Here is a 126,692-nt window from a genome sequence, read left to right on the forward strand (position 1 = left end):
AATAATCTCCCATTATTCCTTGTCGTCCTTGTTGTTCGAATGGTAGCTCTTCTACGACAATAGCAAAGACGATTTGACGTGGCATTTCCCCTTGTGCTTAAATTAACAGACATGGTTGACCACAAAATAATAGAAGAAGAACTACAAAGATGGAGAAAGATGAATAGGAGAATAATAAGAATTGGATGAGAGTATGAGTAGGAGAAAAAATGGAATGAAAGCGTGAATAAGAACTACTAATCGCTTGTAGTGTCCTTCATAACAACTTGGACTGGGTGTCCTCTAAAGTGAATACCGGACCAAAATAACCTACCTCACGTATTTGTGTCCGGTATGCAACCAGACTATACGACCTTTTTTTTTTGAGTCACAGACTATACTACCTAATAAGGAGTGCTGCACAATTTGGTATTATACATACGTAACTTTACACTATCAAGTATAACGAATGAAAAAATAGCTTAATACATTTTTTAAACAAAGATTAGATTAAGAAAACAAAGCAAAATAAAAAATGAATTACTGAAGAAGAAATTAAAGACACTAATCATGTTAATTAGCTGGTTATAAGATTTTAAAAATGACTGCCACAGGAATGTTGACAACGTGACCTTGATTACCATACAGCCCAATTCTCCCATAGCTAGCAGCAGAACTGTTGTTGGTTACATTGAAGATCACAGACAAGACAAGTCTCTCCCCACTTGCAAGAGAGAAATAATTAGGAGATACTTTCATAGAAGTGCCATATGGAGCACTCCAACCAACATTGTATGTTTCATTTCCAGCAATGTTTTGGATTATTCTTTGTACCACTCTAGATTGGTTCAACCTTGCTATTGTGATTGAGGGCAAGTTCAGATCAGGGCCATATAGTGTTGAATTATAAGTCCAGCAATTTTGACCGGTGTAGTTTAGCACTGTAGGAGTTGAACCATTGATACCACATAGGAATGACATGTAGTCATCATAGCCTACAAAGAAAAATATGTATAAACACATTTGAAAATTCAGAAAACAGGCTTGTTTATTAATCAAGCAGCTTTCATAAATTTGAGCTAGATAAGTGAGACATTTGAACAACAATCGTTGCTGAATTTTTGAAACATTTGAACTTGCATGGAAATTATAATGATTTGAAAGTTCATTAGTCAATTGAGACTTACTAGAATCAAAAAGCAATCCCGGATTTAATGCTGCAGTAGCATTCACAAAACCACTTCCCATGTCAAAGGGAGTTGCTGGAGATAGGTTTTGGTCTATGGAGGGATATGATCGCTGAGCCATTATTGGCCTCCCATTGTTGTCATACAGAGAAGCTGTAGTGGATAGTGCAGATCCAATGGCTGCAGGACTAAAATTGGGAAACTGTTGCTTAATTAGTGCAGCAAGACCAGCAACATGAGGTGCAGCCATGCTTGTGCCAGACATCATTGCAAAATTCTCGCCTGTTAGAATAGTGTAGATCAGATATTCACATATCACTATATTGACATGCTTAATAAATCAAAATTCCTATTTCCTAGTATAAATATTTATAACTTAAAAGGATGTTATGTTTAACTTGGAACAGGCCAAATAAACACCTTAAACTTGTTTATGTTTTGTTTTCTAGTAAAAACAAGCTTATGTATTGACAAACCTAGAAATTCAACAGAATCAGTGGCAACAGAACTCCAAGCAGCCCATATAAAATTTCCAGGAGCTACCAAATTGGGTTTCATAATGTCAGCTTCATGAGGAAGACTGTCCTCTGGATCTGGTCCTCTGGCAGAGTAATACACAACCTTTGGGGCCTCATTATTGTAGTTGGCTTCTAATCCACCACCAATGCTAGCAACAGCCCCAAATTTAACAATTTTATTTGAATCCCCATCTATTTGCAGTGAAGAATTGTAGTATTGCAGTAATATCTGCACAGTTAAAAAAACGAAGCGAATAGTTGGTCTCAGTGTCATTCCCACACACATGTAAGCAACGAATAGAAATAAGTTGACTGTTGACATATGTCAAATCCACACCATGGTTTTTCATGCAGATATTAGGTGTTTCTTGCACTACTCCAATTAGAATTGGAGTTTCACCTCAGTAATTTGCATTAAAGGACTATTCTGATTACCAGGTGAAACTCCAATTCTGATTGAAGAACAGTACCAACAGCACCTAACAAATTGTATGTAAGTTTTATCCTTACATATAATAAAATAAAAGCAAAAAGAAAAAAGACAGTATACATGTGCAAGGGAGAAAATGAACAATGCACCTTGGAATCATTTGCAGATGGAATTATTATGCCAGGCATTTTCATAGGAACTGGGTTAAGCTGAAAAGCAGTCACAAAAAGGTCCATGGAGAAAACAACACCAACTGCACTAAGGTTCATGGCTGTTTCTAATGCCTGTTGAATGGTGGAGAGCCCAAGCACAAATCGGACTGAATAGCTACAGATCAGGAGGTTGCCCTGGACCAAATCCTGACTGAACTTACTTGCATCTTGACACTCACCAATATACATATCATCAGTAACTGTTGTGTTTTTGTTCAAAGCATGTCTTGCATGAATCAGTTTAAACATCGTGTTCTCATATGTTCCAGCTGGGGGAAGTAATTAAAGAAAAATGAAAAAAATAGGGTATTAATAAATCTCAGTAGGTGTACTGATGTAACAAATTATACTTGCACACATTAATAATTGAATCATTTTATTGCTCATCAAGGAACTTCCCCAATGTAACATGATTAAGGTCTTGAAGGTAACAAAAACTAGTTGTTTCAGTAGTGCAGTGTCCATTTTAAATCTTGAATTTCTTTGTTCTTGGTCGGGATTCATATATAAAGTATGACATCACTTTTTGAAATCACACACTTCACACCAGATTTACCCCATCCAAGTAATTACTTTCCCATCTGCACTTCTTTGTTAATTTCAAGACCAAATGCCCAACAAGGCCAAAAGGCCAAGTTAGTCTAAAACAAATTCATGTATAGCTAACCAGGATTAGAGCAACAGAATTTTACGTGCAAGTCCAACACCAGGTATGGTCACATTATTTCCAAGACATAGGGAGTTGCTATAAACTCGATCATGAGAGGTGGCACCAACAGTAAAAATCCATGGACTGAAGGAGGACATGCTCATAGGTGATGGTCCAGTATTGCCAGCAGCTTGCACTACAAAAATACCAGCTTTCACAGCTGATAGCAATGCCATATCTATTGGATTGAAGAAAGTTGCGATGCCAGAAGGACGCCTATTAGGAGTGATTGACAAGCATATTATGTCAACCCCATCCTGAGCTGCCTGTAAACAATTGATTATACTATAAGCCATGCCATAGATGTAAAATTGGGGATATAATTTAGTAAACAGATTTTGAAAGTACTTTACACTTTACAGTAACTCTTCAATTCAAGACCATGCATACCCTCAATGAAAATTTAAATAAATGAATGAATAAATAAATTAACAAACTTTAAATGAAAAGAAAAGTAAATTATATTGGATCAACCCACAGGTTAAATTTAGAATGCTACTACAATCTTTATCACATGCTCTTCACTGAATCAGAATTATTTGAAGCCAATAAACAGTCTGTTGAAAAATGGATAAAAATAATTATTTAGTTAATCAAGCAATCACATTGGCGTGTACTAGAGACTGGAAGAGATAACATTGAGATGATAAAAACAAGAAAATATATCAAGTGTCAACAAATGACCTAAAGTAAAATTATCAAATATTGCTGGCACATGAATGGCATACAAAAGCACAGATACCTGGTCAATAGCTGCAACAACATCTGCTGCAAATCCTCCAAATCTCTTGTATAGTGCCTTGTAAATGGCAATGCTGTAAAAGATTGAAATGGAATGCATTCAAATGTTTACATATATAGAATAAAAATTAATTATGCTTGCATGTAATTATTAGAAATCCAGGTTAGAACAGATCCACTCTTCATTTTGTTCTTGAATAAAAAGAATTACATACACCGTTACTATAGTTTTCTATAGTCTTTTTCAAGTGCCAAATAAATTTACAAAAATTGTCGGTTACTGTACATGGAGATCAATTCTATGGAATTGAAGCATTCCACATGGAAGAAAAAGAGATAAGTGATAGACAGAAAATAAAGTAGAGCATATGACAAAATATGGGGAAAATTTAATTATGAATGGCAGGTAATGTACACAGGGACAATGGAGTGGTCCATCTCCTAGGACTGATACCTATTTTGGTTCTGAACCTGGCCCAACCATTGAAGGAGTTTTCTTTCAGTTTTTCTTGTAGAAATCTTGTAATTTTGAGAGACAGGAAATATTTCCCCCTTACTTCTGAAAATCATATTACAAGTCTCATTTCGGACTTTAAATGCTCTGAAACATCCTGAACTTTTGAGACTTAATCAATCTCGTAAATATGACATGGAAAAATCTTCTAGATGCACAGACCACTGACTTAATACATAGAACCACATACCCTTTCAAGGTAATAAATATCTACAGGTCTAATATTTTAACTGCATTGATATACTAGCCTATGTTATCTTGAAGCTCAATGCAAGGGAACCCTCATTAAGATTATAGATACTCAGCTTTAGCACCTAGTTGAGCACTTCTCTGCAAAGCAAAAGGCATTAAGCGTTTCTCAGATAAATTACATCTTTCTATCACTAGATATCAACTTTCTCTTCTTTTTTCTCCCTTTCAAGTCTATTGGTCCATTTCATCTCATCTTCAATTATTTTTCAAAATGACACATGAGTTTTTAACTTGTATAAAGTTCAAGATTAGTTACTGTGAATGAGGAGCCATCCCACTAGCATTTCCAAAAACTTGGCCAGCAACAATCACTGGAATTCCATGGTTTCCGGCTGCAACAGAAGCTGTGTGCCTGTATGTTATAGATATATCAGAATGGACATTCAGTGAAAAAACAAGTAAAGTGAAGTTTTAGTTTTGTGGCACACTTAATTCAAATACCTATCATATTTTGAAATTTTGAATGAAAGAAACATGATTGATAGTCTGGCATGAATATGTAAGTTCATTTTTAACTTTCAAGCATTGGCTAAAACCATATTTTCGAGTAGCAATTCCAGACCATTTTTCAATATATTTATTTTCTTTCTAAACTAGTGAAGCTAAACAAAACAGGGGGAAAACTAATTGATGAGTTCAAAATTCTGATAAACAGAAGCTAGATAGAAATGATTCATCAAAGTTCAAGCAGAGGGAAATTAACTTCAAAAAGATAACAGTTATAGAAAGACAGATTTGTTGATATGGACAAAAAGAAGAGGAGAATGGACCAAATGGCCAATTGTGGTTAACAACATTTGAACACAATACTCATTTGGAAACACGAAACACTCACGTGCCGTGGCCATCGCCATCAAAGGGAGAAGCATAGTCCTGGGATGAGTTAAATATTCCTCTGGTTATAGCAGAAGCGGCAAAATGTCTAGCCCCAACAAGCTTCCTATTGCAAGAACCGGACGGAAAATCTGGCGTAACCTCACAGGCGCCAGAGAAATGAGCAGGAACGGGGAATGGATGTTCAGATTTATCATCTGCAAAACTAGGGTGTGTAGGATCAATGCCAGTGTCAACAAACCCAATAGCGATTCCTTCTCCAGCAGTTTCAAACCCACCTGCTTGCAACCAAGCTCCCTGTGGCAGACCCAAAAATTGTGGAGTGTGTGTGGTTGCAGTTCTCACAGAAAAATCCAAAACCACATTGGACACTTCTCTTCTCCTTGAAAGTTTTTCTGCCTTCAAGATTTCAAAAATCAAGAACATGTTGGTTGAAGAAGTTTACCAGATCACAAATACAAAAACCAAAATATGCACAAATGGAAACAACTCAAACAATGAAGCACATATTTCTTCACAGAATAAGGACACAATCAAGATGTTGAAAAGTAAAACCATAGCATACCTGTTGTTGGGTAACCAGCACAGCAAATCCATTAATCAAGTAATGATAGCTATAGAGCTTCAGATATTTCTCCCCATTAAACACTTTATTCAACAATGAGTCGTGAACTCGGGCAAAGTACGAACCACGTTTCATAACTGGCTTTGAAACATTCTGATGTCTGAAAAAAAAAAAAAAAGACCATTCATATCTCTCAAATGAATGCACAATTAAGCACCAAAGTCAAAAAATTGGAGGAAACTAAAAATATGGTACAAAGTACCGGAATTTAGAATATCAAACAAATACTATAATGATAAGGTTTTCAAAAAACTTGTTTTCGAGTTGTGTAGATACTATGGCAATCATTTGAACAAATGTTCATCTTATCATCATAACACAAATACATAACTTCAACAAGAAGCCTCATCCTCAGCTATAAAAGGAATGTAACAATTAATACACTTTGAACACAGTTTGTTAACATTAAAAACAAATATGGGGGGGTACCTTTGTTTGTGAACTCTAGTTCTTCTTCTCCCAGATGAACCATGTTTAGAGTTGTTGCCCACTGTGATTAACTCATGATGATGATAGTGAGAAGCAGGAGCTTGTCTCAGAGTAACAATGTAAACAGCTGTAGTTGAATCACTTTGACACACGGAAGGTATTAGAACCATTCCCAAGAAAAACAGTACCACTAAATGTGTATGCTGTGACCAATGCATGTTTTCCATTTGGGTTTTGGAATGCAAAGCCAAAGCCCCACCAAGCATGAACAAGAGTGATGACAACTATTGTTCAGTTCAGCAGCACGTAGTAAAGGCCATCTTCAACAGTAAGACTTGCTGACCTTTAATAGTATTTATGAAAGTTGAGTAAATACTGAAAAGCTGTGTCAGGTTTTGCAGCTTGTTCTGAAGCCTGAAGTGGAAGTGGAAAGTGGAGCCAACTCAACAATGATATTAAAGCAGGTTGATTCGGAATTAACAGGTCAAGTATGTATGGAGAATCTTAAACTATCTCGGGTGCTGTGATAGTGTGGAGTAGTAGTATAGTATAGTAGCATAGTAATAAATACATGAATTATTTGTTCAACAAGAAGCCTCAACATACATCCTCTCTTTAATTGTTGAAATTTATGAGTTTAACTAAATTGAAAATGAAATCTATTAAATAAAAAATGGACTTCACATATTTAATCTCATTCAATAAAAAAATGTATTCAGAAGACTCAAATAAAAATGTTAATAAGATTTGAGTTTAATATTTACATACCAATAACATATAAATTAATTTTATATTGTCATCAAATCATAAATTATTGAGTAAATTATTTTAAGATTATTATTTTAAAAGTTAATAAATTTATTATATATGATAAGTTGTAATTGAATAATTATATATAAAAAATTATACTATAACTTTTTTATCATAAAATTTAGTGTAGATTATACTAAGATTATGTGAGATTGCACAATCCACTGCATACTGACTTATGGAATATTGAATGTTCCTATACTAAACCTAAATCTAGATAACATTTATAAAGGGAAGGTTTGAGTGGGGCATGTACGTGTAGCCTTCAACCTAACATTATTACAAATATTTAAGGCACTGCTTTTTGGCTGTGCCCCAAAGAAAGTGGATACATAATGGTTCGGTGGCATTTCAAGTGCAAGTGCCTTTGCGCACATGTCATAGTGATAGTGCACCTCCACCCGGAGCAAAAAGTGTTATCTCATAGCATTCTAAGTTAAAAATGCATGTTTTGGAATTTTTTTTTTTGCTTTGTTGATTAGTTATCATTATGAGACCCACGCATGCCTCAATTTTTTTTTCTTTGGTGGCTATTTGAGACCTTGAAGCAAGACTAACACATTTTGATAAAGTTTTGTTTTATATGAAACTTTTTGGTTGTGAATAAAATATAGTTGAGGTGCAATGACTACTGCGAAGTAAACTGATAAAATATGGTTTACTAACAAGTTGTTGATAAGACTGATAAAATATAGATTATTTTTAACACAATTATATTATTTACATACTTTTTTTTTATAAGATTACTTTCTTATCTCCTTCCATTACATTGATCTTTTTTTTTTTTAACTAGAGTATCCCAGTTAGAAACTAAGAACTAATCTCCATTAGATCTCATCAAGTCTTGTACTCATGTTAGTTGTAACGTGAGTTAGAGTATTAAAAATGTTTCTGTTGATAAGCAATAGGTAAATTTTACTATAAATTTTCACAAAAGATGATAATTTTTTCTAGTCTAGCAAATGGATGTGTCTTCTCTTAGTCTAATATATCATGCTCATAAGTTATTAATTTTAGAATATATATAGTTTTATTTATTTACTTAAAAATAAACTCACTGGTTTTTCCGGTAACATTGGTCAAAGTGATAGGCCATGGTATCATTCCATCTTTCTCTGCACTTTAGGAACAATCTTTTTAAAATATCTGTTGAAGTGCTTCTTCGAATGGCGAAAGATCCCGATTCTAGCTACTACCATCAGCAGTATGGTATGGCTTTCTTTTCTATTTCAAATGATGACTTTGTGCATGTGTCCCCAATACCAGAAGAAAAGGCTTTTGGGTGTGAGATTCTGTTCCAATTCCAATTTTGTATCAATCCCTTGAAGTTCCGAAATTTCAGGATTCTATTATTTTCTTCATACTTTTTGGACCTTCAAATCACAATCTGTAATTAGTTTCCTTTTTTTTCATTCTAAAATATTTATAAAATCTCATCTAAAAAAAATGTCAAAAATATTTTTTTATCAGAAAGTATTAAAGATAATATCAAATGATTTATACGTACCATTTCTCAAACAACAGATATAGACCCTCGACAATGTCAAGTAAGTACCTTAGTACATTTGCAATAGTCAAACGACATTAAAAAAAAAAAAAAAAAGCAAAATTGGTAAATTAACCGAGTCCTAACTATGCATAAAAGATAAAAACCTAGACCTAAATAAACGAGACATAAGTGTAATATTAATAATAGCAGATAAAGATTATGTGACATCCGTCCTATCTTTGAAAATATAAATGTAATTTTTTTTCTAACTTACATCATAAAAAGTAGTGATTTAAAACACAATATTAAAAGTTTCTTGAAACTGATCATATCTACTAAGATATATATATTGTACGAAATTAAAGTGGTTGAGAGTTTCTACATCAAAATACCGGGGAGAAACTCTGTCAAGCTTCTACACTTACCTCGATCATTGGCATAAAATTCTCTCGTTCTTCTCTACTTTCACTCTCTTAAATTTAGAGTTTATAGTTTTATTGTCATATTTTTATTAAATTTTATAACAAATCTTCATTATTACTAATTAGTTTTAAATCAAATATGAAATATCTCGTTTTACAGTCTATTCCACTTAATTTGTCTTCTTAAGTAATTAGAAATAAATTTTATTGTAATGTTATAATATTTGGGGTTAGTATTTATACAAGTATCTTCTTTGTTTATTTATGTGTTATATTATCTTAAGGCTGGATAAGCTTTTTTATAAGCACTTTTAAGGGAAGGAAATTTTTAAAAATAATTTAATAAATTAATTTGTAGAAATTTTCTTACATTAATTTCTTTAAAAAAATGGTTTTTAATTCATGTATAAGTTAATTTTAGTTTATGAATAAATTCATTTTATTTTTTTAATTTTCTTCTTATAAAAATAAGTTTGGAGAAGTTTATCCAAAGATACCCTCGTCTTAGTCCAATTATCGCTAAGGATCGCATTATCTAGAATTTTCCTCTCATTTGAGGCACCTCAGAATCATCCATCGAATCTGTTTTAATTTTTTTTTCCAGTGTTCACTTTATTCAAACTCGTTTATTGCTAATGTAAAATTTAAGCTCTTTCTTCATTTCCACAAATCCAGATTACTAATGTTCTGTCAGCCCAGCCCGTGACTCTGGCCCAAAATTTCCTCACTCCCCTGTCCATCGAGCTGGTCCAATTAACGTTCCTTCCTTGTTTCCCATCTCCACCCCTTCTCTTGGGCATTTGTTTCCAGCACTCCCACTATTGCTTCCTGCACCTCCCATTGCATTCTGGAAAGCTCATTCCGAAATGCAAAATGGGTTTTCTGGAATGCAATGATAGGTATAGGATGCAATAGCCCTTCTCTTGAGGCTTGAGCATACCACTCAGTGTATTTGGTTTGGTGGTAAGAAAACATGGTGAGTTTAGTACAAATGCAACTATTTGTTGCTTCCTAAAATCATAACGAGTTTAACTCTTTCTCTCTCTCTCTCTCTCTTAATATGACTATGGCTTTTGACAATATCATTGAGAGATTGATCAATAATTACTACTTCAGCATAATATACTGAAAAATTATGGTAGTTATGACTGTGTCATTGAGATATTGATAGACAATTGCTACTTTAGTATGATCTCATTAAATTAGAACATGATTACGAAAGTGCTCAATCTTTCTTTTTCTGGTTAACCTGACTAGTATTTAATCCCAAATCAAGCAGTCCTATAAGGGACTTGGTGACATGTAGTCAGGGGTTGAACCCAAATTAGTTTCTGCTTAGAGGATTATAAGTTATATAGGAGCCACACAGAGCTAACTTTCCTACAAATCAGAAAACAGCATGTGGAGATTTATGAATGCTGTTTGCTTCAAACTAAAATCAGATATTCAATGTCTATCAATAAGAAAGATCAAATATTCAATATTCTTAGCAAGAAGGAACTTATTCCAAATTTCAAACTCTCCATGTATTGTTCCTACTCTTGTCATCATTTATATAGCAGTAAAATTTGTTTTTCTGTTTATATACATAATTGGAGAGTATGGAGATCACTAAGGATGAAAGATGTAAAACCTAAAATACTATCAAAGCTGCAGGCTAGGTCATCAGAAGTAAATATAAACTCAAAAGGAAAGTTGGAATGGATCAATGGCATTAGCACCTACAATGGGTCAATGTCATTATCCATATCTAAGTTATTGACACCGAGCAAGTAGCAAAATTTTATCTTGACTTTCACCCAGCATCATCAGTTCAATTGGTCACTGAAAGAAAGGACCTCACTAAGGACTAAAATGAAATATGACTTATCCAAAGTCAGACAGAGCTGAGATGTTATACTTTATGCACAAGCTTTCTGGATTTCTTCTATCAGCGACACAAATTCCGCTCTGCACTTAGTGAACTGTGCATCAGAGCTGAATAACTTATGCATGGCACTTAATTCATCAGAACTTGCTTTTTTCAAGAATCCTTGTAGCACCAATTTCATCTCTTCAAAAGAATCACAACTTCCTATGATGCTATCTTGCTCCTGCCTTATCAAACCAGCATCAAAAAGCTTGGTCTTGGCATCACCTAGGGAGTTGCTTGAACCATGACTGAACTTACAGTCATCAATGGCACTGCCTGAAGATTCAGAGACAACTTCTTTGTGATTCCAGTACTCGACGCATTGATGATTGGGATCCTCAGCTTCAATGGCCTGGAAAAGTTTTTCAGAATTGATTAAAACATCATAAGTCGGAACATAATAAGCTACATTAAACTAGTTCAAGAAAACTGGCTAAAGATAAGATCCGAATTCCAAACTGTATGACTATAAATCTATATTAGAAAAAGAATAAACCAACAAGGGTGTGAATAGCTTAAACATTCATGAGTTTGCATTACCTGAATAATGGATGGTGAAAGGAATCCAAACATTTTGTGACCGTTAATGCTTTGCAGAAGTTCCAAGGAAGGAAGTTCTATTTCACCTTGACTCCTTTGCCTTTTGATTTCATGATTTAGTCTTTCAAGAACTGATTCCCAGCACTTATCTGCTGAGGTGTTTGTGAAAGCCTCATTTGGAAGTTCTTCCATGGTAACCTGAAATATATTTTACTGAATGAGAAAGAAATATACTTCCAACTGAAAAATGTCCATGCAAATACCATAAAATTAAAAATAGAATAACAAGAAATCAACTATCACTTAGTTCCATTAATATTATGTTAGAAGATTGTCAGATCCCTGTACACCTTAACTCTAACTCCTATCTATATTATTAAATAGGTTTGAAGTACATATATCTACAAGCAGAAAGTACTCGATATGATTTTAACATGAAACAGAAATATCAGGAATAATACCTTGAAAATAGGCCCAAGAAATCCAGCATCATAGACTTCAGAAAGATAGTTACAAATTCTTGGTGGATCAAGAATGCTAAAGAACTTAACACGACTCTTGAATCCTTCATAAATTTACCAAAACAAATGAAATGTTAAACTCCCACAAAAAAAAAAAAATTTAAGGTATATTACAACCCCAGAAAAGATCCTACACTGCAGCCTACCTTTTGGATATATTGCATGCTTACTGCACCACAGCTTTCCACAAATAACAGAGCCCAAATTTACAGGCTCTACAGAAATACCAAACTTCTGCATTAAGAAGCTTTGGTTTGTCAACGATATACTTGTATTGGAGGTTTCGGCGTCACCCATTTTAGATACACTGTTGAGTTGCTCTCCTGAATCAGAATGCATCTGCAGATCCACCCCAAACAATTTATAACCATCAAGTGTACAAGAATTTTGAACATCCCTTGAACAAGATGAAAATTCTTTGCCAGCAATACTATCAGCCCCAGGTTCCATGTTGTCTTGTTCTTTTCTAGCCTCTGCAAAGCTGACTTTTTCCACATATGGAACACCCTTATTATGATGGTAATCAGCAGCATGCAGAAAATAATTTTCAGGTTCACCAGACATAACATCAATATTCAAATCCACAGAACCTCCTTTCTCCACCGTAACTTTATTGTCCATGACCAAATCTTTTTCATTCAAATTGTCTTTATGACAGTCTTTAGTGCCATATGGTGCACTAAAAGTTTCATGGTGAAACTCTGAGTGGACTAATTCTGCTGAAATGTGGCTGTAAGAACTACTAAGTATAGTTGAATTTGACTTATCATTAGTTCCTGCACAAGTTGAGTTTTTCCCTTCTTTGTAACTCTGGGTTTGACAAATGGCACTCTCCACATCTTGTTTATAAATGCAAGCATCCTCAGCATTAGCAGAAACCATTCCAGAGTTTCTATTTGACCACACTTCAATGGCATGTGATTCTCCTTCTAATGCTTCAACCAATGTACTTAGTTCATTCATATTATAACGAAACAGAATAAACCTGTTGTCCATTTCACATGAGCAAAACAAATTTGAGTGTTTGAGACAAGAATAACAGTCAGGAGAGCACTTGCAACCTATGGCAGATAGGTGCAAATCATAGAAGCAAGAGAAGCATTCTCTTTCCTCAAACAAATCAAATTTACTGTCCATCCTCAGCATCTTTAAATGAGTTGGAAGACAGTCAAGCCTTTCCTTTTCCATAGTTATCCTTGTCTGTCAAAAATAAGGGTAACAAAATGTGAAAAAAAAAATAATGAAATGAAGAACAGGTATCTGCATGGGAACTAAAATTAAATAATAAATGTCAACCAAAGTGTCATAAAGTTTTTAAATATGTGGAGAGTGGGTTATGATCAAAGATAAAGAGTATGCAAGAATCATTACCTTAACTGCCTTGGTAAGAACTCCATCTTTCCCACAAGCACTTCTCCATTTTATATATTTTAGATTTTCTTTTCCATGAAGAGTTAGCTCTGCAAGGGCATGCATGGCTTCCTGAGCACATCCAAATAATAACTTGTCATGAGACAATGAAGTCTTACGGCACTGCAAACTGTAAAGCTCGGCAGCATTCTGGCCATGCACAAGCCAATCAACAGGAGCCACATTCACAGCCTCTGCACAGTTGAAGCCACAATTGAAGCCACAGTGGTATGCCCTTGGAAAGGTAACAACAAATTCCCCTGAATGCTGAATAGTGCGATGTACAGGCACCCCCTCAGATTTAAGAATTGAAGGAGATAACTGAGTCACCTGCTCAAAGATGAAATCATAACCGCTAGAATCATAATACAGTTCCCAAACTCTATCTACTACACAAAGAGAACTAAAATATCTAAGACTTGTATGAGAGATGAACATATGTGCTAGAGTTCTGGAGAGATAAGATAGTGTTGCTTTGGTAGAAACAGAACTGTCAAAGTTCAGCATACTACATAACGAGAGAAAGGTCATAAAACAGATAACTGTACCATAATTTTAAAATCTTTAATGGACTTGTAAAGAACTAAGGGTAACATGACAAATGCAGGTGATACAACCAAGAGCGTTTACACCATGCCAAAAGCTTGATCTATTGGCAAAGGTGAAACTTTTGACATATAGCATCCTGCATTAGACGCAAACCATACCCTATTTCAGGCTTTAAGCCATTATTAGGCATAAGCCACACTAGGTTGAACCTGACCCTCACAACCTTTTGGACATATCATTTTGTCCCTCGAAGAGAAGGTTCACCCTCAAACCTTAAGATGATTGGAAACATATCAAACCCGTGATTTGAACACCTGTTGACTCTAATTCCAAATGATATGACCAAGACACTTACCATGGGACATTTGTCTACAGGAACTTATGTGCCGTACAGTATACATCACCGCAGGACATTTTTCTACAGGAGCCATTAAGTTGTTTAGACAATACTTACTCCTAATCAACACTTTATCCCAAACACAAACACAATAGGAGCTTACCAGGTAGATTCTATACTGAACTAGTGAACTTTGATTCTGGGGAAGGCCAAGGATTAACTCTTCTAGAAGCTTAAGTTATTAAGTGGAAACATTATAACAATTTTATATCTACAAGATGGCTCACACAAGGGAAGCGAAGGCTTGAAGTGTGGATAGTGCATAAGTCCACCATACCGAGTGAAAATAGTTAGGATCATACTCTCGTTCACTTGTTCATAGTGGCTCAAATACTATGTCAAGGATATCCTAAAATCTTTTGTCAAGTGGAGGGTCAAGAATAGTTTTTCATCTCCAGCACAGGGAGAATAAACTGGGAAGGGGGGGGGGGGGGGGGGCGAATCTTCTCTACCTTACTCATAAATTGATTACCTAATAACTCTAGCTTCCGCTATATATATATAAGTATCATACACTAAACTAATCAAAAGTGCCACGCCTTTAACTAAATAAACATGAAGTGACACTCTGAAGTCTAAAGATTTCAAAATGTCATCATGTTTTTAGTTTCTTAACTTTCACAGGTGGCATTAAAAGTTCCTAGCAAACTTCCAACAAAATACACATTTAGCATCAACTACAATCTCTGTTTGTTTATGAAATCTCTATATTGAAACAGAATGAAGGCAACCAAAAAACTGAAATTTAGGAGGAAAGTACAATTCCAAGTAGTATACCAATTCATTGAGTAGATTTGGTTGTTCTTCAAATAAATCAGGCAAGTGCTTTCTCATTGCATCTTCCAGACCTGGAGCATGGCTTCCAGCTACTCCATACCATACTTTTGGGTCACCCCAGTGCAGATAATTAAGTGAATAGAGGTGATGGTCCTCAACATGCTGTTCCAAGGAGAAAGAAACAAGAAAAAGGTGTTAGTTTTTATTGGAAAGTATGAAGATGAAACAAAAGCAATGCAAAATTGAAGACAATATTACTTGTTTTATAGATCAATATTTCAAACAAATCAACACAAAGCAGTGGAACCAAAAATGTTGAGAGTGCAAGCAAACTGAGAATTCTATTATATTAGACATGATTCAATAATTATGCAGTGTAGCGACCCCTATCTGGATTCTAGTCTATGTCTAACACTAGTTCTAGTCCTTTATTTTCTCCACTGAACCTTTAATTAAATTATATTTTTTTATAAAACAGACAGATTTTAAAATTTTCAACTCAGCTAAGTCAGCTTTCATGACAAATAACTTAAACTCTATAACTCCACAGACAGATACAGAAAGTGATTAAAAAGAAAATTAGTAATATCATCTGTAATGCCTTAAACTTTGTTTCTTGCATAGATTTAGACTGAGAAAATGTAATTCTCACTACTTACCCAGCAAAATGAGGAAAAGCACATTCCAACATACAGCCATGGAACTACAACTCCTGAGATATCACTTCCTTCAAAACATAAGGCAGAACCTGGCAGTCGCGGGAAGTTATTCAGATTCCAACCAGACAGGGCATATCTATCTGACTCATTCTTAGTTAAGGATGATGTCTTAGGAAAACCACTTCCAAGTGATCCAGTTTCCAAGTCAGCTCCATAATACACCTTCAAAAATAACAGAATAATATATAATTTTTTTGCATAATTATGTGACAGTAAGACTAACGATATTATCAATGAACCGCAATTAGTACCTCAACCTCATCAGTTGGTTGCTCTATTATTCGCCAGTATTCACCTTCAATTTCCTCCACAGAGGGTTTCCATCTTTGCTGGTGACTACTATCACTAACTTTTTCATATTCATTGGCATCATTCAATCCAAAGTAGCAATCTTTAAAAACATTAGCATATTGCTGAAAGTCTTTAAGTGTGAAGTCTGACCCTGATTGGAATCCAAACTTCTCCTCAGGCTCAGAAGCAACATTAGCTTCAGAACCTGATTTGGCAGTTCTCATACCCATGCCCATCTTTGACTGCTTTCTACGTTTTCGTTTCCTTCCCCTAATTTTCTTTCTCATGGGTTCCCTGTTCTGAAGCAAGTCAATTAGCTGAATACGAGTGGGAAATTTTGCATTTTCCCATAAATCTTTCTCCTGAAGAGGGCAAGGTGGTACCCAGCAAGCTGGAGGGACAATCCTACATATGCCATAAGGTTCAGCTTGGGGGCGAATCTTAGCTATGTAACCAAGTGTGTCTTCAAACTCCTGATTAGAGTATAAACAAAAAGTTAATTCAAAATACAATATAACCACCACCAAAAACTATAATACTATGATAGTGATAATTATAAGTACCTCAATAGTTGGATAAAACACAGGTGCTTCATCAACTATAGGCCGGCATGCTTCAACCGGATCCCATCTGGCTGATATCTGCAACATGACAACGATATATATGCATATTAATTTTTAAATCATTTTTTCTTTTGAATATTCAAACTGATATTTATTCACCATAAAAAATATCCAAACTGATATCTATAGGAAATATGTTTAAAAGATTGAAATTAGTATCTGACTTCATAGAGTATACAAAGACACATTCACAGCACAGTAGATCATGCTAAATACCTTTCTATGCCGTGGACTGCCAGAAGACTCAAGTGTGTTTTCCATTTCTGGTTTATGCCTACAAGGATTATCCTGCAAAATATCACATGTATGAATGCTAAATTTGTTGACTCAATAAAAAATGATTGGGAGAAACATCAAAGTCTAGCAAAGTTTAACACAAAATGTCCTTTCCAAAGGATTGATTCAAACACTGTAACAGCTTAATTTCAAGCATTTATGTTGTTACACCAGCTAGAAATCATGTAAAATATATGGATTTTCAGGTAAAGGCAGAACAGCGACTCAATCATGCAGTTAGTGCCATCTAATCTTCTAAAACAAGTTATACAACATTGATGCCCTTCATTAGCTTATGCTGGTAAGGTATAAGCAGTGTATGGCATGCGAAAGATTTAAGTTTGATTGAAGCCTCAACTAGCAGTATTGACTCATCATTGATGCAAGGTTGGAGATAGCTCTCAGAATTCAAAGACAACAGGACGCAATCTTGTATTAAAAAAAAAAAAACAGTATCAAATGTAAACCCAAAACGGTTTTCGTACTTTGGCATCATTCAGGTTACTTACATCATAGTTGAATAAATACACTTCAAACAGTTACAAAAAGATTAACTAAATTTAAGTTAATCACATTTTTATAGCTAAAAAAAACATCCTCATATTTTAAGCTTTAATAAGATAGACTCGTAGAGCATTAAATTAATATTTTCAAAGTTCAAATGCATGCAATGCTCTTGAAACCAAATAATGTAAATGCAATTCAATACAAAACAGGAACCATCAAAAGATTAGGCCATCCAATGCCAGACATAATAAAACATTCCAGAAAGCTAAACAAACCAGCCACCACCACCAGGGTGAGAAATTTCCAATCTTTCCAAACCCCAAAAAACGAAAAGTCACATAACATGTAAAGAACAGCCTACAGTAAAAACAAAATTAAGGGTTTACAATTCCTGAGTAAATTAACATCATCCTTCTGGGGAGCAGAAATTAGCACAGGAACTAAACTAGTAATATCAAATATGACACAAGCGAAAACACACAATCACAATGTCTTAAACATAATGAGAAAAGACTAAAAAGAAAGAAAGGAATGAAGGAAGGAAAAGATACACAAAAATAACAGCAGTTTTCAAATTCGATAAACAAAGAAAAGATCTGAAATTTGTGATGATCCATAACAACAGAGGATGGAAATTTTGAACAGAGTAGCAGCACATGAATGAAAAGCGCTCTAGAACACGTACCACATTGTCAAGGTTTAAAATTTAAATCACAAAATGAGAAAAAAGAAAGAACCAACCTCTTTGGCGTGAGATTCTGCAGCCAATTTCAACTGTTTCATTCAATGCAAAATGAAAGATAAACCCAATTGAATAAGTTATTGAGACTGCAACAAGAACAGAGACCATTGTAACTAACCTTATCAGAGTCCCAATTAGCCAAAGAGACATTCCACAAAACAGTTTCTCACTTATCTATCTATTACCCAACTAACTGACCCCAAACAAACCTTAAAAACTGCTAAAAAAAACAACAACAACAACAAAACAAATGCAGAACACAAACGTACACAATGCAGCAAAATTCTCCCCGAAAAGTTGTTTCCACGTTCTGAAGGAAAAACAAAGCAGTTGCGTACAAAAGAATTAACCACGAAAATTCCTTCACAAATCAAACGAAAACCCAAATGCAAATTCAATTGCATGTATATATATTTTATTTTATTTATTGTATCTATGTATGTACCAATGCATGAATGTAGCAAACCCCAAAATTTGTTGTGAAATTGAAAAAGAATAAAAATTCTACAAATCTTGGATTCTAAATTCTAATGCCCAAAATCAAATAGTAGCAGAGGCACTTTTATTTAAGATAAAAATAGAAACAAAAGAATAGAGTGGGCATATAAACCATGTAAATATATTTTGACAGGTGTAATGGGAAACAAAATTAAATAAATAGTTATTGAAAATAATGGGATGGATACGAAGTCCCAGGTGAAACCCCAACAACAGTACTTGCACAGTTACACTACACTACAAAAAGATTTTAATTCCATTAATAATGATAATAAATTTTTTGTACCGAATAAACGACAATAATATTAATATTAAAAACTAGTTATAAAAGTTATTCTGAAAAAGAAAAACAAATCTTGTAATATCTTTGAGAAAATAAGGGGACACAAAAGAAAGTGAACTGCTGTCTGCTGTGGCAGCGGGAAGCGGCTGAGATTCTACACTGAAAGACGTGCAAGTGTACTTGACAACACTTTTGCTCTAATAAAATTTGTTGTCGTTTTATAAATTTTAATAACTTAACTATTATCTACTTCTAAGATAATTTTGTAAAATGAAGATAAACGATTTCATACCAGCAATGAGTTTATTGAGTTATCTTATCACTTATTTAACTCTTAATAACATTCAATTTATTACCTTTAGTATCAATCATCATCAATAATAATATATAAATTAAAATTAATCATAGTAGCTCACAAAAATAGCATTACACGTTTTCATAACTTCATTATTCTTTTTACAGGGCTTCATTATTGTTATGAGAGTGTATAAAAGGTATTAATAGCATAATAATAAACGTGGCAGCATAATTAATCTTAATTATTTTTTGAAATGCAATAGAAAAAGAAAATAAATTTTCAAATCGAACTAAGAAACAGATCCAATAATTTTAAAAGATTTCATAATATATTTATTGTTTAAAGATATATTTATTAATTTCTACGAATAATCTATATATAATTTCTAAGAATGGGTTAACTCAGCATATCATCTAATAATAAAAAAATATTTAAAAATTTGTTAGTGGATTTATCGTTGATAAAATTCTTCAAATATTTAAAAAGTTGTTAGTAGATTTATTTTTGATAAAATTCCTCGTAGTCTAAGTTGTATCAAGTAATCTAAATGAATGTTAATTTAAAAGGTGAAGGTGTGTAGTGCGCGCAATATTAACTGAAAGTGATGAAACAACCCAACGAACCACAAAATGAATGGCACATTTTCTTGGCTTGCTTTCTTAAGTCTCGTTTGGTTTACTCGTTGGCTTTCCTACTCCTCCACATTCCGCAACAAACTGGCGTTTGCAACATTTGTCTTTTGCTTCGGCAGATAAAACCATGTTTGTATAACCATCACATCCAAATATGTTCAAAATAAAATATATGAAAAGTATTTTCTTAAAAGAAAGTACAATCAACACTTAAAAAATATATTCAAAACGATTATCTAAAATGAGTTTAATATGTCCCCTATAGATAATATCTTTTAGCATACAATTTTCTTTGACAATTTTACTTACCCTTTTTTATAAAAGTTAATGTCATTATCTAATATGTTAACTTTTTTGTTAGCAAGAAGAAGGATTGAAACACACCATCTTTTGTTATGTTTCTTCTCTCTTAACTAAAATCAATCTTATAACTTCAATTTCCTTACTTTTTTAATTACAAAGTATAATTGTTTTTACCTTTTTCATTTTTTATTCAGCATTCTCATTTTTCAAAACTTCCTTTTATTTTTCCACAAAAAAAACCATTTTCTCTCACCCTCTCATATGAGTTAATGTCCTTTCCTCATGCTTGTATTTCCCTTTCCTCTCAAAATATTGTATTGGACTTTTTTTAACAGATAATATAATACACTATTGTTTTATATGGTCTATGATGCACCATCATTGTTAATAGCTTTTAGATTAATTTACAGTGCAACTTTTTTATCATGGATTTTCCACACATCTGATCCTTACTATTTCTTCATGGTACCACTCTTCGTTGTGCATCACCTTCAAAGGCAATTTGAGGACAGAATTGCCACTTATTTTTCTGCTTCTTCTCCCTCTTTGTCACCTTTGGCGGACCCTCCATTAACCTCATGCTTGGCAGCACCATCATCATCAACCTTAACTCCACTACATCCCCCATAGAAAATGGTCAAAGAAGGAACCAAATGGAGACCAACGACAACCAAAGGTATTAATCAAGGGAGGAGCAGCGATCAAATGTGGAGAGTCCATGATAAGAAATAAGAAGATTCACTATATATTAATCTAAAGAGTATTAACAATGGTGCACCACATACCACATGAAGTAGTGGTGTGTCGTAGAATCTAAAGACTATTAATAAATAGGGTCAATTTTGAACTCACATTAATTAATTAGCTAGCATTGAAAGTGTTGAATTCTAAATTTGGATTACCTCAATTGCTCTTGCTTCAATCTACAATCAATTGGAAAGAGTATGCTTTCTCATATCTACCATTCTCATAAGTTCGATCTAGTTAAAAATTCATTGATATTTCATGCCAATTTTCCCTTTTCACTGCACAAATAAATATATAAACAATGATTTTGTAAATAAAAAAAATGAAATGATGAAATTTGATGTGACTTTTTTTTAATTTGAAAATCTTATGTCTAGACATACGATAAAAATAAGAATAAAATATGATATTTTTGATATCTTTTATTGACTTTCGACTTAAGTTCTTATCTTTATTCCGTTACATTCGTTCTTTAATAGTATATTTATGAATGTTGAACAATCAATTATATAATAAAAAAATTCAATTTTTTACACAAAAATAAATTTAAAGTACATGCAATATAACTGAAAAGAATTAAAGATAAATTTTACATGTACCCTAGAAAGAGATTTGGGAATATCCTCCCAAACCTCAACCATGTCTATCAATTGATAATTATATCCAAAAGAAATCAAGAATCAACAACATAATATCAAGAAGTTTTTCACCTTTTTACTTTGAAGCAATTCAAGATCAACAATAAAATGGTGTAAGATAAATGTTTTTAAGAAAAAAGAAAAATGAATTAAATTCTTAAATTAGTGCAGAAGTATCATACCTTGACCTTGCAGATCTCTTTTAACAATAATGTTATCTTCACTTGTAGATCTTGTTTGGATATGAAGATTCACTTCATGGCAGAAAATCAAATTTAATAAATTTAAAATGTAGTCATAAATGAAAAAAAAATCACAAAAAAGATTATCGCAATCGCAACAAATTGTGACAGAGTTTGCTTAAGACAAACAAATATGTGCGACGTGAAATGTTTTAAGAGTTTAAATTTTTTTGAAGCTGAAGTGAGAAGAAACTAACCTCTGATGAATTTTGTTAAATTTGAGAGCAGTACTTGTTTTTCTCCACCCCCCAGAACTTTTATAAACCCAAAGGAGGATGTAAGCATTCTAAGATTTTTCTACTTTAATCTGTATTTTTATATTTTTTTAATTTTAATAATTTATTTCTATATGCACCAAAAATAATAATAAATTATGTGATGTAATATGATGGAAAGATTTAAAAGAAAGCAAATAAAAAAGTAAAAATATCATATAAATATATAAATAATTAATGCGTGTGAAAATTGAAAAAAGAAAAACATAATTGAGGTATCAATAGAAGTGATATGGTGGAAAGAAAAAAAATAAGACAGGTTGCAGGGTGTGACACTGTGACTAAGGGTAGTTGTTTGACGTAATATAATGCTAGTAAATATTATTAATATTAAATGTTCAATTTTTATTTATTAATAATTAAATTGAAGCGACAAAGTTTTTGCCAAAAAAAATAGTTTAATTGATTTAATAGAGGGCGTGAATATTAGAAATCCTTTGGTAGTGTCTTTTGTAGGATTGTAGTAGGTGTTGGGTACGTGAGTACTCTACACCGATAATGGATAAATTGTAGTGATTCATCAAAAATGTTATTGCATAAACCACCTTAGTCACAACCTAAAGTCGACAACGACTCATCCACATATGAGACTTGTGTAAATGCTCTCAATATATCCCTGGCCTACACTACTTTGGACCCTAAGTCCAGCAACAATGATATAATTATATTCAGTTTTGTTGGAGTTGATACCCATAAAAAAAATTACTAAGAAAGTTTCTTTTTTCTTAATGTCAATTTCTAATATTACAATAATTATTAAGTTATTATGATTGGTTTAATGGTTGAAAAAAAGAAAAAAATCTTGAATTCAAATTTCTCTCACTCATAAAAATTAACAAACTAGAACATCAATAAAAAAATATATTATGATAATTATCAACAATTTTTATTTAGTACATGTAATCATTCTACTGTCTTAATTTTAACTTAAAGGTTTTTTTTAAAAAAAACTTTAATAGAAAGATTAATTGTCATCCACATGGGTATGAACAAATTCATCAAGTGATATTAATTCATTATTTTTTTTTATCATAGTGACTATGATCTTTAACTCTAATGATGAAAGAAAAAACAAAAGAGAAAAAGTTACAAGTTTGAATCTTCTGTTAATAAAAATTAGCAATATTAATAGCTAACATTTGTAAATAAAAAAATAAAACTAAAATAGGATCTTTGACTTCCTTATTGGATCTCAAGCTAGGTATCCTCACAAGTTTAACTCTTTAAGCTTAACTATAAAACTAATCTTGGATCCGAAACTTAATTACATTTGAAATTTTAACCTACATTTTTTCCTACAACCTCAACTTATTGTCAACTAAGTTATGTGCACTAGGTACATTAATTCGTTACTAATCGATCGAGGGCAACAATAAAAAAAATAATCAGAGCAAAATATATAGGTAATTTACCACATATCATTGCATCAAATCTTACTTTCACTCTTCCCTTTTAGAATTTGAGATTTATGATTTTATTCTCATCTCTTTATTAACTTTTATGGAAATGCTTCCTCATAGCTAAATTATTCTAATCCTATTCTCCTTTGAATTTTATGGAGAATCTCATCTTATTACACTGTAATCTTCTTAATCTATCTTAAAATAACTATACAATCATCTCTGTTATTACTAAGTATTAGAATTGTTTTTTAATGATAGACTAAGTATTAGAATTGTTATTGTTATTATTAATAATAGTAATGTTAGTATTATTTTTTATTCTTTTACTAGTTATTATCATAATTTTGGTTTTTATAAGTCCTAGATGACTAAGAATCACATTTATTAACTTTTTTTTCTCTCACTCGAGACATGCATCTCATAATTTACATTTCAGTTAATTTCCTTTCTTAGTATTTGGCTAATTTGTTAATATATAATCCAACACTTGTAGAGATACTTTGGCTAATTTATTACTGTTGTGAATTATAATGGACAAACAAAAAACATTAACTTAATTTCAGAACAGCCAATGCAGTCGAGAGTGGGGAGCAAGACAGTTGGCAAAAAAGACAAAGAGGAGATTCATGGCACCAACATATTTTACACAAAACTAAGAAATTTTTGTAAAAGTCCATGTAATCTACGTATTTATTTGTGGTCCTGACACAACTAAAAACACATATATCAGACGCTGGATTGCACTTAAACAGGTGAATATAGAAAGCAGGATATCAATATGTATCATGCATTAATTGTAAGCATGAAGGTGCTAAATGCGATTTAGCTTGAGCAGCTTGGTGATGGACATCACTGTAACAACGAGAAGGAGAATGAGGCCAACGAAAGAGGCAACGAGGGCAACACCACCTCTGTTGCAGTATGCTTCGAATTTGTCACATATCTTATCCCACCTTGCATGTGAATTACCATTCCTTCCTAATTCTGCCATGAATGTTGCTGCACCATCTCCAGTTGCTGCTAGAGCCATCGTCATCTTCACCCAAAAGTATATATAGTCAAATAGTTTTCATATATATTTGTTAATTTAAGAATTTAATTTTGATAAAATGTTAGTATATCAATTTGTAAGTTATCAACTAATTAAAAATCAATCATACAACAATCTATTATAAGAGTTGATCTTGACATTTTATGAATCTCAAGCCAAACAATAAATAAAAACCCCTTACATACGTATATTCATAAGAAAATATAAACACATAATTTTACTAAAAATAATTTATAAATTTATTTCATAAAAAAATAATTAAGAGGGTGATACTTCCTAATAAGCATGCCGCATTTTAATTTGAGTTTAAAAGGAATAAAAGTGGTAATTTTAATCTATTTATGAAAATAATATAAAAAGAGCCTATTATTCAATTTCAACCGATGAACTTTTTTTTCATAAAAAATAGTCTGTTTCCTGTCTTGGGCCACGGGCCATTACCAGGTCCGAAATTGACTTTATATGTGATTATTTGTTTTTGGTTGAGAAATTTTAGGGGAAGCCAAAAGGAGATGGTTTTCCACAAAAAAAAAAAAAAAAAAAAACCTCTGGCCTCAAAAAATATTTACAAAAACTTACATTTATCTCAAATGGGAATTCAAATATACAACCTGTCTTACTCTCCTCAACCAATTCCTTGGGATGACTTTATATATGATTAGAGAACTATGTAAAGATTTTTATATTTTATATTATTGTAAATTCTAATTAAATTCTTAATTCAAATAAAAAAAATGTGTAAAAGTGAAGGTGACTAAAAAAAAGAAGGATCCATTCAGTACCACGTCTAATATTGCAATCAGTCCAAGGCGAAGTCCTTTGTAATCATATTGGGGTCCTAATATCTCCACTCCTATCACCAGCAAGTTATAGAAACTGGCAATTGCATTGACTATCACGAAGAATCTGCCTCACCATAAATAACACATAAGAAGGTCAACATGTCTAATATAGTACTATAATATTGCAATGTTAAAAAAAGTGTAAACGAAAACAAAGGAAAAGTAAACCATATGATTTGTAGAACTAACATAAAAGCTGGAGTGTGCTGAAACATTGCAGTAAGAGTAATTGTTACTGGGTTGGTGCCAATGGTAGCAACTACCATGCCTTTGGTTTGTTTGTTGAATGCCATAACAAGTGTAGCAGATGCTGTGGCAAAAAATGCGACCACCCTAAGGGACAAAATGACCCAATCCTTCTTGGGCTTGGGATCAGGAACAGCACTGAAAGCAAGCTCTAGTTTGTCTCCATTTTCTGAGGCCATTGTCCAAGTATTTGCCAGTTGATTACCGTAGTGAGAAAATGGTCGGAGATAATGCAAATGGCCTAAGGAGAAGGATGGGTTAATATAGGATAAAGCAAAATTGATCAACCATATCATTTGTTAAGTCTAAGAAGCCAAGTGTGGGTTCTGTCTCTGAATTCTTAAGGTTGTCGGACCAACTATATTCAGTTGTTGCAAATTGGTGAGAAATATGTGAGTAGCTGCAACTCCAAAATTTTAATTCTATATTATTAAAAATAAAAAATAAAGTAATGTTTCATAACAACAACAATTATAGCAACAATGTTAAAAGTTTAGTAATCGATGAGCATGTAACATGAATAAATTGACATATTGTTACAGGTTCAAACTTTATATTAACTTTGCCTCATTTAACTTTGACATTGAATAAATGATGTGCGTGGGGTGAGTGTTATTAATTATTACTGGCTTCTCTAAATGAGCAACAGAGCTAGTCAGTTTATTTGAGGGTAAGATAAACAATTTTAACGGTGTGTTGTAGTAGTATTTTTTTATTTTTATTTTTTGAAATCACGGTGTGTTTTATTTTGTGATTTGAACTTTATCTCAATTTGATGCAGTTGCAAATTTGCAGTGTCTCTCTCTCTCTCTCTTCCCCATGTCTCTCATTCTCTCAACAATGTAAGTATTATTTTTATATTTGAATGTTTTTTATCTACGCTAAATTAAAGATATTTTCCTAAAAACTTATTAAATTTACACCCAGAAGCATAATATTTTAATACAAATAAAATTAATTATATTTATTTTATTACCAGATCAATATATTAATTAAATATGTAAAAAGTTCCATAGATGAATAAAAAAATTACCGTGAATAAAACAGTTCCTTAAATAATAATTTTACCGACTATTTCTCTTTTCCTATGGCTGTTTATACTTTACATACCAACCACCCACCGTAAGCACGATAAAAAAAAATACTGTAAATATCACTTTTCAAATTTTAACACACATTTTGAGAACATTATTTTTAAATTCAACGCTATTGACAACGAAAGATAATTTTAAACAAATACATCATCTCCAATAAATTACTCGTCGTATAAAAAAACACACCCTTTATTTTGAACAAATTCAACAAATTTTATTATTATTAATTTATTATCTCCGTCATCAGTATATCAACAAATTCAACGCGGTTTACGGCTTGGCTTAGATTGATTTTGAAGTTAATTTATTCCATTTGATCATTTTTGAAAAACCTATACTACAAAGAAAAGTCAAATTTAATTAATCAAATATAATCTTTTATAATTTTTGTTAAACAAATTATATATTTTTTACTGGAAAAATCTTTATTTTTAATCAATAAACAAATGAAATTTCATAAGATAGGAATTTTGAACCGGCATATAAATTCCTCTATTAGTTAATTTTTCATTTAAGGAAAAATACTTATTAAATAAAAAATTAAATATATAGTAAATATAAAAATCTTGTTCAGATACTAAATTTCATCACAAACCGTAACTTGATATAAATTACAAATTACAAGTTAAAACAACTTCAAGTTTATTTTAAGAAACTAATACAAGTTTACTATATTTATGGTTTTGTTTAATTTATTTCTATTTTGAACATTAAAACAAAAAAATAAAATTGAACAGAATGTTGTTCATTTTTTTCAACAAACGATTTTAAAGATTTATTTGATTTTTTTTAGACCAGTCTGCTAATTTTGAACAGTTTGGAAAAATAATTTTTTTAATAGTATTCTATAATAAACAAGATTTTTGTGAGTTGTGATAAGGCTAAAAATAATGGTGACTTTGGATTGCTGTCAAGGGACATTTTGCGTAAGCGTTACGAACAAGTAAAATATATTTTATGATTTTCAATTTACATCTTTAAGGTAGTTATTTAAAATAAAAAATCAGAACCTGTTAGGTAAACACAAACTTAACATATTATTCTTATACATAATCAATAACAATTTTACAAATAATAAAATAAAATAAAGAAAAAAATCAGAATGTCAAATAAAAGTAAATTTGATATTGTTTCAGTTTTTTTCCTAATCTTTCTAATTTTTTTGTCAAATCAAACATACAGATCATGAGTGAAACTTCTTAAATAAAAAATAACCTACAAAATTTTGTTCTTTATGATAAAATCTTACCAATATAAAAATATGTCAAAAATATTTCATAAAGTAAATTAGTAATATTTATTTTTTATGATAAGAAAAAGTCTAATCACCTACACAAATAATATTATAAAAGAATACATATTTCAAATTATAATTTAAATTGTAAAAACAAACAGATAACTTGAATAAATGAATTATAATGACCACAAATTGAAATAAAAATTTTCACTGAAATTATTTTAATATATAATATTCATGTTGAAGGTAAGTCAAACTTTTTAAAGAAATTTAATTTTATGAAGTGCATGAGATGCAGGAGTTTCAAGAAAGTGGAGTGAAGCTTCATTTTATTTATAATTATAATTAATTAATAATTTTAAAAAGAAAAAAATATAAACAAAAAGTAAAATACTAAAACATGTTGTGCCTTGAACAATATGCGACTTCATATTGAGGAATTTTTTTTCTTAATTCTAACTTTTTATTTATAAATTTTCTTTTAAAAATTATTAACTATTATAGTTATAGTTTGATTTTAACTTTAAACTTTTGATATGTGTTTACCAAACTGAATATATCTTTCTTTTTTAGTACACTGAATATTAATATTACAGAAATATTTATAAATCCTAATTAAAATTGCATTCTGGAAATTAAAATTATAAACCCAACATCAACCAAGTTTTACTATTGCTTAAAGCCAACATGTTTTTTTTTTTCTTTAATAAAGTTATTATTTAAAATTAAATTCTCTACAATTTTACACCACCAAATCATATTATTTTGACATTTAAATTATAATCTTGTACATATTTCAATTTCAATGCAATTTAGAAAAAAAAAAGGAAGACGATTATAAAAAACAGAAAAAATATCAGATTTAATTTTACTTTGGTATTCTAATTTTTTATTTATTTTATTAGTTATAAAAATTTTATTAGTTGCCTCTGAGAATGTTGTGTTAGACTTTATCTACCCAAGAGTTTCTCATAAAAAATACACCTTAATTTTCTATTTTTTTTAGGGGACCTTAATTTTGTACTTATTAATATATATATATATATATATATATATATATATATATATTTCGTGAACATTGTTAAGATACATATTGAAAAAAATAATAAATAAAAAAATATTTAAAATTATGTAAAAGTGCATTCAAATCATGATAAAAATTACAATCCCTAATATTGTTTTTAGTAAAACCTTTTTACTAAACACTTGTCTTGTTTTATTTGAAGTTTTATAATTTTACTAAACATTTGTAAGTTATTATTCTTTTAACATTTACTACTATTCCTTTCTTTTTCCTTTGCTTTTTCCCTTATTTGATTTATGCATGGATTATGTCCTTTCATTTGTTTTGACAATATGCTATTGTCATTTCCGTATGATCGTATATATCATTCACAGATAAAGCAGATGTTGAAATTAAAATATAAAAAACAGTTTCGTAAATTTATCCATAACATAACTTTATTAATTTAAATTATAACATAATATTATTTTTATTATATACTTCACATCAATTTTGTAAGTATAATTATAATTATTACATTTTGTAAAAAAATATAATTATTAAAGTGAAAATAAGAAGTTATTGATAAAATTAATCTATTTTAAATAATTTAAAAATTCATAATAGTGAATTCACTTTCAACTTATCAAAACATAAAGTATGTGTGTCATGAGCTACTTAAAACGTCAAACTTAACAATGTGTTGTTTAAGAACATTTTCAACTCGGGTGTTTTACTTAAATTAAACAACAATGCTTAACAAATTTTTATTATTAGAGCATATAACTTGACATTGTGTTGATTATATAAATAATTGTTGCTTAATTTATTTTTAGCAATTAAAAGATTATTTTTCAATTATAAAATTTAACATGTCTCAAGTACTTATTTTATCAATTTTAACATTTAAGTAAATTTTTGTATAATTATGTTTAATTAAAGATAATGTTAGGATTTCTATGACCCGCTCTATTTATTTGTAGTTTCTTTTTGTTGGGCTTTGCTCCTTCTCAGCATTTTAAAAAAATTATAAAATTTTTAAATTTATATGACACGTAAAACTTGTAAATTTAAGATAAATAATTTATTTGAGTAATTATGTAAGATGCTCTTAATTTTTATCTGTTTTATTTTACCATAAAAAAAAAGTAAAAGCGACCAATGTTTTATACTTTTATGATGATTAAAAAAAAAAAAAAAGAAACGTAGACTAATAGTCGCTGAAGAAATTTCCGAAAGTGTGTGTGGGATGAGAAGATGATGAGGAAACATTGGTAGAAGAAATTGAAGAGAGAGAGAGAGAGAGAGAGAGAGAGAGAGAGGGTTGGATTGGTTTTCTTCTTCCTTTTCTCTAAAGAGAATCTAATCTCAATCCTCATTACAGATTTCTTCATTCCTCTCTCAGTCTTTTCTGTTTTCCCCCTTTGACATCCTCGTTTTCGCCGAAACAAAAACAACTAAGATTTTTTGTTTGTTTTGTTTTTCTTCTCCTTGTTGTTATTTGACTCGGTTGTCTGAATAGGTTGTTGCAGCAGGGTCGGGAGCCACAGGTATTGCCAGATCCTTTGTTATTTCCATTATCTTGTTTGTTTTGATTTTCTGTTTTGGGTGTGTTTTGTTTGGTTATGGAACATATGTGTCTGGTTTTGGTTTTGGTTTTGGAGCATATTATATTGGACATGTTGATTCTCGAATGTTGGGGTTGGTCATATTTGTCTGCGGAGCAGGTGCTACATGTTTTTGACTTGGATCAGGCATTCTGGTGTCTGGTTTCCTGCGTAAAACAAATTAGTGGGAATTTTGGTTCAATTGGTTATTGATTCATTTGCGTGTGAGTCTTAGGGTTTCATTTTGGTTGAGTTTCCTGGTGAATGGTCTTTAACTTTGCAGCTATGCAGAGCCAAGTTGTGTGCAATGGTTGTAGGAGCCTTCTGCTTTACCCAAGAGGGGCAACCAATGTTTGTTGTGCATTGTGCAACACAATTACCTCTGTTCCTCCCCCTGGTAAGCTCATTGGCTGTTTCTGTTGTTGCAAATTTTAAGATTAGGTAAACTTACACATTTTATATTGGTGTGTCTCCCGTCTTTATCTATTGGTATGTGCTATTTATTCAATTTGAAACAAATCATGTTGCCTTCTGGGTTTAATATTTACATGTAGTCAGACTCCATTTTGATGCTTATTCTGAGGAACTCTACCATAATAATAACCTGCAGGGATGGAAATGTCTCAACTTTATTGTGGAGGGTGTAGGACATTGCTAATGTACACACGTGGAGCTACAAGTGTGAGATGTTCCTGCTGTCACACTGTAAACCTTGTTCCACCAGGTACTAAATGTTAGTATGTTCTTGTTAAAAAAAAAACACTACATGTTAGTATGTTACCTTAGTGGTCTAGCATTGATTTTGGTGGACTGTATGTTAATTTGCTTGTTAATATAAATCTTCTATTTTATAATTGTGGTGTGATGTTTTGTTGGATTACTTGGTTATTGAATATATGGTTAACGTGAATGGTGTTACCAAATCCTAGTGAAGGGGTCAGCAAGGGGTGCATTAAGGTGATCCTTTTATTTATTTATTCATTTATTTCCTGTGTATTCTTTGGGATGCTTCTGGCTTGCTACTTAAGAAGATTGCTACCAACTTGACCTTTTATTATAAAGAAGATTTCCCTTTTTGAGGGAGGTCATGACCACATAACCTCAATTCAGTCTTCCTCATCTATTATCCCTCTTTGTTCAAATTCCTATAGGGTGGAAGATAAGATTGAAAAAATTATGTGAGATTCCTTTCACATGTAGTTGGAGATTGTAATAGGGTCATCTGGTTATTTGCCAGTTTGTTGTAAGGCTAGAAAAGAATGAGGTCTTAGTCTTGGTGGTTTAGTTTCTAAGAACATTACTCTAGTCGCAAAATGATTATGGTGGTTTCCCTTGGAACTTATCTATCTGTGGTACTGTATGATTTGTAAATTTTGGAACCTTATCTTTTTGTGAATTCATTTTCCAGCAAATAACATAGAATATAGGTTTGTGTCAGAATCCCCCCCTCCCCCAAAAAAGAAGCAGCAGGAGCCACATTCATCAATTCTTCCTTCATGATCAACCAATGAAAATGTTGATTCTTAACACTTGTCCTTGCCCTATTGTTTTTGCTTACAGTCTGGAGAAGAACAATCTTAATCACAAAGATATAAAAACATGACTGTTAGTATAAATGGCAAACAGTTGTTATAATTTATAGCCAGCTACTTGTTAATCTGTCATTGAGTTTTATTTCTTTGATAGAAGAATATACTTTCATAATCATTTTTTCATTGTCATTTTGGAATTCCAATGTTAATTTTGAATTGCATATTAACTACAAGATGTTGGGATCCTTATGCAGTGTTGCATTAATTGGTTCTGTTTTCTTATACTCATGCCCGTCTAATGATGAATTCCTTTTTATATTTTAATAACCTATGCTTAGTATTCAATTAATTTTTTCCTGACTATCCGTTGCTGGGCTTTGTATCTGCATTATAAAGCATCTAATCAAGTAGCTCATGTCCATTGTGGGAACTGCCGGACAACACTCATGTATCCTTATGGAGCTCCATCAGTCAAATGTGCTCTTTGTCACTTTATTACTAATGTCAGTGTAAGTTTTTATTGATAGAACTATGTTATCTGAGCATTGAATTTTTAGGCTAAAAATTTGTTATGGGTCAGTGTATGTTGTGTGTAGGTAATTATATAAACTGTGTTTTCTAGGAAAGGCTTTCATATATAGATAATTTATATTTTTATTAGCTATTCTGGTATTAGTCTTATTATTACCATCTGTGTCCTGTTTATTCTTTACAAGCATGATCACTTGAGTAATCTCGTGCTGGCTATCAGAGATTGGGATCCAGCCTAAAAGATTGGAGCCTATAATTTGTCACAACCCACTTAAATGCCCTACCTCTTGACTAACTTACTAGGATGTCCTTTAACATTAGATGCATCTGTAAAGGTTATGATATACTGAATATATAATTATGAGATTGTCAGGAGTTATAAGGCTGACTTGGTAGTTGGGAAGGGGGTTGAAAGAGAAGAGAGGGGGGAGGGGGGGGAGAGGTCATATGTTTGAATCCCTACACTAACATTCTAACAAAAACTAACAACTAACATTTGCTGATAAAAGAAATTATGATTCTCAACTTCTGTTTTTTTGTGAATATGATGTGTGTATCTATTTGGTATGTTAAATTTTTCTGAGTTGATTTTTATACCGTTTCCTTGCTTTTGCTCCTCTTTCCTGTCTTGTAGACGAACAATGGAAGGCTTCCAATCCCTGTCCATAGACCCAATGGGACAACCAATGCTGGAACATTACCTACTACTTCAACAGTATGCTTTTATTTTTATTTTTAATTTTTGTGATTATTCATAGTAAGGATGTATTGGTGGTTTTCTGTTCTGATTATATCATTCTATTACCTGCAGTCAATGCCCCAATCTCAAAGTCAAACAGTAGTGGTAGAAAATCCAATGTCTGTTGATTCAAGTGGGAAATTGGTAATTGTTATTGCTTTTCATTTTTAGTTTGGACTTGTATTTTCTTCCTGCATATATGATTCCCCTGAGCATAGCAAGTTTTCCATAAAATAAATTTGACATGTTACAGGTGAGCAATGTTGTTGTTGGGGTTACAACAGATAAGAAATAACGCCGTCACATATAAAAGGTACAGTTCACGTCATGACGCATTACCACAGTTGCTGTCACAGGAAGATATTGTTTGTGTATATGAATATATATGATATTGCAGCCTGCAATTGTTGAATTGAAATTGATATTTTTCCAATATAAGAGCTGGACGAATATCATGTACGTATGTATGAATGTATATGAGGTGGACAAGTCGTGAAAAGGGCTTAAAACCTGTTTTGTGTGATTACCAAAGCCTACTTTGTTGTTTCCTTGGTAGCCATACCCAAATCAATTAGTTCATTCACATTATATGTTTGACTTGTAAGTCCTAAACTAGTAAATGGTATTTCTTTCATGTCTTGTGAAGCTTGTGCTTTTCTTGGTGATCTGTTAGTTACATATGTTGTAATATTTGATGATCTTGTGCAAGCATTGCTTGATAAAATGACTGATATCATAGATTTTTACCAGTCATTTGATAATTTGTACCAGACCCAGGCTGCTTTAGAAATTTGATTTATACCAATTCTCTTTTGACTTGGGTAAACAAATAATGTTGAAAAACATTTCCATGAAAATAATGAACATTTGCCATTACTTGTGCTCAAATCCTACCTGTTGGCCAGCATTTCTTTCTTAAAAATCTTTTTTAATTACCTGAGAATAGAAATCAAATAAAATGGAGAAATCTTTTGGTAGAATCACGTTAATGGTATTTCATACATCGTGATTTTTCTTTGGAATTGTGTTTCAATCAACACATGCTAAATCAATAACGGATATCTTTTAAGTTGTGCTAGTCATGTTGGAAATATGACCAAATTTTTAAGATTTTATACATGTTAACCGTTAATTTGAATGTTTATGAAAATGTTAGGGTATCAAACACATCGTTGCTTTTGTGTGGTTGAATATCTAAGATAACTTTGTGGCTCTTTGCCCCCGTTATTACATTAAAATAAAAATCTACTGTTCGTTAAGTTAAATTATTTTAGAATTGATTACATTTTACCCTCTTATAATTTCTCATTTTTTTACGTCACCAAAATTTTCCTAAAGCTTGGTTTAAAACAAAACCATCAAATTTCGTTAACTCTGCTTAATTAACTAATTGTAGCCTTCTGTAAAAAAAAAAATCTAATTGTAGCCTTCTGTAAAAAAAAAAAAAAAACCTAACTATAGCCTTCTGTAAAAAAAAAAAAACTAATTGTAGCCTTGTTAGTAACGGTTTAAACCATAGTTATGATATTTTTCACTTAATCTTTTTTTTTTGTTCACATTTTAGCCTAAAACGTTTATTTGATTTTTTTTTCTTTGGGGTGGGGGGAGGATGGAAAAACTTTTCATTCGTTTATCTGTTAAAAAAAAATTGAGTGCTAAGAAGTGTTGGATATCATTACCTTAACTAAGATTTTTTATATTTAAGATATCGATTATTAAAAAAATGTATTTTTTTTTCATGAGATGATGCTCAAGTAGCACTTTTGTGCTCTCAATTTAGGCTCGGATCTTATTCATGAGATGATGCTCAAGTAGCACGTTTGTGCTCGCAATTTAGGCTCAGATTTTAAGTAGCAAACTGAAATTGGCTCAAGGACCCATTAAACAGAAAACAGATCTTCCGAAAATGTACTCCAAATGTATAGTTTAGATATCAAAGTACAGTTATTTTTTAAAAAACTATATATCAAAGTACAGTTAATTATGCCTTTACTTACTATAGTCCAACAATGTTAGATATCACCCTAAAAAATACTATTAGATATCAAAGTAAAAACAATTTTAAATTTGGATATTATATGAGATAATAAGGAAAATGTTAAGTTACCAGGCACCTGCCTCATTGACGTAGCTGCCTTTAAGATTTCTTTATATATAGAAAATTAATTTTAACTTAAATTATTAGGTGATTACTTTTAATATATTATTTACAATTAATTCATTAGTAACATTATGGAATCTAAAAATATATTGTTATATAGTATTTAATAAGCCTTATCAGTTATCACTTATTTAAAAAAAATGTAGGAAACTTTATTTTATATTTATTTTGAACAAAAAAAATTGGCATTGAAATGAATATAGACCTAAAACTTCATTAAAAAATATTATGATCTGTAGAAACAGACCATTTTGATGAAAAAGACAGTGGTTAGTTCTCTTGGTTCTTACAAAAAAGAAACAGTTCTTTTGGTTTTGATTATCTTTATACATATTCAACCAATTTAATTTCTCTTATTGAGAGCTATTTGAACAAACTTTAGAATATGAAATCACTTTTGTCTTTTTTTTATTTGAATCCCAACAATTATTTTTTTTAAAAGATGGAAAATAAAAAAATAATAAATATTAATTTGAAACAATTTTGAGTTATAGTGAGCATTAATTTGATATTGATAGTTTTGATTTTATTGTTCTAAAATTAAAGATACTGAATGAAATACTAATAAACATTTTTTAGAAGTATTAAATTATATTAAAAAATTATCTCCTTTAAAATGAATGTAATGTTTATAAAATATCATCAACAATACTCGTTATTATTGTCATTGTTAAAAGATGTTTTTCAAAGTTAATTTTTAGAAATTCTATTTACAATAATAATGTTATAACATAGTAATAGATCAATGAATTACCATTGGTGAAAGATTGAAATTATTTTATTATAAACATTTAATTAATAGTTTTATATTAGTTATTTAGTAGCATCATTTAAGTGTGTAATAATAATACAAATAAATAACATTAAGTTGTTGTTGGTGTGAATGGTGCTCCGTTTGATTTCCTAAAACAAGGTCAGTTTTGTCTTATGACGAAAATTAGTTAAAACACTAATTTTATGGTGATAAAAAGAAATAAGCAAAATTATATTTTTAGTCTCCAAGTTATTTTTAGTTGTGGATTTGGTCTCCCAATAATTTAATTCACGAATTTGGTTTCCTATTTTGTAAAATCATGCAATGTTGGTCTCAGACCACAATTGGACGTGGACCGTTAACCAGTTATGCTGATATCACGTGTCATATTCTGATTGGTCAATGAAAATATCAATGCATTTCATCTTTCATCGAGTTGACATTCAATCAAAACGTGACACGTGAGTGGCAGTCATCATCCAATAAGAATGTGACACGTGACAGTCAACATCACTGATCAACGTTCAATTGTTATTTAGGGTCCAACATTACACGATTTTATAAAATAGAAAATCAAATTCGTGAATTAAATTAATGGGGGACCAAATCCAAAACTAAAAATAAGCTGAGGGACCAAATTTACCATTACCAAAAAAATAATACGAAAAGTGTTGTATTATTACACAAAGTGATTTCATGTGTTGATTCTTTCAATTAAGAAAAAAAGAGTAGCCACTAATTGGTCTATTATGTTTTCGGAGTGGGGATGTATTAAATGGCGCCGTGCTGTATTTTGGGGCATATTCCATATGCTGTTGTCAGGAAACTTGCTGGGAAATGCAATAGGGGCTATGCTTGTACACGATTGTCCCATATTAATAATATTTCTTGGTGCTTAAAGAAAAAAATCTACTGATTCTTTGGTGTGGGTTGATTTTGATGTGTGGTTTTTACTTTGTTCGCTTTTTTATTTTATTGTAGTTGTAGCAGCCATAACAGTGTTGGTGAGGAGGAAAGAGAAAAGGAGGAGATAGAGGGGGCAGTGTTGTCACGGGGATGAGGTAGATGGAGGGATAAATTTGGAAACTTGGAGAAAAGGAGAAGAAAAAATCACAAACACTGGATATAGAAAACTCATAAATCTAACGGGCAATATTTCTTTCCCACAACGGTGGATATATGTTGTTCAGAATGAAAGTTACATTTCGCAGTTTAAACATTTGCTTTGAGTTCCGTAGTTTACAACTACAACAAGTGAGTGATATGGATTCTTCTGATCACTCTTACCCATCAAATAACCAGCAGGTATGTAACTTGTTTCCAAATGATGCAGCAAATATATGATTTTTTTTCTGCTTAGAATGAAAAAGGAAGCATTTTTTTTTTGTGTGGAAACAATAGCTAAAAACGTGAACTTGGAATATAATCATAATCATAACTTGTTTGATGTGTTTCACACACTCACACACACACACACGTTTCTCTATTTTGGGCTCCAACCTTTGCTTCAAAATGAACATTTGATCTGTATATTTGGACATATATTATGACAACTATGTTTGTTTTTCTAATTTGCACATATTATTTGTCTGTGTTTGATGATGTTCAGTCAGATTCTTGGTGGGAGGGCAATCCTTCTGCCAAAAACAAAAAGTGTTTGATTCCATATTCCACTAGAATTTGGGGGATTCGTGCTAGGTTAAGATCAGCAAGCAAGGTTATTGGAACTAGAAGAAACATCTGTGAAGACTTACTACCAGATTTCAGATTCAGAATGTTCTCTAATAGAAGTAGAATCCCTTCCAACACAAGTTGATCATCCTTCTACCTTTGAGCCAGAAATCACACATGAAGCATCTGAAAAGACTGGAGATTCTGTTGATGTAGCTGAAATGGAGCAAGTGAGTGAGGATGAGAATCCAATGGCTGATCAATCAACTCAAATGGAGGGGCACAACGGATTTGAAGCACAATTATCCCTCTTGAGGAGGAACCTTTGGCTGAGTCTACTTCAAAGGTTAGACAATTATCCCTCTTGATACAACGTTTACTTCCATTCAATTAAAAAATCAATATTATTTCTGCTCTCTCTCTCTCTTACAAACCGGCTATGAGTGGTCTTTTGTCTTGAAGAAGCTATCTTCTTAGCCTTATAGAGTCTTATTTTTTTATTAAAAATATTAATTATTAATTTTTTTTAATCAAAGGAACCAAACTCAATTTTTTTTTTCTTTTTTTTAACCACTCAACTAACATTTTTCATCTTTCTTAGCCTTATTGAGACTAGTAGGTAAGTAACAGTAACACTAACAAGAAGTAAGAATAAGAGGAGTGTCACGTACTCAGATAGCTGTGTCCAAAACACTTACAATGGTGCTTTAATTTCTTGGTGGCTTTTGTGAAAAGTTTCAGGAGTTGCTTAGTCAGTGGTTAAGACAGATAGAACTGAGGTAGAAACGTATTCTTAGTTGCCCTGTGCCTGCACCTCTTCTTCCTTGGACTGATCGTATCTTCTCACTCTGATGCACCCACCAACCAGGTAAGTTATGTTTCCAAATGTTGTATGCGGTTATGCATGAGCCTAGCTTGCAGCATCTGTGTGTGTGTGAGTACTATTATTTATTCTACAAAAGTTGAAAATGGTTTAATGAACGCATGTACTTTGGTAGAAATAAATTAGTAAAAACATGAACTTGGAAGCATATAGTAGTCACTGCTTCTTGATTGTGCTATCAAGCTTCTAAATGTTTTGAAAGAATTCAAGGTCCTTTCTAAGGGTTGAGGTTGATTTTTCTCCACCACTCATGGAAAGTAATTAACTTTATAGTCAGTCATTTCTTTATTCTTCTCTGTGATATTGGTTTAATTAGCCGCTCCCTGACATGCATGGATGATTTTTAATGTCCCTACAACTTTTCATGATTTGTTGAACATGAGTTTTTTTATTTAACACTGTACCCAACATTTCTTTTTCCTTACTTGCTCCTTGCATCAATCAAAATGTTGGTATGTGTTAAACCACTCCTTCTCCAAACTCACATAACTTTGACAGTGCAAAAGGATAAGTTCTTCATTTACTAGTGTACAAGCTAGCTTTCATGCAACTATTGTGAGTTATGGTTGTTTATAGCAATGCAAACCTCTTCAATAGGTCCAAGATTGCTTATCATCCCCTTATTTTATTGATTCAAGAAAATTTGGTTATGACCCGTAAGTTATGGAAACTGTAGCAAAGCTGCACAAAAGTTACTTCAGTCTCCACATCTAAAAAGTTTATGTTTGTTAAGGGGATAAATAAGACTTGTAATTGTACTTGTACGCTTGATACTCAAAATGAAAATGTATTTTTCATTCTTGTGAATGTCAGTAACATGATAAACGAATGTGCAATGAGCTGTTTTTTCTCTTTCCCATATCATTGGTTTAGTTCTAATTTGCACATTATTGGTCTGTGTTCAATGTTCAGCCAAAGTCTTCGGAGTGCCCTCCTGAGCAGAAACCTTTGGCTGTGTTTGGACATCCATTCTCACTTTTCAGCCTCAACCGAACTGAAATGGACAAGGAAGGTGATGACGTTAATTCTGTTGGACAAAGCTCATCATTGGACACAGTTGAAGTTGAAGGATATCAAGTAAGGCCAGAATTGGAGTCCATAGTAAGAAAATTTCTCGTTAAGCATGGAGACATTTTTCAGAATTGTATGGTATCGACAATGATATTCCATTCAATGTTATTGGAGATGATATGTGACATCATCTCAGACTTGCAAGACAATAATCTCTATGAAATCACAGAAGATAAGCTACATAGCATGATTACTGTTGCAAATGATATGAAAGTGAACATTGAGTGTCTACACTTGAAATTGAAAGAGATTCTTGAGGCAAAGCAGACTCTTGATCAATATGCCAAGCTAGAAGAGAAAAAACATATCAGCAAAAAGATCGTTGAAACTGTCAAGAGACTGCTTGACAGTAAAATGAAAATGTAGTGGCAGCAAAGTTCCAAATATTATGTGATAAAGAGACTGCTTGCAAGGAGTCACTGGTTAGAGCAGAGGATGATTATTCCAAGATATCTCAAACTTTCACAGATGCTAGATCTAAAGTGAGACAATTCGCTAATTGCTCTCTGGCCGATGGTTTGCTTTAGATCTGCCATTTCTTCTCCCCCTTTTTGCTTTCGCTCATTATTTGCACATTGAGCTTTATCTTGAGTATGTATACATATGCCACTATTATTTAGCTTTGTAAGTTTCTATTTGAGGTTTACCAAGTGCTGTAGAAATATGTTTCAATTTGTTGAGTAATGACCAATTCCACAAATTAAAAGGCCTGTGTATGGAACACTTACGGTCTCAAGTATTAGAAGGTTAAGTATGCTTGTGTAGGGAGCAAACGAATTGGGAGGATTACATTTCAAACCAAAAAAAATGAAATTTTGTTTTACTCAAAGCCTTTTATCCTTATTTTGTTGAGTTATTGCTTCAACATGGTGTACCATTGAATTTCTCTATCAAAGTATTTTTAATAGGAGTTAGGAGGATCTCTAAGATTTTAAGCTGTTTCCCTTAATCAGCATGCAACTGATACTTGAGTATGGATGGAAGATTGTTCAGGGACTTTAATAGTTAAATCATCATATAACCCTTTGATTCGAATTAAAAAAATCGAATTTAAATTATTGAAGGAATGGGACATGGAAAATAATCAGGAAGAGGAATACGTACCATGTTCGGAAAAAAAAAATACTGCTGCTGTATTAAAGACTTTATTTCGCAATATTGTATTCACTTTTAGCTGTCTAATGTAAGCTATACATAATGGAGTTTGTATCACAACTTTTCTCATCCAATCAAGCACAAGCATTTTATCAATTCCTCTTAATTAACTCGATCGTTTTGATTCTATATTTTTCAACAAGTTTTTTTTTTCCAGTTAGATCAGTTATAGATCGTTGATGCCATCCAACATTAACAACGTGGCATACACTATAAAAATAGAAAAAGAAAATGTAATTAAAATTTGTTTCACCTGAATACAAAACTAATGATCGAGTTTTTCGCTTCTGGTTTTCGTTATATATATTGCATTCAACAGAAACATAGACTGGAGAGGTAGCTCAATCTAGTTACCCATCCAACCGCATTTCTTAAAGAAATACGTTCTAAATTTTTCAACTAGAGGGGTACATATCAAAATGGACCAAATTTTTCATGAAAACAAAACAAAAGAACAATATACGTTAAATTAAATTAATAAGGAGCCTATACATATGAATTTGTAGTAAATCAAGTTGTATACCCCGTACTGTTACAAATACAATAATATATGACGTCCCTAAAGTAGTGCTAGGCGTTTCTTGTTAATTACTAATTTAGGCACACACATTCATTATGACTTGTTATATACAGCTATATATTGAATATTGAATATATAAATTAAAGCGCAACCCCCAGGGTCTCCTCCAGGTGCACCCCCTCTATTCTTGAAACTCTTTCTTTCTCTCACGCACCAGATGGTAGCTGTTTTCTCCACTTTCACTTCCTTAATTCATTCCATTAATTAGACCACAATTGTCTGTAAGTCTACTTTACTTAGTAGTTTCCTCATACGTACCTTAATTTACACGGTCAAATTAATGCTTTCCTCTCTCTATATATTTGCCTTTTGAGAATATTTAAGCATTGAGAAGATCAGACACCTTGTGTGTGTATATTAACGTGTTTATTTCTACATTAATTTCAAACGTGATTTTCACGCCTCAGATATGATCTTCAGAGATTAATAATTATATATACTATATCTCAAACATGATTCAGTAATTCAGACATTTTGTATATATATGCGAGCATCTAGCTATAATATTGCTCTCTTAGGCTTGGATTATTATGGCTTTTTAGTAATCAGTAACACGTACAAGAACATCATGCATGCATGACATTACATAAGAAGAAAAGAAAAACATGACGAAATGCTGATTAAGGTTTTGTTTGGTAATTCCTGCGTAAACTATTAATTAATAATTATATACTGAATCATTAATTACGTAACGCGCATGCATATATGTTGATTTATACAGAGAGAGGAGCAGAATGGAAATGGAAGAAGGTGGGAGCAGGGGTGCAAAGAGAAGGGGATGCACGTTTCAGAAAAACGATTTCTTCCCGGAGGAATCGTTTAAGAGTTGGGGTAACTACGGAAAAGCGCTGAGGGAGACACCGTGGAGGTTTAAGGATCGGGTTATGACCCGATCCAAGGACGAGACGGAGGTGGTGGAGATGAAGGGGAGGAGCGGCAACGAGATGAAGAAGACGCTCAACTCGTGGGATCTCATATGGTTCGGCATCGGCGCCGTCATCGGCTCCGGCATATTTGTTATTACCGGCCTCGAGGCTCGTGAGGTTGCCGGTCCAGCTGTCGTCTTGTCCTACGTTGCTTCCGGCATCTCCGCCTTGCTCTCCGTCTTCTGCTACACCGAATTCGCCGTCGAAATTCCCGTCGCAGGTTTTTGCCCTTCTTCACTATTATGACAAAGCTTACTTTCAGTTTGGTGTTTTTTAGGAGATACTTTGAAATGGTCAACTAGGACTTCATTGTCCTAATCAATGTCCACAAATTACGTAGTTGAGTAATTACAAGTTTGTGGGAGATTGACAAAGACTATAGATTCGATCATAGTGTGATTATTTCTATTAATCTTTTGGTGTATCGATTATTTCTATTCTAGATTGGAGTTTTATGTTAGTAAACTATTTTATAAATTATAGAGAGATGAAAACTTTCATAAGAACACAATGTCAAAAATACTTAAGAAATACTAAAAAATAAGAAGTTATGTGGAAGAATTTTGTTACTTAATTCTATTGGATTCGAATAGAATTATCTAAAAAAAAAATAAGAAGAATTAATATATATGTATCATAATAAATGCCTATGTATAATCACTGTTTTACTTAAGAATGTGAAAGCAATGATATATGATAGTTTTTGTGGTGAGTGTTTTTCAGGTGGGTCATTTGCATACTTAAGAGTGGAACTGGGAGACTTCGTGGCCTTCATGGCCGCCGGAAACATCCTCCTGGAGTACGTAATAGGCGGCGCCACCATATCGCGGTCATGGACCTCCTACTTCGCCACCCTATGCAACCACCACCCAGACGAGTTCCGCATAATAGTCCCCAACATGAACCCCGACTACGGCCACCTGGACCCCATAGCCGTGGTGGCCCTCATCGCCATAGCCACCCTCGCAATGTGCAGCACCAAAGCCTCCTCCCTCTTCAACAACATCGCCACGATACTCCACTGCCTCGTCATCGTCTTCGTCATCGTCGCCGGATTAATCAACGCCAACCCACAAAACCTGACTCCCTTCGCACCCTTCGGCGCCCGCGGCGTCTTCAAGGCCTCGGCGGTTCTCTTCTTCGCCTACCTCGGCTTCGACGCGGTGGCGACAATGGCAGAGGAAACCAAGAACCCTGCTAGAGACATTCCCATTGGACTTGTCGGGTCCATGACGATAACAACGTTGGTGTATTGCTTATTGTCTTTAACACTATGTCTTGTGCAGTCATACAAGGAAATTGACGTGGATGCACCGTTTTCTGTTGCTTTTAACGCTGTTGGGTGGGATTGGGCTAAGTACATCGTTGCATTGGGAGCGTTGAAGGGAATGACCACTGTTTTGCTAGTGACTATAGTTGGTGAGTCTCGTTACTTGACACACATTTCACGTACTCACATGATGCCACCTTGGTTTGGCCACGTGGATGACAAGACGGGGACGCCGGTGAATGCTACAATAGCAATGCTCACAGCAACGTCAGTGGTTGCTTTCTTCACAAACTTTCGTGTTCTCTCTAACCTCTTGTCGATTTCCACTCTCCTTATTTTCATGCTAGTGGCCGTGGCGCTTCTAGTTAGGCGATATTACTCGAGTGGGGTAACAACAAAGGAGAATCAAGTGAAGTTTGTTGTGTGCCTTGTGCTAATATTTGGGGCTTCGTGTGGCGTTTCGGCTTATTGGGCAAACAGTGATGGGATTATTGGGTACGTGATTTGTGTGCCTTTATGGGTTTTAGGGACCGGAGGGCTTTGGCTTGGTGTTCCAATGGCCAAGAAACCCAAAGTTTGGGGGGTGCCTTTGGTTCCGTGGCTACCTGCTTTGTCTATTTTTATCAACATTTTCCTTCTTGGCTCTATCGACCTCGACTCCTATATTAGGTTTGGGGTGTGGACGCTGTTGCTCTTGCTTTACTATGCTCTTGTTGGCTTGCATGCTTCTTATGACACGGCAAAGGACTTTGAGAGTCTAAGTAATATTACTACTAATCAGGTTCATGACCAAGACTTAAACCATGTGGAACAGGGACTGCAAACCCAAAAGGCTACTACATAGGATCAAAAAACTTGTTTCACTTGTCTGTGAATAGAAAGCAACATTTTTTCTTTCTTTTCATCGCATCATAAATTTATGATATTTATATTTTTCTTTTTAGGTGTTGAATAATATTATAGATATTCATCAAACATTTTTCCAAATATAATGTAGCATATGATATTGAGTGATGATTCATGAATATCTATATATTTTAAACATTTAAAAAATATTTCTTTTTTTATGTTTTTCTTTATGTCAAATCATAATATCTATTTTTTTCTTACTTTCTCACTTTTATTAGGTGTTCATTGATATATTGGATGTCCAAGTATAATTTTTCTATGATATTAGATTAGAGATCAACCACTAAATATTAGTCTCACAAGCTTATTACTTTATTACGTGTTTGAGAATATATATGCGAAGTACTATTTATTGTAAGGAAATACATATGGTGCATGATATATTGTAAAATGCTATTAGAATGCAAAGAAAATATATACGAAGCACTATATATTATTAAAAAAAGTACCAAACTACAATCTATAAAAAAAAAAAAGACTGTGCCAAAGTTATTACTAATTTATTACTTTCTCTTAAGAAATTAAAAGGGAAAAAATAATATGAAAATTATAGATAAGCAGAAAAAAAATCATAAATAATACAATTTTATACATTCCAATAAAAAATCATGGGTTAGCATTTATCTTTTTTTTTTATAGTTTTTACACACAAAAATCATGGGTTAGCATTTTTCTTCATAGAAAGCGCTATTTTTTTTGTGATTATTAAAAAGAAAGAAAAGATATTAATTTAAAGAATGTTAAACTATGTAAGTGTAATTAAGAGGATCTAATTTAATTAGTTAAGTATGATAGGTGAGTGTTATAAATCTCTTTATATTATATTTGATTCTTAAATATATATAAACTTAAGAATATTTTACCATTTTATAAATTTAATTAGATACTTATACTTTTTTTTAGAAGATAAAATACTTAGGGCATTGCTTCCGTGGATGAGTTATTGAAATGGTCGTATGTTTTCCCGATTATCTTCATGACGCAGCACTATTTTCCTTAACGGGATACGAAGGTTAATCTTCTGGTGCGTGTTTTGTGATATTATATTTACTCTTTCTTAGGATTCACTTTTGAGTGTTTACCTTAGGACTTGTTAGAAATTCAAGCATTTTAGTTCGGAAGAGAATCATTTCCCCTTAATTTAATTTCAAATCCGATCCATATTTGGAAACTATCAACTTTTTGGACACTACTCAAGCCGTATTCGGATACGGTTCTAATACGGATTTAGTCATTTTCTGAATTTTTAAAATTAAAAAAATCCTGAAAGGATAGGGAACACGGTATTCCCTCTTCAGTCTCTCCGTTCTTTCACGCGACTTCCCTCTTCAACAACGCCACTCCCTTTATCACGCCGGAGGCACGACGGAGGTGACGACCGGAGGACGCCGCTTCCTACTTCGTTTTCCGGCACGGTCCGAGTTCTCTCTTCACTCTTCAGTCTTCTCTCTCCCTTTTCCGGCACTGTCCGAGGCGGTCTCACTTCTCTCTCCCTTTTCCGACGAGGTCACCACTGTTTGTGCGTTTTCCGGCGAAGTACTCTCCGTGATTTTCGCTTTTTGCGGTCGATTTCTCTGCATTTTATCTGTTATGTATTTTGAAGTTTGATTTCTCCCCTGATTTTGAAATTTGATATAAAAAAAATTGAGGTTGTGTTATGTTTTTTTATGTTCTGACTTCTCAGTTCTCATGTTCTGTTTTCTTTTCTCATTTCTGATGTTGTTATTATTGTGTGGTTGTGTTGCTTGAAAAAATGTCTACAACTGTTGGAGGAGAGGGTCAGTTCTAGTGCTACTCGTAGATTTGCTTCCTCAGAACTGTAGATGATCATATTTGCATACATATATAATTCTTTTAATAATTTTTTATTAACGTATCGAAGACCTATCGTATCCTTAATTTTAAGAAATTTGCCATATCGCTGTATCCGTGTCGTGTGGTACCCGTGTCGTATCCCGTATCTAGGCTTCATAGCACAGTGTAAGATTTTGACATAACTTGTTGTTCTGAGAATCCTACTTTTAAGTTAGAGATGCCATTTTTGGTTCTGAGTTGTATAATGGCAGCAGAAGTTAAAGGCTTTGGTTGGTTAGGAATTTTTTTTATAATATTCATTTAAATAAACTATTCATTGTAAACTGGAAAGAAATATTTAAAATTCTTCTGAGAAAACCATAGAAATAGCTACCATCAAATTATTGGTAGTTATCATGTTTATTTGTGAACTTTGATTTTATTTTAATTTGTTAAATTTAAATCCCTTTCTATCTTTCATCAATTTCAAATCTTGTTTTGTCTTGTGCCCCCTTCCCCCTAATAAAAGGTCATCTGATCTTTAGTGAACCTTAAAAGAAGCAAAGTGAACATGATATCTCTCTCATATGGTAAGGAACATAAATAAATAAAGTAGAGATTTGTAGGGGGAATGCTTATGGTTGGAACAAATCCATTTTCTTATGATGTTACAGTTGCATTTGTCCCATACCAGCTAATTTATCTGAGCAGACTGAGCCTTCTGCTATTTCTACTGAAGAACTGGGTTGAAAGGTTCAGTTGCTGATCTCATAAGATTATTGACTTGAGTAAGTTGTACATGTTATTGTTCCATTGATTTGGTTTCCAAGGGTTGTAGTGGTGTGATGTGAAGAAATATATTTGTTTTTGAGAGGTCATACTTATCATGATAATTAGCTCATAAACATGTGATATTTATTATAATTTTGCTTTATTTGTAATCCCAGGATATTGGTTTCTAGCTTTAGTTTGAGATCTGATTTTGTGTCGAGTAATGCCTTCCTAGTGGTAGAATATTTCTCACTTTGTTTGAATTGTCTTAAATCCAAATTTTACATTTGCAGAGCATTTCTTGAAGCAAAGTGTGGATTTCTGATAACTACAAGTGCAAAGGGCATCTTTTTGTGCTAGTTATGCTATCTGTAATCGATTTATATAATGTTCCATTTGCTTTTTGATATTGCAAGAAATTCTGGTTTTGTTCGTGGTTATCAACAAGGATACGGTTAGTTGGTTACCAGCAGTAGTTTAGTCTGGTGAACATAAAGTTGAAATGGGTGAAAGATAGGACATTGGATGTTGTTGTTCCTGGTCAGAGGGATCTTAAGGCAGCTAGGATCCTTGTCTCCGTCATTTATTCTTCTTCTGAATGCTGCCTTCCAATATACTATCTTTCTCACCACTGTGGACACTTTGTCTTCCGAGTGACCTCAAACTCTCCACCTTTATCAGAAGATATCCCAATATATTTATTGAGTCCTCTTTTCTTGTTAGTGGAGGCTCTCCTGTTCTGTGTTTCAGTTTGGCTCCAGAAGCCTTGGAGCTCCATCACGAGGAAATGAACATCCTTCAGCAAAATCAGTTGGAACTCCAGGTTATGCTGTGCAAATTGCTTATGCTCACTAGTGATAGGATCCTTCCACTACAAACCATTGACCAGTTAAAATGGGACTTGGGTTTACCATATGATTACCAGCTGTACAAATTGGAGAGGAATTCACAAGCCTGCTGAAGAAAGGGCTATTGGATAGGAGTAAGGGTGTATACAAAAAAAGCATAGACACTAATTTGGTGGAGGGTCTGAGAGAGGAGGTTTGCATTGCTAAAAAAACTAACCAGCTTAGTTCTGAGGACGAATCAGATTCCATGTTTTCTGAATATGATTCAAAACCCTTGCTGATATATGTGAATGTGATATTTCTCTTTAGCCATTATGTTAATGTGGTTTGGCTTAGTGACAATTTTGAAATCTGTCCTAGATGGGATGTTTGCATATTACTACTTTTCACCCGCTTTTGCCTCTTGTGAAGATCTGTCAATGACCAAATATATCAGCAATGCTATCTTAGCAAGGGAGAGCATTTTCTGATTAGATGTAATATTCTGGAATAAGGGTTACAGCTCAATATTATTTTAAGATTAGATAGACATATAGCTACAATTCATTTTACTGAGAGAAATTTTGGGTATCTCAATCTTTATGGTAGTTGAAAATGTAATTTAAAAACAATGACTAGATGCCTATAGTTCTAGAGCATCTTTTTTTAGGGGGTTATGGGAGGTGTTTGACAAAAATCACAATCTTTTTTAAAAACAAATTCGCATGAATTTGTTCATTATGCCCATGAGGAAGTTTTGCTGTTTTATTAATATACATACAACAGGGCTCTAAGTTTCAAAGCCCTCATCCATTAAGACTAAATACGAATAGAATGTTAACTAATTAAAGTATCTTTATCCTGTAATTAGAGAAGAGTTGCATAATTTTTTCTCTTCAAATTCACACACGATAAAAATAAGCTGATACATGTCTTTAAGCCCTATTTTTGTAATAATAAAATAAAAGCTAGTTCTTGAAAGGTAGCCTGTTAATTAATACATAAAAGGGGAATTCAAACTCACGAACGACGGAACGAGTGGTATTCTTACTCTGGCATTTGTCCTCGCGTCCCAAAAGCTAAATTTTGTCGTGTAAGATATTATATACATGTCATTTATATTATTCTGAATATAAACTTGATGCCACTCGTGCTATTGAGACTTTCAACTTTTTTCTCCGTTTGAAAGTGACAAACCTGTACAGTTTAAGCCCTTCATGATCACAATTCACAACAGACTTGTCAGTTTTTCATATTCCAATTTTGTAGATGACCAGTCCAAAAGCAATTTTTTACGGACAAAATTTAAATAAAGTCCCTTTTACCCTCTTAATTCTTCAATAAATCATGTTCTTTTATATTTTGCAATAATATTCAAATGTTATTGATCGATGTAATAAAATACTTAAATCTAAATTTTGCCCTTTCAATTTGATCTACCATTTCAGCTTATTTTCATAACATTGCTCTGTTTAAAATAACTTTTATTTTGGCCATCAATAAATTTTGAAAATAAATTTTTTTCTTAAAAGATTATTAAATAAACAGATCAACTCAACACTTACATGTGTTGAAATTAAAATAAATAAAAGACTAATACCGCTTGGTGAAATCAAAGTGACAAAGTCCTTCAATGACTGAAAATCAACTTGATTTACCATTTTTTCAAGGACCAAATTTATGTCTCAAAAATCATTCGAATTACCTTTTTTTTTAATATTCAACTAAAACTTTTGAACATTATTAAAATACATCTTGATATTGGACGTCAAATCTCACCATATTTTTTTATGCGTGATTCACTGGTTAACATGACACTTGACAGAACTGCAAGGTATAACTAACTTGAAAGCAAATATTAGGAAAATGATAGCGTGTCCAAAAGTGTCAAATAGAAAGCACTATCATGCCTTAGAACATGACATTCATATCATACACCATTTGTGATCCATGTATTGTGAAATGTAAACAGAAGGTAAAAGCGGGGGGAAAATACAAACATGTTTATTTTAACCCCCACCCAACCCCTCAAAAAGGAAGAACAAAGTTAAATGAGAAAGAAAAAAAACAACGAAGCTACAAAATAATATATAATCAGTGCAACCTTGTCAACTCTTCTACTCTCTTGCATAACTCCTCTACTGAAACATCCAATGCCTTGGAAATTTCATCCATCTTACTTCGGTTAAGATCAAGAAATGATTCGATCAAATCTCCATCTAAAAAGTTTCTAGCTTCAACAGTTTTCTTCTCGTTGTTAAATGATCTCCATTGCTCATGGCTGAGCCCTCCAACGCCTTTAATTACCTTCCTCAAATTTGACTGAAGTTTCTCTAAGAAAACATATTGCTCATGTGGAAGAGAAGCAATTACTCCAATAACACCATTAATGGTGCCAAAGATAACAGTTGGAATCTGGCCCACATCAGAATCTGGCAAGCGCATAACAAGGGAGCCATGCCGGAACCGATTGACAAATTCTCCAAGGTGATACTCACCAACCACTTCAAGACGACCTCGCTCTTCATCAGTGGCACCTTCACTATTTTTCCGAACTGTGAACAGATTAAAACTGTTTTCTGCACCTAGATATATGTCATCATCAACAATTTCAACGGCTGACATCCAATTTGCATTGTAGTCACGAGCTCTTTCCTCAATAGCACCTTCTTCATGCTATCAATAAGGAACAACTTATCATTTCAAAAGAACATGGTGTACTCATTATATATACAAAAAATCAGTTATTCATCCAAAACGATAAGCAGCACAACAGTTGAAATTTAACAAAACCAGACAGAAACTAGTGTCACAACAGTTTAAAATTTACCTTGTAGATTAACAAGGAAATCGACTTCATCAGATCACCAACTACAATAAAATCTCCTCTAGTTTGCACATAAAGTGCTAGGATGTGCCCATGATGTCCACATTCAGACTGCAATTCATGGGTACCATCATCCCGGAGCACCCACTTATACAGCTGAATTTTTTGATTAATAGCAGCAAGCAATTTACCATTAAATGCATTCAAGCAATAAACAGCTCCTTTTGTCTCTTTCTCGGCAATTAGCTGTAGTTTTCCATCTTCAACAGCAAAAACAAGAATTCTTCCCTACATGTTTTAAAATGGCCACAGGAAGCAGGATATCAGAAGCTTTGACTAGAATAATGCTGAAAAATACAAATTTCTCAACTTACTTTGGTTGGTTCATTTTCCTCTGGCAGTACATATGCAGTTCCAACACAGTAATACACATTATTGTCATCTGAGAAGGAGCAGCTAATTATGAAGCAACCATACTCATAAGTGTCAAGAGAATAAGTTGATATGAACTCAAAAGTCTGGTCATCCAGCAAACGGACAAAGTGCATTTCAGAGTCTTCACCACTTGCTGGGTTGTATTTCAAACTACAAATAGCGAAAGTCCTAGATTGCTCCTGGTGGCAGATACGTCGTGCATGCTCCCCCAGTGGAATAGAGCGAATATGAAGTTTTTGTATATCATCAATGGTGCCAATAGTAAGCTCACCTTCTTTTGCAATTGCCAAACTGTTTAAGTTATTAAAAGTAGATGAGTACCATCACCAGTAAAGGATTTTATATTAAATTGTACAAGATCCAAGAACAGCACAAGGGGATATGTCAATAACTCTAGTAAGTCAAACTAACAATGACATAGATACCTGTCTGGAAAAGCAGCAGAATTGAAAGGACACATGTGACTCACTTCCTTCAGATTCACATTACTATAAAGTAATTTTTTGTTACTACTGTAAATCACAGTTGGCCGATCAGATGCAGCAAACACATGAGTAGTATTTTTGGAGGAGAACGTCCGTAGCGTAATAGGTTGTGTCCCTAGAGATACCTTTTTCCTATCTGCTAATTCACCAGTACTTGTATTCAACATAAAGTTTAAGAGATGGCCATCACCGAGAGCACATAGCAAGTACGATATCTGGAGAATAAATTGAAAAAGCAACACACTTTAATAGGATATTTTTAAGAAGGAAACTACCATTAAACTTGTGACATTGAAAGTTAAGCAATGCCTCAATTTAACATGAGCATGAGAGTAAAAAGATATTAATGTTGCTGATCTTGTATATTCCTCACAACTGCCACACATGTAAAAATTCAAAATCTCTACTTCAAAAATAGAACTTACAAGAAATAAAATAAGGAAGCAGAATGCCAGAATCAAAAAAATAAAAGCAAGTACAAAAAATAACTCAAGGAAAGCCTACCCCTTCAAAGGCACAAAGAAGAACAGAACGAGGTATGATCTCCCCTCCTAATTGTTCCTTTGTGATGAGACTCAGATCAGGAAGAGAAAAAATTCTAACACTTATGTCTGTCCACATTCCAACTGCTGCTAGATGACTGTGATTGGGGTTTTCACCAATGGGATTTATGTCCAGGCATGAAATCTCATACTCCAGCTGGGCATGTTTTACTTCCTGTAATATGCCATCTCCAATTTCAAGGTAAACCAAATGCCCTCCTCCTGTGGCCAACAAAACCTGTGTCCAAGTGTAACAATTTTTTTTTTTATCGGAAAAATTAGATATATATTATAAATAATAGTGAAAGCAGTGCAAGTGGTACTGATTTACATACAGCCTAGCATCAACAGGAGCAGAACTATGGTTAACTAATACAATATACAGAACAAGTATTAGGGAACCAAAGATGTGGCTGTAAACTAGGTGGCCAACAAAACCTGTGTCCAAGTGTAACAATAATTATCAATTTAATTGCAAACTCTATATGTATTGTCATAATAAAATCCAACAATGGAAATGTGCATAGTGTAAAAGTAATGAAATAGATTGAAGCAAATTCTCTTAAATGGTAACGTTAATAGAGCTTGATTGGATACCATACCAAAACTACTCGTGGAGATCCAGAAATAATATCAAAGGCTAAGTTTTGAAGTTGCAGCCAAGCACGACATTTATTTGGCCAGCAGCAAAATACTGATACTTCTGGTCAAAATTAATTCTAGTATTTCTTTACAAATTAAACAAAATCATGTTTGGCTGAACAGTCTTATATTATATAAAACTTATTCCAAGGAGCTTGATTGGATACCATACCAAAACTACTCGTGGAGATACATCAAAGGCCAAGTTTTGAAGTTGCAGCCAAGCACAACATTTGTTTGACCAGTAGCAAAAATACTGATACTTCTGGTCAAAATTAATTCTAGTATTTCTATACCAATTAAACAAAATCATGTTTGGCTGAACGGTCTTATATTATATAAAACTTATTCCAAGGAATTTGCCACAAATTATATTACTTTGTAGACTGTCTGTAGCTTTAAGATATCAGAATCTGGAGTTCTCTACCCTTTGGAGGAGTCTTTCAGTGATACAAAATCCTTTCAACTTTAAGGAATTAAAATTAGTAAAATATACACTGCCACTGGGTCATTAACTTATTTTAGCTTTAACTTTCCACTGTTACTGGATTATTTTTTATATTATTAAAAAACATAGGGAAAAATAAATATTACAAAATCTGAATTAAAATATCAAAACAGAAAGCAGAAACAAATTTATCAGTATAAAAGACATTCTTATTCATGTAGAATACTTATTATTGGAGCTTCACTGAACACCAAAAACAATCCATGGAGAATCAAAGAACATGATTATTTAAGTAAATGAAATGAAGGAAGCAGGCATTAAAAAACTACAGCCTTCGCACCTAACTAACATTTACTGAACCTTCAGGAAATCTGTCTTTCATGCTTAGAGCTTCACTGAACACCAAAAAACAATCCTTGAAGAATCAAAGAACATGATTCTCTTAAGTAAATGAAAAATTGGAAGCAGGCATTAAAAAACTAGAGCCCTCACACATAACATAGACTGAAAAGGAAATATTCGTCTTTCATACTTACAGAAGCCATAAAGTCATCACTCAAAAAATATTCCATAAACCAATGACAAATATTTCACAATTACTAATTCAACATGCCTTCAGCTGTCTTCCTCCTTTTATCATTAAGAATTAACCCAAGGTAGCATTTATTAGCATTACATTCTACTTCAATGATCCCATAGCTTTCTAAACACTATAATTTCACCCAAATAACTCCAGCAGCTAATAGCAAAACAGGGGCTCAAGTCATATTAAAATTAATGATAAGGAGCTTCTCATGTCACCTACTTCCATCGTCCTGACAGCTAATGTACATCAAAATTATTTCCACCAGAACAAGTGGGAGGGGGAATGTAACAGACTCCGATCTGCCTCTACTCAGATAAGCCACATTGATGAGGGAACCCATTGGAATTTTAAAAACCACTAAACAAATATCACCTATAATTTTTAAACATAACATTTTTTGTAAAGCACCCAAATCACACCTGGGTAGCATTTGCTGTAGCTACATTTACTGAATAGCCTGATGGTGCATGCCATTCATTCCGAAGCTCTCTAGTTGTGGAGCTGACCAGTCTGACAGAGCTTGATGTGACCTGTAATTTCGATTTATTAGCTAATGGCAGGTGACTGCCATAAAACAAAATAAAATAAACTCAAAAAGCATAGAAGAGTACAGCAGAATAGCATTAATTTATGGAATCAATTTATGAAAATTATTCAAATGAACTACAACGGAGCATGCAGAACTTAAGCTTACAAAAGAAGCTTCAAGAATATTAACACATTATGTAAGTTTAAATCTTTATTTCTTTAAAGTTCCAACGTATTTTAATTCTTTTTGTCTGATTCCAATTATGACCTACCCATAGCTTTGTGTTATCCAAAAACTCTAAATAAATTTCTAATTATTTTTCACAAAATGGACAATCTTTTTTAAAACAAAGAAACCAAAAAGAAGCTGACACAAATATTTTGTATTTTGAAGAAACCTGTTGAAAACATACATCATAGTAGGTACTAAGATACCAGTCCTGTCTTCTGTCTTGTGTAGTTACAGATAAAAAAATGTTTTTGACAAGAAATCAAAATTTGTCAAAATTCAAAACATAAAAATATACACAAACACACTATACACACATCTATACTGATATTTTGATGCCAGGTAATTTTTATATGCAGAAGATTAAACATGCCACTAATTATTATAGAAAAGTAGAAAACTAAAAGAAAAGGTTTTATTATACCAAAAAGGGTATATATTTATAGTGATCAATATTGGGTTGGTTGAGAAACAGTTTGAAAATTGAAGGAAAGCAATCCTGTAAGAAAAAATATAATAAATAGACAGCCTAACAGTAAAATTTGATAGTAAAGCCATAAGCAAATGGCAAAACAACTCAGCAGCTATAAATAGTTTTCTTAACCACCACTTCTCTTAAATTTAGTCAGAGAGATGTAGGTGTTAAATCAAGATAAAAAGAAAACTAATATGGTAAGAAAATAAGGCAAGAACCTACTTGAACAAGTTGATTATGAACTGCATCATGGCAAAATAATGTCTGCACTTGAGAACAGAATCCCTCAATCTCAGTTTCTTCCAGCTCATCCTCAAGATTCATTGCTAAGATTCTTGTTTCACTTATAAAACTCACAACCAGAAAAGTATCAAAAGGATCATCTGTTGAGGATCTAAGGGACCACATTCCTTTGATACCTTGAAGTTCTACCGATGCCTAGACCAAATACATGCATAAAAAAATTAATATTTTGTAAGGTGTGTGCCATTGATATAAAGATTTGTTTTTCCAATTTCCATTCCTTTTGAATGTGTCTTAGGTGCAAATGTTCCACACTGTGGTGGAGGAAGGGGAGCTGACCTGTTCATTAATCCCTATTCCATTACGAACCACGCGAAGAGAACCATCCTTGTAAGCTCCAGAGCAAGTTACAACCTGACCTTGGCCCTGCCTTTCAAGGTCTACCACACAGAAGTCAACAATAGGCCCCAAATTGACATACCTTTCCAGTCCTTCTACATAAGAACCTTTTGCATCAGGCTGTAGATTTAGTTTTATTAGCTGCATTTTAACATCAGAGATTGTCAATATGTTATGTCTGAATATGTAAGCATAAGTATTCAGCAATGGATATGCCATACTACACTTCCAAAGACTTTAAAGCAACATGATTAGAAAAGACAATGAAGAAAACACTTCACATATTGCAAAAGCTTCCTGATACAGATTCGTTCTTTCCCTTCCTTGTTATCTTATATTAGAGTAAAAAAATTAGAAGAAAAGAAAATATCCTAAGAAAAACACTTGATTGTTTTGGTGATGCAGGTCCCTCTTGTACTTATGTTCTTACTGTACTATTTCATTTACTTTGTTATGGAGTTGGAATGTCAGAATATTTATTATATATTATAGGCATAATTACTGTTTTAGTCCCTGAATTTGTGGGGCTGCTTTTTTTAGTCCCTGAAATTTAAAAATGCTTTTTTTAGTCCCTGGCATAATAAATTGATACTTTGTGGCGGTTTTTAAGCACTTTGTGACAGGTTTTTTTAGCACTATGTGACAGTTTTCAAATGCAAATCCAGGTGACTAAAAAATAAAAATTAATTTAAGACAGCTAAAAACCGTCGCAAAGTGTCAATTTATTATATCAGAGACTAAAAAATGCAATTTTCAAAATTTAGGGACTAAAAAAAGCATTTTTAAATTTCAAGGATTAAAAAAAGCACATACCCCAAATTCAGGGACTAAAATAGTATTTAAGCCTATATTATATATGGGAGGGGATCCACTTACTCCAAGAGTAACTCTTTTAGAGTTATTCCTCATCCTCACCATTCATTTTCTTAAGATCTAATGGTTGTAATAAGTAACTAATTTTAACCATTAGATTTCAAGAAAATGAATGATGAGGATGAGGAGAGTTACTCTTGGAGTAAGTGGATCCTCTCCCACTATATATTATATATATGCTGTTAAATTATGTTTGGGGTTCCCCGATAGACTTTAAGCAATATTTCAAAAGTCTCAAGTATACAACTCAAGTTTGACAGTCTTGCTATTTTACTATATAAACAAAGTTGTGCTCTCTAAGCTATATTTAAACAAGTACATTCAAGAGTCATAAATTCTCAAATCTCAATACAATTAATAAGTAATCAACCCAACATAAGCTACGGATTCCATTTCATATTAAAATAAAGAAATAAGTCAAAGCTTCCATACTAGTTCAAAACTAGTGCTTGGGAGACAGAAATTTGGAAATAATTAACTTTCATGTTATGTTCTCACAAAACCAAAATTTATAAAGTAAATTTCCAGTTCATTACCCCACCTGTGAATCTCCATAACTAGAACCAATGTAGACGAATGCATTATCAAGGTATGATATTGTAGATGCAATGGAAGTCTCCCCAAGGGGCTCAATTTTGAGTCCGGTAACCCTACAAAATAATTGTAAATGACAAACCATAAGATTCAACAGTTAAAATAGTGGTCCATTGTGTTTTTTTTTATAAAAATACACATTGTTTATTCAAACAATATACTGATGACGAGAATGAGAGATCACATACTTTTCTTTCTCATGGGTTATTACAAGTAGGCTAAGCAACCCTGTATGGTCACCAAGTAAATATCTAGAACCATCAGGATCAACTCTTCCATAGGCTTTTGTAATTGACTGAAAAGCACAAAAGGTATAATTAAGATGGAAGGGAAGTCCAATAACTCGTATTGTACAAATGCAGTTTCTGAAAATTCAAAAATTCACAGATGATTTAAATGGAAGTACAAAAAATAATTTTTAACATACAGGTCTGATCGGGATAGCCTTGAAAGCATTAGCACTGCAGTACACTATGGTTTCTTCCCCAATAATAAGCACACCACAAAGAGGTGGGGGAACTGGTATCAATAAATCAGCCCCATTATCAAGATTGTTCTGGGACCATGGACCTTCAAGAAAATCTTTATCCTTCAGTGCAACCTCATATGTTTTAACATGACGAGCATCTTTATTATCCTGTCATCGATGAAAACATAATAACAAATCCATCAAAATCAAAATTGTTTATGCTAAACACCATTTTTCCAACAAAATATATTGCATAAAGGAAATGCAAGAAAAAAAAAATATGCAGCAGACTCATAGATGATCAAATCATAGTAACATTGAATACACAAATTATGCAAGAATATGAATATGCCCACCCATACACTGAAACTAAAACAATACAACTATAACATATGGGTCACAAACCCTCTTCAGCACTCTTTAAATTTGACTCAAACCTTGTGTAAACAATTCTAATACAAGTTCATGTGAATGATGTGATGCTTACTCTTCTCTGTCACTTCTAAAACACAAATTATGTGAAGAACTTTCCTGTATTTTTTCCTTCTTCTGTGTCTCAAATGTATATTAAATTAGAAATAGAAAAAAATTATTTTGAAAAAGCAGAGAAAGAGCATGGTACTATACTGATTCCATGCTGACTGTATAAACAATCTTTAGGCCAAATGTAGGCAGGACTGCATCGGGAAAAAAATGTGAAGCACAAGCATAATTCCCTCTCATAATAAATTTTGGGGCAACAATACACCCTTAAAGGTGTAAGCATTCTGCTCCAACTACACATGCCAAAGGACAGCTTAAACTGCATGCAGCAACACAAATTTAGCCTCCTTGTATAGAGCTCTAGATTTCTAAATGCATTTAGCATGGACCCAAAGACTAAAATAAAAGAGCAGAAGAAAGAAAAGAAGCAAAACAAGATGACAATAGGTAGAATAAAATTAGAAACCTGGTAAAGAACCACAATAGTTGGCTTTGAACAACCATAAAGAAATTTGATATCCAAAACTTGGAGCTCCTCAAGCCTGAAAGCAAATGCACCATAATTTTAATAAACTACATCAGAACCAGAAACAAAAAAGAGGAAAAAGAAAAACTAGGGAAGAAAATTACAAGAAATAAATTATAAATAAAAACATTTTCAATTTAAAAAATGCCAACAGTATGTGCTTTTCTTTTAAATTTCAAATAAGGTTTCTAGAAGAGTTAGGTAGTAACAATCAAGATCAAAATAATCTGATCTGATTCTCCCTTATTTTCTCCATATCTTAAATTTCAAATAAGGTTTCTAGAAGAGTTGGCTTTCAAAATATTTATTCCGTAATTAGGGTGGTTAGGATCTCTCCTTGTCAGCTCTGCCTTTATAAATCATGTAAATTCAAATCACTCAATAATACAGAATATCTTTTTCTTCTCCTAAAATTACATAGTATCAAAGCTTCAGCCCTGATCCTGTATCTGCACACCATGTCTTGTGATGACATGCCACAACAAAATGGAGTGACTGAAACAAAAAATAAGCATATACTTGAAGTTGCTCAGGCATTGTTTCAAAATGTAGCACCAAAATATCTTTGGGGTGAAAGCAATCTTAATTGGAACTTATTTGATCAATAACAAGTATAGCAAAGTTTTGAACTTCAAAACTCTTTTTGATGTTCTCACAAGGTTTTTTTTCCAAATAATGGACTCTCATCCACTTTACCTCTAAGAATATTTGGGTGTACTCTGTACTGTTTTTGTGCATACGCATGAACCAAATGAAAGTAAACTTGAACCTAGAGCAAAAGTTTACTGCTATGCTCCCAACCAAAAAAGATACAAATAATTTACACCCATATTTTATGAATGTTCTCTTAGGTAACATAACATTTAAAACTGAATGCAAACAAACAGGCAAGCCACTATGAGATCAGCAAAGCATAAACAAAGCTAGGGTTGTTTTCCCAGCACAGCCATTGTCCATAGTCACAGCAGAGATAACATTTTAAAAAAAAAAGATACAAAGAAACTAAACTGTACAGACACCCATTTACATCCATGACTTAGCTCCACCATGACATCCACAGTTTTGCACAATGTATATAAAACCGGACTATCATCAAACCAATTAAGGCATTGGTTTAACCGTGGTTGAACCAGTATTATTTTTATTATTATTATATAATTGTCAACTGTCTGTACAGGAGAAAGTATGGATTTTAAAACCATCTCAATTAAACACATAGATTAAACCAACTAATAAAAGTATATTCATACTTCATTTTGTTCTTTCAAAGAAAGCTACATCTAAGTTCACTATTGACCCATTGATGCATGAGATGCAGAATCCACTTTTCAATCTTATGTAAAGACACCAACAACATCCAACTTGACATAGGTTCGCAGTTCATTCTTACACAACCAGGGCTTTGGTAACTGGTAATCCTTAATCAAGGTCATAGGCTCATAGTTACTAGCACTACATTTATGGATACCTAGCAAAGGTCAAATTGTAAATAGAATCCATGTGTAGAAAACCAAGATAATAATATGGTTACCTTATATTAAATGCTTCCTTGAGCTGTCCTTTATTGTCGAAGGGAATAACCTGGAAGATCAATGAACAGTGAATCATTCAAATACTTTAACATGACACTAAACAGAAACATATTGTCATTTTAATCTTCTAATATTTTTACAGGATAGTGAATGAGAAGAAGTTACATACTTTAAACAAACCATCATACAAGTGGAGTCCAATCAACCTACAATCAGGATCAATAATGCCAATCTGCAGAAAGAAAATGGAATAACAGCTGAAATGCATTGAACAACTTTCAACTCATCCTAGACTAGATAAAGCATAAATGTTAAAAATATCAAAACTGAAAGAATACTATAACTACCCAAGTTTTATCAGTAGATATAAGTAAAACAATTCAAATACCTGACCGTTATCTGTGGGACGTCCTATCCGGTCAGAAACATCCCCCATTGCCCTGGATTACAATAACATAGAGAATTAAACAAATAAATGAGCCAACCATTCATGCCCTTACAAGGAATTTCAATTTATAATATATAATATACAGAAATTGGAAATTCTAAGTGTTTCTTTGAGCTACTTTGTCTCATTATTTGTTTTCATTTTTTAGGAGGATTTCCTCTCCTGTCTCCTCCCCCATATGTACATTCTCTCAGACTTACATATACTCACACATTTAAGTTAGGGATTTAGGATTTTGTTCTTATTTTGACTTACAATTCCCAACTTCACTCCAACTCCAAAGTCCAGTTAGGGTCCTAAATGACCCCAACAAGACCTATTCAATTAACATAAGGTAATGTCTAGTCAGGACAGAGGAAAACATTTCAATCTTCATTTTTCACAGAAATTCCTAGCTTGTATGCTCAAGACACTACTCAAAAGTACAAAGTTGTCAACCAATAATCCCACTCAAAAGAAAGTAAAAGAGGCAGCCTAATGCACAAGACTCCGTCTATGGAAGTTAGATGCATGCAATTTACCCAACAACTAGATTTTTCCCTCCCAAGTTCTAAGGGATACTAATTTCCTTCTTCACAAGTTCTAACACATAAGAAAGAGGTTATACAAAATATCACTGGCACCACCGTTTGCTACCGCCGGCAGAATATTCGGCGAACCCAGGGTTTGATGCGCCTCAATGAGCGTGACCTAACCTAGCAAGTCACGCAGCCAAAAAGGCCTCCACACGCCACTTGTCCAGAGCTCTTTGTTTGGCGTGTGAAGTCTACGCACGGCCCTCTGCTGGTCAGAAACTTGCCACGACAGTACAAAACAACTCGCAGATCTCCCTAGACCTAGATCAGGTCCTGGAACCTTTCGTGAAGGTTTCGTGAAGGTTTTGTCTATGCGAATTCAATGTGTTGGGTTCTCAAGTTGGAACCTTTCGTGAAGGTTTTGTCTATGCGAATTCAACATCTTGGTTTGCACAACTCCTCCTTGTTATAAGATGGCCTCTACAACCTCTTCAACAACTTTTGTTGGTCCCATAGTTTCTTTCTCTGAGACACTTGTCATAACCTCAAAGAAGCTGAGTGGTAGTAAATATTATTTGTCCTGGTCTACATCTGTGGAACTCTGGTTCCTTGGCCAAGAACATCACAATCACTTGGAGAAAGAGTTCACTGAAGTACTGGCAGAAAGTCAGGAACAATGGAAAAGGCTTGACTTCCAGCTTTGTACCTTGTTGTGGTAGTCTGTGGAGCAAAATATCTTAGGAACCTTGAGGTCCTTCAAAACTTGTTCTTTTTTAGAAAAGGCCCAAAAGATCTATGCCAATGACATTCAGAGATTGTATGATGCAGCTACCAAGTTGACATCTTATAAGCAAACAGATCATGATATGACCTCGTTTATTGCTCAAATCCAATCTGCAGTTGAAGAACTAAATATGCTCTTAGATGTTAAGTCAATGGAGAAAATGTAAAGGAAGCATCTATACATGGTGTTGGCCTTACGTGCCATGAATCCAAATTTTGATCATATTCATGATCAAATTCTGACTGGTCAAGGAGTTCCTTCAATGGATAGTCTCAGGACATCAATTCCCACCAAAGCAGCAAAATTTTACTGCAACTAAAAAATAGGTGTGTTGCACCCTCTTCCTTATTTCTGCAAAATAGACACAGAGAATCAAGACTTTCGATATTTCTCCTACGTAAATTCATCTTTGTTGGCAATCTGTCCCGAATTAATCTCCAAGCAAAGAAGGAGGCTTTTCTTGGGATCTTTAATTTCCACAGTTCATTAAAAGCTTCATCCTGATCCTCATCTGTGGAATCTCTCATAAGCAACATGTACGCATTCCCCACTTGAATCTCCCTTCCAGACCCACTTGTCCTGTTGATCAGGATGTATGGTGATACCTTCTATGTCCTCCAGGAACTTAGCAGTCATATCTATTTCTACATCAAAAAGTGATCGCCTCCACTGAAATCTCCACTCCCAAACTGCTTCTAAGGACTCCCATCTGCTGGATGAACTGTTCTTGCTGATAAGAATAAATGTATAGCCTAGGGTACTTCGGCATGAGTGGCACACCATCTTCTCTCCATCCATCCTCCCAAAATCTCACCCTTGCTCCGCACTCCACCTTCCATTTTATCCCTTTTTCAAACCAACTACCATCCTCAGTAGAATGAGCAATGAAGCTGATGTCTTGCCACCAGAAGGACTCACTTCTGACCCTTCTTTCCTCATCCAAGTTCCTCCATCCTCCGTATTTTGAATCCAACACCCGAGCCCACAATTCCCCTTGGTGATGGAATAAATTTCATCGCCATTTTCCAAGAAGGTCATAATTAAATTTCCTTAGATCCCTAATTCCCATACCTCCTTTCTTCTTTGGTAGGCACACTGAATCCCACTTTCCCAAGCAATCTTCTTCTGCTCCAAGCCTCCACCCCACAAAAACCACCATTTTAGCCTCACCAACTTGTCCAATACTTTATTAGGTACCCTGAAAAAAGAAAAGAAGTAAATAGGAATGGAATTTAGGACTAACTTTATGGGAGTCACTCTACCCCAAAAGGAGAGATACTTTTGTTTCCATTTTGATAGCTTCCTCTCACATTTTTTGATAATGGAATCCCAAACCTCACAACGCCTTGGGTTTGTCCCAATTAGGATACCCGAGTAAGGAAAAGGTACAACCAACAATCTGCAGTTTAGATACCTTGCAGCATCCTTCTTCCACTGCTCCGACATCCCAACTGCCCCAAAATTACTCTTTGCAAAGTTAATTTTGAGCAATGATACCTGCTCAAAACTCCACAAAATCACCGTGATTGCTTTCACATACTCCATCGAGGCTTCCCTAAAGAAAATTGTATCATCTACATATTGTAGAATACTGATTTCTACATTATGTCTTCCAACTGAGAAACCTTTAAACAGTCTTTTCTCCATTGCTTTTCTCATCATGCCATTTAAACCCTCTGCAACGATATTAAACAGAAGTAGAACTAGTGGATCCCCTTGTCTGAGTCCTCTTTGTGGGGTGAACTCAACCATAGGGCTTCCATTAACCAATATCGAGATAGAAGCGGATTTGAGACAGCCCTCAATCCAAGTAATCCATTTAGAGCAAAAACCCATCCTCCTCAACATGTACAACAAGAAATTCCAACAGAATGAGTCATACGTCTTTTCATAATCAACTTTGAACACGAAGCATGACTTGTTACACCTTTTTGCTTCCTCAACTGCTTCATTAGCAATAAGAACGTTATGTAACATATGTCTGCCCTCTATGAAAGCAGTTTGTCTTTCATCTATAATTATTGGCAGCACCTTCTTCAATTTTCTTGCTAGTAACTTGGCCACAATTTTATAAATGCAACCTACTAATGAAATAGGTCTATACTCATTGAGATTTTGTGGGTCATGAACCTTAGGAATCAGTGCTAGGAATGAAGCATTGTTTCCCTTCGGAAAAACTCCATTAACGACGAATTCGTCCATGAAGCAGAGCACATCAGGTTAGATAATTTCCCAGAATTCCTTCATCTGGCAGCACCAGAAAGCTTAGCAGTAATAACTAATGAAGTAGTTAGTCTATTAACAAAGATACTGTACTTCAAAGTTATGAAACTCGCTTTTACACATTGCATACAGAGTACCCTATTCTAAACTAACTGGATTTTTGCATAACAAAATTTACTTTGAGATTGTTAATACCCCAGCTAACAGCTTATACAACCCCTACATCATAATTGCTTAAAATTAAAAACAATGTTGATTTCAATCTATACAAAAACAAGCAGAACAAAAGTAAGTCCACTCCAAAGGAAAGAATTGATGCTTCCTCACACATACCGCGTAACAAGCTCAGCAGTTTCAGAATCCCATTGAAGAACACAGAATTTGTATCTTTCAGTTGCAATAAAAAGATAATCCTGTGCTTCACCCTGTTTGAAACCAAAACAAACAAACAAAAAAAATACATTACGGAAGAATAAAACTACAACAGTAGACAATAACTCAAAAAACACGTATGCTTTTAATTTTCTCACATGAGGACGGAAGAGTTCAAGTGTTGCAATTCTTCCATATATCGGCACATCCAACATAGGCTGCAAAGAGAGGTTTCCGTCGAAAACAGAAGACAACAAAGTCCAAAAAAAATGCATATTCAAATAAAAATGATTAAAACAAGTAGCCTGTGAAATGGAATAGAGGAAGAACCTGCAAGCCCTGAGGAGAAAGCAAGTGAATCTCGATGCGCGTGCATTTCCTGGAAGAAAAAACGAAGTGAAAGGGTAAATAAACGGTGACGAAATTGAAAGAGAAGAAATGAAACCCTACGAAAACGAAAGGGAATAGGAGTAGATACGCGATAATGAGATTGAGGTCTTGAGGACTGGTGAAATTGCCGACGCAGGAGTGAGTGACGTTGGTGGGTTTGTGAGCTGTGACGACGTAGTTCCATATACTCATCGTTCTCTTCTTCTCTTACACACACACGAAAACAAAAACTCTGGTTCGAGTGTTCTGCGGTTACAAATTGAATAGAGTTCCGTTTCAGTTCGGTACAGAGTGGTTAACCGCTACCGCTTAGGGCGTGCCCCACAACAAGCACCTCACTCTCACTCACAATTTCTCTCAGACCCTCCCTCCAGCGGCGGCTTTTGCCTTTTGCCCTCGTCTCCAAGATGCGTCAGGTAAAGCCAAGTCAGTGAGCTGCTTATTTTCTTCCATTTTTTTTAAAAATAAAATATAATGAGAAGTGTTTATATTGTATGAGTTTTTTAAATTTAAGTGTACTTTTAAATTATAAATTCAATACATTTTAATATAAAGAGATAACAGTATAATTTATTTTAATTTAAACCGTAAAAATACATATTCAATTTTTAGTTTTTTTTTTATTTGTAGGTGAAACTCCAAAAAAATTCTTTCATACTCATATAATTAAAGATTAAAGACCTCAATTTAAAATAAAAAATTATCTATGACTTAAAAAGTTAAAAATATAGTAAATTTTAAGGATGTTGTAGACATAAATTTAAATTTTTAAAGGAATTTTTTATCATTGAGTTAACTTAATAGTATAAGCTAACTTTGTCAAGAATTAATTTATTATCTTTAGTGAATTTTTTCTCTTATACTTTTTTATCCATAAAGTTTAAATATAAGATTTTATTTAAGGGGTTTGATTTTACTTCCACTTGAACTAACATAATGTTGGTGGTTCTCTTCCTTTTCATTATATTTATTATAAATATTTTTTTAGTTTGTCATTTATCTCATTCTTTTAATTTTTTTGTGAAATTCCATCGCCTCCAAGTCTTTTGAGGTGAGGTTTAATCATATTTGAAGTTTTTTATTCTCAATCATAATATGAGCAATATTATTGATATTAGACCAACTATTGACTTAATCACGATATTGGTTAATAAAATATTAGTTAAACCTCATGTCTATATAATTGGAATAATAATTATAAGAGTTTAATGTTTATGCATTGGTAATGTAAAATGATTTTATCTTCCTATTTAATCACAAATAATTATTTGAAATATTTTAAGATAATTATTTTAAAAATTAATAAATTTATCATACATGATAAATTGTGAATGGATGATTATATATAACTTTTACATGTCAGTGTATAATTTTTTTTTTATGATTATAAATGTTTTTAGATTATTTTTTTGCATAATTTAATATGCAACAACAATAGTAGCATAAATGTACAAAGTATAAGTGAAGTAGGCAAAGTAATTGGTTTAATTCCTTGGATGCGAGACTTGCATTTTCTTGAAACTAGGCTTGCATGACAATGTGAAAATACAACACAATGCATTTAGTCTAATTATTATTTTTTTGTTGACTTGAGGGGCTCAATAGCCCGAAAAAATATTAGAAAACAAATCTACAACCCTTCTATTGTTGATTTCTCCACCAACAAAATAAGGATAGCAAAACTAGGTGCTTGCATGAAAAAAAACCAACCCCTAAGACAAACTGAGAGCATGTTTAGCAAAGACATCAGTTGATGCATTACATTTTATGGAAATGTGCTTGAAAGACACCACCATTGGAGGCTCAATGTTGCTCTTTATAGTTCAACAAATCTGAAACAAGACATGATCTTTCATTGCACCCATCAAGGATAAGATGTATAGCTTTTGTTGAGTTAGATTGACATCCTACTTGCAGAATATGTTGTTCTCTAGCAAGTTGAATGTCATGGAAGATGACTCATAACTCTGTTTGAAGAACTAAACTCACTCCTAAATTACAAGCAAAGCCGGTCATAAAATCACCAGCATCATTTATGAGAAGACCACCACATGATATAAGCTCAAGATCTAGCACTATCGCAATTGAGAATAAACTAATTTCCTTGGGATGAACTCCAAATTTATTAACTTGAACATTGTTGGAGCTATTCTTGATAATTTTCTCTTGGTTCTTGGTAGCATGATTCCAAGCAGCTCCACTTATGTAACCAGATCATACCATCCTCCTTGCTCCACTTTTGATCTTGGAACACTTTAGTATTCCTTTGCTGCCAAATTAAATCAATCATGAAGCCAATTGAATCTAGGTCAAGAACATATTAACTCAAATTTAAAATTTTTAAAACTAAAATAAATTTTTTAAAAGATAACTATAAAAACAATTTCTCACAATAAAATAAAACACCAATTTTTTTTTTGAGAAGACTTAATATACACTTTTTAAAATTTTAAATATAAAATACTACTCATGATAAAGTCATTTATTGTTAAAAAAAAGCAAAATAAAATTTATTTAAACAGCGAAACTCAGATTTACAATATGGATAACTATTATTTTTTTAGAACTAGCTAGTCCTTTTACCGGTGGCCTTTTATATTAAGTGTAAATTATATAATAGTTAGTTTAATTATAATTTATATTTAATGGACATAAATTAAACAACAAAAAGGTACAACTATCTTCTGAGAATAATGTATAATAAACAACTGAATTGTAAAAAACATGTTCAATTAATTTTAATATTATGAAGTAGATAATATTATACTTAAAAATATGTAGATAATAATGAATTAAAAAAAATTAATTGCATAGATATTACTTTTACTTTCTATGCTTGTTATTATTATTTAAAAAATATTTTTCATAGCCATAATAAATGAATACACACATTCAAACATTCTTAATTGCAAAAACATTATTTCATTTTGACTTATATTATTTTCAAAATTAAAAATATAAACATATTCTAATTATTTAAATTTATTTTTAAAGTTTCTATAAAACATTTTGTACACTTTTTAAATTTATTTAAAAACGAATAAACTATGTATAAAAGAAATAAAACACGAAAACAAACACATTCTTTATCTTAAAAGTTCAAATAAAAACTATTTTTAAGAAATAAAAATAAAAACAAAAACGTTTCTTAGACTTAAACCAAATATGTATTTAAATAGGAGATAGTCCCTAATGGCAACAACAAAGAAAAGGGCCATAGAGGCAGTACGCAGAGATAAAGAACATTACACCAAGGGAAACGAATAATGTACAAAACTACAAATTAAGCTGCAAAAAGAGATTATTTGCACGATTAGAGATTCTTGTCGTGACCCAACATGAAAGCTAAGAATACCTTAGCAACAAAAACACAATTACAAAATGCTGACAAAGGTACATTTCCTAACCTTCCTCTAATTCCCTTTTCCTTTTGTCCTCGGTTTGGCCGACCATAGTCACATCCAAAAGTATGAAAGCAGTAGCAAGGCAGCAAGTTTCGACCAAACGAGGTTTTGGTTATGCTTCCTCAATGAAGCTGGCGCAGAAGCAACTAAAGATCTGTCACATAAAAATATAATGATATAAATGTGAGTTAATAAAATGTATACAAACTTCTTTCAATTTAGGCTATGTAGTTATGCTATTAACATCATACATACCCAGATGTAGAATAGACACATTTTCCATAACCTGAAGAGACGACAAACATAGAAGTTTAGAATGAATTCTATTTCAAAATCAAAGTATGAACATTCTGATGTGAACACTCCAATGGTTGAGTATTAAGTAATTCATCTAGAAAGACTAAGATCAAAATTCCACGAAGCAGGAATAAAATTTAGGGGAAGAAAATAAGCTGCCCACTACTCTGCACTTAATTTTCAGAAACCATCCAACAAAAATGCGTAATATGTACACTTTTATGTCATCAGGAATATAATCCAATGTACTACTTATTATATATACCAACTCAAAACAATTGCTTATTCAAAAGTAAACCTTCTGGTGTCTTCTAAAAGAATATCAGTATATCACATCACAGCATTTCATGTTATAAAATCCTTTTGCAGTTTTACAAAGAAAACTAGTTAATTTTAAACTTTAGGAAACTAGAATAGTGCAAATGCAAAAAAAGAAAACACGCAAACAAAAGTAAACTAGAATTAGTTGCTTAAGCACCTGTCTTTTCAACACCTCACACCCTTCTCAAACAAAAAAGAACGAAAGATAAAATGCCGAAAGTTCCAGAAAACTTTACAAAATGATATTCATCAACCAGAAAGAAATTCAGTAAGGATCACACAACAACTAACGTTATTAATAAAGCATCACTATGGTACCAAAAGGGAAAGGATGCTACGTAGACATCGAAACAAAAATAGCAAAGAGGAAAAGAACTAAAGTTCCCAAGATTCAAGAGGCAAAACTGTTTGTTACTTGTGATCTTCACATAATGCATCCACATCTTTTATGGTGGGGCTATGGAATCTTCATCCCACATTTCATAACAAAAACTTCCCACAGCACTAAACGAAGATCATATTTAGATAAAATTTTCAATATCACTAACAGGTGAATAAAATAAGAAGATAGAATAAATTAAGCTTTTGTAAGTTAAAATCAATTTATACACTTTAATTTTTATAGAAGATCTCTCATTTAATCTATCCAAATTCTAAAAGCTCCCTCATTTAACTTATCTAAAAACTGATTATAACTCATGTATAAGTTAATTTTAACTTTTATTTTATTCTATTTAAGTGTTTTTCGAAAAGTTTGTCCAAACTGGGACAGAATTTGGGTGACATTAATATTTAACTTACTGGGGTTATGCTTTGTCAAGGCAGCAGTTCCTCCAAAATTGCATGCAATATCAGAATTGCCATTTATCTGATAGTAGCTGTTGAAAGCAAAGGATGCATGAGAAACTAGTGTGTCTGGTTCAAAACATCGTCCACCTTGTTGGATGGCTGTGCAATCTGCCATTCCAAGTCCACAAGCCCAATCAAGAGCATTCTGCAAGTCAGCTTGGGAAACACCAGCAAGAGCCACACACCAAGTTGTGCCATCAATGAATGTAGTGTTGCCTTCAGGTGGTGACAATGTTGTCACTGGGATTGCAGCTTCTGACTTTTGTTGCACCACAATTCCTCTTGCCATGGCTAAATATTTTTGCCAGACATAGAACCAGTAAAATCATTACACTAATTATTAAATAAATAAAGAAAACACCAAACCAATCATTCAATAGTATTGTATTTCGTGAAGATCATGCGATAGCATCAACAGTTGGTCCACTAATAAATTAACAACACGAGAAAAAGAACAAGTGAATAAAAGAAAGTGGCCTCATCACTTTATAGTTATACATGCCTGATATATATAGTATTTAGATTAGATTATTTCGGGGGGATTGCGGCATGAAGCAAAGAATTTGAACTCCATCATTCTTATCCTTCTATCCCTCCTTTTCAAACTAAAAACTATCAAAAAAATTGACAGTTTGGTATGGTTCATAAATAATAAACTATTGGGTTTAGGGTTTAAAGCCCACAAAAAGAAATACAAGGTTACAACTTACAAATAATGACTCAAATGAGATACAGCAAATATTTGGTCACAACTCACAACTTCACAATACTCAGAAATGGAACTCAACAAAGGATTAAAAAAATCATGTTATTATTTTTCCTGTTTACAAGACTACAAGGTGAAAAGGGGTGGTTGGGTAGTTTTTGAGGATTAATTTATTTTTAATTTGTTCTCCCCCCCACTTGACAAGAAGAGTACAAGGAGGAGCATTAAGCATGCTTTCTCTGATTTGTTTTAAGAGTCAAAGACTACTCTTTTTTCCATGGTAAATATTAAAATTAGCACAAGTCACACCATTTTTTGCCTACCTGGAAACCAATGACCCCCCTTCCCCTTCCCCTTCCTAAAAAAAAGTTACAAAATTTAATATTGCAATGATAAAAATGGAAGTGCCCCCAAATAAAAAAAAAAAGATTTATTGATTAGTTACCAAGAGGCAGAGAACACTAAGATCTGCTGAATTGAGTAAGTTCAAAGAAAACGTGATCCTTTTAGCAAAAAGAAAAAAGAAAAAGAATATGTGATCCTAAACTTGCACACAGCATAGCAAGTAGGAAGAGACTCAAGAACTAGTATAAATAAATAAATAAATAAAACATAAAAACCAGAGAAGAATGTGCAAACAAGAAGGGGGAAAAAAAAGAGAAGCAAAACCGAGTTATAGCTTGCTATGAAGAGACAAACACAAACAAGACCAAACTAGTACTAACAAAGGAGAAGGATGACATACCCAGATAGCATTCCATAAAAAACAGGAACAGAAAAAGGCACATTTTGTTTCTCATGTTTCCAGCTACCAATGACCAAGTTGCTCCAAAGGTTATATAGAACTTAATATTCCAAGCTTTACTTAGTACTCTGACTCCTGAAGAAAGGTGAAGTGCAATCACTAGTGCTATAAGAGTAGCAGTGTCAATGGAATCACCGGTTACTTGAAGGAAGATTTCATTTTTTTTTTTCTTTTTCACTTTTTGTGGTTTGAAAATTATTTATGATGAAGGAGAATGCATCCTTCTGAAGCAAGTACTATCTTTGACAGACTACAGCAGAGGATACATTTGAGCCTTTTCACGTTCACACAGCTACAAAAGGCAGTAGAGTCCAGCAAGCAATATAAAGCCTATGTTATTATCAATTGATTAATTGATAATGTTTTATATGCCATTTATTTGGAACAGTGCAACAAAATTCAATTTGCTATAAAAAATTTAAATAGTTTCATCTGATTTTAATTAAATTAGTGTAATTTGAATTGATCAAAAAATTAAACATTATGTTTCAAACTCATTCTAAAAATTTTGATTTCATTTTTCTTTGAAAATCATTGTTATAATTGGAATGTATGGGGAAAAAATGAGGTTTTACTTTTATAATATTATAATTTCTTGTCGCGAAAATAAGTTATTAGACATGAGAGGTAAAATTTAAAAGTGTCATAAACTATCTTATACATATGTACATACAAAAATATTTTAAGAAAGGAAACTTATACGTGACTTTCTCAGTTCTACAAAATAAAATAAAAAATTACACAGTATTCTCAAGATAAAATGATTTGATTGAAATATTCACCTTAAATATTGCATTTGAATTTGAATAATTGATTATTAGCTAATTAGACAATCAATAACAATTAATTAGAAAATCTATAATTTGAATAACTGATTATAGAAAGAGAAAATTAAAAAGTCAAAGTCACTGGCTTAACAGAGGAATATTTTAAGTAATATGTATGAGATTATAGATTCAATTGTTCAAATATGTAACCATTGTAAAAAAAATTGAAAAGTTCTTTTAAATCTCAACAAATATTGGGAAAAAAATTAAAGGTCCAGACGTTTTTTTTTTATTAAAAAGCAAAGGCTAATACAAAGTGAGTTAAAACCAAGCTGAAACAGTTACAATAAATCACAAAATTTGATCCTCTGCCATTACTTATTAATGAACTTCTAGTCTGCACATTCAATTGATGACTTGGTCCTTGCAGAGCATTCATATACGAGAATGCTTTTCATGATAAATCAGCCAGTACATAAACACCAAAACTCATCACATCTGCATCCTTTCTATATATCAGAACTTAATACAAAGGATAAAATCGAACAGCAAAACCTAACCATATTCACCTCGAAAAACCACTTCTCAGTGTTGTTGATTCAAGACATGCATATGGATTCATCATCCATGCTGACATTGAATACCAGAATCCCTTTTAACTTCTGTGCCTTTAACCTCCATTTCCAAGCCATTGCATTCACTTTAGTTGATTCCAGAATTTCTTGGCTCTGCTCCACTTCATTTCTAAAAATCATTTTCTTCCTTCCCATCCAAATGACCCTGGTCTATGATCTATCAATAATTTGGTTTATAAATTAAAAAATTATAATGATCGTTAGGATTGATGGACAACAATCAGATTTTTAATAATTGCAATTTTTATTTACCAGATTTTGATAGTCTATAGAAAATTTTGCACAGTTCTAAATTAAGACTAATGTGGTGATTTAATTTTTGTATTATTATGACAATTAAGTTTACCATCATTAGAGCCTAATCAATAATTGAATGATCATTTGTTAATTAATTATTCTAAGTAACATAAAGATGGGCTACTTTAAGATGTATTGGGCCTAAAACATCTGGACAAATGAGAAGTATCAAATGCCACATGCTAGAAGAGAACTGTTAAGGAGACCCAGCATTTTTGCTGGTATATCCCGCATAGCATGCAAAATTTCAGTTCTGCCCTTTCATAAGTTCAATACGGATCAGCAGTAAGCTTAATACGGATTGTTAATCCCTAAGTTTCATACTGATTGTCAATTATGTTATAAAATAATTAATGTTGCTATATATATCTAATGCATATTTAAATTTACATAATAAATTTTGTGATAATTAATTTTATCTCATAATTCATTTATTTACATATATAAATTGTAAATAAAAATTATAGGTATAATAAAAATTTACATATGTAAAAAAATACAAATTTATTTAATTATTAATTTTTATAATAAATATTTAAATACATCATTTAATTAAATATTATATTTGTTTAATTTTCAATCACTGTAATAAATATTCAAATATATCATTCAATTAAATATCAAATTTATTTGACTATTAACTACTATAATAAACATCTAAATACAACATTCAGTTAAATATCAAATTTTGTAAATAAATTAAATGCATAAAAAATTCTAAAAAATTAAAACATACGGATGATTTACATATGACTGTTTAATTTTTGTTTCACTATTTATTGCTAAACATTATTATTTATATTGCTTATTTGTATTTTGTACTTACTCTTTAAGCTTGAAGAAAAGAACCTTGACCCTTTTTTATTTCACTATGATAGAATTTAGTGGTTTTTTTACCTCAGGTAATTTCCTTTCTCCTTTTCTCTTCTATTTTCTGTTAATGCGTTTTTTCTATTTACAAAGAAAATTGATGTTAACAGGATTTTAAATATTTAACTTTAAAATTTTATTTTATTTTGTATCAAGAATTTTTTTTATATCTTAAATATAAAGACAAAATGATTCTAAAAAATTTATATATATATTCTTATACCTGCATATATAACAACTTTAAATAACAAGATTTATTTTGTTCAAATATCAACTTCTAAAAAATTGAATTATTTTGTAAATATTCCTTTTCTCTTTAGATATAATTATTTCTATTATTTATTTATATGAATTAATTATTGATTTTATAGTATTGAATTATTTAATTTGTATTTTTAATTTTTACATAAATTAAAAAAAAGTACACAAAACATGTATCATAAATCAATAAATAGAAAATAGGTGTGTATACTATATACACCTATGGAACATTAATATCTTTATTTAAATTTATTTAACTTTGATTTTTATAAAATCAATGTATTACTTTTTTATTTTATCATTTTAATTTGTAGATATAATTTTAAATATTTTAAATTAAACCACAAAATATGTAGATCAACTACAAATTTTATTTTTGGTTTAACATGTCATCTGAACTCAAATTTAAATCTCGCTAGATAAAGGAAAACTCTATTGTCAATATTGATCCTATTTTGGCTTGAGTAAGATAGTATCCCATAAAAGTTACACGTGTTTCTATTAAAAAAATCCAATTAATTCACTTCTACAATATTACTATACAAATTTAAATATAAAATAATATTATATCAAAGTAATTAACTGAATATAAAAATACTGTTTTTGAATTGTATATCATTTTCTAAGATGTTAATTTTTTCAAAATTTAAACATATAAGTAAATTTCTTCTATTGATTTCCATCAAAATGTTTGGTTTTCTTATCTTTTTTTTAAAATAAAAGTAGATTTTTCATATTATTTGATTATGGTATAAATAATTGATTCTATCTAATATATTATATTATTTATTTTTAAAGAAAATAACTATACACATTAATTATTTTTAAACATACATACAAACAACAAACCTGACCCGTAAGCATGCAAGAGTTACAAGCTACAAGCTAGTTTGCTAATAAATAATAAATTCAATCTTCTTATTTGTTGAGCCCTTGATTTCTTATCCACCCATTGGACATGTAATAATAGAACGGTTTCAAGTTCCTTAAGCATATAATTTTGAGTTAAATCATGATAATATATGTATATAAAAATATATATTACTATCAATTAAGAAGAGATAAAGCCTTTAACATTTGAGCTGACCATATTTTAAGTGATTGTTTTCTCGACCATTTATCTGATAAAAAGATACGTTACTCAGAAACTAAAAACATACATATAATTTGTACCGTGCATTTTTATGAACTAAAGTACGTCATAAAGACTTATTTAAGTATGTTCAAAAGTTTTTCAATAGCTAAATGGTTCAAAGAGATAAGGACCTATGTGAAACAGTTTTTAACTGAAATATGTTAAAAAGTTAGATCGCATCCTATTAATACTACCGCATGAAGAGTACATGTGACTAAAAATATGTCACTAATGACCTTCCTACATTATTAAAGTAATATAGTAAACAAATAAGTCGTATTAAAAATAGATACGGCAGCTAATTGACTAACATCTCCAAAATCTATGTTATAAAGTGACCCATTTAAAATTCTTTGTGCGGAAAATCGTGACGTAGTGTTACCTTACTAATCATATATCATATGGTGGGACAAAATCTGTAGTTAGATGAACAACCACTGATGAACCAATTTTTATATTATAAAACCAAAGAAGACATAAAAACAATGTAGAAGAATTCGGGAACATACGGCGTGGACATCATATTATTATGGTTCCGAGGAGGAGAAACTGAGATTCCACATCAAATTTTCCATGCACTTTGCTAAACATTACTTTAAAGCCATGGTCACAGAAGGAACAAAAATGAATATATATATATATATATATATATATATATATATATATATATAATTTAACTATCATTTTTAATAAAATTTTCTATTTATTATATTTTTAGCTATTTAAAAATTATCTTAAACTAATTACGTTTATTGTTTTTATCACTGGATTTCCTAAACATTCATACATGAAACTATAATATAATTAGACAATTATTAAAATTTCTTTTATTTTATAATATATCATAGATTATAATAAATCATAGACAAGATAATAAGTAAAGAACATGAAAGATGCTGGTTTTTTATTTTTAATTATCTTAAGTTGGTGGCATGATGTCATTTCTTCTATACTAATAAGTTTAATTTTACATCAAGGATGAGTTCCTGTCTAATGTGACATATTTTGTCTGATTGTCGGCCTATCAATATAGCGGGAATATTGGTGGGTGTTTTCTTTCTACCATAGACGGTGCTTCCTTGTAATTGCCCCTTTGATTCTTGCACAATAATTTGCTCATAATCACAATATTCTCGAAATTTTATACTATTATTTAGAATGTTTCTTTCCCCTGCTTCTTTTCATGATTGTTATAGGTTTAGTTGACTCTTTTGGTAAATATTAATAATTTTTATTTAATTTTTTCGTTTTAAATATATTTATGATAATCACACGAAACGAATTTATGCGGGATTTATTTCATAAGTAAGGAATTAGTGATAGGACGACTAGATCTTAACAAGAAGAGAGTATGAATGTTTTGATTAACTTATTATAAACGATAAGCGATTGCTATATAAATATTTATATTAGAAATTTCTTTGAAGTATATATGAGAAGGAGTATGTGTTTGAAGTCATTTTAACTAACTTATTGCCTATTTTATTAAATTAGATACATACATTCACAGATGTATATATTCAAAATACGGGTACACAATTAAGTTTTATAGAAAGAAAAACTTTGGAAGATATATCGATCTCTATTCAACACCAGAAGAGGGAAAGAGAGAATAAACAAAAAATGTAGATATATGCTCGTTTTAGTAAAGAGGAAAGAAGTAGGTTGGATGAGAATAAAAAAGATGATAAAAATAAGTGAAAAATAAAATAGAAATTAAAGGTGTTAGATTAAAAAGGAAACACAAAATAAATTAAGAGAGAAATACGAAGATAAGTAAAAATAGGTTAAAATAGTAGACTGAATCCTACTAATTTTAAAATTAGTTATTCTCTAAATTTTCTCCACCAAACAAACCAAATAATTTTCATCTGCTTCTGTTCTCCCATTTTCTTATCTGCAAACATAGACATGATGATGGTGATATAATATGATAATTGTCACTACAAGAAAATCATAAAAAGCGACAATCAAAAGTCGGCGTAACAACTAGTCTCCTATCGTAACTTTTATTGTTGGCTATGGGATGGTCTTGTGGCAATTAACTTATCATAAACTTGTTGTGTGAATTCAAATAGCAAAGATTTTAAAAAAAGAGGTATTTTTATTGATGACATATTATATTCTATTATCTCCTATAATAGGACAGCTCAAGAATCACCACTTGCCACCATAAAATAAATCAATGCTTTGACATGGATATGAGTATGATATAGAACATTATTCAATTTTTTAAAATAAGGGTGAGTACGAGGATGAATATATAACTATCCGTCCGATACCTTTACCCATACTTGCTCTAATATGTTTTTTTTTTATAATATTTTTGTTACATCACACACAAATATAAAATTTGATTGTTATAATTTTATTATTTTTATACTTATATAAAAACAATTATTTTAATAGATAAGTAATTTAAATTATTATAATAATTAACCAATAACTTTAAAACAATACATTTAACTAAAATACAATTCAATTCTTAATTTTTTAATTGTTTTGTTATTTTTTATTTTTTATATATCATTTGAATTAAAATATAATTAATGACTTAATACATAATTAATTTAAAACCTTATAAGTGAACTAAAATTAAAAGAAAATATGGAACCAATTATCTATGAATATTTCTAAATATGATGAAAATGAGAAGCATGGATATTAAAATTTTAAATCCACATCTTTTATATCTTATCTCAAATCTGTCCGTCTTTTATGAGAATGAGATGGATAGAACCAAATCCATTTTCAACCTATTCCATTGTCATGCCGAAATTCAACGCCTCAATGACATATTAATTTTGAACTGCATAGTCTCCCTTTTGAAAATTTCAAAAATTAGGAAAATGCGAGATAAAGAGGTAATTTTTTGTTTTAGTTTTAGAGCTCAGGTTCATAGTGGATGACTAGGTCATTGCTTACATTTAAAAAATTCCAACCTTTAAAAAATGATCGGCAATAGCCTAGCTGTCACTTAAAAAATATAAATAGTTGTTACGTTTTTATTTTATTGAAATTACCTCATATCATTTCACTAAAGATAAACGATTCAATACAACTAAAAATATCAGAAAAAATAATGGAGGAAACATAAGAGATGCACTTCCTATCACTTTCTTTTCCTTCTCACTCCATGCTCCCAACAAATTCTAAGTGGTTGTAGGAGTAAATGATGCCAAAGAAGAGGAAGGTAGAATAAATATTTTGTTTCTATGATTTTAATAAAGAAAGGAATAAAGTTGAGTATGAAAGAGGTCTTGAAATATCTTTATACCAACAGTTTGACAAAGACCAAGGTCAAAATTTGAAAAATGTTAATGTTCTCTTATACAAGAAAATTGTTAATATTTTCTTTATTAAAAGTAGGGACTTGGTGGAGGGTTTGCTCATTCAACCTTGGATATTAGTTACTGGATCTGAAATCAAGTATACCTAGAGTGTCTCAAGTTTCCTTATAGTTTTAAAGCAAGAAAGAAAACTGACTTTCAGAATCCGAAATAACAACCAATAAACTAGATTTCCCCGAATTTTAAAAATTTCAAGTATCCCCAACTAGTCTCGCCATGGTTTTGAGTGTGAAACCTAGTGGCCAGAACAACATGCCAAAAAAAGAAGTATTAACTACATTTTTTATCTTTCAATTTTTTTGAAAAAAAAAATTGATGACTCTTGGTCTCTAATATTTTCATCAATCCATAATTTTAATCTTTATTATTAAATCTTTCTAATAAATAATAATATGACACTATTATTAATTTTCTGACCGTTAAAAACGGTATATATATATATATATATATATATATATATATATATTAAAGCATATAAAGCAATTTCTTAATGTTTCAATAATATAAAGCATATAAATTGAAACGCATATCAGCTTCCACATTCATTTTGCAATAATATTCAGCTTCTACAAATAAAAAAGAATCACATTTATGGCTACACGTTCTTCTTCTTGTTCTTCTTTGTCCATGAATAACGTTTGTGTTTCTTATTCGAATCAGCGTCTGGATCTGCCACCACCTCTACGGCTAAACACAACGCTCCTCCACCACGTCGCCGTCAAAATCGGCGAGGAGAGCATCAACCAAGGGATACAAAAATTGAAACTCAGATCTGATTTTGGACCTCCAAACCCGAACCAATTATCAGATGAGTCGTCGCCGATGAGACTAGGAAGCTTTCGCCTCCGCCATCCGCCATCCGCCGCTGCGACTCACGGTCAAACGGCGCCGTTTTGCAAACCCGCCCCTCCCCTCCGCCAAACGGCGCCGAAGATGATGGCGTTCGAGAGGACGACGTTTCAGTGGGGCGGAGGGATTTGGAGAAGCGAGTGCCGTAGAAGTGACGAAGGGGTTCTTCTTCTCCGGCTGATTTTGGACCTCAAAACCCAAACCCAATATCAGATTTGTTGAAGAGACTGATCCATAGCGAGAACAAACCAAAACGATTCGAAGAAGGAGAATCAATAACAAGTGGCTGCTCCATAGCAAGAACAAATCGAAATGATTCACAACTTTGAACCCTCATCTCATTAGATGAAAAATTAAAAACATGCAGAGAAACCAAAAACAAAAAATAGAATGAGTACGAATTAGCTATTAGGAGTTGCCCACATTCAACTATTCTGCACGTTTAAATGAATGAGAATTCAATTTAAAAAATTATTACCAAATTTTCAATCAACTGAATAATTGTACTTTGGGTCTGACGAGATTGGCATCTCCTGAAGCAATTAAGCCGCCAGAAAATAGTTTACTACATTTTAAGCCTTTTGTTATAGCATATTATGGGTTAAAAACCACCAGAAAACTAAATGCCATAAACTGCAATTAAAATAATAATAAAATTAGTGCTACATCAGCATTTAACAGTGAGATTTAATTGCAACTACTGACAATATGGACGGATGGAACCATTAGGGACAAGGACTAGGACCAGTCAATTTTTTATTTAAGGACTAAAAACATCCCAAAAAAATACTTAAATGCAACAATAACATGACTGCAGGAAGTCACCTAAATTTACATTAAAATATATTTTGACGAGCTAAATATATCCATAGATGTGAACATTCATAAAAGATCACTCATTAAACAATCCCAAAATCACTACGTTGAAAAAGGAGAGTGAAGGAGAAGAAATGGCAAAACTAAATCAAGCCATCCGCCAGAGAGCAATTAACAAAGGCCACTTTGTGATAAGTTGAGATATCCTGGCAGACTCATCCTGTGCTCTAGTAAGTATCTTCTTGCAAGTTGTCTCTCTATTACAAATTCTATCAACTAATGATTGGAACGATTGGATCTTTGCTTCCAGTGACTTCTTTTCTGCTTCACAACATTCCAATTCTTTCTCGACAAATTCAATGACCTCTTTGTTCCTATCATTTTTCCTCTTTTGTCATGCAAGATTGTTCAAGAATCTGTCTTGCCTCAAGTATCTCTTCCAGTCTCAGGAGAAGCCACTCAATGTCCACTTTCATACTTTTCATCTCGTTTACAAAAGCAATTATGTAATGCAGCTCATCTTCTGTGATTTTATGGAGAACCTTGTCTTTCAGTTCTAAAATGATGCCACATATCACCCCCAAGAAAATTGACCGGAGTGTCGTTGTTGATACCATAGAATTCTTAAAAACATCTCCATGCTTATTAAGAATGTTTCTTAATATGGGGATGAATTCTGGCTTCTTCACTTAGTATCCTTCAACCTTGTCAATCCATGATCTTTGTCCAACAAAATTAACCTCATTGTTCCCCATATTAATAAATTCAGTAAATTGAGGCAGAAGGATGGATGTCCAACCATTGAAATGGACTTGTCATTGTTCTTGTCTGAACTTTCCCCAGAGTTAGATGCTTCAATATCCTCTTCCAAATGTTCCTGCTCAAAAGGGATAAATTGGGCTTCAAATGCATTGTGCTCTTCCATTTGAACTGAGTGATTAGCCACCGGGTTCTCATCCTCACTCGCTTTTTTCATTTGAGCTACATCAACAGATGTTCCTCTAGTTTCAATAAGCTTCTTTGCTGATCTCAAAGAGGCATGGCGGGTAGAAATGACAGTGGAATCTGGAATCAAACGTTTCTTGGTATAAGGAGGGCACCTAGACTCTGACTGAACATTGAACACAGGCAACAATGTGCAAATTAGAAATAAACCAATGATAAGGGAAAGAAAAAAAAACAGGTCATTGCACATCCTTTATTATGTTACTGAAATTCACAAGAATGAAAAATACATTGCATTTTGAATACCAAACGTACAAGTGTTATGGATCCTTCATTTCCCCTTAACAAAACATAAACTTTTTAGATGGTGAGACTGAATTAAATATCTCTTTATTTTTGTGCAACAATGAGTATTCACATTGCCTCAACTCTCAAGATGACTGTAATGATTTTCCTTAACATCAAGATGTGCAGCTTTGCCACAGTTTCCATAACTTAAAGGGTAGTTGCAGTTGGCAAGGAATAGGGATGGGTCATATAGTCAAAATTTTCTTGAATCAATAAAATAAGGGAATTATAGGCAATCTTGAACCTACTGATGAGGTTTTGCACTGTTATAAACAAGTAAACAACCCAAAGAGTTGCATGAAAGTTAGTACACTAGTAAATGAAGAAATTTTCCTTTTACACTTTCCACTTTGTTTGGGGACTTTTTTCTCTCTTCAACTTTCTCTAGAGTGCAAAAGGAGTGGTTTAACGCATCAACATTTTGATTGATGCAAAGTGGGGAAAAAGAAATGTGCATTAGCTTGGGTACAATGTTAAAAGTAAATATACAAACAAAAAACTCTCATGGCCAACACACATAATAGAATGAGAATGGAGCTTATGACACAGGCTGATAAATCAAGAGAAGTTGTAGGGACATTAAACACCATAAATGTCATGGAGCTGCGATTATGATTCCTTTTCCAAGTTCATGTTTTTACCATTTATTTATACAAAAATGCTTCCATTAAATCATTTTCATTTTTTGTAGGATAAATCATGGTACTCACACAAATGCTGCAAGATTCATGCATAACCACAACATTTGGAAACAAGAGGGTAGAGGGATAACATGCCTTACCTGGTTCTTGGGTGAATCAGAGTGAGAAGAATCCATAAGCTGAACCTGCTTCCCTTTGTTTTTCATTGTTCCTTCTTAGGACAAAAAGCACTTGCAATGTGTGCTAGAGGCTGTTGTGTTGTGTATGATATGAGTACGAGTCTAGAGGGTGCAGTACAGTGCAATGCACTGTGTGCTAATGTACCATTGTCTGTTAAAATAAATCTTTTTCATGCTATGTTTGACCACGACAGTGACACTTTCATTTTTTAACCAAAAATGTATGTTTGACCTTTACGAACCTGTGCCAAAAATTGAAAAAAAAAGAAACAACAACCAAGTATGCAATTGCATTTGATTGGACTTATTTGTTACCTATTTCTATTAACCTTTTTTTCTTTCACTCACTCTATATCTAATTGTCACATTATATTTTGACTGATTTAAGTTGAATTGAGAGAATTCGTTAAAAGTCATTAACTCTAGAGTTTAACAACAATAGTTGCTAGTGGGACAACAACAGTTATCATTTACAATAAATTTAACCTGTACATATGATCAGTTATCATTTACAATAAATTTGCAAAAGTCTATGAATTAACTCTAGAGTTTAACAACAATAGTTGCTAGTGGGACATACTCTAATTTAGCAATTGATTGTGCCACTACATGCAATTTTTGCATTCTATAAAATAATACATGAAAATAAACTGGTAAAAAACACAATACATGAACCAATTGTAACTGCATAGCTTGAATTTGGTCTTCATGCCATCTACACTTCCTGCCCACTCACTGCCAACACAGACATTTAGCTTAACAATTCCTATCTTTAAATACTAGATGCAAAAATTTGTTGTACCTTTGACATATTTCAGCACCCTTTTTGCTACTCCCATGAGATGATGAGAACATTGCTTGGTGAACTTATGAACCTTGAAAGTAAAATAGTTGGAAACATCAAGTCTAGTCATTGTCAAGTACAGTAAACTACCCATCAAGCTTCTATATGCAGAGGGCTCTTTAAGTTTCTCACCATCATTCATAGAAATTTTCTAACTTTGTGCTAGCAAAGTTGGTACTTCTTTGCATGATTCTAACTTACACTTGAGATTGTTAACAAATAACAACATATTTTCTTTGTGAAATAAATATAACTGAGCCACATTGGAATACTTTCATTCCAACAAAGTAATTCATGATGCCAAAGATCAGACATCTCATATATGTCTTCCATTTCCATTTTGAACTTGGCCAGCAAAGGTAAATTACTTCCTATCACAAGCATGTCATCAACATAAAGTGACACTACAAGTTACAAACCACAATCATTTATATCAAATATAGACTTGTTTGATTTTCACTCCTGAATCCAAGTTGGATTAAGTAAGAGTCAATTATGCTATAATAGGCCCTTGGTGCTAGCTTCAAATCATAGGAATCCTTGGTAGTCTGTAAACTGTGTTCTCGGCCAGCAACCTCAGCCTCCAGGTTGCACGATTCCAAATGTGATAGTTTTACCTTTAAACACTGGAATTGTAGATGAATTACTAGAAGTAGACATATTTTCACCCAGATGCCTGAAAATAAATTTCTCAACCTCACTAGTGTTTGCACTCAACCTCTTTGCCCCCAAACACAAAGGAAGCCAGCTCTTTATACCAGTTAAATATCAGATTTGAAAAAAACCAAAATACTGGAACTAGGAGAGATTAAAATTGAAGAAAGAATAAAATATTTCATAAATGAGAATGCTTATTTACAGGCTTACAACCAATTTGAAACTTGCTAAAAAATCTAAACTGCTGTTTGATTTTATTGGGATTGCAATAGCTAACTAAAACAGAAAAATAAAGAGCAGAAGGTGTAACAATTGCAAAGACTAAATCTATCCAAGATTTATTTAAAATTCAAAGGCAAACTCTCGCGACTCTAAGCCTCGAACATATTTCAAGGTGGGTTAGGAATCTACAACAAAACAAACTTTTAGTGATTTGTAAGAAAATTTGTCTTTCTCAATAATGCTAAGCTTAATTGATTAACTGAAAAATATCATTCACAACAAAAGGCAAGATCCCAAATTTCCTCTAATTTCCATCACATCAAATTACAATAATAAAGTTCTATACAATGCTTAAATCTTCACACGTGCTTATTGTAAATATTGCCAGTTTATATAAGATGCTTCTAGTAACTGCTGGGATTGCAATAATTTCAACTGATACTTCAACCATTTTCAAGCAATAAAGGTGTCTAAACTATTAAGTCATTTGTATTTAACTTTTATAGTTAAAATTAATATTACTAGGAAGGATCATGGAGACATTAAGAGAACCAAAGATGAAACCTGCAATCACAGATAATCTAAAACCATATAGTATTATCGTCAAGAAAAAATTATGTATTAACTTTCTGCATCTCATAATTTACAACAATGCCTTTGGCCAGATAGCATTCCATGTCTCGAATCATCTCTTATAAAAACTAACCATACAGAACCTACATTGATCAACAAGAAAGCTTTCACCTCGTAAAGTTTGATTTCTTCTATTTTGGGATGAAGTAGTAAAAGAAATAGTGAAGCTGCTGGAGTGATGAATTGATATAACCTACTCAGTTGAAGATGTATCACTATAGGAAATATATGCTGCAGGAAAGCTACTCTTCATAGAAATTAGAAAGCAATATATGTTGAAAATAGAGATTGATAAGCAACTGCCTCCCTTTTCACCTCAGAAAATGCCTCATAACAAATAAAGAAGAATGCCAGCTCAATGATTAAATGCAAAATTGACCAGAACGGCAACTATCTATTAGAACTTAATGAATGCAAATTTATCTGTTCAAAGGTTCTAACTGGACTTCCATTCTCGCAGAGTGTTGCAACTCTTTATCTGCAGTTGTTCTGGTTGACCTCAAGAGATCAACTGAATCATCTTCCTCAAGATTACCAAGCACCCAATTGCCTCTTCCAGATATCTGCCGCCCTATTCGCTGCCTTTCATGGTATTCCAAATAAATAACAATCAATGCACCAATTAAAAACCAAATTGCCATAGCCCATCTGAGTCCATGGACATTTTCCACATCGTATCTGTCTCCTAGATGCTTCATCCCAGTAAAAAGTGCAGCAATGCCAACAACAATGGCACATCTACCAACAATTGTGTGAAAACACTCCCAAATAACCCTCTTGGAGGATGCCTGCTCCCCATTGGCTGGTTTTGGAGGCCTTAGGAAAGCATTTGCTGGCTGTATGCAAGCCAACAATATAGTAGCAAATCCAAATTTAACATGAGTTGAGCTGAAATAAAATCCCCTAAGCTCAGCCACAGCAAAAAGAAGGGCAAGCAGAACAATTACTAACCCTGAGTATTGCAAGTAAACATGAATCCGGTACCATCCATCGCCCTTGAGATGTTTTAAGTACCTGGCTGCCAATATCCCTCCAGGAAACAGGATACCCCATGCAACAAACATCATAAATCCATGCACAGCCAAAACAGGAAGTAAATCCTGCTCCGCCTCTGCTGAACCACGCATCAGGTGTACAAGAATAGCCCTATTACTTGTACTAGAATGCATATTCCTGTCAGTAAGATGATCATCAGTCCATTTAGCACCCATTGCCCAAACAACTTTGAGAGGAGTTGTGGGATCAACGATATTTTTACATTCTACCCTCTTTTCCCGCCTACAAGACGGGTCCAAGGGACGAGTAAACTCAAAAGTAATGATGCCATTTTCTGTTTTGCATCTCACATGTGTCAAATTTTCCTGCGTGCCGTGTATGCTTGAAGCATCCTTTCCATCAATCCAATAAGTGTTTACATGTCCCACACCAGTATCATCAATCCAACCCACATACACATAGCTGTTCACCATTCCACTTCCAAACCCTATGGCAATATAACCACTTTTTTTCTCGCCACGAGCTGCAATAGATATGGAATCCTTTGACAATGTCCAAAAGAAGGTAACCTGTTGATCATCCAAAATGACACTGTTATTATACATGTCCGATAGACCCCCATCAACCACCTCGACCTTCCAACCCATCTTCTGGTCGAACAAGGAATGATAGTAGACGTGATCAGGAGTGTTCCTGTCAGGAGCCCAAACTAATTCTGTAGGACTGGCTTGAACTCCGTGGGCCTCTGGACCTCCAGCATAAATAGTCTCAGTCAGATTTCTCGTGGTAGCATTTCCACCAAGCGGATCCGAAGTAATATAAAGTGCAACATCGTGCCCGGCTTGGATCGAAAACTTGACCGGCACCCCTCTTTCCACTCTCAAGACAGGAGCTTCCTTTTTGTTGATATAAAGAACCTTTTCAGGATTTGGAGGGTTGGGGTAATGCATTGCCGGAGCAGAAGAAACCACCAAGGGAACATTTGCATCTGCAGTGATGAGACCTTGATCTTCTTTGTCTTCAGCATCCAAGGGACCTGTACACTCATTCACATGCTCCGAGACATTCAAAACCAAATGGCCATAATTCACGGCCCCATGATTCTGAGGAAGATAGTAAGGATTAATAGAATCAGGAGGCTTGATACGCCCCAAAGCCCAAATAACCTTCATATTCGCTGAATGGTTCACGGGATGATCATACTTTCCATCGACCTTAGTCAAATGCCTGCGGTATCTGACAAAGGTCACCCCATCCTTCCTATGGCCATAAACCAACATTGAATTGTTGACTAAACCCACCCCATCAGGGCCTTCATAAAAGGAATCAGGACATACCCCTTGAGCAACTCCATCACTATTTCTCACACACTCACTATACTTAGTAATGAAAAAATCATCCACAAAGGGCATACCATCTTCCTTAAACCCTGCAACGACAACATCAGCACCAATCATGAGATCAGAATCTTGAGCACTGGAATTAGCCCACCCAAAAGCCATGTAATTGGTGATCCCAGTCGCGGCCTCCAACCCAATTTCAAGAGAATCCTCGGACACATTCAAACTCCACCTCAACCTGAAATTCTTCGACAAAACCTTGCAATTCTCGAACACCGTCGGAGGAGGAGGCGACGCCGGGGCGTCCTTGCGGAGCACGACGTGGCCGAAATCGGAGGCGGTGGCACGATCCCAGACGGCGAGGACGTTGATCATGCTCCAGGAAACATTGCTCAACAAATGCACATCGAAGGTGGAGTTGTTGTAGGTTCCGTTCAATCCGTAGTTGGAAACAATGAATCCGGCGGTGAGGTTATCGAAATCGGAAGCCTGCGCACCCCACCAGTGGACGTCGGAACCGGGAAGCATGTCGAATTGGGAAACCCTAAAGGAGCAATCGTCCCTGATTTTCAGGGATCCTCGGAGTTGGTGTTGAACCATTTCGAACTCCGACTCCGAATTGACGACGGAGCTGAGGCGAGTGCAATTGGGAGCGGGATCCGCATATCCGAACGACAACAACGACAAGTGTAGGATGATGATGAGGGATCTGCGAAGCATGACGGGTGCAATTGTTGCACTGTGGATCAGAATCCACGATGACGAAACCTTCACGATCGGATCGTAACAATGTTCTGTGTGCGTGGCGGAGGGGTTCAGGTTATGTAGGTCACAAGGTTCTGTTATTCTTCGGGTGGAGAGATTACTCAAATCAAGTCAATGGTTGTTGTATTGTATCACTATCAGTTGATGGATCCTGACTCACACCTCACCCTGCTCAGCTATCTACGTGGATTCATAAGCCATGATCTATATAATCTATTATATTTTTTAAATGATTAGATAATATTAAATCTTGATTATTTATGTAGAATGAATATTGACCATTAAATGTTATCATAAATTACCAATATTAAAAATATAGCGACATGTGATTTTTTTTAAGGATCTGTTATCTAGAAATAACATGAGCTGTTCTTGATGGTTACTGTTTTATAGATTATCAACACATTTATTGGATTCGCGATAAATATATTGAAAACTAATAAAGCCTAAATGTCCTAAATTTAAAAAAAGCTAATAACGCCTAAATTTTGGCCTAATTGCTTTATGTTATGCAGAAAGTCGGAACAATGGTGAAACCTTAAGCAAACAAGTTTAATGTCATGTGACAAGACACCAAAACTTGTCAACAATCTTCATTCTTCCATGGCTACCTTTCAAAGGTGGAATTTGATTCTTTTAAGTCCAAACCACTTCCACAATGGTCTTAAAAATATGTTCTAATGGAGCATGAACTTACCTCCAATAAACTCCCATAAGTTAACTCAATAATGAACACTTCACCAAGGTGAAAGCACCAAGGTAATTGATCTTCACCATCTTGCATTTTAGGAGACTTTTTGTTAAGGAAAAAAGAAATCACATGTTGTTCCTAAATCTATTGACAATTTTTCGAGGAGGTATCATCTCAAATTTTCCTAATTCTTCTCTTTGTTGTTGCTAAAGAAGCAAATTAGATAGTTCAAAGTCATTCCTCAATCTTATAGATAATGTGATCCATGAGTCTATTAATTCTCAACATCTAAGTATCATGCCAAATATGCATAGTAGAATGGTTGTTATCAATCACTCGTTGAACATCCTACACCACATCGGACCGTTTTTTATGAATAGCCCTACTCTTGGAATTGAATACTAGATCATTAATTTCCACGTGACCACATCAATGTTTAGCATGTAAAACTTTAACCCAAAGAGCAATGTCATTATTTAATACTATATAGTCCACTTTTATACATAGCTCTTATTTAGTTGCCTAAGATTACAAGCCCCTTGCAAACCATTATACTTAGAGTGCAAATATGCTCCATATCAACTAATGACATTTTTTTAATCAACAATGGAGCGCCTAATAAGTTTTTAACAGAAGGATTCAATTTCCTTATGATTCAATTTTGGGATATGGAAATTTACATCACATACGTGACTAAAAAAAGAATTAAGTTAGGACTACCCTCCTTAGCAAAGAAAGATAATAAGTTTTATAGTCTTGTAATTCTTTTTAACTTTATCAATTAGGAAGGCATAGTTCTCCCTGGTAACCTTTCAGCAAAGAAAGAGAATGCCAAGGTACATACCTAAATTATAGCAGAGTGAATTGCCATTAGAGATCAAATAACTTCAAGTCATATTTGGAGGGTATAGTCTAAAATTATGATTGTAACATTGATTGGAACAATCACAAAACAATTCTAACACTTGATTAACACAGTCAACTTGAAATTCAACCGCTTGAAGAAATGGAATCTTTAATAGCATGGGACAAATGTTCTACACAGTGCACAAATTAATTGGTAAAGTGATAAACATATTATGGACATAGAGATGATTGTGAGTGTTATACAATTTGTCATTATCATCTTTTGTATATATAAAACTCATTTAATTAATTTATACAGATGAATTAAGAAGTTAGTTGATAAGTTGGTAGGGTTGAAATTGTCAAAATTTTATATTATATTTCTAAAAGTATTCTTAAAATTATTGGAATTCATCGTTTCACTTTTTATTTAATTATTTTTATGTAGTTAATTAATGTGTCTTAAGCCTTTTTCCCGTTCATCACCAAAAAGATAATGAATTTATCTCATTAATCTATTATATTTATTGTTTACTAGAGGAAGAAAGCACTTGGTGCCTCTCTAAAATTTTAAAGGATAAAAAAGAAAAAAATCAAATGTTAATAAAAAGAAGAGTGACAAAGAAGAAGAAAAAACTGAATATAAAAATAGTGGGCAACTATTCTTGTTTAGAATAAAAATATGGAAGTTTAAGGATAAATCTATCTAATAAGATGTGTATACCATGTCAAACCAAATTGATAATTACTTTAAAAAAATGTTAATGACACTTTTTTGGTAACCCTCTATATATGAAGATTAAAATTTATTAAAAATTATTACGTCCAATCTTCTATATGAAAAATAATTACTTAATTCAATAAGGTCAATAAAAGTAACTAGCTTGATTAATTTGTCATAAATTTTAATTTTATTTTAAGACTATCCATGATATTAAATGACTTAAGTGATTATTTTGAAAAGATATCTTTTTAATAAGTGAGTGTACTTTGTTTTCTTGATAATTCAATAAATATATCTACTTTCATAGAAAAATAAGTATATATTATTAATATACCTCACAATTACTTAGAGATAAAAGAAATTAATACTAAAATAGTTCTATTTTCTTATAATTAGAAAAAAAATATTGTTTTTTTTATAGAACTAGAGGCATTACTAATTTTAGTAGGTTCCAAAAAGAATATTAGCGAAAGGAGTGTGAGAAAGAGATAGAGTGTGATTAATATTTCTTTTACCATAATCATTAAATGAAATTACTTACATCCGTCTTAAAATAATTGTATTCCTAAGCTTTGAAAAAAATTGGGTTAACTATGTTGGACAAGTGGCCTCATAAATTTTAAAAAGGGGGGGTTGAATTAAGATTTCGTTGACTATTCCTAATTGAAAATTTTCCTTACTTAGATATTCCCTAGATTCAATTATTTCTTTAATGATAAATTACTCGAATAATAAATAAGGAGAAGTAACTTTAAAGAAATATGAACTCAACAAAAAGTAAAAGAGATTAAGGGAATAGAGAATGCAAAACCGGATTTATACTGGTTCAGCCACAACTCGTGCCTACGTCTAATCCTCAAGCAAATTCCACTTAAGCGTTTTCACTAACCCTGTAAAATTTCTTTACAAGCAATGAACCACAAAGGACTTCCCTCCTTTGTGTTTAGTGTTTACACCAAGAGGCAATCTCACCTCTTGCAATGAACCCCAAAGGACCTTCCTCCCTTGTGTTCAGTGATTACACCAAGAGGCAATCTCACCTCTTGCAATGAACCCCAAAGGATGTTACTTCTTTGTGTCCAATGATTACACTAAGAAGCAAATTCCACTTCTTGTAATGAACTCCAAAGGACATTACTCCTTCGTGTCTAGTGATTCAACCAAGTAGACCGTCTCTTGAATACTTTTACAACCAAGAGTCGGTCTCTTGAAAACTTTTTGTAAGAATGGAGGAGAGGAAGAAAATAGAATAGCACAAGTTTTTATCCAATGAACTTTTATTGACAAAGCAAATGTTGAACAAAAACTCTTAGAAAGATGTTGAGAAATTAGTTGTATGAAATTCGTGTCATGATCACATATTTATAGTCATATGATGGCTCTTGAAGAAGTCATGTTAAAAGTTGTGACTCTCGACAATTTCTTCAAAACCAGTCACTTTAAAAAGTGTGACTCTTGACAATTTTTTCAAAACCAGTCACTTTAAAAGTTGTGACTCTTGACAATTTCTTTAAAATTAATCACTGGTAATCGATTACCACAATAGTGTAATCGGTTACACAGTTTATTTTATCAAAAGTTGTGACTCTTCATGTTGAGGTTTAAAATCCAACGTTCAAGAACTACTGGTAATCGATTACAAATATTGTGTAATCGATTACACTATTTTGAAAATATTTTTGAACATTACAAGACAATGGTAATCGATTACATGCCTATGGTAATCGATTACTACTTTGTAAATCAGTTATAAAATGTTTTGGACTTTTGGTAATCGCTTACCAGGGAGTAAAAACTCTGGTAAAAGATATTTCTTGAAAAATTCTCTTGGACAATTTTGTGTTGTTCAATCTTTTCTTTGAAAAATTCTTTATAACTTACCTTAATGTTTTTCTTAAGGTTCTTGCATATCTTGAGTCTTCTCTTGATTCTTCACTTGAATCTTCTTGATTTTTTAATCTTGTTTGAATGAATCTTTAATAATCTTTGGCATCATCAAAATAATCTTGGAAGCTTTGCTTCTACAAACTAAAATTTTAGTTTCTATTTTTTTTTAAATTCAGATTTTAGTTCTTAAACAAAAGTTTAATTGGTCAAGACTCTCAATTTTTTAAAATTTAATTTTTAGTCCATAAATAAAAGTTTGATTGCTCAAGGTCCCTTAACTTTTTTCATTAAGGTTTTTAGTTCTTAAACTTTTGAAAAATTAAATTTTTAGTCCAAGAAATCTCATTAAATAAATAAAATATAATTTATTCAAACTTTTGTTTAAGGATTAAAAACAAAATATTCTAAAAGTTTAAGGATCTTGACCGGTCAAACAAAAGTTTAAGGACTAAAAACCTTAATAGAAAAAAGTTGAAAGACCTTGACCAATCAAATTTTTGTTTAAAGACTAAAAATCAAATTTAAAAAAATTTAGGAACTAAAAACTTAGTTTATCCAAAAAGAAATTCAAATTGGTTTACGTTCTCATCTTTCAATGAGATATTGAAACATTTATTTCAATTTTGTCCTATAATAAGTAATATTATCTTGAAAGACTTAATAATGCATTTCCTAATAAATGTTAGGTTTTCTTGGAATACTTATTTTAAACATAAGTCGTTTTAGGATAAAGAACTTCTTAACTCAAGATTGTTTGAACAACATTATAAATATCCCTTCTATATTGTCCAATGCTTGTTTGGTTTTGAAGATGAAAGTAATATTGGAGAAAAAATTTGTACACTTTTTGTGAAACCCACACCTTTTATATTATTTTAATTAAAAAAATATATTCTATTTCTATCATGTCTATTTTTATTCTTCAAATCAAACACACGCTAAGAAGATGGGAGACAGGTAAAAAAAAAGTTAATATTATTGCATGAAATGACATCCAATATTCATCAAAATGATGTTTTTTGCATAATTCTAATTTATTTAGCCTAATAATATTTTAATTAAATGACCTATTTAATCTTTTTATCTATTTTTTTTGTTTAGTTTGTTTCTTTATGTTATTATTTTGAGTTTAGTTCAATCTTTTATCTTTTTAATAATTTTATTTGGTCTATTATCTTATTTTTTGTTCAATTTGATCTTTTTATCTTATTTTATTTTGTTTAATTTAATCTTTTATTTTATTTAAAAATAATTCTGTTAATCATTTTAAAATAAATTTTTTAATTCATTTTTCTCTCCTTTCTCATTTCATTTTTAACAAAAAAGTTTGTTCTTAAATAATTAGTAATGTCCTTAAATGGAGCGAATAACTAAATTGAAAAAAAACGAACAAAATGAATTTTTAGAAAGATGAAATACTAAAGTAAAAAAAAATCAACTTGATTTTTTTAAAAAACAAATAATCAAGTTAAAAAGAAATTAGGATAAAGAACGAAATAAGTGGTCAGTATTTTTTTTGTTGCCTATAAGTTGAAACAAGAATACGAAATTACAAATACAAATTAGGAATCCAAGTAAAACCCTGAATAAGGACAATTGTTTCAGATCTATTCTATGAACTGATAATGATACAACACCATTTTTACTCATGAAAACGAGGAAAACGTTGCTCGTTTCTCCACCGGAACATTAACATTTAACACAAACAAACGTGTCTGACCTACATAACCTGAACCCCTCCGCCACGCACACAGAACATTGTTACGATCCGATCGTGAAGGTTTCGTCATCGTGGATTCTGATCCACAGTGCAACAATTGCACCCGTCATGCTTCGCAGATCCCTCATCATCATCCTACACTTGTCGTTGTTGTCGTTCGGATATGCGGATCCCGCTCCCAATTGCACTCGCCTCAGCTCCGTCGTCAATTCGGAGTCGGAGTTCGAAATGGTTCAACACCAACTCCGAGGATCCCTGAAAATCAGGGACGATTGCTCCTTTAGGGTTTCCCAATTCGACATGCTTCCCGGTTCCGACGTCCACTGGTGGGGTGCGCAGGCTTCCGATTTCGATAACCTCACCGCCGGATTCATTGTTTCCAACTACGGATTGAACGGAACCTACAACAACTCCACCTTCGATGTGCATTTGTTGAGCAATGTTTCCTGGAGCATGATCAACGTCCTCGCCGTCTGGGATCGTGCCACCGCCTCCGATTTCGGCCACGTCGTGCTCCGCAAGGACGCCCCGGCGTCGCCTCCTCCTCCGACGGTGTTCGAGAATTGCAAGGTTTTGTCGAAGAATTTCAGGTTGAGGTGGAGTTTGAATGTGTCCGAGGATTCTCTTGAAATTGGGTTGGAGGCCGCGACTGGGATCACCAATTACATGGCTTTTGGGTGGGCTAATTCCAGTGCTCAAGATTCTGATCTCATGATTGGTGCTGATGTTGTCGTTGCAGGGTTTAAGGAAGATGGTATGCCCTTTGTGGATGATTTTTTCATTACTAAGTATAGTGAGTGTGTGAGAAATAGTGATGGAGTTGCTCAAGGGGTATGTCCTGATTCCTTTTATGAAGGCCCTGATGGGGTGGGTTTAGTCAACAATTCAATGTTGGTTTATGGCCATAGGAAGGATGGGGTGACCTTTGTCAGATACCGCAGGCATTTGACTAAGGTCGATGGAAAGTATGATCATCCCGTGAACCATTCAGCGAATATGAAGGTTATTTGGGCTTTGGGGCGTATCAAGCCTCCTGATTCTATTAATCCTTACTATCTTCCTCAGAATCATGGGGCCGTGAATTATGGCCATTTGGTTTTGAATGTCTCGGAGCATGTGAATGAGTGTACAGGTCCCTTGGATGCTGAAGACAAAGAAGATCAAGGTCTCATCACTGCAGATGCAAATGTTCCCTTGGTGGTTTCTTCTGCTCCGGCAATGCATTACCCCAACCCTCCAAATCCTGAAAAGGTTCTTTATATCAACAAAAAGGAAGCTCCTGTCTTGAGAGTGGAAAGAGGGGTGCCGGTCAAGTTTTCGATCCAAGCCGGGCACGATGTTGCACTTTATATTACTTCGGATCCGCTTGGTGGAAATGCTACCACGAGAAATCTGACTGAGACTATTTATGCTGGAGGTCCAGAGGCCCACGGAGTTCAAGCCAGTCCTACAGAATTAGTTTGGGCTCCTGACAGGAACACTCCTGATCACGTCTACTATCATTCCTTGTTCGACCAGAAGATGGGTTGGAAGGTCGAGGTGGTTGATGGGGGTCTATCGGACATGTATAATAACAGTGTCATTTTGGATGATCAACAGGTTACCTTCTTTTGGACATTGTCAAAGGATTCCATATCTATTGCAGCTCGTGGCGAGAAAAAAAGTGGTTATATTGCCATAGGGTTTGGAAGTGGAATGGTGAACAGCTATGTGTATGTGGGTTGGATTGATGATACTGGTGTGGGACATGTAAACACTTATTGGATTGATGGAAAGGATGCTTCAAGCATACACGGCACGCAGGAAAATTTGACACATGTGAGATGCAAAACAGAAAATGGCATCATTACTTTTGAGTTTACTCGTCCCTTGGACCCGTCTTGTAGGCGGGAAAAGAGGGTAGAATGTAAAAATATCGTTGATCCCACAACTCCTCTCAAAGTTGTTTGGGCAATGGGTGCTAAATGGACTGATGATCATCTTACTGACAGGAATATGCATTCTAGTACAAGTAATAGGGCTATTCTTGTACACCTGATGCGTGGTTCAGCAGAGGCGGAGCAGGATTTACTTCCTGTTTTGGCTGTGCATGGATTTATGATGTTTGTTGCATGGGGTATCCTGTTTCCTGGAGGGATATTGGCAGCCAGGTACTTAAAACATCTCAAGGGCGATGGATGGTACCGGATTCATGTTTACTTGCAATACTCAGGGTTAGTAATTGTTCTGCTTGCCCTTCTTTTTGCTGTGGCTGAGCTTAGGGGATTTTATTTCAGCTCAACTCATGTTAAATTTGGATTTGCTACTATATTGTTGGCTTGCATACAGCCAGCAAATGCTTTCCTAAGGCCTCCAAAACCAGCCAATGGGGAGCAGGCATCCTCCAAGAGGGTTATTTGGGAGTGTTTTCACACAATTGTTGGTAGATGTGCCATTGTTGTTGGCATTGCTGCACTTTTTACTGGGATGAAGCATCTAGGAGACAGATACGATGTGGAAAATGTCCATGGACTCAGATGGGCTATGGCAATTTGGTTTTTAATTGGTGCATTGATTGTTATTTATTTGGAATACCATGAAAGGCAGCGAATAGGGCGGCAGATATCTGGAAGAGGCAATTGGGTGCTTGGTAATCTTGAGGAAGATGATTCAGTTGATCTCTTGAGGCCAACCAGAACAAGTGCAGATAAAGAGTTACAGCCCTCTGCGAGAATGGAAGTCCAGTTAGAACCTTTGAACAGATGAATTTACATGCATTAAGTTCTAATAGACAGTTAACCCATTTTTTGCAAACTTCAAGGTTATTCTGCGAGCTGGCAGGCTTCTTTATTGGTTATGAGGTGTTGTTGGAGGTGAAAGGGGAGGCACTTATCGATCTCTTTTTTTGACTTATGTTGCTTTCTAGTTTCCATGTAGAGTAGTTTTCCTGCAGCATATAGTGCGTATAGTTATACATCTTCAACAGAATAGGTTATATAGTTACTTCTACTGTAGCTGTTACTCTGTTTTTTTTTTTTACTTCTTCCCAAAATAGAAGAAATCAAACTTTATAAGGTGAAAGCTTTGTTGTGGATCAATTTAGGTTCTGAATGGTTTAGTTTGATAGTATCTCAGATGATTTCAGACATGGTATTTTATCTGACCAAAGGCATTGTTGTAAATTATGAGATTCAGAAAATTAATACAACATTTTTTATTGTCAATAATGCTCTATTGTTTTAGATTCTATGTTATTGCACGTTTCATCTTTAGTTCTGTTAGAGTGTGTTTGGTTAGAGAGTTTTGAGAGTGAAATTCAATTTTTAAAGGGATTTAAAATGCCAAGTATTAAAATATATTGTTTGTATCAAATTCAATTTTTTTTTATAAATAATGGGGACTTTATAAGGGTTTTTTTTTTTGTAAAGTAAAATGAGAGAATTTAAAATAACACCAAGAATTTGTAAATTCTCTCTGATCATCACCACCCTCACTCTTGGTTGCGACTATTAACCCTCGCATGTTCTTTTCCTGGCTCTAAATTCTTACCATCACATGCTCCTGAGTCCTGATCACTCTCTCTTGCGCGAGCTTCTCTGGCTTTCTCTTTGCTCTTCTCCATTGGATCTTCTATGATTGAGCTCTTCTCTTCTCTTTGGACCACGTAAAATTTCTTTCTCACTATTCTCCAATCTTTTTCTTTTGTTCTTATTTTCTGAAAATTATATTTGAATCTATTTTGTTGTTGTTCATGTATTATTCTAATTTCTGGACTCTAGATCTGATTATGATTTTGATGTTATTATTTGTGTGTGTGATATTATTTGCTGTATTGCAACATGATTAGAGTAATATTAAAATGCATATTATCACCTTCTGTATTCTGGATCTTATTCGCTCTGTGATTATTGAAATAAAAAAGCATATTATCATAGCCAAATTTTAAATGGGTTGATTCCAATGTAGGTGGTACATGCCTTGCCCTGTGTAAAACTGCATTACAATCAATACGTTGGTCATGTCTGTACTATATCATTATGGTAAACCCAATTTAACTTTCTACAAGTTTGTGGCAGCTACCAAACAAGATGGAAGTGTGGATGAATGGGCAGCACGGCATATGTGTGTTTATCTGTGTCCGTGCGTGTGTTTGAGCAGTAAGTTTAAAATTAGAAATTTTCTACAAACCAGATTAATCTTATTATTTATTGGAATGTTCAGAAATCATAATTAATGGTAGATGCTTTTGTTTTCAACATATGGTGTGCAAATAAAGCTATTAGAGCGAGAAGGACCAGTTAGAACTTGCAAGCCATAGCAGTAAAGCTTGGTCAATAGTCAAGACTAGACAAAGGTGAATATTTTATTTCATCTTGTTTTGTTGTCTATTTGCACCTTAGGATTTGTCACTATTTTCCTGGTTCACTTTGTTTTAAAGGAACATGATACTGAGTTCACTTCTCTATAATACTAACCTCTGTCCTCTAAAGAACATTGTAACTCTTCCTCCTAAAAAAAATTGGTAACTCTTCTCCAACTCAGTTCTTGATAGCTATATTGGCAAGAGTTTACTCTACATCATATTGGTACCATTATTTCCAGCCCAACAGCATGCTTAGTAGTAGATTTGTACAAATTATAATTAAATAAGAGGTTCCTTTCAGTACAATTCTCAAATAAAGAATTGTCAATTTGTGTAATACCCATCCTAGAGATCATAACAGTAAGGTTCAACATCACTTTAAACCATTTAACAATGAAACATGAAAACTCTTGACAAAATTTAATTTTTAATAGTATCTATCCAGATTTCAAATTTGGAAATTACTTAATCAGAGTAATATTTTCAAAGACATTTTCAAGTGCAAAATTGAAATAGGTACATATATGACATTAGTCCTTTAATCAGATTTTTCTACGCGAGACACAGGACAAGTTTATGATATGCTAATACTTAAAAATAGGTACTGGGTTAAATTTTGAAATTTGTAAAATAAAATCTAAGGCTTTAGCCTACTTCCATCAAGAGTTTTCAAGCATACTTAAGAGTACCAAAAACTAAATTCAAACTTTTGGAAGCAATGCTGAATCATTGTCATGAATCGTGATTCCATATAAAAACGATCGTTAAAAGCCCAAGTATATTTCATTTGCGAGGATTTCAAAAAATTATGTTAAGGAGTAATTAATTTTTTTCTTCTAATTTTGTAACGTGTGTATTTTCACTTTCATATAAAGTGGAATTAATTTTGGATAAATACTCATTTTAGTTCATAAAAGATGAAAAATTAAAATTTAGATCCTAAATATATAAAAAGTGACAAATTCATCTTATCTTTAAATTTTCTCCATTAATTCAAATGTTAATGTCTACATGGTATCTCTGGATCCAATTGTCATTGAAAAGAATGGTCACCAGTTATTTACTCGATGAAATTAATTTGTCAGCATATTGCTAATGAATTAATTTATCAATTTTGAAAATTGTTATTTTTTTAATTTAGTCTCTGAATTTAATAATTTATTGTTATTTTAATCTTTAAAATTAATTACTTATTGATATTTTGATACTTGAACTTAAATGTGTATTGTTATTTTGATCCTTAAATATACTTTTAAATCTTTTAATTAGTTATTTATTTAATGTGGTATTTACTTTCCTTAGTTTATAATGAAATATTTTTTTACCACTAATAAATAAATTTATGTCAATCAAAAATAATTTTCACAAATTAATTTATTGATAATTTATACCGGATGCAAGTGAAATTAGTGGACTAGTGGAGAGGAAGGAAGGGTCTGTCTACGGGAACTCGGAAGCGCGACACGACACCATCCAAAACTTGCAAATTTCTGTCAAAATAAGAATCGAATGTTGGTTAGTATGAACGTGAATTTTGAAGGGCTAAATCCCAAATGCAATGAAAAAGCTTCCATAGTTTCACTCTCACTCGCTGTATGGCTACGCTCTCGCTCTCTCTCAGTTGTTGGAGCGCCGTGGAACTTGCTCGCACCAGATTTTCTTCCACCTTCACCCCCTCCAATCAACTCACAAAATTATAAAAATATCATTATAAAAAACTATCAAATAAACTCTAATTTTATGTATCCAATAATGATTCACAAGATCATATCACAAAAATATTATACATCACAAAAATCATTTAATAATCAAAATTCTTAAAACCTTGCCATATTAGTTTCATGTTCTCGGACCCCTCACTCAAATCATACATTATATATATATATATATATATATATATATATATATATATATATATATATATATAATATAAACAAATGCTTATGTAAATGCAAGACACATAAATGTCAAAGAAAATTCACCATATAAATCCAATTTGCAATTAATAGAATGTATATATTTTAATATGTATATGTCAATCGAATGTCATTATTTCTTTAATTAGTGCCATCCAGATTTGCCTTAACAATAATACTGCTACAATCATTCTTATTTTTCCACTAGGAATTATAAAGCACCGTCAGTGAAATTTGTCGTATGTCTTGAGAGAAAATATTACCACAACATGAAGCATTATACATATTAAAAACTTCAACCAATTTTAAATTATACTTGATCACACCTACACATCCAATGCTATGATTAGAACGTCTAAAACACCATTAACTCTGATTTCTTTATATAAAAAACACAATAAAAGAAAAACTTTTCTAAAAGAATTATATTATGAAAGTTTTGAAAAGATGTATTTTCCTCATGAAGCAAGTAATTCGAATTCTGCATTATTTTTACTTCAACTGAATTTTTTTACTTTTTTCCTTCTTCTATATTCTTAAGTAATCCATTTATGTCAAGAAAGACTGATTATTTGAGTGATTCTAAAAAAATGAATTATTTATCTTTATATAAATATTATATGTAATTTAAAATTATCTTTTGAGATTTGTTTAATTAATCTTTATTCAATCTAATTTATTATTATACTAATATCTTTTAAAAAATATAACAATTTAATATATTAAAATAATTTAATCTATCTTTTTCTTTAATAAAAGATGTATTTAGATAATATTTATTTAAATAATTATTGAAATATTTTTAGAATGTTACATTAGTAATATGAACCAACTCAAACATAATTCAAAATTTAATTTGATAATTGACTTATTGAACTTGATTCATGAAGAAAATAAATTAAACTAAAGTTAAAAATTTATCTGGTGAAATAAACTAGCTCAACTTGAGTTATATATATCTATCTATGCATCATTATCATGCTTTACATCAAGTCTAAAAGGGTGTCGTGTGAAGGGGATGATAGAGATGTAATATAAAACATTCATGAGCCTTCACCTAATAGTTTAAACTTTTGGATGGTTGGTTCACAAGAGTTCTTTTTTCATTCCATAGGGAGTAGATATAGCATATGTTCTTTTGCCTAGAAGTCATTGAAGAAATCCAGAAGAGAGGTACCAGAGAGGCACCGGGAGATCTCTTAGATGATAAATTTGTTCAAAATGACAACTTGCACTCTTCTCTTAATCCAGCTGCCCCAAATTCTAACCTTTTACCTTCCAGGAGTGCTGTGCTTCAAGCTTGCATAATAACTTCTGGTCTCATAGCTGCTTTGGGAATAGTGATTCGGCAGGTGCTATTCCTTTTATGCATTACTAGACCAGTTTCACCCTTTGTTGCATTTGCATGTTCCCAACGTTGTTGTCTATCTTAATGATATAAGCAGGATTTCATATGAAATTTATCTATGTTTTGTTTAGCCACCATGGAGTGTATTGATCAGTATGATTTTTTCCATACACCACAATACTTGGGAGAAGTTAAATTGGGATTCAAAGTTTTATTCTTGAGAACCTAATTCTTAATTGCAGACAAAGTTTTTATTTTATTCTAGAAAGGAGAGTTCTTAAATTTATCACAATTTGACTCGAGATTCTGAAATTCGCATAACATGGGATATCGTGTTCATTTTGTACTTAATTTTGTTTTTGTTACTCGCAGGTGTCTCATGTTGTGTCAGTGGAAGGATTTCCAGTCTTGGACTGCTCTTCAGAAGTATCATGTATTACACTCATATTTACTTAGTTCTTACTATTAGTTTGTAGTTCAGACTTAATGAATTCTCTTTCATTGGAAGGGAGTCATAAAAAGATATTGGATATCAAGAACTATCTTTGAACTCTTAATTGCATAAAATTAAAAGAACTGTTCTCATCAGAGAAATGTGCTTTACTGTAGACCTGTACTGATATTTGTTAAATACTGAAATGCATATGGCCATGCTGTGGGTTTTCAAGTGGTATCTTGGGGTGAAAGTTATTGAACCAGGGGTTGATAAATTTGGAATTTCTTTTAATAAGGCACGAAAGTACAACCTTTCCTGTGTTTTCTTTTTTTTTATTATATTTGGAACAAGGCTACATGTGTATGGCTCTATTTATTGTGACATTTTCATGAATAATGACGTGAAATTCAAATCATCATATCTTATTCTAATGGAACTTTAAGGCTAATGTGACGTGAACTTCAAATCGATCTACTCGTGAATTAATTTTTTTTGTGATGTTTAAGTGCCTGAAGCAAATATAAATGTGCTTGTTTCTTGGTAAATGTTTTGTAATTTGTAAATGTGTAAAATTTATTATTTGTGGTATATCTTAAGATCTTTTTTCTTTTTGTCTACAGTTGGTTTTGACATGTGGCATCTTGAGTTGATTACAGGACTTGTAGTTTTAATATCATCATGTCGCTATTTGCTATTGAAGACGTGGCCAGATTTTGCTGAGTCTAGCGAAGCAGCCAATCAGCAGGTAAAGGAATCAAGGCCATGGCTCTGGAAATGTCCTTTAAGATTTTGTAAGCTTGGTTTGTTGTTAGTGGATTGCCATTTAAAACTTGAACATTATATAGTAGATCATAATAAGTTTAGTAAAAAGGTAGTGCATCTGAATAGAAATCGTTCCTACTTGAGATAACTTTTCATGCAAGTCTGTTGCTTTTTTGTGTTTGCGTCTGTACTATGTATTAGCACATGGATGCTTTGCTGAACCCTGGAAATATTTTGCTTTCTGAATCAGGTCCTTAGCTCACTTCAGCCTTTGGATTATATTGTTGTTGCATTTTTGCCTGGTATTAGTGAGGTTAAAAGAGGCTACTCTTCTTGGCTTATTTTGCCTTTCTTATTTATTTTTTCATCATTTGACTGATATCACATATTATCATCTTAAATTCCAGGAACTACTTTTCCGAGGAGCGATTCTTCCACTTTTGGGAATGAACTGGAATAGTATTGCGATTGCTGCCTTGATTTTTGGTGTTTTACACCTAGGCAATGGTCCAAATTATTCCTTTGCCATCTGGTGCATATCTTTCCCATTTCCCCTCTCATTTCTCTCTTGTCCCCCATTTTTTTCTTTCTCATCTCTTTGTTGTTTATTCCTTTTCCCTCGAATTTCGGGCAACTACCACATATATCACAAAGCTTCAATCTTCATGACTTCGGCAAGAATTAAGATCCTCCCACCATGTCATGTAATAATGTGTGTTCATTTCTAGCCAATGAGTTTAAACAACACAAAAAAAAAATCATTGTTTTCATCAAAAACAAAACTGAAATGAGGTTTAGCTATGTACCGAGGTTTCCAGCAATTCTTTGTTGTTAATGATGAGCAAAAGGGTCTTTTTATTTTTCATTTTCTATGAATAATTAATCTATGTTTTGACGTAAGCATTTATCTTTGCATGTGCAGTATGAACAAGACGGAAAGCCACTACCTAAGTTCGGGGAATGGGATGTGAATGATCCTGCCTCAGCTGAAGGATTCACTGTTATATTCAAACCATCGTTGCAGAGCCTTCTCAAACCATCGTTGTAGCTTCCAGTTATTAACACGTTTTCCCTTCTACTTGTTGTACGCACCGGCACAAAGTAATATGTAAACAGGAGAATCAATAACTAACTACCTTTTGCAATGGTGGAAGTTAAACAGATATGTTTGTTCTTGTTACTTTCATGATGTTGATCAGCTCAACTAGGCAATTACTTATTTTTAGTTAAAAAAAACAAAAAATTAATCATCCAAGTGAAAGCACCTCAACAGTTCATTCATATTCTACAGTACGGTTCACTTTTGGTTTCAAGTGAAAGCATCCAAATGTGTCAAATTGCAGGGGCTGATGAAACATCCAGTGCATTTTGTGTTTAGGTAGCTACCAAACTTGTTGCTGCTGAGGCCATACTAAATATGTAAAGCATTCAAGATTAATCATCCAATTCCAATTCTATATTCAACATAATTCCCAATCTTTTTCGGGTGTAACGATTACCAACCTTGGATGTTGTGTATCCAGCTGCAAGAGCAAGCACAGAATTCACACCAATGTAAAGTCCAGGCACATTAAAAGTCTCAAACATGATCTCCCCAGTATACTCGCGACTCTCAGGCGGAGTCAATGGACTCTCGGTCAAGAGGAAATAGTGATCCTCCGGATCACAGCTCAAATAATTGAAAATGCACTGCTGCCAGAAGCGCTCCATGGCATCCCAATTCTCAACCTGGCCATGCTGAATCGGGTAGCTGAGATTGTAAGTGCTACTAGATCGAGACTTGGTAAGTGCTTCATCCCCAATGAAGAAATCAAGATCCGCCATAATTCCAGCATTGTGCTGGGCCACCCAATTGCCTTTAGAAGAGCCCCTCGATTGATTCAGAAACGACTCATTAACTGCAACAACTGTCGGAGCAATAAAACACGGCTCAACATTACCAGCAAACCCCATCTTCGTATACCTGCAAAAAAAAGAAAACATCATTTTCCAAATTCAGAGTAAACCCAATTCGGGTCAATCAACATTACAGACAATTCTAGTTATAAAACTAACATCAGTGGGGCATTCCAACAAACACATGGTGTCCACACCACATAAGGAGGAAAATACAACATAAAGCTAAAAGAGAAAGTGGGTGATAGAAATTGATGAAAAGGGTACCCGGAGCCATTATCGATGACTACAGCTGGACGAAAAGTAGATGGGTCCATGAGAACGCTGAAGGTGGATCTGCGACTGAGATCCGAGAGTGAGCGTGAGGCAGAGGTTCATGGTTGGTGATTGTTGTTGCTAAAGCCATTTGAACACAGCGAGTGGAAGTGGAAGTGAAGGTCCCATTTAGTCGATCATCATTCTGTTCGTTTCTCAAAGATGCTTTCCTTGGCAACCAACGATTCTTCTCTTCTCTCTCTGTCTGTTTCTTTTATTTGTATTTAATTAATTATAACTATTAGTGCTAAGTAGCTTCCTATTTGTGTGCACGGCATGACGGCAACTACAATTGTCGTTCTTGGCGAGGAAATGGGGGATGCTTGATCAGACTAAGCCGTTTGATTTCAAGCTTCTTTCTTACACGCCAACCTTTTCCTTTCTTGCTGCCTGCCCTAGACCCTAGTACGATGAATTCATGAACCTCTCTTGAAAATAATTGTCGCTACTTTTTAATTTAAAATATCTGTATATTAAAAGAAAATATTTAAATTATAAGAAAATTAATGATTCATTCAAATAAATAATATATGCAAGTCTAGACATAGAATGGTGTTAAATAATTAAAAGGGTAATTTATCGTTCATAATAATTCTATCTAATTTGAATAAAATTATTTCTTTGTTAAATACATTAATAAATAAATGAGAAAACTCTATAAATAAGATCTTAAACATTATTAGATGCATTCTAGAAAAAAGATTTATGGAGATTTTTGTGAGGTGTTCTATTATTATTATTGGGATTTATTTAATATATTTCATAGTTATTAACTGTCGTACAATATTTGGCACAACATTATAATCAAGATGTTGGTTTCCCAAGTGATTTGTTCGTTTGGAGTTTAAATTCCAAGCCTCAAGTGCTCGGTTCAAAACTAGCAACATCCAAAATATTATAATATAAATTATATTTAAGAATATTTTGCGTATAAATATAGCCAAAATTGGGAGTAAGTTATTTTGTATATATATTCAATTCAATTTGTTCAATAAGAATTGTATGGCAAGTTCTTCTTCATGGGATTCCTTGGAAAGAGAAGAAGCTAGAAAGAAAAAAAAAATTGATCAACCCTCGTTCTGTATATAAATTATGATTTTTGAAATCGAACAAAACAAAACTGAGTAAAAATGGAAAACAAGTGAGGATTAGAGTTAAAAAAAATCATTTCTCTTTCTCTTTGCCGTTGCAAAGCCCAGCCAGCAGGTGCAAAGCTCAGCAGGTCAACAATTAATCAACCTTTCAAAACTGCATGGAGCCTAATTGTAGATTCAACAAACAGAAAGAAAGTACAAACTTGAACTGAATCAATCAGATCTATAAATCGCAAAAGGGAAGGTACCCACAACAGTTGCAACAAAAAAGAAACCACTGGCTAGCTTGGGAATGGAAAATAATAAAAAGAAAGCGGATATAGCATTAGATACAAGTTGCATGAAAACTATTAGTGATGATGATAATTGATATCCCAGAGCATTTAAGCCCCTTCCCTATTTTAAATTTCACAAAGCTCAAATCACTGTGATCTCATCCTGTTGAGCTGGTTGAGAGCAGGCTGCAAGATGTTGTAAAGCACCCAAGCAATAGCCGGCGTAACCACAAACAGCAGAAGCTGTCCCCTGTTGTCGCTCGCAGCAGCCGCAGCTTCAGAAGCCGCCGCCCACGCATGCGGCGCAGCCGCCAACCCAGCCAAGCCGCCAAGCCCCAAGCCAATGATCACGCCTTTGGTGCTGCGCATTCGGTTCAGCTGGTTCAGCGCCGGCTGCAGAATGTTGAACAGAACCCACCCTATTGCTGGGATTATGGGCAGCAACAGTGCCAGTCCGCGGTTGTCGCCTTCTGCTATGTCGGCTATTTGTTGAACAGCGAATGCGGCGTCGCAGGTTCCGAGGGTTGTGAATATTGCTCCTGCGATTGCTGTCGCGGGGGAAAGTTTAGTGCTTTCGGGTGAGGCTATGAGGCCCTTTGGAAGGTTGATCTGAAGGGAGGGTTTTGATGGTGCGAGCTTGGTGGGATTGGGGAACTTTGGGTTGACGCATTTGGCGTTGATCATGGCCATTGCTGATATTGTTGATGCCATTGGTGAGAACAGAGAAGAAGCTAGTGAGTGAGTTATGGCAGTGGCAGAGATGGAGAACGTGGCTCTGATTGTGGGAGTAGCAATTTAGCGTTTGGAAAAAGCCACGTTGGAGAAACGAGGTCCAATGGGATTGTGGTTTCTAGATTCTTCTCTTATCCGAATTGGGGGATAGATCAGATTTCGACCTCATATTTCTTGCCTTTCTTATCATCACTTGCGCTGCTCAAATGCCAATATTTTCTTGTTTCTCTTCGTCCCAAACACGCCTTTTACAGTGATGCAACGACACGTCGTTTGATCGGAAAAATTAAAATGTTTATTGTACTTTTAAGATGAAAGCATCTACCGTGAGAATATTTTTTCTTCGTATTCCTTAGAGTATACATTTATTATACTGTAAATTCATAAATTATCAATGCGGATCAACCTCAGTTTATCCCTCACAGATTTAATATGTATTATCAATTAAATTAAACTCATTGAGTTGACAAATCTTTATTTAATTATTAATATTAACTAGGGTGCAGCGATAAAAAATCAAAGCAAAAAAAAACAAGTACAGAAAAAAACAAAAAGTTAAAGAGTAAAAGAGAGAAGTAAAAAAAATATATATTTATAATACTGGTCAAACAACACGTGACATATAAGTTTTAATATATATTGAGATAACTTTTACTAATGCTAAAAAGAATCTCTTCTCTCGCCTGTAAATTTGTTCTCTTCCCTCCTCTTTTAATTTTCCTGTGTTTACAATTAAAAAGGGTTTTAAATGGACTTTTTTTGTTGCCTATATTATGCGATGAAACTAATAAGAGGAGAGTGTTAAATTTCATTCAGCAAACATTTTGGGATGACTAAATGTAACAAAAGGAAATTGCAACTGATGTACTTGGAATGAGGTGATGCCCAAGTACACGTTTTTAAGTACCTTTCATATGAATCAGAGTATTCTTCAGGAAGTGAAAAATTCAATGGCTAAATATTTATTTTAGTTACAAAAAATGTGAGGTTTTCACATTTTAGTTCCTTAAAAAAATATGAAACAATCTTACCGTTGACTTTAGTATCTTAATGTTAATGTTTTTACTCATGTGACATGTATATACGTGGATGACAAGTGATAATTAACCATTGACACGTGTTAATTAGATAATTATTATATTTTAAAAAATTAATTTTTTAATTTAATTTATGAACTTAAATATTTATTGTTATTTTAATCTTTGAATTTAATCAATGATGCTTAAAAGTTCTTTCAAACTTTTATTTAAGATACACCTTATATGAAATTATTTGCATAAATATCATTATATCTTCTCACTTTCATTCTTTATCCTTATGGTTTTCACCATCCTCTTATTAGATTCAACAAATTATATTATAACTATGAAACTAATTTATAAGCAACTACATATGCACTAGTTAGTAGTAAAATTTAAGACATCGTTAACAAGATTTTATAAGATTTCAAACTCAATCTTACACCCAGATCAAGCTTTTAAATCTTATGTGCCATTAAATGTGTAGAATGTTTGAATAATCATTTTTTCTAAGCAAAAAGAACAATTTAAATAAATAATCTATTTTATGAAATAACATTAAACATGAAAAAAAAAACAGTTAAAAAAACTTAAGAATCATAGAAGAAACAAAAATGAAAGTGTTAGAAGTATTTCTTATTTTTTCATTCTTTGTGATTTTCACATCATTGTTCAAGGGTCTGATATTAGAGGTGGCATGCAAAACAAAGATGTTTTTCCTTTTTTTTTATGACGTTTGGAAAGTAGGAGGTGAAATTTTTTTAGGATGAGGAAGGTGTAAGTTGAAGGGGTCACACAAGATCTATGTGATTTTTAACAAGGATAATTTCTAATCTCTGGTAAACCTCTTATTAGGATTCAAACTTAGATAAAGTTCTAACCATCTATCAAAGAAAAAATATATCAATGGAATCTCATCATCTATACATAATGAATTTGTGTGATATATTCAAATCATAACATATGAACGGTAAAAATTAGTATTTTAATCAAGACTATCACTCAAGGATGATAATGGTTAATGTTATTATCATTTAAATTAAGAATTAATTTCAATTTTATGTGTAAAAATAGTAGAAAAATAAATAAACATTGTTAGTTATTAGTTATTAAAAGTTAAACATTTAAACAATTACAAATGGAGGAAAAAAATTAACCCCCTTTAATAGGTTTCTAGATCCCCCTTGATTGTTAGGCACATGATTGATGATAAAGGGATTAAACAAAGCAGAAAATGTAAAAAACAAAAGTTGTTATTTTGATTAGCTACTAATGCGAGTTATATATAGACACAAAATAATTTTGAATGTGATGGTTACTTGAAAGTATAGAAGAAGATATTTTAAAAAAATTTAATTGAATAAAATGTAACTTTCTAAAGAAGCTTGTATATTTCAATTGAATAAATAACAAACTTACCATGCACTTGATGGATGTGAAAGTTAACATGAAATGCGAACAAAAAAAAAAGGTGACAAATATAAGGAATAATGAATGAAAGTAGAGATATGGTGATAATTAAGTTAATAACTTATATATAACATGAGATTTCATTGAAAATTCAAAAGTATTTTTAGATATCAAAATGAAAATAAGTGATTAAGTTAAAGGATAAAAAGCTGGTTAAATTCATAAACTAAAATAAAAGTAAGTAATTCAGTTTAGAGATCAAACATGGAAGTTGTTTGTTACTTCATTATCATCCAAATGTGCATAAAACGTGTTACAAATAAAAATGTTAACAATAGCACACTAAACTTCATTATGTGACTAATTTGACACATTTTAAGAGATTGAAATTAATTTATATTGAATGAATCATACTTATTCTACTAGACTTTAAAGCTATGCATTGTACAAGTTCATTTAAATGATTATTTTTATATTTTTATTCATTATTATAAAAATAAATGTACATAAATAAAATTAATTTAAAAATATGTAATACTATATTAAATATAATTATATCAAAATTAAGAAAATTGATTGATTATATTTTTAATTAAACATATGTTGCATACTCAAAAATAAATTTATGTATAAAATGATTAATTATATTTAATAAATTAAAAATATTAAATATATATCCAAAATGGCCTGCACAAATTAGTTCTAATTTTTTAGGACTAATTTGTGTAGACATATACATTGAAAATAAGTATATTATTTGAAAGAATTATTGGAATATCTTTAGTTAAATCACCAAATATAAAGAAAATATGAATATAAAATTTATTACAATTTTTTTCCAAATTGGTTCATATAATTATGCTAATAAAGAAAACTAAATTTTTTAAACTTATTTAAAATGAATTTTAAAAATATTGAAGAATCGTCGCTATTTGAAAGAATTTCAAATAATACCGAATAAAGATATCATTGTGCAGGATTTATTTGTAGATATTAAGGAAAAAAAGTTTTTTTAATATTAATATCCGAGTTTGGAGACGATATTAAGTCTTTTTTTGTGTGTGTGATTGGAAAAAGTTATTTTTAAATTAAAAATTAATTAATAAACAAACATCATATGTCATGTTGTTAATGAGAATAAATCAAGGAATTAATAATAAGAAAGTAAAAGTAAAAAAATATATAAAAAATATTATATTAATTTTTAAATAAATACTGTATTAATTTTTATTTTATTAGTTTTTTCTATTTCTATTTAATAATATATCAATATAATAATATAAAATAGTAATATCTTAAAAAAATGTATATCTTCGGTTAAATCAAATCTTTTAACACACCTACTTATGTCTTATATACATTAAAAATTATATATATATATATATATATATATATATATATATATATATATATATAAAACAAAATGTAGAATTATATGACAGTAAATAAAAAATAAGAATTAAATATGTTTGTATAAGATAAGGTAAAATTATATGTATTTTATTTACTGTTATATGATAAAATATGTATAAGATAAGATAACTGTAGAATTATAAGATAAGATAAAATATGTTTTCAATTTTTCAAATTAATGATCAATTTAAAATTTAGGGGAAAAAATTAAAATAATAATGTACAATTCGGTAGGATTTTCATAATAATAATTCGAACCAAGTCATAATAACTCCCTTATTTGTAGGTGGTTTGGAGAGGGTGGTTGATGTGTTGCCAACCAAATTAAAATTATTGCAACCATCTTATACTATTCCTCCTTGTGTTTGTTGATTTAAAAAAAAATCATAACAAAAAATTTGAATTTTTCGGTTTTCAATTAATTTTATTATTGCTTTGATCGATTTCAATTTATTTGGATCTGTTTCGTTTTTTAAAACAACTTTGTTAATGACTAAAAACACGTACTAAACTTGTATAAAAATTAAAACTAACATTTCAAATTATTTTGAAAAACTATATCTTATCTTATCTTATAATTATAAATATAATCTCTGGTCAAATATGCAAAAAAAATTGCAGCGACACCTCATGATATCATTGCTTCATCAGAAATAAACAAATAAAATTAATAGAAAGTATATAAGCACTGGGCATAGAGAAAGAGCAGAGATCCTCCCATTTGAGGAAACGAGAAAAATTATTGATTCAACCACTCACTCCCAAAAACTATACAAAAGTTTATACTCTCTCACCCCTACGTCATTTCATTAGATACCCACTTTCATTAAAATAACAACTTGGCAAACTTTCTGTACACTTCTCCACCGATAGTAAAGACTCAGTTTGAGGAATCGTGGTTGATCCCTCTCGTATGTAATCACCGCTTCCACGTGCCTCTGCTTCGATCTATAACTACGATCATAATGAATGCCATTCAACCAAAACTTGTTTATCATGTTTTATTTTCCACTTCTCCTGATTCTTTTTTTTTTTCAATTTTTTTGCTATACCATTTTTTTTTATCGTTGCGTATCCAACAAGTGTACTTGTTCATTGGGTTACTTGTGATTCCATGATCTGGGAAAGTCGAAAAAAAGTATTTTTGGTTTCTGTATGGTAGAGGGTATTTGTACTATGATTCATTTTGATTGGGATGATCAACCTTTGGTGGTGGCGATTACTTCAACTTTGATCAGGAAATTCTTTCCTTTTTTTTGTGTGTGGTTGTAGAATATCCCATTATCTGGGAATAGTGTACTTCTCAAAGTTTTCTTCTTTGGATTCCTTTTCCTTATTTCCATCCTGAATTTTCTTCATATGGTTCACCCTTAATCAATAAAACGACTGCTTCAGAATTTTTTTAGTTTGGTATTTGTGATCAATAAAACGACTGCTTCAGAATTTTTTTAGTTTGGTATTTGTGAAAAGTAAAATCTTTTTGTCTTTCTGATGATCCTCAGTTTCATGACTAAATATTTGCCTTCTGGTGCCTTTAATTTATAATGCCATTGTAAATGGATACAGAAAATCATGTAATTCAGCTGTGAAAAGAAAATGTGTCACATATTTTATAACCATGTTTTTTTCTTTGTAGGTTTGAGGCCTGAGATTTGCTAGTCAAACATATTCTTGAGGTACATAACGTGTAGAGTTTCAGATGCTTTAGTTGGAGAAACAGAAATTAATTAATTAATGTAGTAATCCATTTGCACGTATTTTCATAATTACCAGAAGTGTTGGATCCTCTCTTCTGCTGTGTGTGGGCATTGTATAAGGTTCGCAGTGCCCATGGATGCCACTACCAGTGAAACCCCAACTATCCAATACCATAACATCCCTGATCAGCCAATTACTACCATTGTTGCCACACAATTGCCAACATTTCAACCGCAGCAACGCCATTGCTTCAAGGACTCTAGTCCAGGAGAGTTTCCCTTGTCTGACAACCCCTCCATTGTCCTTCATGTCCTTACAACATGTAACTTGTATGCTCAAGACCTTGCTAAACTTGAGGCAAGTGCTGTGCTTGTCTGCATTTCAGCTCTTAAGTTGTTAATTGAAACTTGAAAGTACTAATTCTAATACTGCTGGTTTCATTTCTGATGTGGTGTTTTGTAGGCAACATGCTCCTTCTTCAAGCGGCCGGCAAACTTTGATCCGGATTTTGACTTGTCCTTGTCAGAGCTTGCTGCATTGGACATGTGCCAGAAGAGAGCCATTTTTAATCCAATGACAACAGAACAACGGCAACATTTGAAGCAAAGATGTGGCGGTTCTTGGAAATTGGTTCTGAGGTTTTTGCTTGCTGGAGAAGCATGTTACAGAAGGGAAAAATCGCAGGTAATAGCAGGCCCCGGTCATAGCATTGCTGTGACATCAAAAGGGGTTGTTTATTCATTTGGTTCCAATAGTTCAGGACAACTTGGGCATGGCACCACTGAAGATGGATGGCAACCTCGGCCAATCAGGTTGGAACTTTAGTTAGTACATTATCCTACTAACTTAAGTGGAAAGTGAACTAGTTGAATTTAAGTTAACATAACTCAATTATGCTGCAGAGCTTTGCAAGGAATCCGAATTATACAAGCTACTGCTGCGACTGGGAGAACAATGTTGATCAGTGATTCTGGGCAGGTTTATGCCTTTGGAAAACAATATTTTTGTGAAAATGAGATTGGAAATGAAGGATCTAAAATGGTTACAACTCCACAGTTAGTTGAATCTTTGAAAAATATATTTGTTGTGCAAGCTGCAATTGGAAACTATTTCACAGCCGTATTGTCAAGAGAAGGCAGGGTTTATACATTTTCTTGGGGTAGTGATGGCAAACTCTGTCACCAAACTGATCCAAATGATGTGGAACCCCGTCCTTTATTAGGAGCTCTGGAACACATACCAGTAGTGCAAATAGCTGCTGGATTTTGCTACCTGCTTTGTTTGGCTTGTCAACCAAGTGGAATGTGAGCTACAGCTTAATCTCCTTACCTCAACTTTTGCAATTCTTTTTCCACAAGAATTGAATTAAGAGTTGTATCATATGATGCAAATTAGGCACTCTTCCATACTTCATTTTTTTTGTTTGCATATTAATGTTTGTAGAGTGAAAAGTGAACTTTTTTGTATTATGATTTATTCCTTGATTGGCAGCATATATATCTTCCATTCTGTTTTCTTCAATTACCTGCATGTATTTGCATCATAAGTCCAGAGCTTCAAGATTTATGAAAGTTCTTAAGCATTGCTGATTTTTTATTCTTAAGTAAACTAGTATTTACATTCCATTTCATTTTTGTTGTAATAACTATCTATACATTTATTGATTACCTGATCCTTCTCTGAAATCTTAATAGGTCAGTGTACTCAGTTGGGTGTGGTATGGGTGGGAAGCTCGGACATGGCACAGAAACGGATGAGAAGTATCCTCGTTTGATTGAACAATTCCAGCTGTTAAACCTTCAGCCCATGGTGATTGCTGCTGGTTCTTGGCATGCAGCTGTGGTGGGGCAGGATGGCCGTGTTTGCACATGGGGTTGGGGCCGTCATGGCTGCTTGGGTCATGGAAATGAAGAATGTGCATTAGTACCTAAGGTGGTGGAGGAGCTGAAAAATGTCAAAGCAGTTCATGTTGCTGCAGGAGATTACACTACTTTTGTAGTGTCTGATAGCGGTGATGCGTATTCATTTGGTTATGGAGAATCTGGTACTCTTGGCCATGACCCTGAAAATCCTGAGCAGGTCTGCTTGCTTATGCCTTTCTCCTTGTTTGATTTGTGAATTTTGAACAATCATGATATGAAGAACTGGTTAGTGATTACTACTTTACAATAATTGGAACTTTCAGAGGAGTTCCAAACTGAACCAGTTTCAGAATGAAGCTTCTAGTTGAAGCTCAACTTTGTTAAGGTCATATTATGCAGTATGCGCTAGTAGCTTATGCCCAAATCTGAATGAGGACTAGCATTACACTATCAAATTCATGTGTAAAGTGCATAGTGAACCATGGATGACATTTTCTTGTAAATGCCTTAGAGCCAGGGCACAAGTAGCACAAACCTAATTTTATATTGGTGACTCTAGTGCATTCTATTAAAGCTAATCTTTCCATGTCAATTATTAGGTAGACACATTTGGAGACAAAATTATTCATTCAGAAAATCCTAATATAAATGAAGTTAATCAACAATATCATGTTTGTAATTGTGCAGGAACACATGCATGCAGATGTGTTAACTCCAAAGCTAGTCACTTCGATGAAACAGAACTATGAACGGGTGATACAGATTAGTCTGACCAATTCGGTATATTGGATTGCTCATACATTTGCCCTAACTGAATCAGGGAAGCTGTATGCCTTTGGGGCTGGGGACAAAGGACAACTAGGTGTAGAGCTTCGTCCCTACCAGACTGAAAGACGAAAGCCACAGCGTGTTGATATTGATCTTGGTTAACTGCGTGCCGGTGCACGCCAATTATTTACAATTTATGTTTTCCATGCATGCCATTTAGTGTTTTAATCCTTTGTTTATTCTGTAAATAGAATCAAAGAATGCATCCATAAGGTCCAAGCTAGGTCTAACAAGGGCCTCACCTTCAGCTATTTGTGCGGTTGTTGATATTAATCTTTGGCTTGAACTTGCTCATCATAGTTGAAAATGGTGAAGGCTCATATGCAGTTTAGTTGTGTTGGCTTTTGAATTTGGTTATCCCAGGATCATTTGCTTAGATAAAGTTGGTGAATTTTACTAAATTGTTATTCACTCGATATCACAACTACTTGATTTAGTAAAATTTTACTGAAGTGGAGGAGGAGCACTTTTGTTCCGATATTTAAAAACAATGGAGATGTTTAAACTTGTGCATATTAAAAGAAGAAAAAAACTACGAGTCGCAATAATAGGTAATTGAGCATAGATTAAGAAAAGAGATTAGAATTGCAAAGATTCAATTTGATTTTATACTAGGAACTAGAAAGGTTTATGATAGAAGTCACTTATCTTTTATGGGGGCTGATGGAAATGTATTAAAGCAAAGAAAGATTTGCATATAATTTTTATTGATTTGAAATGTATGATTAAGTGTCCAAGGAAGTATTGTGAAAGATTTTAAGAAAGGTGTTCTTGTGAGGTATACCTAAGCTACACAAGACATGTATATATGACAGGGTTATTATTAATGTGAGAACTTTTAGAGGCAAGACTAAGGACTTCTCTAGAAGGATAAAATTACATTAGACCTCACAACCTTGAGTCTTTGCTTGTTTAATTTAGTTTTGGATGTACTTACCAACGTGTATAAAAGATTATCAATTATTGCATAATTTTTGTAAATTATCTAGTTTTGATTGAAGAATCAAGGGAAAAAGTTAATGATCAACTTGAACTTTGGAGACCGCTAAGGGTTTTCACTTACGTAGGAGTAATTAATGCTGCTCGTGTATTTATGAATTATGTAATGATTGAAAAAATACTTCTTGCATATTAATATGTAAATAACTTATTATGAATTATGGAATAATTTGTGAAATAGATTTATATGTTTATTAGCTCATATGGTGTGTTTTAAAAAACTTTAAATTTATTATATATATAACACATATATATTTATATATATGAGATCAGATTATATTGGTTTAACTTTAATAATTATTATATTATTTTTATAACATGTGATTTTTATTGATTAAACTATTAAATTATATCTACATATTTCAAGATCATTTGGATCAATTTTTATTAAAATTAAATAAGAATAAGGTAATCTACTGATTTATATTTACGTATATTTTAAAATATTTATGTTATATTGATTTTAATTTATATAAATGAGATAACAAATAATTTTATATTAATATGAAATTTTACATGTGATCTATGTAAAATGAATTTTTAATCCAATAATAAATTTTAAGAAGATATTATCTACTTGAAAATTGTAGAATGATATAATAATTGTCTATGCCGATGCGATTTGATCCCTTATATATATATATATATATATATATATATATATATATATATATATATATATATATATACTGATTTTAACCTAAAATAAAAATTAATAATAAAATTTTTATGATATTATTTACCAACTAATAACTTTTTAGTAAAACAAAGTACTGTTTTTCTCATTTTATTAAAACGAAGCTTTTTTATGATAAAAAAACGAAGTTAATTTATACAACAATTTAAATATTAAATGAAACTTAATTTATTTTTTAAAAAATATCAATAATTTTAAAAAAATACAAATCTTTTAAAAGTTTCTCCAAAAAGTTCATTGTAAAAAAATATGGCAGATCAACATAATACTTTATTTCCTATGAAGGATTCTTTTATGAATTACATATATCTTTGATATTTCATAAGAAACAATTATATTGTAGTCAAGTAGAATCATATGAATAATAATTAATTTTTCAAAAGAATGCTATTAAAAAAAGTAGAACCATTATGAATAATAATTTTTTTTAGTATTTAACTTAGAAATTACTAATTAAATTAGAATAAATTTACAAATTTATCCACATACTTTCGTATGAAGGAAAAATCTGTTATTTAATACATGGAGGGAAGTAAAATTAAATTTTGTAGTTATTAATCCTTTTCCTCGTGTGTGTCAATCAGAAAAAGAAAGAAGGTTAAAATTGTTAAATACAATATATCCCTATATAAATTTTGTTATTATTTTATTATTTTAATTATCTTCTTTATTAGAAATTAGTTTTTTTTTTCTTTTACAAAAAAATACTTCCTGATTAAAACACGTGACTTTTCCAACATGGAATATTTTATTTGAATTATAAAAAAACATATAAAAGATAAATATATTTTTTAGATAAATTTTAAAACTATTATAATCTGGATTCAAAACTTAATTGTTTTAATTTAACACGTTATATCTATAAATATTTCTTGATTCAAATAATTCATTTCTATAATTTTAATTTCATCTTAAAAATAATTTAATCAGAATGAACAAATAATATAAGAATATTTTTTTCAGAGTTATTTAATTATAAATTATTTTATATGATAAGGATGTTTGGCTTTTATAATAATGATTATTTTAAAAATACTCTTTGAATTTTAATTGATTCACAAGGTAAAAAAGGTCTTTTCATTTTCATGTTAATAGTGTATTGAAATTAAATTATTTTTGAAATCTTATCTCTTTAATTAATTCCCATAGTCTAACAACAAAATAAAAATATTGATTATTTTTATTTATAGAATTGACTTAAATTCAAAATCTATTTATACACCCCTGGAAAAAAGATGCTAATTTATGAACGGCCAGCAAGGATGTCCCCTATATTCTTTGCCATTGTTGCAACTTGCAATGCCGCATTCCTGAAAGGGAATCAAGATTTATTTAGCACACCATAAATATAGTACAACCTTAACAAACAAACAAATCCAACAACGTTGTTGTGTTGTTTCCCTCTTCCATGCAGAGATCAGCACATTCCCATATCCTATATATAGTATATATATTCCTTACCTTAAATAGCAAAAAAATAAACCGTAACCAACGGCTTCCCTCACACATTGCAAACGTACCCTATAATATATGAACCCTCTCCTTAGGACCTTTCCGCAACCACAATATATTCCTTGCATTGCAGAGTTTCTCTAATATTTCCCTTTCCTTAGAGAAAAACTGCACAACAAAGCAACAAATTAATTCATTATTTTTCTTCAAAAATGGCTCGTGCACGCCGTGTTGTGGTTCTTGCTGTGGTGATGTTCGCCATCATTGGCTTGGCCTGTGCTAAGAATCCAGCACCAGCACCAGAGGCCTCTGCCGATGACTATGAGGACGATGATTACTCCATCGGAGCCCTAACCGCGGCCAGCGGCGCTGCTTCTTCACCCAACAGCGTCGTGGCTGCACCCATTGGTGGACCCGTGCCTCCCGGTGCTTTCGACAATGCTAAGGGTGGTTCTCCTTCCAGCGCCGCTGCCTCTTCCTCCCTTGGTCACTTCTCCGCCGTCGCCGGAGCTGCCTCTGCTGCTCTTGCCGGCTTATTCTATTTCTGAGTTCTCATCATTGCCGCTCCGAAGGTTGCATGCAATCATGCAAAGATAGAGCATGCAAGTATTAGAAGTGTATTTATGTATATTGTAATTCAATATACAGAAGAGTTATAATTAATATTAAAATGTTATTTCACCGAGGTCTCAAGCACGCAAATCAACTGCATGTGAGATTATTTTAGCTTATAAATTAAAACTTTCAATTTAAATATTAATTATTCAATTACATTAAATATTTAGAAAGAATATTTTCAGTTATATCTAGCTTGAAAAGGATCAACTAAAAGTCTAAAATATACGTGATGTAAAAAAAATATCAAAATGTTATCGAATGATTTACAGTGATTTCTTGTGATAAAGAAGACGCGGGAAATAACCTAGATTAGTTATGCCAACCTAACACTTCTGTATACTTGATTCGTTACATATCACTTATCAGTTATCAATTATTGAAGTTCACCTGTAACGAATGTTTAAACATTATAATAAAGCTTCAAGGGCAAGATAAAAAAATGTCTAAAATTGGGATGATTGAATTGTAATAAATAAAGTATAATTACACGTGATTATTTTATGACTTTCGATAAGATTTAGGGTTTAGAGTTATTTCTCAAATATTAAAATGTTATCCAAAGGTTTAGTTAATTTTTCAAATTCATCTCCAATTATTATAAAAAAAAGTGCATCTCTAATTTTTTTCCTCAAAATAAAAGAATATATATATATATATATATATATATATATATATATATATATATATATATATAATGTTATAAAATGAAAACTGTATTGCGTTGTAAAGAGACATTGAGGCTCCCTGACAGATTTCTAGAAAATATTATCATGAAGTATTTGATTTAGCTGATTTTGATAAATAATTTAGTGGTTTTTTGAGGAAAACAAATTCAAAATGATTATTTTTTATATAATATTTACCATCGATGAGAAAGAACTATACGGACAACTTCAAACTTCTTTTTATTAGATATCATTGTACACACGTGAATTAAATGTTCCAAGGAGAGCACACACCTTACATATCAAGACATTTGAGGTCAATTTCTATTAAAATCATAGATTTCGTGTAAAAAGTTGGATGAATTTTAAAAAATGTTGCATGATAAGTTTGATTAATTTATTTTAATCATTTTTTATTATTATAAATACTTATTAAGATATTTATTAGATACTGACAAGGAATTATTATTTGAATTGAAATGGGAATCATTTTTACCGGCAACGAAAAGGGAAAAAGAATAGCAAATTCAAATGGCTAGGCCTTCAGCCACTTTCACCAACGGGTCAATGTGCTACCAGAAAGAAAATAGCTATTAATATTATTACATAAAAAATGTTGGGAGAATGATTTCAAATTCCAATGTGGCAAAAAAATTATTTCTGGCTTTGATCATCAGTAAACAAAATACAATTGTACATTATGTACCCAAAAGTGCAAAAATATATGAATCACGATTTAGCGTAAACATAAATCTAACCTGCACTGGTGCTTATTACAATTCAATCAAAATGAATTTAACTTACTACCTAGAAAAGTGCTTCATGGTATTATCAGTCCCATCAATGAATGACAAAAAATGCAGAACTTCATCAAACTCTAAGCTGAACCCCAAAATTTGCAATTCAGCTCAACCAGCTTTGTCAAAGATCAAATTCTATCTAACCATTAAGTATCGTCTGGATCTGCTGACAGCTGTATTAACCCTGTGAAACTGACTACCTAGGAATGGAATAAAAACAAACGCATATTTTCACTTAATACACATATTTTACACTCACTTCTGCCACCCTGAATATAGGTGGGAAGAAAGCCCAGGAAGTGAATTGAGGATAACGATAACCAGCTGTTTCATTCAACAGTCTTATCATATAACTGCATCGATAATCAACTAATTTGTTGTTGATTTAATACATTCCCTTGAAAACAGGATTTGTCCGGCAAATGCTTGCTCCATACTCCTCATATTCTGCCTTTGTATGACAAGCCTGCACAATGGACCAGATATTGTAAAACTTGCATCGAGATTTATTGGAAGGATTAAAAGAAGCATTAACAAATTATGGACACTCCCAAGGAGAATGGCATTATCACAAGAAAACACATTGCAGTCCACAGGGATGGAAAAAAAAAAACTCGGTCATATTTTGCACTGGTCAAGTTCTATATTTCTAAACTTGGCAAGCAATACCATGTATTCAATCATAAATTCGTTTAATCATATGGCAAAGCGTACAAAAATCCTGGTTATTAATGCCAGATAAAGAGGCATTGACAACCAACTACAGACATCACACTGACAGCCAGCCTGCATGGGCGACCAGGGCTGTGGAGCAAGGTGGGATGTCAAGATTAAATTGTAAGGTATGGAACTTGAGCCCCACATTGGAAGCACTGAACCTCTTAACACCCTCGCCCCAAAAAAAAATTGTCAGAAATGCATACCGTAAAAAAATCAGGTGTTGACGCAAGCACTGATCCTCCAAACCAAACTGCATATCTCTGGATTGGATTGCTGAGTACATTTACCTCCACTGGCTGCGACTGTAGGTTCCAAATATAAAAAAGTAAATGCCAGGCCAAAGCAATAAATATATAGCAGTCAGACCTTCCAAAATACAATTAACAACCAACACATCACTAATTTCAATGGAAAATAATTACATGACAAGGATTTATGCAATTATTTAATACAACATAATGATGTATTGGCTGTTGATTGGTTTAGTCCATACGACTAGTGCAAGCAAGGTTTATATAAATTATAAAGAATTTAGTATCTGTCTGTGTGTGAGAGGAAGAGAATCATCAATGCAAATATGATCTAAAGGTACCTATTAACTCTTACTTTTATCTCCCCATTCAAGCGCGCTTCAGATAAAAGGACACGAGCATCCACTATTTTTTTTAGATCACGTTGCAACCTCCTGTGAAAATCCTTGAACATGGTTGAACCTCCAGACAACACTACATTCTGAAGTAAAAAAGACAAAATAGGAAAGAGGTGAAGAATTCAATCATTAAGAACATGTAAACTAAAGGGCTTGAAATTTATATGATCAGAAATTAAATATCATGGCTGGGATTGTGGACTTATATATATAACATTTGACACTATTGTATTCCATCAGGCCAACAACAAAAAATGCCCCAAGCTTAACATTTGGCCTAAGAAAATCACTAATTTTATAATAAAAATTGGTTAACTAAAATTTAAAAGCACTCTTGGAGCTTAATTATATACACGTTAATAAGTAAAGGTACTTCACCTTGTATAATGATCTCCTTGTGTCAATTGGCGCAGACTGAATGCACTTGTCTATTACAACTGGCAAAGGGGTGGTAAAGTCACTGCCATATATCTCAGGATTAAAGAAAATCTGCAGAAATCATAGGGAAAGCATACAGATATGTTAATATGACTGATCCTGTTAACATTATGACCCAAACTGAACCCATGGATTAGCTCCACAATTAGACCAAGGCACTACTATATTTTCATTAATTCTTCAGTAGTTTAGGGAACAAGATCAAGTGGAACTAATAGCTATACATAGATAAGCGGTATCAAGACTCTGAGAGATGGAGACTACTTGATCAGTTCATCCTAGATTCAAACCCCAACCAGTCTACATTGCTTGTACTTAAGCCTCCCTTGCCCCTTCCCACGCTAGTACTTCGGCCTCTTTTACTTTTTACCACTTTTCTGTATAACCCCCCTCTGTTAAGCTGGATATTAATGATAGGAAGTCAGGATCTTAGAAAGATCATACTAAAAAAGTCATACTAAAAATAGGTATAAAACAAGTAGCCATAGAACAATCCGGAGGTGTCCCCTAAGAAAGATTCAGTTATCCATAATAGAGAAAATTCAAAGAGCAGCCATAGAACAAACCTCAGGGCCAAGAAATCGTTCATAGCCAATATCACAGGAATATGGTGCCCCCGTCTTTGGTTTAATACCTCTCCAGTGCTTGATATACTTGGCTGGCTCTTTGTCATGCTTATTAAATTCCTGAGAGAAAATGAGTCTGGTTATGTAGGAAAATTAACAAGTTTAAAAGATAACTTTAGTTACATCCCTTGATTCACAAAAAAGAAAAGCAAATTAAAGTAGTGACAATTTATCGACACTCGATATACTAATGGCAGAGGCAACAAAACTATTGGCAGAGAAACACCACAAACTCCTCAAATGATTCTGTCAAAGAACTAAGTATTGAACTAAAGACCACCTTCACAATGTCAGAGCAGGTGTAGCAATACATTTCCTTCACTTTCCGTGCCACTTCAAAAGAGTCTTCTGGTGGTACATTCTCTCCTCTTTCCTGCACCAAGCGATGTCAACACAAGACAGTTCATGAATCTGACTTTAGCAAAATGTAGATTGACAATTGGATATGGATTATTACAATTGATTTCACTAGCTATGTAAATGGTAGTTTGTGAGATCCTTCAACATTAACAAGAAGAGCACAATAACTTTTAAATTTATACCACAAGGATTTCCTACCCGCATAAGCTGCTGCACAAAAAGAGTAATATCCTTTCCAGAAATGGGAATCGATTTGATGCTACTGCCAATAACATAGCCGTCTGCAACAGGTACAACATGAGCAGCCCCATCTCCAACATCCACTACAACTCCAGTCATCTCGCACTATGAAGGATTTCAGATCAGCCATAAATGAAAATATTCTTAAAATAAAATAGATATAATAAGAAACAAAATATCTTGATAGCTCCTATGGTACTGTTATCAAGTTCAAGTAAAATTATGCATAACCAACTTCATATTCTACATTTTATATTCAACATAATCGGGGGAGCTGATAAATTATCATATGCGCATGTAATAATGCAAAACAACCACAACAGTTCATATTCTACAGTATGGTTCACTCTTGGTTTCAAGTGAAAGCATCCAAATGTGTCAAATTGCAGGGGCTGATAATGTGCATTTTGTGTTTAGATAACTACCAACCGTGTTGCTGCTGAGATCATATTAAATATGTAAAGCATTCAAGATAATCATCCAAATCCAATTCTATATTCAACATAATTCCCAATTTTTTTTCTAGCTGTGTACCAATTACCAACCTTAGATGTTGTGTAACCAGCTGCAAGAGCAAGCACAGAATTCACACCAATGTAAAGTCCAGGTACGTTAAAAGTCTCAAACATGATTTCCCCAGTATACTCGCGACTCTCTGGCGAAGTCAATGGACTCTCCGTCAAGAGAAAATAGTGATCCTCTGGATCACACCTCAAATAGTTGAATATGCACTGCTGCCAGAAGCGCTCCATGGCATCCCAATTCTCAACCTGGCCATGCTGAATTGGGTAGCTGAGATTATAAGTGCTGCTAGATCGAGATTTGGAGAGGGCCTCATCCCCAATGAAGAAATCAAGATCTGCCATTACGCCAGCATTGTGCTGGGCAACCCAATTGCCTTTAGAGGAATTCCTCGATTGATTAAGAAAGGACTCGTTAATTGCAACCACTGTCGGAACATTAAAACATGGCTCAACATTACCAGCAAACCCCATCTTAGTATAACTGCAAAAAAACATCACTTCCAAATTCAGGAATTCGGGTAATGAATATTACAGACAATTCTAGTCCTAAAACTAAGAAAACTGCATTGGGGCATTTCAACAAACACATGGTGTCCACATATTGACAGAGAAAAAAAATAGCATAATGCATAGAAAGGAAATTGGGTGATAGAAATGGAGGAAAGTGGTACCCGGAGCCATTATCGATGACTACAGCTGGACGAGAAGTAGAGGGATCCATGAGAAAGATTGAAAAGGTGGTGAACGTTGAAGGTGGATCTGCGACTGAGATCCGAGAGTAAGCGTGAAGCAGAGGATCATGGTCGTGAAAAGCGGAACAAGGAAGAAGAAGGTGTAAGTGATGGTGACAGAGGCTTTGCTCCCAAGTGAAAGAAGGAAATAGACAAATTGAAATGGTTGGTGATTGCTACATCCATCTCAACTGAAAGGTGCAGGTCCCATTAACTCGATCATCATCATTCTGTTCGGTTCCGAAACATGCTTTAAACAACTACCTTCCTTCTCTCTCTCCTAGACTCTCTTGTTTTCTTCTCAGGTAGATGACTATTTTGGTATAATCACAATTTAGTTCTTTAAAAAAAAAATTAGTTATTAAATGTGTATAAATTATGACAATTATATAATGTGTAATGATAATTTAATATTAAATTAATTCTTAAAAATATATTTTATTATTAAATTAATACTTAAATATTATAACTTAATAATAAAATAATTTCATAGATTTAATAATACGACAGAATTATCATATTATTCATGGATTTAAATTTTATATTTTTAAGAAATCAAATTATGAATGATTTATCATTTATATATTCAGAATAAAAAATGATTAATCAGTCTTTCTTTTTTTCTTCTTTTTTTTATCATTTTAAATTTTAATTCATTAATTTTTGGGTTGCCCCAAAGCCCAATAGTAATATGGATGCATTGCACGGCATGACGTCACATTCATTTGTCGTTGGGACCCACAAATGGGGCTACTTGATCGATTTGAAGGACTTGTTGTGAGGGCCAACCTAAAACGAATATTTTACGCGCTTTGTAACTTTTTTTTTTTGTTTCCTGGTACCTTGACACGAACCTCCATCAATAAAAAAAACTGTCGGTAGTTTTTAATTTAAATAAACTTTCAAAAATATAAATTAAAAGAAAATATCTTAATCTTAAAATTTTGTATTTCTGTCCTATATTATAAATTTAAATATTTGCTTTAAAAGTTGAGACTCACTGTTCTTTTTTTTCCCTCTCAGTTAATTCACTTTTATATTTCTATTTTATTTTATCATTATATAATAGTTTCTACACATAATTTATGATTGTGATTAGTTTTCTAATAAATAATATATACATTGACAAAAAAAAAATTACATTCTCATCTAATAAATAAATCATTATATAATAATTTATTAACGATTAAAATAATTATCTTAAAAGTCATATTAAAAATTATTTCTATTTTATTTACATTTTGAAAAAATTTACACTAAAAATTGTCTAATGTACATAAACTTTTATTACAAGATTTAATAACTTTTTTTCATTTCCTATCATCATCTTTATTATCATCATTATTATTATCTCTTAATGTTGTCTTTCTATGTTATTTTAGTTTAGCCTTCTACTGTCTTTTTTTCCTGTTGTTTTAGTTGTTATATCATGAATTAAGATAGGATACATTTTCACGTTTAGATGGCCCGACTCGAGTTTAGGATTGGTGGAACGTGACTTTTTTCATTGGCCATAATATTTTCAATTATGTTGAAAACTTAATCCTAAATTTTAAGCTCAATTTTCATTGAAGCTATTAGAAGTAGCTTT

General features: G+C 32.7%; 15 protein-coding genes and 1 long non-coding RNA gene across 25 annotated transcripts; 7 read left to right on the plus strand and 9 right to left on the minus strand.

The window, feature by feature from the left end:
• Window positions 1-223: 223 nt before the first annotated feature.
• Window positions 224-6,942, minus strand: LOC114413046 (subtilisin-like protease SBT2.2). Of its 2 annotated transcripts, XM_028377201.1 has the most exons (11): window positions 6,431-6,942; window positions 5,942-6,101; window positions 5,655-5,775; window positions 5,378-5,573; window positions 4,799-4,894; window positions 3,778-3,850; window positions 3,019-3,301; window positions 2,264-2,595; window positions 1,643-1,913; window positions 1,167-1,448; window positions 224-974 (listed from the first exon to the last, which is right to left on the minus strand). In XM_028377201.1, exons 1-11 carry the CDS (start codon window positions 6,694-6,696, stop codon window positions 565-567), a joined length of 2,490 nt encoding a protein of 829 aa, XP_028233002.1. In that variant the 5' UTR covers window positions 6,697-6,942; the 3' UTR covers window positions 224-564. The 2 variants fall into 2 exon arrangements, with proteins under 2 accessions (XP_028233002.1, XP_028233001.1); XM_028377200.1 differs by having other exon boundaries at window positions 5,378-5,775.
• Window positions 6,943-10,607: 3,665 nt separating this feature from the next.
• LOC114413047 (lysine-specific demethylase JMJ18-like) lies at window positions 10,608-19,306 on the minus strand. Of its 2 annotated transcripts, none has more exons than XM_028377202.1 (12): window positions 18,685-19,306; window positions 18,415-18,501; window positions 17,107-17,178; window positions 16,831-16,908; window positions 16,228-16,740; window positions 15,917-16,138; window positions 15,258-15,419; window positions 13,496-13,864; window positions 12,271-13,324; window positions 12,065-12,168; window positions 11,604-11,801; window positions 10,608-11,415 (listed from the first exon to the last, which is right to left on the minus strand). In XM_028377202.1, exons 2-12 carry the CDS (start codon window positions 18,454-18,456, stop codon window positions 11,053-11,055), a joined length of 3,177 nt encoding a protein of 1,058 aa, XP_028233003.1. In that variant the 5' UTR covers window positions 18,457-18,501; window positions 18,685-19,306; the 3' UTR covers window positions 10,608-11,052. The 2 variants fall into 2 exon arrangements, with proteins under 2 accessions (XP_028233003.1, XP_028233004.1); XM_028377203.1 differs by having other exon boundaries at window positions 18,415-18,447; window positions 18,534-19,306.
• A 4,956-nt stretch (window positions 19,307-24,262) lies between these two features.
• Window positions 24,263-26,122, minus strand: LOC114413048 (CASP-like protein 1B1). The gene is made up of 3 exons (XM_028377204.1): window positions 25,817-26,122; window positions 25,568-25,691; window positions 24,263-24,770 (listed from the first exon to the last, which is right to left on the minus strand). Exons 1-3 carry the CDS (start codon window positions 26,050-26,052, stop codon window positions 24,546-24,548), a joined length of 585 nt encoding a protein of 194 aa, XP_028233005.1. The 5' UTR covers window positions 26,053-26,122; the 3' UTR covers window positions 24,263-24,545.
• A 4,297-nt stretch (window positions 26,123-30,419) lies between these two features.
• Window positions 30,420-34,356, plus strand: LOC114413049 (protein LSD1-like). Of its 4 annotated transcripts, none has more exons than XM_028377205.1 (7): window positions 30,420-30,757; window positions 31,098-31,211; window positions 31,425-31,547; window positions 32,743-32,855; window positions 33,512-33,592; window positions 33,689-33,760; window positions 33,870-34,356. In XM_028377205.1, exons 2-7 carry the CDS (start codon window positions 31,100-31,102, stop codon window positions 33,909-33,911), a joined length of 543 nt encoding a protein of 180 aa, XP_028233006.1. In that variant the 5' UTR covers window positions 30,420-30,757; window positions 31,098-31,099; the 3' UTR covers window positions 33,912-34,356. The 4 variants fall into 4 exon arrangements, with proteins under 4 accessions (XP_028233006.1, XP_028233007.1, XP_028233009.1 ...); XM_028377206.1 differs by having other exon boundaries at window positions 32,743-32,849; XM_028377208.1 differs by having other exon boundaries at window positions 31,425-31,538; window positions 32,743-32,849.
• Window positions 34,357-37,323: 2,967 nt separating this feature from the next.
• LOC114413050 lies at window positions 37,324-40,862 on the plus strand. Of its 3 annotated transcripts, none has more exons than XR_003666861.1 (4): window positions 37,332-37,836; window positions 38,141-38,548; window positions 38,938-39,070; window positions 39,998-40,862. It is a non-coding gene; the product is annotated as an uncharacterized LOC114413050 (long non-coding RNA). The 3 variants fall into 3 exon arrangements; XR_003666860.1 differs by having other exon boundaries at window positions 37,333-37,836; window positions 38,944-39,070; XR_003666859.1 differs by having other exon boundaries at window positions 37,324-37,836; window positions 38,141-39,070.
• A 1,756-nt stretch (window positions 40,863-42,618) lies between these two features.
• On the plus strand, window positions 42,619-44,975 carry LOC114411551 (cationic amino acid transporter 1-like). Its single transcript, XM_028375199.1, has 2 exons — window positions 42,619-43,037; window positions 43,541-44,975. Exons 1-2 carry the CDS (start codon window positions 42,626-42,628, stop codon window positions 44,929-44,931), a joined length of 1,803 nt encoding a protein of 600 aa, XP_028231000.1. The 5' UTR covers window positions 42,619-42,625; the 3' UTR covers window positions 44,932-44,975.
• A 5,271-nt stretch (window positions 44,976-50,246) lies between these two features.
• Window positions 50,247-65,886, minus strand: LOC114413051 (DNA damage-binding protein 1a). Its single transcript, XM_028377210.1, has 19 exons — window positions 65,525-65,886; window positions 65,377-65,425; window positions 65,205-65,264; window positions 65,008-65,099; window positions 61,093-61,144; window positions 60,874-60,936; window positions 60,704-60,753; window positions 59,113-59,188; window positions 58,122-58,331; window positions 57,883-57,989; window positions 57,642-57,750; window positions 56,168-56,368; window positions 55,808-56,023; window positions 54,773-54,883; window positions 52,640-52,915; window positions 52,076-52,350; window positions 51,590-51,941; window positions 51,219-51,503; window positions 50,247-51,064 (listed from the first exon to the last, which is right to left on the minus strand). The coding sequence occupies exons 1-19, from the start codon at window positions 65,626-65,628 to the stop codon at window positions 50,483-50,485; spliced, it is 3,270 nt and encodes a 1,089-aa protein (XP_028233011.1). The 5' UTR covers window positions 65,629-65,886; the 3' UTR covers window positions 50,247-50,482.
• Window positions 65,887-67,133: 1,247 nt separating this feature from the next.
• On the minus strand, window positions 67,134-72,114 carry LOC114413052 (glucan endo-1,3-beta-glucosidase 13-like). Its single transcript, XM_028377211.1, has 5 exons — window positions 71,759-72,114; window positions 70,260-70,598; window positions 69,096-69,126; window positions 68,844-68,994; window positions 67,134-67,705 (listed from the first exon to the last, which is right to left on the minus strand). Exons 1-4 carry the CDS (start codon window positions 71,811-71,813, stop codon window positions 68,892-68,894), a joined length of 528 nt encoding a protein of 175 aa, XP_028233012.1. The 5' UTR covers window positions 71,814-72,114; the 3' UTR covers window positions 67,134-67,705; window positions 68,844-68,891.
• Window positions 72,115-80,790: 8,676 nt separating this feature from the next.
• Window positions 80,791-88,535, minus strand: LOC114413053 (cytochrome b561, DM13 and DOMON domain-containing protein At5g54830-like). The gene is made up of 2 exons (XM_028377212.1): window positions 82,873-88,535; window positions 80,791-81,909 (listed from the first exon to the last, which is right to left on the minus strand). Exon 1 carries the CDS (start codon window positions 88,321-88,323, stop codon window positions 85,687-85,689), a length of 2,637 nt encoding a protein of 878 aa, XP_028233013.1. The 5' UTR covers window positions 88,324-88,535; the 3' UTR covers window positions 80,791-81,909; window positions 82,873-85,686.
• A 5,546-nt stretch (window positions 88,536-94,081) lies between these two features.
• Window positions 94,082-97,439, plus strand: LOC114413054 (cytochrome b561, DM13 and DOMON domain-containing protein At5g54830-like). Its single transcript, XM_028377213.1, has one exon. It carries the CDS (start codon window positions 94,345-94,347, stop codon window positions 96,979-96,981), a length of 2,637 nt encoding a protein of 878 aa, XP_028233014.1. The 5' UTR covers window positions 94,082-94,344; the 3' UTR covers window positions 96,982-97,439.
• A 4,119-nt stretch (window positions 97,440-101,558) lies between these two features.
• Window positions 101,559-102,374, plus strand: LOC114413057. The gene is made up of 2 exons (XM_028377218.1): window positions 101,559-101,846; window positions 102,215-102,374. Exons 1-2 carry the CDS (start codon window positions 101,625-101,627, stop codon window positions 102,296-102,298), a joined length of 306 nt encoding a protein of 101 aa, XP_028233019.1. The 5' UTR covers window positions 101,559-101,624; the 3' UTR covers window positions 102,299-102,374.
• A 106-nt stretch (window positions 102,375-102,480) lies between these two features.
• Window positions 102,481-104,107, plus strand: LOC114411369. The gene is made up of 5 exons (XM_028375072.1): window positions 102,481-102,595; window positions 102,899-103,023; window positions 103,291-103,353; window positions 103,448-103,572; window positions 103,963-104,107. The coding sequence occupies exons 1-5, from the start codon at window positions 102,481-102,483 to the stop codon at window positions 104,009-104,011; spliced, it is 477 nt and encodes a 158-aa protein (XP_028230873.1). The 3' UTR covers window positions 104,012-104,107.
• A 40-nt stretch (window positions 104,108-104,147) lies between these two features.
• On the minus strand, window positions 104,148-105,697 carry LOC114413055 (actin-related protein 3-like). Its single transcript, XM_028377214.1, has 2 exons — window positions 105,204-105,697; window positions 104,148-105,003 (listed from the first exon to the last, which is right to left on the minus strand). Exons 1-2 carry the CDS (start codon window positions 105,251-105,253, stop codon window positions 104,475-104,477), a joined length of 579 nt encoding a protein of 192 aa, XP_028233015.1. The 5' UTR covers window positions 105,254-105,697; the 3' UTR covers window positions 104,148-104,474.
• A 790-nt stretch (window positions 105,698-106,487) lies between these two features.
• LOC114413056 (photosystem II core complex proteins psbY, chloroplastic-like) lies at window positions 106,488-107,512 on the minus strand. Its single transcript, XM_028377217.1, has one exon. It carries the CDS (start codon window positions 107,329-107,331, stop codon window positions 106,768-106,770), a length of 564 nt encoding a protein of 187 aa, XP_028233018.1. The 5' UTR covers window positions 107,332-107,512; the 3' UTR covers window positions 106,488-106,767.
• A 4,397-nt stretch (window positions 107,513-111,909) lies between these two features.
• On the plus strand, window positions 111,910-115,955 carry LOC114413058 (ultraviolet-B receptor UVR8-like). Of its 2 annotated transcripts, none has more exons than XM_028377220.1 (7): window positions 111,910-112,109; window positions 112,831-112,870; window positions 112,968-113,249; window positions 113,355-113,704; window positions 113,795-114,196; window positions 114,587-114,971; window positions 115,442-115,955. In XM_028377220.1, the coding sequence occupies exons 3-7, from the start codon at window positions 113,025-113,027 to the stop codon at window positions 115,682-115,684; spliced, it is 1,605 nt and encodes a 534-aa protein (XP_028233021.1). In that variant the 5' UTR covers window positions 111,910-112,109; window positions 112,831-112,870; window positions 112,968-113,024; the 3' UTR covers window positions 115,685-115,955. The 2 variants fall into 2 exon arrangements, with proteins under 2 accessions (XP_028233021.1, XP_028233020.1); XM_028377219.1 differs by having other exon boundaries at window positions 111,911-112,105.
• Window positions 115,956-120,656: 4,701 nt separating this feature from the next.
• On the minus strand, window positions 120,657-125,400 carry LOC114413059 (actin-related protein 3-like). 2 transcript variants are annotated; one of them, XR_003666862.1, is made up of 9 exons: window positions 125,042-125,400; window positions 124,392-124,851; window positions 123,805-123,951; window positions 123,527-123,619; window positions 123,187-123,306; window positions 122,561-122,671; window positions 122,126-122,265; window positions 121,737-121,835; window positions 120,657-121,279 (listed from the first exon to the last, which is right to left on the minus strand). XR_003666862.1 is itself a non-coding variant. In XM_028377221.1 (9 exons), the coding sequence occupies exons 1-9, from the start codon at window positions 125,089-125,091 to the stop codon at window positions 121,199-121,201; spliced, it is 1,287 nt and encodes a 428-aa protein (XP_028233022.1). In that variant the 5' UTR covers window positions 125,092-125,399; the 3' UTR covers window positions 120,657-121,198. The 2 variants fall into 2 exon arrangements, 1 of the variants encoding a protein (XP_028233022.1); XM_028377221.1 differs by having other exon boundaries at window positions 122,140-122,265; window positions 125,042-125,399.
• Between the last annotated feature and the right edge of the window lie 1,292 nt (window positions 125,401-126,692).

This window comes from Glycine soja, chromosome 5 (genome assembly GCF_004193775.1).
Source record: "Glycine soja cultivar W05 chromosome 5, ASM419377v2, whole genome shotgun sequence".
Taxonomy (NCBI): domain Eukaryota; kingdom Viridiplantae; phylum Streptophyta; class Magnoliopsida; order Fabales; family Fabaceae; genus Glycine; species Glycine soja.

Excerpts from the sequence above, each read along its gene's own strand:
- LOC114413046 (XM_028377200.1), bottom strand. The coding sequence starts at position 6,696 with ATGCTTGGTGGGGCTTTGGCTTTGCATTCCAAAACCCAAATGGAAAAC. Across the intron at positions 6,102-6,430 it reads ACTAGAGTTCACAAACAAAG|ACATCAGAATGTTTCAAAGC; the intron begins GTACCCCCCCAT and ends TTTTTTTTTCAG. Across the intron at positions 3,302-3,777 it reads TTGTTGCAGCTATTGACCAG|GCAGCTCAGGATGGGGTTGA; the intron begins GTATCTGTGCTT and ends AATTGTTTACAG.
- LOC114413056 (XM_028377217.1), bottom strand. The coding sequence starts at position 107,331 with ATGGCATCAACAATATCAGCAATGGCCATGATCAACGCCAAATGCGTC.
- LOC114413052 (XM_028377211.1), bottom strand. The coding sequence starts at position 71,813 with ATGAGAAACAAAATGTGCCTTTTTCTGTTCCTGTTTTTTATGGAATGC. Across the intron at positions 70,599-71,758 it reads TTTTATGGAATGCTATCTGG|CCATGGCAAGAGGAATTGTG; the intron begins GTATGTCATCCT and ends AAAAATATTTAG. Across the intron at positions 68,995-69,095 it reads TGTGTCTATTCTACATCTGG|ATCTTTAGTTGCTTCTGCGC; the intron begins GTATGTATGATG and ends TTTATGTGACAG.
- LOC114411551 (XM_028375199.1), top strand. The coding sequence starts at position 42,626 with ATGGAAATGGAAGAAGGTGGGAGCAGGGGTGCAAAGAGAAGGGGATGC. Across the intron at positions 43,038-43,540 it reads CGTCGAAATTCCCGTCGCAG|GTGGGTCATTTGCATACTTA; the intron begins GTTTTTGCCCTT and ends AGTGTTTTTCAG.
- LOC114411369 (XM_028375072.1), top strand. The coding sequence starts at position 102,481 with ATGCATATGGCCATGCTGTGGGTTTTCAAGTGGTATCTTGGGGTGAAA. Across the intron at positions 103,354-103,447 it reads TTTTGCCTGGTATTAGTGAG|GAACTACTTTTCCGAGGAGC; the intron begins GTTAAAAGAGGC and ends CTTAAATTCCAG. Across the intron at positions 103,573-103,962 it reads AATTATTCCTTTGCCATCTG|TATGAACAAGACGGAAAGCC; the intron begins GTGCATATCTTT and ends TTGCATGTGCAG.
- LOC114413053 (XM_028377212.1), bottom strand. The coding sequence starts at position 88,323 with ATGCTTCGCAGATCCCTCATCATCATCCTACACTTGTCGTTGTTGTCG.
- LOC114413047 (XM_028377202.1), bottom strand. The coding sequence starts at position 18,456 with ATGAAACAGTTGAAATTGGCTGCAGAATCTCACGCCAAAGAG. Across the intron at positions 17,179-18,414 it reads CAGAATCTCACGCCAAAGAG|GATAATCCTTGTAGGCATAA; the intron begins GTTGGTTCTTTC and ends GATATTTTGCAG. Across the intron at positions 16,741-16,830 it reads TGTTTTATCCAACTATTGAG|GAGTTTGAAGACACACTTGG; the intron begins GTACTTATAATT and ends TACTCTAATCAG.
- LOC114413057 (XM_028377218.1), top strand. The coding sequence starts at position 101,625 with ATGTTCTTTTGCCTAGAAGTCATTGAAGAAATCCAGAAGAGAGGTACC. Across the intron at positions 101,847-102,214 it reads TGGGAATAGTGATTCGGCAG|GTGTCTCATGTTGTGTCAGT; the intron begins GTGCTATTCCTT and ends TGTTACTCGCAG.
- LOC114413051 (XM_028377210.1), bottom strand. The coding sequence starts at position 65,628 with ATGAGTATATGGAACTACGTCGTCACAGCTCACAAACCCACCAACGTC. Across the intron at positions 54,884-55,807 it reads TTCATAATCAACTTGTTCAA|GTCACATCAAGCTCTGTCAG; the intron begins GTAGGTTCTTGC and ends TCGAAATTACAG. Across the intron at positions 52,916-54,772 it reads CTACAGCAAATGCTACCCAG|GTTTTGTTGGCCACAGGAGG; the intron begins GTGTGATTTGGG and ends ACTTGGACACAG.
- LOC114413059 (XM_028377221.1), bottom strand. The coding sequence starts at position 125,091 with ATGGATCCCTCTACTTCTCGTCCAGCTGTAGTCATCGATAATGGCTCC. Across the intron at positions 123,620-123,804 it reads TTGTGCAGCAGCTTATGCGG|GAAAGAGGAGAGAATGTACC; the intron begins GTAGGAAATCCT and ends CGCTTGGTGCAG. Across the intron at positions 123,307-123,526 it reads CCTGCTCTGACATTGTGAAG|GAATTTAATAAGCATGACAA; the intron begins GTGGTCTTTAGT and ends ATTTTCTCTCAG.
- LOC114413048 (XM_028377204.1), bottom strand. The coding sequence starts at position 26,052 with ATGGCCTCAGAAAATGGAGACAAACTAGAGCTTGCTTTCAGTGCTGTT. Across the intron at positions 25,692-25,816 it reads CAGCACACTCCAGCTTTTAT|ATTCTTCGTGATAGTCAATG; the intron begins GTTAGTTCTACA and ends ATGGTGAGGCAG. Across the intron at positions 24,771-25,567 it reads TGATTGCAATATTAGACGTG|ATGACGATGGCTCTAGCAGC; the intron begins GTACTGAATGGA and ends TTTTGGGTGAAG.
- LOC114413058 (XM_028377220.1), top strand. The coding sequence starts at position 113,025 with ATGGATGCCACTACCAGTGAAACCCCAACTATCCAATACCATAACATC. Across the intron at positions 113,250-113,354 it reads AAGACCTTGCTAAACTTGAG|GCAACATGCTCCTTCTTCAA; the intron begins GCAAGTGCTGTG and ends GGTGTTTTGTAG. Across the intron at positions 113,705-113,794 it reads TGGCAACCTCGGCCAATCAG|AGCTTTGCAAGGAATCCGAA; the intron begins GTTGGAACTTTA and ends ATTATGCTGCAG.
- LOC114413049 (XM_028377205.1), top strand. The coding sequence starts at position 31,100 with ATGCAGAGCCAAGTTGTGTGCAATGGTTGTAGGAGCCTTCTGCTTTAC. Across the intron at positions 31,548-32,742 it reads TGTTCCACCAGGTACTAAAT|CATCTAATCAAGTAGCTCAT; the intron begins GTTAGTATGTTC and ends TGCATTATAAAG. Across the intron at positions 33,593-33,688 it reads CATTACCTACTACTTCAACA|TCAATGCCCCAATCTCAAAG; the intron begins GTATGCTTTTAT and ends TATTACCTGCAG.
- LOC114413055 (XM_028377214.1), bottom strand. The coding sequence starts at position 105,253 with ATGGACCCATCTACTTTTCGTCCAGCTGTAGTCATCGATAATGGCTCC. Across the intron at positions 105,004-105,203 it reads GTCATCGATAATGGCTCCGG|GTATACGAAGATGGGGTTTG; the intron begins GTACCCTTTTCA and ends TTTTTTTTGCAG.
- LOC114413054 (XM_028377213.1), top strand. The coding sequence starts at position 94,345 with ATGCTTCGCAGATCCCTCATCATCATCCTACACTTGTCGTTGTTGTCG.